This window comes from Myripristis murdjan, chromosome 23 (genome assembly GCF_902150065.1).
Source record: "Myripristis murdjan chromosome 23, fMyrMur1.1, whole genome shotgun sequence".
Lineage (NCBI taxonomy): Eukaryota > Metazoa > Chordata > Actinopteri > Holocentriformes > Holocentridae > Myripristis > Myripristis murdjan.
Window position 1 is genome coordinate 24,282,987 of NC_044002.1, and position 144,179 is coordinate 24,427,165.

Here is a 144,179-nt window from a genome sequence, read left to right on the forward strand (position 1 = left end):
ACAGTCTAACGTGTCTTCAGGCTCACGCAACAGTCACCTGACCTCTGACCTCTGACCTCTGGCCAATCCTCTCATCCCTTTGGCCAAACAAACACTTTGGCTAGAGTTCATGCAGGACAGAGGACAAAATGGCCGAGCAGCCTACAACTTCTGAGGGCTGGGGACGTTACTGAGAGTCTGTTGTGCTAAAGGAGGAGAAAGTGCCGGTAAAGTGCAGAAACAACATCAACATCATCATTGTGTTTTTACTTTAATAAAGAAATATCTTGTGGACGTCCTTCAGATGAGGACGGGGATTTGTTCTATTGTTAACTGGCAGTTACATGACAGTACAGCTCAGGTAATGTAGTGTGACATATTACTTAGTGAAACTGAGTAAAGTAATGCATTACTTTCTTAAAAAATAATGAGTGATGAGTAATACAGTACCTACTTTGAGTAAGGACCCCAGCTCTGGTGGTGATGCAGCTTTAAGGTCTGCACTAAGAGGAAAACATTAACAACCCGGATGGTACATATGACCATGTCAGCTTAAAAGGAAATACATTAAAGCAGTGGTTCTCAAACTTTTTTCAATAATTCACCCCGTTTGAAATATTTCTTCAGCCAAGTTCATCCTGACCGGTGCAAAAAAAAAAAAAAAAATGGTCAAAAAGAAATTCATCTAAAGAGTTCCAGTCGAGCTCCATCAGTGTGAACCAACAACCTGATACTGAGCAGATTCTCTTGTTTCTGTTTCTGCTTCTTCTTCTTCTTCTCTTCTTCCTCCTGGTTCTCAGCTGTTATCGCTGCTACGCTTCAACCACTGATCCACTTTCTGGATTTTTTTTTTTTTTTTTTTTTTTTTCTGGTCATAGTGAACAAACGTCCTCGCTCGCAGATTTAAACCACAAACACACATCTGACACCTTCAGGAAACCCGGAGGGAAAACTGAAGATAAGATGTGCTTTATCACACTGACATTTACAGTTTTTATTGAACTGGTTACAGCACAGGCTAACTATTTTACGAATTATGCATGACTGGTAGACTTTTTTTTTTTTTTTTTTTAATTAAGGTTTAAAAGCAAAAAAAAAAAAAAAAATCCTCATCTACCCCCTGCAGTACTCCAACACACCACTAGAGGTCCCACTGTAGTAGAGCATATAAGGGGTAAAAAAAAAAAAAAAAACAGAAAAACAAAGTAAAACAAAATAGAATATAAAGCATAGGCAATGGCAACAAAATAACATATGACAAGAGCTAAATCAGTGCATTATCCAAAATTCAGACTTGGAATGATAATAAGTAATATTATTAATATAAGTATAATATAATTAGTAATGAAATTATTTCAGAGATGGCAGCTCTTCAAGACTGGTGAGCAAATTAAGAATACAATTTATACAATTTATGAGCAATTGAATGGATAAATGTAACTTATGTTTTGTATTTTTCCACACAGGCGGATGATTGGCCCATATCTGATGTTTTCAATAATATTTTTAATAAAATGTCAGTATCGTCAAGCAGCGGCTGTGAGTTTGTATGATGGGAGACGGCACGGGGGGAAGGTGTGTGTGTGTGAGTACAGCTGTGGGATGTCAGCACACACACACACACACACACACACACACACACACTGGAAGGGAGGTGCTGCAGCCTCTCTGAAGGTCACAGGAGGTCGCTGACAGGATCACCTCCTCCCGGCTGAGCTCTGCTGAGGACCGACCTCTAACGGCAGAGGAAGAGGAGGGAAATCAAGCTGGAGGACTGATGATGTCACGCAGTCTCTTCTTCAGGGTTCAAATCTGTTTTTTTTTTCTACAAACCAGTTTAAAAATCCACCAGAGGGGTGAGATAATCCCACTTGTTTCCAGCGCTAATCGACTTGTTGCCAGGATTTTCTTGAGTCAAGCGCCATTTTCTTGATCCTGGTGGCTGATCTGCCTCATTCTGCAACGTTTCAACACATTTACACTTGTTCCCAGAAAACAAACAAACAAACAAACAAAAAAAACTCTCTAACTAGTGAAACTGCACTGGAAACAAGTGGGATTATCTCATCGTACTGGCAGATTTTTTTTTTTTTTTTTAACTTTGAAAAAAAAAAACTAGATTTGAACTTTGTGGATGAATCTGAATAATTTGTTGTTAATTAATTAATTGTTTTTTAAGATATTGTTTTATCTTATTACTTATTTATTTAGTTAGTCAGTTAGTTAGTTAGTTATTTTATTCATTTTATTTTATTTAAATTTATTTATTTATTCATTTGTTTGTTTGTTTGTGTGTTTGTTTGTTTTCAGCGCAGCATTCTGCTTAACTGTTCATGTTCATTGGCCTGAAAACACAAAATATCCCTGTCTTTTTATACGCAATGAAAATATATATATTTAAAAAATCTAAAAACAAGTTGGCTACTCTTTGTTTTTGGTTTGTTTCTTTGTTTGTTCGTTTGTTTTTAGCGAAAAAAATCCTGAAGCCAGTGAAACTTCACTGGAAGAGGGATTGTGGGAGTAGAGCTCTTTGCACCGCTGGTTTTTAATTTATTTTTAACTTCTATGTACATCACTTCTATGTTTTGTTTTATTTGTTTGTTTGTTTGTTTTACTTTAATTCATTTGATCTGAATTTATGTACTCTGTTTTTGCATCCACCTCATGTTGCTTTTAAATGCTTTTTGTGTGTGATTCTTGTGTTGTATCACTGATAATCTGAGCTGCTGGAAGACTAATTTCTCCTCTTGGGACAGAAAAAGTTCTACCTGACTGGACTTGACAGTTTGGTTGATGAAATAATTAACACTCCTGGTTCTAAAAACTTTTTAAGATCGTCTCTGGATGGATAAAGTCAAAGTGCCTGGTGGTCAAACCAAAACAAGATGGTTTTTCATTTTAGTTCCTGAAAGAGTTGACAAACGCTGACAGTGGGAATGTGCTCTGAACCAGGTTAAAGTTTGTTTCATGTGACGATTCAGAGACTAAATCCAGCATCCCAGTGGAACCAGTCGGCTCGCTGGACTGATTCCCTGCAGCAGCAGCGGCGAGCCTTGGTGTTTAAATGAAGACGAGCAGGAGGTTTTGGTGTTTTAGAAGAACATCCTGCTCCAAAACGTCTCCTCCCCTCTCCCTGAACAAACCCTCCACTGTGGCCCCGGAGGAGGAAACCAACACTGCCTCATTCATCTGAGCTGGGATTGACTTGCCACACACCGCCCCCTGCTGGCCACAGCTGTCAGTGTGACTCCAGCACTCAGCCGGTTTCCTGCACTGACACTTTCTGCATCTCAGAGGGAAATCTTCTGCTTTTTTTGTTTGTTTGTTTGTTTGTTTGTTTGTTCTCCTGCTCTGCATTCATCTGACAGCTGGGGTCACTAGTTACTGTGCAGAAGAAGCTTTTCCATGCGTGCAGCGTTAAAACACCTCTTACAGGTTCATGCATCAATAATTTATCTTTCTGAAACAACGACTGCTTTCACTGAAAACGCTGCTGCACTTTCACTGAGGAGCTTTTGCAGCGCAGGACTTTCCACCATGATCTGTTCTCCATCTGCAGCTAAAAGTCAGAGGCAGCATTTCAACAGGAGCAGGGAAACGAGAGCACGTTCCACCTGTCCCGGCTGATGTTAAAAATGTTCTCATCACCCTTAAAGCCCCGAGCGGTTTGGACCCCCGGCTGTGTTTATGACCCAATGTGTCGTCACGGCCTCGAGGTCCTGCTCTCCTGGTGGCTCCTAATCCCAGATTGAAGGACAAAAGGTGAAACTCTGAAACAGTCTGCCTGAAGAGATCAGGCTGGCTCAGGCTATGTCTTCTCATAACAGTGCTAAATAAATAAAGTTTATCATTATTATTATCATTAACATTAATATGATGTTTTTACACAAATCAGGGGCTCTCAAGACTTTGATGCCTGAGGGCCAATATGGGGCCCCAAAAAAATCCCATTTGTTGATCTGTAGATTTTATTTTTATTTTAATATTTATTTGACAGGGGCGATACATACATCATTGCCACAAATAAGGGAAAATGTGATGTATATAAGACGTCTAGCTTCAGCTAATTTGCAGTCTTTGTCCCTGGTCAGGCTTTTAGAATACAATGAGATATACTGAATACAGAAAAAATAAATAAATAAATAAATGATACAAATGATGTTTGAATGACAAAGGCGCATGTGTGCACTTTATGCTTTGGAAATGGTTTCATATAACATAAACACAATTTGTAGTTAATGAGGATTAAATATATTTGTGAAAACTGTCTGGCTCGTCGTATATTTCATGATTTGTGTCATGATAGTGTTTTATGTTAAACTCTCTCTCTCTCTCTCTCTCTGTGTGTGTGTGTGTGTGTGTGTGGTGCAGCCAAGTAAGCTGCTCCATTTCACCTGAAGCTCCCTTTCCTCCTCACTGACGTTTTTTTTTTTTTTTTTTTTTTTTTTTGCACAACGGCACCGGCTCCTCTGCCTCACTAACGTCTCTGCCTCTCGAGTCACTCACGGCCCGCGAGACGCCTTGTTGCCATGCAACCATTCCTAACTTGACAGCTTAGGAGATGCAGTTTTACCGTTCTTAAAAATAAAGTTCTGTGTGAGATGTAGCTTGCAAAAAACACAAAAAAATTAGAAAGAGGTGGACACGTCTGCAGAGAGGAGAGCCGTGGCTGCCCAGTGAACCCAGCAGCTGGCACCAGTGGGCTCCTGAGGTCCACTGGTTTCAGGTTAACTCAGCCGGGCCACCAGAAACACTTCTGAGGGCCACTGTTGGACCGCAGGCCACACTTTGAGAACGCCTGACATAGGTCGGGGATTTGAGAGCAGCTTCCATCACTCATAACCCAGACGGTGTAAAGTAGTGTGTGTGTGTACGTGTGTGTGTGTGTGTGTGTGTGTTTCTGCATGGAGCTCCGGTTTCCTCCCACCGGCCAAACACATGCAGGTCAGATGAACTGCACACTCTAACTAACTCACAGGTGTGACTGTGTGTGTGTGTGTTTGTGTGTGTGTGTGTGTGTGTGTGTGTCAGCGTGTGTGTGTCACAGTGTGTTAGCCCTGTAATGGATAATGGCTGGATTGTGCATTAATGTTTCAGTACATTCACATTCCCTTATAACACACTCAGCATTCAGTTACACTTAAAGGACAAGTTCACTGTTTTTGAACCTGCAGCTCATCGATATCAGGATCAATACTGAAGTGATCGGTGAAATGCTGCTGCTCTCCACGTCTGAGGACGGTGCCTACGTTCCAAAAATAGTGAACTGGTCCTTTAAATTCAACTGGGAATACTCAAATAAACTTCTATAGCTTAACATAAATGTATTTTCAATCTTTCACTGTTAGATTTTATATAAATGTATATAAAAAATTAATTGACACTGACAGGTATTTTAATCATACGTTAAACAAAAGCATGTTAAGCATATAAGTTTTCTTAAAATAGATCCATTTTAGTTCCATTTTACAGTTAAATTCAGGCAGGAAGAGAGAGCAGGAAGGCCTCACCTTCATACAAGATTATTTTTTTATTATTTTATTGAGAGTTTATCTTTCTCTTTTTTATCACTTGGTTTTAAAGCAACAGTGAGAAGAGCGGCGCATGTTCCAGATTGGATGGCGTCCCACACGGAGCTGCGCCTCCCGCGGTCGGGACGGCGCCCCCTGCCTGCCGGCCTCGGGACGAATCAGAGGCCGCTCACCTTCGTACCTGCAGCGATGGAAAAACATCAAATACCAATCACACCACGTGATTATAAGTCATTATAATTTCTGCTCCATACATCCATCTGCTGACCTGCTGACCCTGAGGGATAAACACGCTTCCTCCGTCTTATTTTTTAATATTTTAATATTTCATTTCTCCCAGTGTGATAAATAAACCCTAATTTAATTGTTTTCGGTGAATGGTTTTGTTTTGTGTGTGTGATGTGTGGGGCTTGAGAGATTGCTGGTTGAAGCTTGGAGACTCTTTGGCCTGGTGGTGGCGCTGTGCTGGGTCAAGCAGGTTTACATTCAAAATGCTGGACCCTGTGAGCAAAATCCATCAATTTTCCAACAGTTTTCATCGTAAACGGGACAACAGAGGCTCAGCGATCACATGATCACCTGCAGGACGAGAAATAATATCACATTTTTTTCAAAATAGGTGAACTATCCCTTTAACACATTCACAGTGAGAGCTGAATGGTGCAAACACAGCCACAGGTTCACTGCCTTGCTCAAGGGGAGCTTCAGCTGTAGTAAAGACTGAGCGGATTCAAACCGACAACCTTTGCCAGGCAGCAGCTGCTCTGACCTGCGACCCGCTTTCTCAGCTCAGCAGGAAACAAGCAGCTCGCCAGAAAAACCTGCACACCAACTCAAGTGCTGCCAAAAGAGGGAACAAAACATCACACACACACACACACACACACACACACGTCTCCTCCCCCTGTGTGTTACCTGAGGACACTCACACACTTCTCATGAAACACAAAAACCTTCAATATTCAAGTTACACAAAGAACCACAACACATTTTATTTTTGAAGTATTTTTTCATTTACTATTGACCACAACTAATTCAATCACCAATAATATAGTTAGTATTTTAATCCAAAACTTTTGTTAATAAAATAATACATTTCCCTTTGTAGTGCTGTTTCACCAGTGCTGCTAACTGCAATAATAATACAGTTTTTTTCGATTGCTTACACACTAAGAACATACACTTAAACCAATGTGACAAAACTTGAAGTCATTGTAACTAAACCTTAAACACAGCGTGGCCATACCTTAGACACAAGTGCTGCTTTAAACTGTGTTTGCAATTCTACAACACACTTCCTCCTTAAAACTAGACACTATTTCATACTAAAGACACCTCGCTCAAAAATGAAAGCATGTGGTTACAATTGGGAAAACACTTATGTTCAAAATACAAAACACATCGGGTAATTAGAAAACCCGAGACACACACATGAAAGCACTTACTTAGAAAACTGAACACCAATCAGTCAGGGCCTAAGCACTACAAACAGACCCCAGGTCAGCCATGTTGGGTACTTTGCGTGGAGGCGGTGAGAGAAAGAGGCACAGGAAGACATCGTATGTGATGTGGATGAGATTTTGTAGCTGTACGTAGTTTGATTTTGTTATATTGTTTTATTTTTGCTTTACATACTATGCATGTATGTTTATTTATGTTTGTCAAAAGGCTCTTACCATGACAAAACCTTTCAAACATGCAGCAAAAGCACATTTTGTCAGCGCCCAATGCAACTAATCCAGCCACTCACTCACTTCATACTCAACACCAGAATGCAACACAGCCTTTTCAGTCTGAGCAGGTTCAACCTTACTTTTTTCTTGTGTGTATGCAGTCATATTTTTTTGACAATTTGCATAGTTACATATTGTAAAGCAAGTAGCAAAAGCCAATATTTCCCTCAAACAACTCAACTTCTGCCCAAATGAGTAGATTCCTTCAGTCAGCTCTACTGCACAGCTGACAGCAGAAAACAAAATACAGCTATCAGTTTGAACAAGGTTCTCCTGTGAGCTACACATTCAAATGTGAATTTACAGTAAAGAACTGCATCCAAACTCAAAAAGACTTTGAAGTGAAATTTTTACTGTATTTATGGCAAAAACTGAAATACTGTAATTCACATACAGTATTACACAGAAAAACTCAAAGGAGTTGAAAAAAATACAGAATACAATTTATAGGCCCCTTTTTTTTAGGTGCATACTGACTGATTGGTGCTTTGTGGAAAGGGCAGTGATGCAGGTGCACTAGTGATTTCACAGTGATGCAGGTGCAAAAGAGTGTGAAAAATGTGTGAATCCAATGAAAAGGTATGAACACATTTGCAAAAGAAAACTTCTGCTGTGGTTTGGAGGTGAAGATGATGGCAAAGTGGATCCCAGTTTCATTATACTGGAAAAAGTGATTGAAAAAAACTGTACTGTAAAGTACAGTATACTCTATACTGTATTCAGTTTTGAATTTACACCTTTCTTATTTATTTTTATTTTTTGGTTATTTTGCAAACAGTTGTTACTGTGAAAAATGTGCTTAATTTCTATTTTGAGCTTTGCAGAATTATTTTTGAAGAAATAAATGAAAAGCAGTAAAAACTGCAGTGTTTTGTGTTAAGTATATTGTTGTGTTGCTTGCTGCTGTGAAAGTGTGTTCATATTATAGAAATGTGTATCCTTTTGTTATCAGAGTTGCATTTTGACAAAGGATTTTTAAGTTTTGATGACTGAGTTTCAGTTTGCCATAAATGTGTATGGTTTATTTCCAGGTGTTGTGTCTTATTTGCGTTGTGTTTAGAGTTTTGGCACAGTGAGCAAAGCATTTGTAAAATGAGTTCAAGCAATCAAAAAAAACTGTAATAAATAATAACCTTTATCTGTATGGCCCTTTTCAGTAAAGTTACAAAGAGCTTCACACAAAGAGAATAAAAGGAAGAGACAAGAAACAATAAAACTTCAGTAAAACTACAATAAAACCATAATAATAAAAAAAAAAAAAAAAAGAGAGAATACTAACTTGGTTGCTGTGACCTTTCAGAAATAAAACAATAAAGTGTTTATCAAACTGGGGCTCCTTTGTAAAAGAGATCTCACATTTGCTGGTAAAATAAATAAAATTTAATAAAATAATAATAATAATGTTAAAGGTGCACAGGACAGGCAAATTCAAATAATTACAATGATGAGTTTTACTTTGAAATGTGTTTTTACATGTCCAAACAAATCGGTGTGTTTAGAACAAAAAAAGCAGATTTTGGGTTCAGCTTGATGATGATGATGATGATGATGATGATGATGATGATGATGATGATGATGAAGATGCATTTCCGACATCATTCCCTGGAAGACGTCGTCTGGTCTCGTGGGCCCGTCCGCTCACCTCTGCTCCACTTCTGCCGAGCCGTGTGAAGAGGAGCTTTATTTCTCTTGGCCGGCAGCGAACGCCACACCTCTGCGAGCCGGCCGTGTTGTTGTTTGGATTCTGGGAGCGCCACGCTTCCATCGTCTGAATTCCCACGTTTTTGTTTTCGTCCGCGGCCCGAGAAGCTTATTGTTTCAGCTATAATTTCAAACCAGGGGGATCGTATGAATCCCTTTAAGCGACGGTGCGTATTGTTGTGGTGGTGGAAATGGGACAAAGGTGAGGCGGGGTGGGGTCGGGGGGGTTATGACACAACTCTGCTTGCATGCGTTTATTTCTGCAGGTAGAGAAAGTCCTCAAATCCTTTTCTAAGGTAAAAGTGTCATCATGGAAAAAGCCTCAGTTTAAAGTAAAAGTTTTGCCTCCTGAATAAAAGTAGAGCACACTGCAAAAACGCAAAATCTTACCAAGATTATTTGTCTTATTTCAATTCAAAATATCTCATTACACTTAAAATAAGACATGATCACCTCAGAAGTAAATTGTTTTTAGACAATTTTTAGACAAAATTTGCTTGTTTCATTGGCAAAATTTGCCAGTGGAAAAAGTGAAAATTCACTTGAAATAAGTGAAAATTAGCTAGAAACAAGAAACAAATTTTGCCAATGAAACAAGCAAATTTTCACTTGTTTCAAGCAAATTTTCACTTGAAACAAGAGACAATTGACTAAAAACAAGTTACTTCTGAGGTGATCATGTCTTATTTTAAGTGTAATGAGATATTTTGACTAGGAATAAGACAAATAATCTTGGAGAACAGCCGCGTTCAGGGTGTTATTGGTGCAACCGAGTGATTTGATTGGACGAGAGGTATTCCAGGAGTGCTGATATTCACTACAACAGCACTCTGATGTATAGTTATATTATATCCAACTTTGCTTTGAGACAGCACAATGACAGACGTGTCCAAAAACAGCATTGGAGTTAAGGTATGAATGAATGGTTGGAAGAGGAAGACCAGGGGGAGGAAAGAAGCCTGGATGCTGCCACTTCCTGTGTTTTTTGCCACAAAACGCCATAAGGCGGCGCTACCTCCCAGGCTTTGGCTGTGGTGAAAGGAATACTGCAACATTTTGGGGACAAAATCCCCTTTTACCAACGTCCCCAGACTGAGACCAGATGTTGGACACCATTTCCACCTCTGCAAGTCCAGCGGTTCAGTTCCTGTGGGTAGCATTTCCTGTTAGCTTAGCATAAAGACTTGAAGTCTATAGGAGTCGTTAGCCTGGCTTCGTCAAAGTGAAAAAATAAACCTTACAGCAATTAAACATCCTGGATCCTGTGAATTTGAAATGCACTTGTACACTTGGATTTGCTGGTCTGTGATGTTTTGACATTGTGAAGCACTTTGTTAGCCACATTATATTCATTAACATACACTACTCACAAAAAGTTAGGGATATTTGGCTTTTGGGTGAAATTTATGGAAAATATAAAAAGTTCACGCTACAGTGATATTATATCATGAAAGTAGGGCATTTAAGTAGAAGCATACACTGGTGATTTCCTCATCTCAAACAATTTCTTGAAACAAAAGCCAACAACAGTGGTGGATATACCACAACAAAAAATGTCAGTGTCAATAACTTATCATGTGCCCTTGAGCATCAATTACAGCTTGACAACGACGTCTCATGCTGTTCACAAGTCGACTTATTGTCTGCTGAGGCATGGCATCCCACTCTTCTTGAAGGGCGGCCCTCAGGTCATTGAGGTTCTGGGGTACAGAGCTCCGAGCCTCTACACGGCGACTCAGCTGATCCCATAGGTTTTCTATGGGATTCAGGTCTGAGAAAGTGCAGGCCACTCCATCTGAGGTACCCCAGTCTCCAGCAGCCGTTCCCTAATGATACGACCTCGATGAGCTGGAGCATCAAACACCTGATGGGAATTTTGCCGTTAAACTCCTTGTTAGAGAACAGCAACTTGTGCAAAAAGTACTGAAACATTGAACAGTTGGACATGTGCATTCAAAAGTTTACAGAAGGTCACATTAAGTTCACCTGTAAAGGTTAGAATGCATTTTAGGTTCATCCTGAAATTTCACCCGAAAGCCGAATATCCCTAATTTTTTGTGAGTAGTGTATTTAGGGTTAATTACATCATTCAACAGGATGCTCTGTGAGACTTTTTCCACGTGGCGTTAACATCCGTCCTGAGAAATCTGAAGCCAAGCTGACTCCTCTGAGTTCAGGTGTAAACAGCAGCAGTGCGTCCTCGATGCGTCCTGACTGATCGGATCTCAGGACGCATTCAGGAGTCTGTTCCACATCGCATTAGAGGTGTAAACAGACAGGTGTCCTGGGACGGTTTGAAGGAACGCCCACTCACCTGACTTTCTCTGTGTTGTCCCACAAAAACACCCTGACACCGGCCAGACCGCCACTTTACCAACAGAGGAAATATCTTCCCTTAATAAAACAGAAGACATGCAGGGTTTTTCTTCCATGTAAAATTCGGAGGTGGTGGCAGTTCCCAAATTTCTCTTAAATAAAACACACTCTTTCTAATCCCAGACGAGATAGAATTAGGCCTAGTACAGGAATACCATAGAAATATTATAGCGGCCATGCATATGTGTGCGTTGCAATCACTACAGGAAAACCACAAAAATATTACAGGTTGATTTATTCACCGGAGAACCCGACCCTCTCAGAGCCACAGGAATAATTCAATAATCTGAGCTGAAGGTGATCGGGTCGAGCTGTGACAGCTGTGAAATGCGTCCTCAGTGACTGACAGCTCATTAAACTGCGGCTGCAGTGAGCGAGGACGTCTCCTTTTGTTAAAGACCTGCTGCCTGTTAAACACCGCTTTATTTTTATTTTTTGCGTCGAAGGAGGACGAGCAAAGTGGGAATTTCATCTGTCTCTCTCTCTGAAATGACACGTTTATTTGCATATAGAGCGGGAAAGTGAGATCCAATCACAAGAGGGCAGGTGAGATGCAGGTGGACTGACAGCTGTCCACTTGTATTTCTCAGGCCGGTTGTTAACAGCAGGTGTGTCAGTTCCTCTCATTCAGTCAGACTGTGTTAAATGAGTTTGTTCTGCTGTAAACGTTAAGGTCAGTGAACTTCCCGTGTGTTAGATAACGAGTCGTAAACCTGAATCAAACTCCACCGAGGTCATCCTCCACCCCACACCCTGACTTTACAGGAGTACACCTAAATTTATTTAGACCTGAAAAACAGCTGATCCTTTCTTGTATTTTGCCAAACCCTGACTATTGTAACTCCTTGTCTGTCTGTCTGTCTGATGAGGTGGTCGGATCTATTTTTAGCCAATCAGGTTTCTTCACCGGTTGGAGCAAAAACCGTGATGGGACAATAACGTTACACTTAACAAGTTGCACCTTCCGTTCAACACTTTATGGGTTAGGGTTAACACTTTAAGGCAACGTTTCTCAAAATCTGCTGGGTGGATTGCATTGAACATTTAGAAAGCACGTTCATGCTACCCAGAGAATGAACCGTGTCAGTTCTGGTGACATCTCGACCCTTTTCTACCAAAGAGAACCTGGTGCTAGTTCAGTGCTGGTGCTAGAGCCGGTGCTTAACTGGTTCCAACAAAGAACTGGTTTGCTTTTCCACCGGCCAAGAGCCAAGCAAAGCCAAGTCAGAGCCACGTCATGACGTCAGCGGAAAACGTGATCACGTGGGTGTGTGAGACGCTCGCTCGGAATCACAATAACAAACATGGACGACAAATGGATGAGCCATTGTAGCGATGCAAATACTGCTAGTGTCTTTACAAGCCTACATTGCAGCCCAGAGGCATTCGTGGCCGGAACGAACGACGACTAGGTTTAACTTTACGTTTATAGCGTTTGCTGTTCCCGTTTGGGTCTGTAACCCCGCCCACCAATGACGTGGTGGGCCGCGTCATCAGTTCTTTCTCTGGCTCCTGTTTAGCTCCTGCTCCAAGTTGGTGCCTGGAACCAGTTTGGAACCAGTTTGGCCGGTGCTTGGGCGGTGGAAAAACAAAGAACTGGTGCTAAGTCAGGCACTGGCTCCAAACCAGCCCTGGAACCGCTTTGGTGGAAAAGGGGTAATCCTGACCCTTCCTGCAGCGCCACCCTCAGGCCAGACATTTGGCTTGTACACGGCGTGTCTCTAAATGTAACTGAGAATGAACCCTCTCAGTCTGTGAAAGCACTGATCCTGCTTCAGTTCAGCTGGGTCGTCCAGGTGAGAGCAACGTCACCTGGACCTGAGAATGTCTCAGTCCTCCAACAAGGGACCGCAACCACCTACAGGACACACAAGGCATTGTGGGTAAAAGTGTGGAAGTTCTACCATTGATTTTTTCTTTCCTTTTTGTGTATTGTCTAGTGTCCATTATTTCAGGTGGTAGAAATTCTGCTTTTCATCGTAAAAAAACACACGCTTTGTTAAAATAACAATTTCAGGGGATTAACGCATTTTAAGAAAGGCAGGGAAATGAAGCTAAAGGTGCATTCAGACCAAATGTGAGGTAAGTTTTTAACGCGACACAATTACAAAATCAATGCAAAGACGCAAGTAGATGCAAATTCACCGTGGGTGATGGGTTTGCATCATTCATGTCAGTTGAAATTTTTCAACTTCATAAAAAATTTTACGGCCACATTGGTGCACTTCTGTGATGTGAAAAGACACTTTGCGTTTGCTCTGAACTCTCCTGAACAGTCAGCATTTGTAGCATCCAGCCATTATCCAGCAACCAGTAACACTCGTCGGCTTTTCCACGGTCACACCAAACACGGCGTGCTCCTGCTGCCGAGGCCAACTGGGTTTCTACTGTCACTTCCAGTCTCTGATCGCGGCTCGGTGGGGCTGTCGGTCAGGGCTAACCGAGCTCTGAGGCGGAGCTAAGGCTCGTGGGCGGGGCTTACCTGGCTGTGGGCGGGGCGACGGTGCAGCTGATCAGTGCAGATGTCAGCGCAGCAGCTCGCTTTGTGGCAGGAAAATAACAGAGGAAAGAAAAATAGAGAACAAGTGGCAGTCCTGGTCAAATGAGGACATCAGGGCTCTGCTCGCTGTCTGGACAGAGGACAACGTCCAATGTCAAATCAGTGGTGTTCGATGAAATGAGGACGTTATGTGATATACAGTGACAGCTGGCGGCGGTGGGGAGCCAACGTACAGCAGGACAGGTCTGCCAAAAACTGAAAAACTGAAAAAACTGAGGTGTCAGTCCAAGGCAGGAGTTAGCTGGTGGCAGGTGTGCAGACTTTAACCACTCGCTGCCTACTTCCCTCTCGCATGAGAGACCACAGGGCTGTCGGCACGAGAGTGGAAAGACAAATGGTTTTTGTTCTCGTGGTTGGAGGTCGAGGCCCTCGCTCGCAGCGGCACGACAACGAGGAAGACAACAACACAACTGTCCTACATTCATTATTCAAAATGGGTGAAGTCTCCCTTTAACACATTCACAGTGGGAGCTGAACAGTGCAGTGACAGCCACAGGTTCACTGCCTTGCTCAAGGGAAACTTCAGCAGTAGTAAAGACTGAGGGGATTCAAACCGACAACCTGCAGGCAGCAGCTGCTCTGACCTGCGACCCGTTTTCTCAGCTCAGCAGGAAACAAGCAGCTCGCCAGAAAAACCTGCACACTCGGCTTTTTCAACTGCTGCCAGGACGTGGAACAAAACATCACACACACACACACACACACACACACACACACACGTCTCCTCCTCCAGTGTTACCTGAGGACACTCACACACTCAGAGACCTTCTCATAAAACACAAAAACTTTTAATATTCAAGTTACATGTGGAAATACATCAGTGCTGCAACACATTTTACATCCATTATTATTATTCATGAAATATTTCACTTCTGATTATAATCAACTCAACCACTGACAATACAGTTAGTATTTTATAATTTGTGTTTACATTTATTATTCCTGTGTTCAGAAATATTAAAATGCCATGCTCATTGTAAAAGTGCAGCACTAAAACCATAAAAATAAACAAAAATAAGACGTGTGAGACTGAATTTAAATCATAGACGAAGGAACTGGGGAAGAAATGATGTGCAAATCACTAGAAATGAATAACTTTGTTGCTGTTGATCAAGTCACTGCAAAGAGAAAGAAGAGAGCAGCAGAGAAGTGATGATGATGATGATGATGATGATGATGATGATGATGATGATGATGATGATGATGATGATGATGAGCAGGAACCTGAAAAGGCCACGACTCCTGTAAACAGGTCGGAGGGAATCAGGAGGTCATGAGATATATATACCTACATATTTTTTTTTCTCTTTTAATCTGCTTTTAAAAACTCATTTCTGGGGACTTTGGAGGGGAGGATTATGAGTTTAAACCACTAACTTGATTTAAAAAAATAAAATAAAATAAAATAAAATAAAATAAATAAATAAAATAAAACATAATCCAAGTGTTAAGAATGAGCAGCCCTGTCACGGGAAGCTGAAGATTTATTTTCAGTGTCAAATAAATTTTCATTAAATTTGTTCAAGCATCCATAAACATTACAACTACAACTATTTTTTGTAATGCACATTTAATCCTGTAGGCTCTCATAGTGTGTCAGTGTCTTTATCAGTCTCAGTATTATATATACGTATATGATTTCCTTTAATATGCCTATATTAGTATAATAAGTGACTCAGTAGTGAGATTAAAGGAGCTTTATCTGCTGTATTCCTGTAATAATCTTATGGAGACTTTGTGGTGTTTAGTGACATCACTGCACGCTGACGTTTATATTCCCTGTGGTATCTCTATAGTATTCCTATAATAATCCCATAAAGACTTGAATTATATCTCTGGTGCTCCATCAAAAGACAGCAGAGACTTTACTGGAGTCAGTAGAGACGTATAGCTTTCCTGTCATTTTCATCTTTTAATGGTTTTTCAAGCTAAATTCATAACACTTTATTATGGGGCTATATATCCTGAAGGGTAAATTAACACGTAAAGCCTGTTAACTCCCGTTCAGCTGTTGATTTATTGCTGACATTTATTCCTCAGGTCTGGCAGGTTACTGTCAGGCTCTAAGTGACGCCCTGCCCTGTAATCTGCTGGATTGAGCCCAGATGACCCGGTTTGGGCTCGTTGCTGCGGCAGATTTACGCAGGAGAGGCCCAGGGAGCGTTTGGTGGCCAAACATCTGACTCAACAGCTGGGAAGAAGTCCTGCAGTCGAAATAATTAGAGTAACTGGGGACTAACAGGCGTGTGTGTGTGTGTGTGTGTGTGTTTGAATCAGCAGCCTGGACGTGACACACGCCACCAGGAGTAATCACATGACTTCCCCCAGTCTCAAGCAGATAGGCCTACAGACATAATGTTGAGGTTAACACACGTGCGTGCTGTCAGGTTCTGAAGAGACCAAACACACACACACACACACACACACACACACACATACACACACACATACACAAAGGAGCTGTGTGGTTTCCTGACTCCTTCACAGAGGAAACCAGTGAACCTCTGTCAGTTTGGGGCACAACGGAGGGAAAAGAAATACTGCAGTAAGAAGGTAAATTAAATTAAATTAAATTAAATTAAATTAAATTAAGTTTTTACAGTTTTGAAATGTGTAACTAACATAAAATAAAGTACAAAAGTAAATATAATAACAATAACAGCAACAGTGCATTGTAATGATAATAATTAAATTTTAATAAGAACAATAGTAGTAATAATAATTATTATTAGTAGTATAATTGTAATTTGTTTTTCTTATTATATTTTTTATTTTTATTTTATATTATTCTATATTTTTATTATTTGTTTTATATTATTATTAGTGGCCTATTATTTACGTTTTATTATTGTTTTTATTCTATTAATATTCTATAAAAAGTATTCATATAAAATTTAATATTTTATTTTATTTTATTTTTGTGGCAATTTTATGGATTTTATTATTTATTTAATAATTTAATTTTTTTTTAATTTTTTGTTTATTTTATTTTTTAGTTTTTATTTTGAAACAAATCAAGTGAATTCACTCAGGTATCGAATAATAATAACAGTGACATAGAACTTTGTTATTTTTTGAACGGCAGGGAGAAACACAACAGTCAAACTGAACAGTAACGCCTCTGACACGAGTAACGAGTAACGGAGCTGACGGGACAGCGCCGCCCTCCGTCAGCAGCCAGGAAATTTAAATACACACACTCACTGTGTGTGTGAGTGAGTGAGTGAGAGAGAGAGAGAGAGAGAGAGAGAGAGAGAGAGAGAGAGAGAGAGAGAGAGAGAGAGAGAGAGGTAAAACGCATCTTCCTGCTACAAGGTCAGAGAGCCGGGCCGCCTGCAGGAGCCGCGCCGCCGCTTTATCCTCAGAAAAGGTAAATATTAACAATAATTATTTTAATGACACGAGCATTTCATGCAGCGTGTGTGTGTGTGTGTGTGTGTGTTTTGTGTCGCTGGGAGCGGGAGAAGCGCCGGGCAGGAGGCAGCGGGATTATCCGACAGGAAGCCTCCGTCGGCATTTTGTGCCCCGGACGCGTGTGAGCCGCAGCTCGGCGGGATCGTGTCAGCGGCTCCGGCCTGGAAATGCGCTGCTCTTAATGCGCTTCGTGCTGCGTTCAGGGGCGCTGCAGTAACCGGCGGTGTTCGGCGTGATGTCGCGGGCCGAGCTGTGCGGCCGAAACCCCGCAGGGAGACGAGTCGCCGCCGTGCCCGACATGAAATATTCATCATCTGTGACCCAGGCAGGTGCGAGACAGCCGGTGCCCGGGTTTGGTGCATGCAGGCCCGGGGCGCTGTGACCGGCTCCATCCGGTCCGCGTCCTTACATCAGCATCATCATCATCACACGATAAAGCTGCACTGCTGAGGAATCACGCTGCTGTTGCATCACTTTTTCTGCTCCAGCACCGGCAGCCTCCAGCCCGCCACATTTTTACCTTCTTTACTCTTTAAAATGATGCTGATTTATTTGCAGAATAAGAGGTTTAGGCGGCGCGGGGCTGCTCAGATCACACTCTATTATTATCCGAGGATTTGATCAGGAGTTTTTCCGTGAGCCGGGTTTTGGCACAAGCTGGGGATGTTTCTCTCCTCGGTCAGCTGGTGAGCTTTAAAAATAACTCTTTCTGCTGCTTTCCTCTGTGAACCAGCCGGGCTTTTCACGGCAGATGACACCCCGGGCACATTGTCTGGTTGAAGTGTTGAAATGTAAAAGGTGGCCGGCACCCAGGGCAGACCAGGCTGAGGATTCCCCCCCTCAATAAAGACAAAACCAGTCGGGCCAGGTGGAAGCACACACTTTGTTTGCCTCTCACCACAGACGTGTTTGCTGAGGATGTGTGAATACCTGGACTGACTCTCAGGGCTTAGTTTGGCATCAGGTGACTTTTATCCTCTGGTTCTCAGCACCAGAGTTCGTTTAAATCCCAAACGGGACAAAGAGTTTGGCATCAGAGGCGTCTGAGCGATGCAGGCCTCCGTCAGGCTCGATTAAGCCGAGGGAAGAACAAAATCAGCCACTTTGGGGGAGGCAGGTGGGTTTTTAGGAAAAGGCTACCTGAGGTGACTTCACTGAGGAAGATATTTAAAGGGGCAGTCCACCAAAGGAGTGAGAATTCAGTCACCATCTGCCCGCCGTGACCTTGTGTCAGTAGAAACTACACACTGCCAGAAAAACTTCACAATAAGAGTAAGTCCATGAAGGAAAAATATGTTTACTGACCAAGATAAAAAAGTGCTCAGTGGCTAAAATAAGGCCTACTACAAAGCCTGTGCAAATGCAAGCTCTTTGCTTACAGAGCACACACCTCGCCTCCCGCTGGTCCAGGCTGTGGTTAGATGTTTTGCTTCACTGTGATGCCGCAGAGGGGAATTTAAAAATGGCCGCCGTGCAGGAAGGTCACACGAGGCTTCATCACTACCAAGTTCAGTTTTGCAAGGCACATGATGCAAATCATTTCTGGCGTATTGCCCTCAAAAGCTGCCATCACAGCCTCTCGGTTGCACAGAAACGCCGGGTCTGTCTTGGTTTGTGACTCTTTACCAGCTGCTGTCACTTGGCAACCACATCTGAGATGTGTGACAATAGACGTTTGGGACACGTTGCAAAATTTCAGCTGCACATTTTTGCTGTGAAAGAACGTGAGGAAGAGCCGCTGCTTCACCCCCTTAGTGTTCCTCCTCTTGACTCTGGCCTTGTTCAGACTGCAAGGTCAGATCTGTTTTTTTTTTTTTTTTTGTCATATGCAGAGTTTATCCAGGTTGATTTTAGAAAGTCTGGACAGGAAAAAAAAAAAAAAAAAAAAAAACTTGAAATGTGATAGTTGCAAATCGAATCCAAACCACATTTGGGCCTTGTTCAGACTGCAGGTGAATCAGATTTGCTTCTCAGATCAGATCTTAGGCCTTGTTCAGACTGCCAGCCCAAATCCGTGTTTTGTCATATCCAGACTGCATCCTGATTGATTTTGGAATCAAATCAGATCCAAAGCACACCTGGAGCAGGTCTGAAATGTGATTCCAGTCAGATCTCTACAGGTATGTTTCAGTCCGGATGCTCTGGACGCTCAGACAGGATTTCAAAGTGTCTGTCACGTCACTCGCAACACGACACACGACGACGATGTCCGTTCAAAGTGACCGAAGTGCATGATAGCGGCTGCTGTTGCCATGGATACGTTGATTCATCTCAGCCTCCTCCGGCGCTGAATTTATCGAATGCGACGGAGACATTCTGCGACTTGACAGAGCGACTGTTTGGAGGGCGAGACGATGGAGCTCCATTTTCATGCCTCCATGTTGATAAACTGACACCTGCGTTGTTACCATAGCAACCTCCGCCGATAAACGGTGCGTTAAAGATCTGATTTGAGAAACAAATCCGACCCGCCTGCGGTCTGATCGAGGCCTTGAAGACGGGCCGTCCACGCTCTTCATGTGCAGGTGATCAGATCAGGTTTGTATGAGTTGCTATGGTAACGATGTAGGTGTCAGTAACTACGTGTGCTGGTGACGCGGCTCTCCGGCGTTGAATCTGATTTGCAAAAAACGCATTCCATGTTTTTTTTTTTTTTTGTCGTCCAGACTTTCTAAAATCCACCCGGATACAATCTGGATTTGGCAAAAAGCGGATTTGGCCCTGCGGTCTGAACGAGGCCTCGGAGGAGGTTTGAAATGCGATTCCGATCAGATTTCTACAGATGCGTCTCAGTTTGGACGCTCAAATTGGATTTTAAAGCGTCTTCTCCGTCACTCGTAACGCGACGCACAGCGGCAGCATCACATCCAGAGAGAGGCGCTGGCACTTTGAGGGGAGGCTTTGGACATTTCTCATGCTGCAGCAGCATACGTAGTTACCATAGCAACCCGTGCAGATAGATTGGTGATGTCTGGATGTGCAAATCCAGTCTGCTCACTTAATAACAGTGTGGACAGCCTGTCTTACAGACCTGGTTTGCCTGCAGTGTGAACGAGGCTGTGTAACAAACCTGACAGTGACTGGACGTGTTTTCAGGGTCAGGGTTCAGAGAGGAGGTGCACGCCTGGTGCTGCTGACACGCTGATCAGGTGCTCCTCTGCAGGCTGAGGAGGAACAATGTCCAGTTGAGTGAAAACCCAACATGTGGAAGCACAAAGTCCAGATCACGGCGTCAGTCGAGGGGCTTCTCCCTCTGAGGAGATTTCCCCCCAGCGGGCCGTAGAGCTCGGAGATGAAAACAGAAGCGAACGGATGAGTGAAGCTGCTCGGCTCGTCGCTCCTCCGCTGGCTCCGGGTGGCGGCCGCCGCAGCCCGAACGAGCCAATCACAGCTCCTGTTGTCTTGCGTCGCCTTAAGCAAAGTTACAGATTTTTTTAACACGTGGTCGTCAGTCTTCTCCAAACTAGTTAAGAGTTATGATGTCTGACTTGTTGCATCATCATCATCATCATCACCATCTCAGTGTGTTGTAGTGAAATGTTTGTGGCTCTAAAAGTCCCAGATTTACGTCGCTATCTTCTAGCTGTTGCACAGTACCTGCTGTCGCTGCGTCTCAGAACAACGTGATGCTGCAGAGCACATTTTGGACTTTAGTTCTTTTTATTTTTCATTTTTTTGCAGATATTTTATTTATTCATTTATTTAGTTAGTTAGTTATTAGTATTATTTAATGCATTTAGTTTTTAGTAATTTAGTTTTTTTTTAGTTTTTTTTTTTTTTAGCAATTTTTTGTAGTAATTTTACATTTAGAATCATGATAATTAAAATTTTGTTTTTTGCATTGTTTTTGATAACTGTCTTGTATTTTTATTTATTTATTTATTTATTTTTGACGGATTTAATAATAATTTTCTTGTAATTTTGTAGATTTGTAGATAAATTTGTAGATTTTTGAATATTTCTTTTGCTTATTTTATATTTGCCATCTTCTACATTTTTTTTTTTTTTTTTTTTTTTGCTATATTTTTTGGAGGGTCGTTTCTTGCTAATTTGCATCATGACCTTTTCCCAATACAATATTGTTCTTCCAAAAAACATATGAAAAAGGCGATGAGCAAATAATTACTGGAACAATGGTGAAAAATGTGACAAATAAATAAAAAGGCACGAAAATTAATATTCATAACTATTAACATGATACATTTAAAGGTCAGATCAGTGACGCTTGTTGAATATCAGATTTCTTGTGTTGAGATGCTTCTGTCTTTCACAAGCAAATGAGCTGTCCAGAGAAAAAAAAAAAAAAAAAAAAGAAAACATGCGTGTGATTGGCTGAGGAGGGCGGGGCTGGAGCTGCTCTGCCTGATTTGCATGGTGGGCCCGGCGGCTCCGTCTCTACTGACTTTCCTCCTCTGCCTGCCTCCAGGTCGAAGGTGTGTTGCTGCACGTAGTTTTGCTCTGTGGCTATTCTAAACATTGTTTGGTTGTCATTGTCCACACGCGGTGTTTCCTCCCTCCCGGCACATGTGGGCAGGAACACGAGCTCAGGGCTTCAAAGCCGCTGAAGGACGTTTGCGGCAGGATAAACCGGCGGCCCTGCCTCTGCTCCTGTAATCTCATGGCGGGCGGCGTCGACGCGCTTTGTCACCGAGCTGATAAAAGGTAAAGTTTATTGGTTCAGCTCAGGCTCGGGTTTACATCCAGCGCGGGCAGAGCGTGCACGGGAGGGGTGGGAGGGGGTGGGGGGCGTGGCCCTTGCTCGGCGTGCACCTCGTGGATTTGAATGCATTTCCATGGGCTTTCAGATTTGGATCAGGTTTCCTTTCCCTGTCGTCTGTTGTGGAGACAAACCCGTTCCATATAAACAAGGCAAAGCCAAACAATGCGGCACGACCCAAACCCTGTCAATACATTACACCGACACACACGCAGAGATCTGACAACTACAAAGGCACAGTTCACCCAAAACACACACACACACACACACACACACACACACACACACACACACACACACAAATAATCCCCCTTCCTCTTGGTGCAGTCCTTCCATCCAGATAGACTCTGTGTGATTTGGTGAGGTTTTCAATCTGCATTGGGGGGGATGCTTTTTTTTATGGAACGCAAACTGTCAGAAATATGGGAAAAAATGTGTTTAAAAAAAAAGTAAAAATCCAAAAGCAAAGACTGGGTTACCCAACATAATCCTCAGTTGGTGCAGAGTTTTGTCGGGGGTTGTTTCCAGCAGTAAATGGTATCTGTCCGCCCTCGAGGAGGTTGTAGAGACTCACAGGTATTCAGAGATGCGTGCAGACAGGTTCAGGTTTGCTCGAGATGTTCCTCTTCTTGGTTGGTTTGAGCTCAAAATCCCATCCAGCGGGAAAAAAAATCTTTGTTTTTTGGTTGAACTATCCCTTTAAAGACGTCAAAGTAACATCGCTGCCTTGGTGCACTGACAGGAAGTGATTTTTTTTCCCCAGAAACTCTGAAAGCTGAAGCTCCGTTTGCTCTGGAAGAACAGCGCCCTCTCCCTGTCTTGTGGCGTAAAGCAACACAAAGCAGATTTCCTGTCCGGTCCCACCTGCCGCCATGAAATTGCAGGGTAAACACAGGTGTAACTAATGACCTTAATCAGTTTCCCATTTAATTTCTATGGAGAAATCCTTTGCAGTGAGCCAGCCTGAACCTGCATTATTAATAACATTAGCCTGAAACATGATGGATTCTTATTTAATATTACTCGTGACACCTGTGTTTACCCTGCAATTTCACGTCAAAATGGCCGCTGTGGAAAAGTCCACTGATGCCATGAATGGGATTAGAGGCAGAAGTGCCATAGACTCCCATGTTAAAACTATAACGGTGTAAAAATAAGCTATAAAAATAAATAATCTCAGGAGCGGTATCGAACGAAACGACGTAAAGATCCTCATGAAAAGTCGTTTTCATGATGTAAAATGAAAGGAGGTGATTGGCTGCCCTGCTGATTGACTTTAATTCATTCTAAAGCGACAGCATAACATTAAGAAGCCATAATTAAGCCGCGGGAAATGTTTTATTGTCGCCGCTGAGATGATTTCCAGCGGCCACTGTGATGAACTCTTCTCTTGAAATAGTGTTTTTATCGCAGACGTTTAACACTGGAGTCTATGGCGCTTCCTCGTCCCATCCCAGAATGCACCGGAGAGGCTGATTGGCTGATCTGTGACGGGCTGCTTTGTTTAGCAATCACGCAAACATCTTGTAAAAACACATCGTTTATTATTTATTGATGGTCAGGTGACAGATGAAGCACCTGTGACGCCCTGTTTGGTTTGGTTTGGTTTAACCAGATCCGGGTTCCCCTCAGGAGCTGCTGAAGCTTCATCCTGCCTTGTTTTATCTCAGCTCAAACCGTAACAACACCTGTGACAGGAACGTAAACGCACCACACACTCCCATCACTTACACAAACACACACACACAGAAGAACACACTTTAAATTTACTGTGGTTTGAACTGGTCAGTGAACACAATCTAGATCTTCCCTTGATGCTCAGGCAAAATATACGATATTTCATACACTGAGCCATGATTTGCTGGCTGCTGGGTTCATGCTGCATTCGGGTGCTGTAGGAAAAACTGGAAGAGGTGGCTTTCATTGTCTTGTTTTATTAGTTTCACTTAAAGGAATACTCCAACCTAACCTCTCCTAACCCTTCCCAAGACTGAGACCAGATGCTGAACACCATTTCTACCCCCCATGGGTAGCATTTCGTGTTAGCTTAGCATAAAGACTTGAAGTCTATGGGTGTCGTTAGCCTGGCTCCGTCAAAGTGAAACAAACAAACCTCAGAATCCACATGATGCTCTGTGTAAATAAGACATCTTCAAAGTTGCTGTAAACTTTATTTTTTCACTTTGATGGAGCTGGGCTAACAACTCCCATAGACTTCAAGTCTTTATGCTAAGCTAACAGGAAATGCTACCCATAGGAACTGAACCACTGGACATACAGAGGAGAAAATGGTGTCCAACATCTTGTCTCAAGTCAGAAAAAGGATATTTTGCCCAAAATGCCGGAGTATTCCTTTAAAAGATGCCAAAATGTGAGAAAAGAACCATTTCTCTTTATGCACAGTGTTTAGCAGCGTGTCACTTTGGTTTACATGCTGTGTGAAAGCAACCAGACTAAATGAAAAAGTAATAATGGATCAAACGGCTGGTCAGTCCGGGCCATGTAACAGGATTACTGGGTTGGAAAGTGACTTTAAACACAGCAGACGTCTCAGATCAGATCAGCTGTTTCCCGGCAGACGCAGCCTCCTTGGTGACGGTCCGGTGCGTCATGTTTGCGTGACTTGGCGAGCGCCACAGTTTTCTGCCGTGCGTGTTCAAAGGTCGTGGCACATTTTTCTCTCCCCCTGTAAACTTCTCATGTTTCGGCAATCACCTGCAGATATTTGAAACATTCCCCTCAGTGTTGTTTTGCTGGGAATGCCAACAGTGATACCGGGAAGAGCCGGCCTTCGTTCTGCTGCCTGTCACGGTCAGACCGCAGCAGCATGTGGCGTTCACATCGTCTGCGTGTTCTTCGCTTCCTCACCCAGAATGAATTCATGTCATGAAAACTGAGCTGCAAAAAAGTTTTATGTGTGAAGAATATAGAGGGAATACAGGAAAATGTGCCGTTTATTGTGTTTCCATCGTCTTCATCACTGGAGATCACCTGTCAATCAAACAGAGTGGGCGGGGCTTGGGTTTTCCTGTTTATGCGGTTAAATCTTTTCATTCATTCATTCATTTTTCATTAAAGATGCATAAGAACAAAGTTAGATGTCATACAGCATTAAAACAGACGTGGCAGACTGAGAACGCTTATTGCTTATTTTGACTGCTACTAATTCACTGAATTTTATAATTAATCTCATAATTCTACTTGGTCAGTTTCATCAGAATCAGAAGCAGAAATACTTGACTGACCCCTGAGGGGAACCTGGGTCGGTTGCAGTTGCTCAAATTCTCAAGAAAAGAATGACATGATAAGAAATAGAAAGAAATAAGAAATATTAAAACATGTGCCTTGCAAATTAAAAAAAAAAAGTGCATTATGTCTCAATATGTGAGTTAATCCCACAAAATATGACAACAATAAATACAGAGGTAAGAAACTGTAAAATAAAAAAATAAAAAATACACCTATATACACCATATCTGCGCAGGGATATTTATATACACCTAAGCGTGCTCACCAGGGGAGGAAATTGATTTTCTCTCTCTCTCTCTTATAAAATATGTTTCCGGCGCTTCCTGGATCATTTCCAGGGCAAACATTGAGAAATTCCTTGAGTCTCGTGGCAGAGCGGTGGAGGATCAGCCGTGTTTTGGTTTCATTCGGATCTGATTCTCGTCTCGATGCAGATTCTTTACTTTAATTTGAAAAAACGTTGAAAAAAAAATAGTGATGGCTGATATATCATCCTGTGATAAATGAGAAAATTCGGTTATTGTTGTTGTTCTGATATTGGAATTTCAGGTGATAATTACCTCTAATAATGCAGAGGATTTTTCTTTCCTCACTGAATACACAGTGTTATTTTAAACAGGCAGTGTAGTCTGGCTGTTTTTCTGTGTCCTGCTGAATGTGACATGGTTTTTCCTTGAATTCACAGGCACGGCATCACTGCCTGTTTGCACTTTAAGAGCGAAAAAGAGAAATATTGCTCAGTAAAATGAGACTTTCCTTCCTGTGTTGACTGCAGTTTATTTACGGTGCTGACGATTGGAAAACGTAGCTGTTACTGTCCTTTTCACATTTTTGCAAATGAAAGAGCCATTTTTTTCACATCAGTATTGGACACAACAAACATAATTGCTGGATCTGATTATCAGCCCTAAAAGTCCATATTGGTGTATTTGCTATTTAAAAAGCCTTATGGTCACTTTGAAAGTCGTTTCACTTTGAAAATGCAGAGCAAAATCCAGAAATCCAAAATCAGAAAGTGACTGTTAATCAGATTTCCCAGCATCTCCCTCCACACAAACCTCGTGGTGCGTTTGAGGGCATCACGACATCTCTCCGGAAATTTAGCTTATTCTCTTCATCCTTCTTTCCACCAAAACGTGTCGGCCGGGTCGATCGTGGGATCAGCTGATCTGATTGTGGATCTTCACCACAATCAAGTCTGTGATTTCCAATGTCAGACTTTTGTGCTGCGTTTATGTGCTGGTGGGGAAAATCTGACATCCAGGACTTCCGAGTCAGGCTTTTAAATGTTGCGTTCACGTGCTGTTTAGTGGAAAAATCCAAGCTGAGATGACAAATAATAAACAAGTAAAGGATAAATAAACTGTTAGTGGGGCTGCAGGTTTGACCTCTTGACCTCTTGAGTTTTTTTTTTTTTTTTTAAATCAATCTGTCTGCAAAAATCTGATTTGACCAAACTTTGACGCTCTTGGCCTAATTTGATCTCGGTGCTGGGATTTCCATCATAACTCGATTTAGTTTTCCTTTGTGTTGTGTTTAAGTGCCAGTAGGAAAGCCCAACATCAGGGACCTCCAAGTTGAATGCTAAGCGGTGCTGCGTTCTCATGCTGTTTTGTTGGAAAATCAAACCCAGGTGACAAATGCTGAGGAAATAAATGATAAACTAACTGTTACTGAGGCTGCAGGTTTGCAAATTGGATATCTTCAGGTGTCGTTTGTTTTCATCCTGGTATTTTGACCGAGATTCATGTGACCTCTTGAGTTATTATTTCACATCTATCAGAAAAAAATATCAAAAAATGATTTAACTAAACCAGGATTTCCATGAAAACACGATTTAGTTTTCCCTTTGCCAGAAACCCTCGTGGTGTGTTTAAGTACCGGTGGGAAAGCCCGACTTCAGGGACTTCCAAACGGTGTTGCGTTCACTTGCTGCTTTAAACTGATGAATGAATCATCACAGAGGGTGCAGCTTTTCAATTTGCCTCAAATTTGTTTCGCCATGTTGACCCAGATTTATTTGACCTTGAGTTTTTTGTTTTTGGTTTAATTCTCTGCAGGGATTTGCCGCGGGACTTCAAAGCGTCGCGGCTGACAATCGAGTAGACGGCGTGTCAGGCCCGCCGTTTGTTTGGAGGGAAAGACCCCCGCCTGCTAACCTTTCATGAACAAAACGCGGCTTTCAAAGGGAAGCCATTGTTCCTCCTCGGCCTTTCTTCTGCTGAGACGCGGCGGTCGGTTTTGTTGGCTTGCGAGGCGAAGCGAGGGCGGCCGTGTTTACGGGGCCGCCGCTGTGGCCCGGAGATTAGCTCCCGCCCTGATAAAGCGAGCGGGGCGTGAGAGCGGACGCCGGCGAGCGGCTCGGTCAACACGAGCGCTCGCTGATCGAGTTAATGATGAACTATTTCTAAAGCAAAGTCACTAACATTAACATCACCAGCAGGTAATCTGCCGTTGACATAACCTGAAGTGTGTGTGTGTGTGTGTGTGTGTGTGTGTGTGTGTGTGTGTGTGTGTGTGTGTGTGTGCTGGTATGCTGGCTCTGGAGGTCATGTCTCAGCACCTGTGTTTCCTGAAGGACATTCAGCTTGCCTGCTTTAGGATCTACACTGCAAAAAGTCAAAATCTTACCAAGATTATTCGTCTTATTTCTAGTCAAAATATCTCATTACACTTAAAATAAGACATGATCAGCACAGAAATCACTTGTCTTTAGTGAAAATTGATTGATTGATTGATTTCTGTGCTGATCATGTCTTATTTTAAGTGTAATGAGATATTTTGACTAGAAATAAGACATTTTTACTTGAAATAAGACAAATAATCTTGGTAAGATTTTGACTTTTTGCAGTGTAAAATGTCCCGTCACCTTTAATTCATCCAAATCAAATGCAAAATCACAATTAGCACTAATTAAATGAGTGTTTGTATTAAATTTTCTCAGAATATTTAATGTTTATTATTTACTTCACACGTTGTTGTGCTCGATGTGTGATGACTGGTTGATGGACAGAAAATTAATTGACTGATTAACTGATGAATGGTTTTAGTCATTTGCTTTTCTCTGTTCATATCTTTATCAAATTAGTACTTTGAGTTTTTTGGCTGCTGATCAGACTGAAGAAGACAATTGAAGGCGTCATTTTGGACTCTGATCACTTCCCATCAGGCTTTGATTTTCACATTTTATACTTCAAATGATTAATCAGTTCATCCAAAAACGTAGATAGACATCAGTTCGCTTCAGTTTCTATTTGTAGCATTTCCTGTTAGCTTAGCATAAAGACTTGAAGCCTATGGGAGTCGTTAGCATGGCTCCGTCTGAGTGAAAAAATAAAGCCTCCAGCCGCTCTGAGGCTCGCAGTTCAAATCAGTTGAACATCAGAGCCACGGGTTAAAGTCTTCAGACACGTGTCGCACAGTTTTGATTGGACAGCAGACGTTCTGTTTCTTTAAAGAGGTATTCGATTGATTTAATTCTAACCTTGAGTGTCACACCTCAATTCTCACTACAGACTTTGACTGGCATTTTGGGAATATCCCAAGAAAATCCGGACTGACCTGCTCTGAGGTGGGGTTTAGTTAGCCCTGGGCAAAGAGACATTCTCATTTCCAGGTGATCAGGCGCCGCAGCTCGGTCACGCCCGTTCTACACCAGATAGCAGCGCCCGAGGCTCCTTTCAGCAGTGAACGCATCGGCTTTTCTCGCTTTTATCACATGTCAGTGTCACACAGTTCGTTTAGGCACCAAAAACAACTTGGTTAAGATTAGAGGTTAGGGTTTAGGCATGAAAAGCACTTGGTTAAGGTAAAGGAAAGGTTAGGCTAAGACAAAAAAAAAGCACTTGGTTAGGGTTAAGGTTTAGGTAACAAAACCACTTGGTTAAGGTTAAGGAAAGGTTAGATTTAGCAGGGAAAGGTTAGGGTTAGGGTTTAGGTAACAAAAACACTTGGTTAAGGTTAAGGAAAGGGTTAGGTTTAGGCATTATAAAAACACTTGGTTAAGGTTAGGGAAATGCCAGGCTTATCCATGAAGACTACTTGGTTAAGGAAAGGGTTAGAGTTAGGGTTAGGCTAAGACAAAAAAGCACTTGGTAAAGGTTAGGGTCAGGGTTTAGGCACCAAAACCACTTGGTTAAGGTTAAGGAAAGTTTAGATTAAGTAGGGAAAGGTTAGGTTTAGGGTTTAGGTAACAAAAACACTTGGTTAAGGTTAAGGAAAGGGTTAGGTTTTCGGGTTTAGAGACCAAAACCACTTGGTTCAGGTTAGGGCACGGTCTCGGTCACACTCGAAAGGCCTCGCCGGAAACAGGAGTTGATCTTGGGTCTCGTGCGTGAAGATCCTGTGATCTCCCCCCCCCCCAGTTTGTGAACTTCCTCGCTCTCGATACCACGTCACCATCCTCGGGCTTCTCATGGCCGCCTTTTGCATCGGCGTCCGACGTGGAAGGGGCGTGACCGAGCCCTGGTCCTGACCTGGTCCTGTGATTATTAGAGTGGGATATCTCACATTTCTGACATTTCTGAGTTGCAAGAGTGTGAAAGGCCCGACCCCGTGACCTCACCTGTTCATTCCCGAAGCCCCGCAGGTCAGCACAATCACCTGGATCAGTGGAATTCATGAGTGACCCGCTAGCATTTAGCAAACATGTATGTATGACACACACACACACACACACATTTACGGCCCTGCACTCGGTGGCCTCACCTGAAATCCAACCCTGGGCCTGGCTCCTGCCCGTGTCTGCACAAGCCACCAAGAATGCAGCTTTTTAGGCTTTCTGCCAAGCTAGTTTTCCACCGGTGACCTTTGAGGAATGACCCTCATACACACACACACACACTCACACACACACACACACACACACACACAGGGTTACTCATGCAGTCCAGGGCCGTGTAACTCGGTCTGATGAGCTGCGCCGGTTGGATGATTTCATTATAGAAGTACTATTTTGGTTCCTGGCCTCCCGCTCTGCTCTCGCTCCGAGCTCCTGTTGTTCCAGTCGACTCACCTCCAAGGAGGAAGCAGGACTGAAACACACGGCATGCCGGCTGCTGCAGCGTGTGTGAGTGTGTGTGGATGGTTTCATGCATTAACAGCATAACCTCGGCTATCCATGGCCCTCCTTTCCTTGTTTGTTTTCCCGCGGCCTCGTCTTGCCGGGTGTCTCTGTGCGGGCCGGTGTGACGGGACGAGGTGGAGAACGGGGTTCAGGTCAAGGGCCGACGCTTCGGTCGCACCTCGAGCTGAAAACAATGAGCCGGCTCACGGTGGCAGGAAGTGACTTTGTGATTTTGGGCAGTGGAGGCGAGTGTGTCGGGTTTCTGCTGTGTCAGTGACGGCTGGCAGGACTTCACCCTGCAGCCTTCAGGCTTGCTGCAATATGGAGCCTCTTTCACAATCAAATAACTACAAAACTATAAATTACTGTGTTATATTATACGTTATCAGTTCTTATACTTGAATCCCCTCCCATTTGCCTGAAGTTGGCTTTTCATTGATGTTGTGATGTTTTGGGGTGTAAATAAAAAACACATGACTACTACTACTACTACTACTACTACTACTACCAGTACTACTACTACTATGACTAATACTAATAATAATGCTAAAGTTTATTTATATAGCACTTATCAAAAACAGCATGACAGAGTGCTCTACACCCAGCACATAAAACAACAACAAAATACACACATAAAACAAGAAAAAAAAAAAAAAAAAAAAAAAAAAAACAGGAGGCCATAAGGAATATTCTTAAATTTTTTTTCTTGATTTAATTGAAAATCCTTCAGTTATTCAATTCGACACAACATGATGGCAACTTCAGACACATTATGGTTTTTAGAGTCCAAAGCAATGTATAAAGGAAAAAAAAAAAATAATAATAAAAAAAAAAAAATAAATATATATATATATATATATATATATATATATATATATATATATATATATATATTAGGCAAGGCAATTTTATTTAGAGCACAGCATTTCATACACAGCATTTAAAAATTAATAATAATAATAATAAAGTAAAAAGATAAAAATATTGCAATTAATTAAATTATTAAATTAATTAAATTATTTAAATTATTATTCTCTACTCTTGATTTTATGTAGTTCCTGTTGAAACAGGATGTTTATTTATTTGGTTAGTTTTTTTTATTATTATTTGTGAAGGTTTTATGGGTTGAAATTAGTTCACAGCCACGAGAGCAGGATGATGATGTCACTGTTTAAGATGCTCTGACAGGAAGTCGAGGTCACGTGAGGTCATTTCACAGGGACTTTAAATAAAAGCCTTTTGAAAACAAAGGGATTTTGAGTCTAAAGTTTCAAAAAATAAATAAGCAACAGCAAAAGGGTCCATGAGATTTGGAGTCAGAGGAGGGTAAAGCTGCAGAGAAACAACAACGAGGACCATTTAGACTGAGGCGGGGGGAAGAAACAAAGTGTAACGAGCAGTCAATAACAAAAGAGTCAGGCCGGCTGTGGGAGCCATGTTGGCTCAAAACGTTAATTTAGGGGCTTATACCACATATTAATCAGCTGAGTCTAATCAGTTCTCACTGAAATTGCACACTTTGCAGTTTCGGTCATGGCCGCTTTAAATGAGGTTACCTGGGGTCACGATATCGGAGCGTGTCAGTAAATTAGTTTTGTTTCCTTCTGCCTTCTACAACCAAATGTAATCTCAGCTTTAGCCTCAGGAGCGGTGACATCATCGGGATGACTGACAGGTGTGTGGGGGCGGGGACTTCACCAGCTGAGGAGGAGGAGGAGGAGGAGGCGAGGGTGGGGGCGGGGCTAAGAGGACACTTGTGCCTGAGGGGGAAAAGCTGCGTGACGGAGGGTTTTTGTAACCTGGTGAAGCAGCTGATGACTCGAAGGAAAATGTTGCAGAGCAGCCAGAGCACACACACACACACACACACACACACACACAGAGAGAGAGAGAGAGAGAGAAAGAGGAGAGTATGTGTGTGTGTGTGTGTCGCCCGGTCGTGTCGTCTGATTGGTGGAGAGGCGGACTCGGCCTCCCGGTCAGCTGCTTCCTTAATGTCAGATGAAGGACGAAACACCGAGAGGAAAACACATGACGAGTGTATCTGAGCCTCCAAATCAAGGAGAAACCACCGTGTGTGGGTGTGTGTGTGTGTGATGTGTGTGTGAGTGTGTGATGTGTGTGCGTGTTATTGTAGTAGCTGAACACTGACTGAGCTTTAAATACACACTCCATTTTTTTTAATTCTTTCTTCTCCCCTCAGCTGCACTTTTCTGGTGAGCCTCGTCAAAGCTAAGCTGCTTATGACTTTCTGAGGCTCGTGTGTGTCTGTGTGTGTGTGTGTGTGTGTGTGTGTGTGTGTGTGTGTGTGTGTGTGTGTGTGTGTGCACATGTGTGTGTGTGTATTGTCGTCACGTTCAATCAATCAAAACCAATATCTACCCCGGGCTCGGCTGCTCTGGACAGCCGCTAATCTGATTAGCGTGGATTAGATCCACCGTATGTATCCCCCCCGCAAAAAAAAAAAAAAAAAAAAAAAAAAAAAAAAAAAAAAAAATAGGCGTAATCTCTAAGTTTGATTAAAGGGGCCATACACAGAATATGCACAGGGGATTATATTTTCATACGCTGGCCCGATTTCAGTCCGGACAAACGCCTGACAAGAGAGGGACTGTAAATTATTCAGCAGAAATCTGCCAAGTAGGAAACTTTTGTTAACGGAGTGTTTTGGCTGTCGGACAAGCTGGGGGGAAGTTACATAGAGTTATATACAGTATAAATTAAATTCAAAAAGAAATACATAAATTCAATACTAAAGAAAAGTAAATATGGCTCTACTTTGTATGTAACAGCAATGGGTTAAATAAAGAAGAAAATAGAGGCCAAATGTAACAGCACAACAGAAATATGTAAATAAAAAGCAGACAAAACAGGAAGCAAATTTAAGAAGAGCATAAAATAAAAGTATGCAAATATTAAAAGTGAATAAAAAATATCCAAACAAGCAAATGAATAAAAGTAGTAGTAAAAATCCAATTTGTCTGTACTCGAGTATAAAAAAGCATCAAAGAGCTAACGGCTAACAGTTAGCTGGTTAGCTAGCAGCAGGGCGGTGTGACGGCGTGTTTCCGGTTGTTTGTCGCCTCAGACTTTAATTTTCATTTCGTTTTGACTTTTTGTTTTCATTTCCAGTTTAGTTTGAATGAGTTTTTTTTTTTTTTTTATCATTCTTGCCCCTTTTTAGACCCGTTTTAGAGAGGGGACCAGGGGTTTTCAGGTGGAGGTCAAAGGTCAACAGTAGAAGTCAAGTAGAAGTGATAAACATGGTCTGAAAGCTGGGAACCTGAAGATTAAATTGAGATGCAGATCAGCTCTGTGTGTCGACTTTTTATAGACATAAATCTGGAATAAACACTGTGCTTTGGTCAGGCACCTGTTTATTTTTTGATTTATTTAGAGTGTCTAAGGGTTAGATCATTATGATGGGTGCCATTCACATGTTCAATTATGTCTCATAAGTTGTTGCATCAGTTTTTATGTTGATACCATTTGTTACACAGATTTGGTGCAAAATTGAACCATTTTTGGCCGCTGGAGAATGAATAAAAATGGTCAAATGCCACATGAGGACACCAAGACCTTGAGGAGCCCTAAAATAATCCAGGCTTTGATTTGATGTCAAAAAGACATTTGGAGATTTTCTGTAAGAACTGAATTTTTCAGTGATTGGATACTGTTTCAGTCAGAAATATGACACCATACAGGAGCTGGATACTGCAGAAACCAATAGCCGTTTCATCTGGATTAAAGAAAAAATAATAGTTTAGTTTACCATCGCTTTAATATCTGAGAAGGTGCATGAATTAGCAGCTTATAGGTGAGATCAGCTGAGAAACAGTAATGATTTCGTAAAAACAGGCACTTTCTGCACTTTATGTCCTCAACCTTCAACCTGCAGAGAGAGAAAAGAAAAACAATGTGTCTGTTTTCTATTCTAATCTGGAAAAACAAAACAAAACAAAACAAAACAAGGTATAAATACGTGTATTTATGTGCTCCTGGCTGAGCGGCGGCTTGTTTTGTTCAGGGCTTCCTGTCGACAGTCACATCAGGACTGAATATGGATGAGCCTCAACATGGCAACCCGAGCCGGAGAGCAGCGACGGAGCGGCATCATTTATTGATGTGACGGGGCGTTCACTGACACTCCGGAGATTAAAGCGTCTGTTTTTCCCCCCGCGGCGCTCTCATGTTGCTCAGTTTAAGTCGCTGCTGTGAAACGAGCGCCGCCGTTTTCAGCATCACCAAAGAGACTAAAACATTCGAGCGACCGCCGACGCCCTGATAGTTTACCAACGAAGAAGAAGAAGTACTGTTCTTCTGTGACTGCAGTAGAAGTAGAAGTAGTGCAGTAAAAATGTCCTGCAGTAAAAGTCCAAAGTGTCTCATGTCAAATGTCCTGGCAGTAAAAGTGACTGAGCTCCTTTTTCCAAACAGTAACTGTGTTCGCTGGGATCTTTTCCCTGCAGTTAGAAAAGGAGGAGAGAACACGCTGCACACTACATGCTTTTAAAGGGACATTACACTCAAACTGAAGCGAGGATCCTGTAGACTTGAGTCTAAACGGTCCTCACTGCAGTTTTTCACGGTGCAGCTTTTATTGTGAAATTTGGAAAATGACTCATAGTCGAAGCAACAAAGTAGAAGCAGGTTCCTCTTCTCATCTTTGCTGACTGAGCTTTTATTGTGAAAGGCTCCACAGTCTGTCATTGATCATCTGTTCTCTGTAATGGATCTGAGTTAAAATGTAGTGAAGGTAGATAGATAGATAGATAGATAGATAGATAGGTGTACTTTATTGATCTTTATTGATCCCAGACTGGGAAATTCACAAAGTAGTACTCAACTCAAGCAAAAAATGGACTGAATGATCCAATGAGATGGACTCTTACTTTCTTCTTTCAAATGTTGAAACAGGAAGTTTGTTTGATTACTGACTTTACTTTTCTCTGACCGAAGTTTTAATTTACGCCGACTAGTGCACGATGAGGGATGACGTCGCTGTTAAAGACCCTCTGTGTTACAGGTGGTAGAGGTCACGTGAGGTCATTTCATGGGAACAGAGTAAGACCTCATGAAAAGGACTCTTACTTTGGAGATTTGATGAGTGCAAACCAACAGGATCTCAGCTTGGGAGGGGAAGCACACTCTTATTTTGAAGGGATGAGGCGGTTGAGAGGGTGTTGTACAGATGTGTGAAGGTCTGATGGGTTGAAATTTGAATTTCACGGCCGCTGGTGCAGGATGATGTCGCCGTTCAAGACGCTCGGTTTGACAGGAAGTCGAGGTCATGCGAGGTCACTTCATGGAGACTTTAAAAAAAAAGAAAAAAAAAAACACCCTGAAAAGCCACTCACAGCAGCAGCAGCACTGATCGCTGCACCGATGTGATGCTGATCCTGTTTTCCTCTCGCTGTTAAGCTGGAAAACTGCTGGCGGTCGGACTTCATAACAAATTATTTCGCTCTCGTCGTAATAATCCGCAGACGGGCTTTGCTGCGTGGAGCTCGGCCGGGCTAATCGCTCACTTGTGACGCCGCGACGCCGTGGATTCGGTTCCTCCGCGAGGTTGTTTGTTTATGCCCCCGAGATGCCGCCTGAGCCCCTCGGTGTTGTTCTGGCATCAGGCGCCAGGATATGAACCGAACCCTAAGCTCATTAAAGGGCTGATTTAGGATTTTGGGGATTTTGGAAAAGGTGAAAATAATGAGATTAGGCCCGGCTGGAATACAGCGACCGCCCTTTGGCTCTCGCACCTGTGTTTGCCTGCGCGTGTGTGTGTTTGCGTGTGCGTGTGTAAGCCCGTCAAGAGGCAATAGAGCAAAGTGTGTCCGCCAAAAAATTGCCGCTCTCACTTTTCACACACAGTCAGGGTGTGTTTGCTTTGTCAACAGCAACGCCTGATTTAAACTGCCACTATGAGTCCGCTCCACCCAGTTTCCATTACTTTACTGCCTGAGGGGAAGTGTGTGTGTGTGTGTGTGTGTGTGTGTGTGTGTGTGTGAAGGTGAAAGATGGGCGGGGCCTCTCAGGTGAGTGTGTGTCCTCTAACAGGGATAATTAACTCTGGGGGTGTGTGTGTGTATGCTCTGCTGGTTTGTCCTATATTTCCTCTGCTGTCACCTGACTGTCACAGTGTGTGTGTGTGTGTGTGTGTTTGAATGTAAATGACGGTCAGGTGTTGTAGTGTCCACACAGTCGACTGTATACTGTCAATATGAGTCACAGCTGATGATTTTGTGTTTTTTTTTTCCCTCTCCTCAGTCTCCTCATGACAGATTATAGCTTTAATTTACAGATAATCCACTATTTTCCTATAAATATGTCGATATGGACTAATTCCATTCGCTGTTTTAATCACTCGGCATCTGGCAGGAAGTGATGTAAGCTTTGTCTTTCTGGTTTGTTAGAAGAGCCTAATACACTTGATTTTTTTTTTTCAAAGACATGGGAAAACATGTGATGAGTATATTAGCATGAGAGGACCTGAAAATGAGCAAGAATTGAGTAAAAAAAAAAAAAAAAAAAAGTTGCAAAAATATCTGGAAATTTGCAAAAAAAAAAAAAAAACTTATCAGAAAAAAATTATCAGAAATAAATTTTAAAACCAGGAAAATTACCTAAAAATTAGATTAAATCAGTTTAAAATCCTAGTGCAAACAACACCAGAAAACCATTAATCTATCAATTAGCCACAATGTAAAAAAAAAAAAAAAAAAAAAAAAAAAAAAAAAAGATACATATAATGCCATAATTTTCACTTAAGTCAAATATAAGAGCATGAGAAAACCACGGGGCAAACAGATCCTTCAAACTCCGGAGTGTCAGTAAATGTCTCGTTACATCAATGAATGAATAAAATAATAAGAAATAAACTGGAAAAAATCTGGAAACTGGAAAAAAGCAAGAAAAATCTAAATACTGTCAAATGGTTTGTGGAGCGCTTTAGGTGAAATGATATGTCCTATTTGTTGGATTTTTTTCTCCATATTGTGTATTTTCCTGTTTATTTACTTGTTTATTTTTATTTGTTATGTTTATTCATTATCTAAATAAGTTGTGTTATTTTTCTAAAATTAAACATTTATTGAGGTCGGGGTTGGAAATTAAAAGCGACAAAACGCCCCAGTAGAGCTCGGACCGTCACCAAGGTTACACCTGGAGGTTATGATCCTGTTTGTGTGAAGCCACGCCCCTTTTTGGCACTGCTGTTGTCACAGGCCACGCCCCCCTCACAGCCAATCAGGGTTGACAGTCGGTCACGGACGCCTTGGCTCATGACTGAGCTTCCCGCCAGGCTTCACAATGTTACCTGGATTTGCTTGCAAAAAAAAAAAGGCTTGTTTGTGCTAAGCCCCGCCCACTGCCACACCTCCAAGCCCCGCCCACATGGTTTGATTGACAATTGATCTCGCAGATTACCACTTTAACTTGTGTACTCCCTCATTATATGTTTCCATTCATACTAACGTCTTCTCCTCTTCCTTGTTTGTTTGTTTGTTTGCTTGTTTTTGGTTGTCATAGTGACCAGTGAGCGTTGAACCCGGCCCGTGATGCCGCCGCCAGCCGCAGGTCCGCCCGCCGTGCCGCCCCCAGATGGCGGCTGGGGCTGGGCCGTGGTGTTTGGGTCCTTCATCTCCATCGGCTTCTCGTACGCGTTCCCCAAGGCCATCACCGTCTTCTTCAAGGACATCCAGAAGATCTTCGGCGCCTCCTACAGCCAGATCGCCTGGATCTCCTCCATCATGCTCGCCGTCATGTACGCCGGCGGTGAGCCACCTTTCCGTTTCTAACTCCTAACTCTGTGTCTGCTAAATCCACAGCTGCACTGTAGGACTTTAATTATATTATTATATTACTTTATATTATATTTAATTATATTATAAGAGTCGTTAATTTTAGCTTTTAATTTAAGTATTTTTTTATTTAAGTTTTATTTTTAATTTAATTCATTTTAAAATTTAATTTAATTTTTAATTTAATTTATTTTTAAATGTAATTTAATTTAATGTTATTTTATTTTGAATTTCCTGGCAGTTTGACCTCCCTGAGACAAAAATACAAACTTTTTAGCCCATTATTGTTGACCAGCAGCCAAAATAAATAAATGAATAAATAAATATATATGTATGTATATATATATACACACACACACACACACACACACATATATATATATATATATATGTATATATATATATATATATAAAGTATTAATTTTAAGAAGTCATGAAAGGTGAAAAGGAAGACAGTGGGATCGTCTTGGTGAAGCTGGAATCAGAAAATGTCTGGTGTTTCATTTCTGGATAAATGACTAAAACAGAGGAGGAAAGTAAGAGAGTAGAAATACTTTGTTTCTGCCCCTCAGTGGAGTTTTTTTTCTCACAGATCGCTTTACTGACATCAGCACACAGGAATTCTGGGTAATGAAGTCCAAATGGTAGCATGTCACTGCTCCTCAGAGCTGCTGGCTTCAACAACAACAACAACAATAATAATAATAATAATAACGATAACTGGTTTTAGTTTGTGGCCGTTCAGACGGCCTCCTCAGGGTTTGGGGTGTTGAAGGAGCTCCTCAGGTTGTGTGTCGTGTCTTTAAAACACACACAGTCAGATAGGAAACAGTGAGCGGCGGAGGTTTATTTTGAAAGAGCTGGTGTTAGTGAGTCAGCCTCTTTGCAGAAGTTGCTGAGTCAGCGTCAGCTCGCTCCTCTTCCTCCTGTTTGGGGTTTCTGCGGCGCTGGAGAGGAAGCAGGAAGTAGAGGGGACGGGGTCACGTGACGCAGGTCATGACCCGGGTTTGAAACCCCGATCACAGCTCAAACTGCTGAGCCTCCAGGAAGCCAGCAGGAGCCCTCAAATAACCCCTCAAACTCTGACTTCCCCTCAAATCTCCCCTTAAGCAGCTACAGATGAAGTTTTTAACCATTTTATGTCACATCCCGGGTCATATTGTACAGCCACTCCTCATCAGATGCTACTTTGCTGTGGGATTTTGCAACATCTGGATGTTAACAGGCCTCATGTCAGCTGAAAGGGTTTTTTTTTTTGTTTTTTTTTTGTTGGCTCATTTTAACTTTTTCAACAATAAAAATATACATATTACATGAGGCACAGGCCAGTCACAAAGCTTTTTGCTCACAAAAAAGAAAAAAGAAAAAACATAAAAACATAAGCAGAAAATAAGACTGGCCAGCAAAATTGACTCATGTTATTTTATTTTTAATTTGATTTAATTTAATTTAATTTTTTGTTTTAATTTTATTTTAAATTCAATTTTTAAATTTTTTAAAAATTTATTTTATTTTATTTTGTAATTTATGTTTTATATTCAATTTAATTTAATTAAATGTAATTATTTAATTTAATATATTTTTAAATTCAATTCAATTTACGGCTCTTCTTCCCGTGGGTTTGTTGGTCTCGGTGATGTGTGTGTGTCTGCTGTCATCACAGCCTCTCAGCTCACATTTTGGCATTTTAACAGATCAGTGCCGTGTTACTGATGGGACAGTCCCTCCTCCTCCTCCTCCTCCTCCTCCTCTGATCTGCGCCTCATCAGTGATTCATTAAGCAGCTGCTCTGCCGGCCGGAGTGTGCGTGCGTGTGTGTGTGTGTGTGTGTGTGTGTGTGTGTGTATGTGTGTGTGCAGCTGATGAGGCGATTGCTGTTTGAATGTTTAACTCGTGTCTCGTCCCGCCAGCTGCTGTCACTCGGCGTCACACCGCAACCAGATTCACCCAAATGAGCCGCAGAGAGGCAGCTCCAGCCTGAACACCACAGCACCGAGCACCGCGTGTCTTTAGACTTCACACCGTCACCGCTTCAGCTTTGGTGAAATAACACTAATATTAGTAACAGTGACAACAGAAATAGCAGCTCTAGGTTTAGTTTATTTGCATTAATAACCACCAGTGCTTCGTATTTATTCATCCCTGCAGCCCAGAGGTGGAACTGAGCCAAATCTTTACCTCAGTCTCAGTTTTAAATGTGAATTTTGGCTGGAAAATGTCCATCATGCACCAGTAGAGTCTTAATTCCGTTATATCTGTGTTTATATAACTTTTGATGAAAACATTGCGCCTCAAATTGTCAGTTGAAAACCAGCTTCCTGTTCATCTCGACCATTTTGACCAAAAAAAAAAAAAAAAAAAATTGGATGTACAAGGTTTTCATGTGACATCAGTTGATGTTGTGTGTGTGAAGGTTTTGATCCCTCTGCTGGCGGCTCAGAAACATAGCACACACACACACACACACACACACACACACACACACACACACACGCTTGATACACATTTACACTCTTGATTCAAGTTCTGTTGAATCAGAACAACATTAATCAGCCTTTGTGTGTGTGTTGAAGCCTCTGCTGCAGAAATATAGTTATATCATGCAATATAAATCATGACAGAAGCCTGGAAAGCCTTTAGAGGGGGGCTGCTCCTGATCAGTGCACTTAATAAGACAATTAAAGACATACAAATAACCAAATGAATATGAAACTAAAAAAGAATGATAAAAATGTTGTATAATGCATTTTTTATACATTATTTGGCGCTGTTAAATGAAGGAAAGGCCATTCTCACTTCATTTTCTCTTTAAAAAATAACTTGCACACAGGGTCTTTTCTTATTTTTCATCATTTTTCATCGTTTTTCATCTTTTTCTTATTTTTGAAAGCCTCAAACGGTGATCAGGATTCTCTGAAATGTCCATGAAGCGGATGAATGGTGTGTGTGTGTGTGTGTGTGTGTGTGTGTGTGTGTGTGTGTGTGTGTGTGTGTGTGGGTGGGTGTGGGTGGGTGTGTGGGTGTGTGGGTGTGTGTGTGGGGGGTTTACTTCAGCTGATGAAAAAGCGTCCGGGTGGGTTTCAGCCGCCGTGTCGTGACATCAGCCGGCGTCGCTCTGCAGTGACGTGTTGAGCTGCAGGCTGTGTGTCAGAGGCGGATCAATGACGCTAATCCAGTGAGTGGTGGTGTGTGTGTGTGTGTGTGTGTGTGTGTGTGTGTGCGTGCGTGCGCGGTGGCGGCGGGGGGTCGCGTGTGACCTTGAGCGAGGAGGGAATGGAGACCCTGCAGATGCACACGGCCGTGGTGCGTTCACTGCCGGTCCGTCCAGAGCAGAGGACTGATGTGCTGGGGGATTTAAAAAAAACGGAGCCAGCGGAACCAAATTAACAGAAATTGACAGACAAATTAAATTAACAGAAAATTAAAATTATCAGAAGAAGAAGAACTGGGTGGTTAACAGCTGAGATGCACCTGAACCCAAATATTCAGCAAGTAACGAATCAGAGCGTTCTGATTAATAAATTACCCTTCTGAACGTTCGACTTTATGTAATATTAATATTACATATATATATATTTTTTTTAACCCGACTAAAAGGGAAACAGCTCCTGCAGGTGATTGGCTCTGAGGTTCTCTAACTCGCACTACATTGGCTGCCAGAGCTGTCAGTCATCCTCTACTGGGAGTCGAACTGATGATGACTACGGCTACTGTACGATTTTCAGGACTTTAAGTCATTTCATTTTTCTTTGAAGTTAAAATCCAACCATTTGTCCTGAATCCAAATCCTAATTTTTGCCCCAGAATAAATACAAATACATGAAAACCAGTTTTTTAATATATAACCAAAAACATGACAAAACATGTTCTAACGTTTCTTCTGTCAAGCTACAAAATGCACAAGAGTCCAATCAAACTTGACCTTTTTTTTTTGTTTTGTTTTTTTAAGGAATTCTGCGCCCAGGTAAATCTTATGTATTATTTTGAAATGAGTTTCTTTAACCTTTTTGAGATAATAGGCCATTTTATAAATTTAGAATGTGCTTTATCTATAACTGAAGTTTGACAGTTTGAGCTGTCAGCGCCCTCTAGTGGTCAGAAATCACTTACTGCAGCTTTGTCGAATCTGACATAGTGCACCAGTAAAGAACTATCTTCATTTTTTTTCCTCTTAAAAGACGCTTAACTGACCAGACTTTGATACCACTGACATTTACATGAACTGTGAATTTACCTCAGAGATTCACGTTAAACTAAAAAAAAAATAAATAAAGTGGATAAACTGTAAAAAGTAAAGCGGGTTCAGGTGGGGTCCGGCCTCCCTGCATAAACTGTATCCTCATGTAACCCGACAGCCTTTAAAAAGTTGTGCGCCTCCATTTCCATCAGCCTTATCCTGTTTGCAGTGTGATGGCTCGCCGGCACGCCACATAATCGGCAGCGGTTTTACCAAACCCCCTCACAGCAGCACACCACCCAAAAAAAAAAAAAAAAAAAAAAAAAAAAAAGCATTAGGCATATTTCTATACGTGTCGCTCCCTTTTGGAATCTAGGTGGTTATATTTAGTTTGGGGTTTTGTCCACTGGGTAATGAAGTCCGCGCTGCGTCTGGCCGGCAGATGATAAGCCCTTTTCCAGGCGCGGGCTTCCTCATCTCGGGCCGATCCGGGCGCCGCCGAGCCCCGGAGAATACTGATCACTGCTGCGGATGCAAATGAGGGGGGGAACTTTTCCTCAAGGTCGAAAAAAGATTCATGCAGAGCAAATTAAGTCGGACGACTCCTCGCCCGTTGTGCCTTTTAAATTGCACTGGGGCCGGCAGAAATATGATACATCTTCTGCTTGGTAATGAGAGCATTATTTCAAAAAAAGTACATCTTTCATTACTCCTCTTTCTCTTTTTCAATTTGCACCTCCTATAGTTAAAATTCAGCGAAAGGAAAGGAGACGGTGTCACTTGTGAGATACTGAGATGGTTTCCCAGCGAGTGATTTAAGCGCTGCATTAATCACAGGGGCCTTTTTTTCCCCTTTGCTAAGATTTTTTTTTCCACCTAAAATGCTGTATATACATTTTGCAAGAGTTTTGCCTCGTGAATTTACCTTTCTGCATTTCAAAATAAGAGTCTAAACCGTAAGTAAAAGTCTTGAGATCACTGCCAACTTAATATAATCTGTACAGTCCAACACTTCAGTTCATCACATAAGGCAGCGAGCCAAGCCTGGTTCAAAATATTACACTTATACACACTCATTGTCCACTTTATCAACTCCACCTGCACAATCTAATCTAATCCAATCCAGCTGTTGTGCCATAAAGTTTCCTCTCCTGCTGCCTATAATGCTCAGGTTTTCTTGTTGTCACAGTAACAGAGGTGTTCATTCACTTCTATGTTTGGCATTGAGCTCATAGTTAGTGCTGCTGTTGGACTGGACTGCATTTCACTGGGAGGTGTTTCCACTATTCTGTCCCGCCTCATTGTATATAAATAGGGAGGTCAAAAAATCGGAAACACCTCTCAGTATAATGTAATCCAGTACAAGACCTCTGCAAACTACAACCTCAGTAATAAACACAGAATAAAATCTATTAAACTCTACATGTGGTTTCATCACTGCAGCCCATTTATATTGACAGAGGATGTGATTTTTGAGATCCAATCATAAAGATCTGGACCAGAACATGTCCACCATACGTCACCGGTGGCTGCATGCACTCCACTGTGGCTGAGACAGAAAGGAAATTTACTGCCACTGAGCCCAAAATTGTGCAAGACTAATGCGTCTTCACTCGCTATAACTGATTAATACTTCACTGTCTGCTCTAAAAATAGGCTGTTCAAGGGGCTCTTGATGATTTGTGATTTTTATCGCCTTCCATCTTTAACAGAAGAGGAATCGCGACATCATCATCATCGGGTGTCTCACGCAGCTTACCTGGACAGTTTTAAATGTCAGTTTTAAGTGTGAAAGTGGCTCGTGGAAGGAGTGAAGTTTGGAGTTTTTGCTTCACACCAGATCCCAGGCTGGAGAGTGGAAAGTTTTGAGCGATTGCTTGGTCTCTGGTGTTCATCGAAAACCATACCAACCTCTTTCTCTTGATATATGACGGTCATTTTATCTTTATGGGGCCAGTAAAACTGTGACTTGCACCTTTAAGGAGCTGACATGCAGGCACATGCTGGTTGTTTGCCGTTCCTTTTCCAATTTGCACGTAGAATTCCTGCATTTTTAATGTGTTCTCGTCTCTGTGGACGGCAGCATCAGATCACCTCCTGAAACAGTTTGACACAAACAACAAGATGGAGGTGTCGTGCTTCAAACAGGGTATTATTAGAGGCTTTTGTGCAGCGCTAACCAGATTAAATCATTAAGTCGCCCGTGGTGCTGCTGACCACCGTAAAGATGCCGCACGCTTGCTCTGACTGTCTGTGGCTGTGTTTTGTTGGTGTCCAGGTCCCATCAGCAGCATCCTGGTCAACACGTACGGCTGCAGGCCCATCATGATGATGGGCGGCATCTTGTGCTGCATCGGCATGGTCTCAGCCTCCTTCTGCAACGACGTGCTGCAGCTCTACATCTGCATCGGAGTTGTCGGCGGTAAGTGGATCCACTTAAGCCCATTTAGAGTTAATTTGATTAGCTTCCACCTCCATGTAACAGGTTAAAAATAAAACTGTTTCAGAATGGAGAGTGTAAACCTTTCCTGTTTTGCTCAAGTGTATTTTTGGCCTTGAATTTAGCTTTAGCCTTGACTTCATCACGTTATTAATCAAATATTTATTTTGCATGCTGCAGTTATAAAAGTAATGAGTTCTCATTAATGTAGTGAATCAACACACAAATAATTTGCAAGTCATTATGTAACAATCCTGTTAATCAATTTCCCATTAACGTAATAAGTTACTGATATAACATTTTCTCTGATTACATAATTCTGATTTAATCAGAATTATTATTACACTACAACACAGACATTTGTTCAGATATATTCTGTTTAATACAAACAACAATAACAAACATTTGAAACAGGAAGTTTGGGCAGGACACGGTGCAGGGAAGGATCATTCACAAGTGCAAACCAACAGGATCTCAGCTTGGGAGAGAAACATAATTTTATTTTGAAGGGATGAGGTGGATGAGAGAGGATTTTTAAAGACTGTGAACGTTTCACTGGTTGAAATTTAGATTTTCAGCCACTAGTGCAGGATGATGTCACTGTTTAAGCTGCTCTGTTTGACAGGAAGTGGAGGTCACGTAAGGTCATTTCATGGGGACTTTAAAACACTGTTGATAACACACATGGTAACTAATTACTTTCTGTTGCTTCCCTGGCGAATGTATTATATTAACTGTTGTAACATGCACATGTCGAACTGTCCTCTTCACAGGACTGGGTTTAGCCTTCAACCTCCAGCCGGCGCTCACAATGATTGGCAAATATTTCTACAAGAAACGTCCCATCGCTAACGGTCTGGCGATGGCGGGCAGCCCGGTCTTCCTCAGCACACTGGCTCCTCTCAACCAGTATCTCTTCAATACCTTCGGCTGGAGAGGCAGCTTCCTCATCCTGGGCGGCCTGCTGCTGAACTGCTGCGTGGCCGGATCCCTCATGAGGCCTCTGGGGCCGCCGCCCGGCAAGGTCAAGAAGGACGAAGAGTTATCCGCCGTCAGTACCACGAAGAAGGAGAAGGCCACTGCCTGGGAAACGATCAACAAGTACCTGGACCTGTCGCTCTTCAAGCACCGCGGCTTCCTCATCTACCTGTCAGGCAACGTCATCATGTTCCTGGGCTTCTTCGCTCCCATCGTCTTCCTGGCAGCCTACGCCAAGGACATGGGCGTGGACGAGTACTCGGCCGCCTTCCTGCTCTCCATCCTGGCTTTCATCGACATGTTCGCCCGGCCCTCCATGGGGCTGCTGGCTAACTCGCGCTGGGTCCGGCCCAGGATCCAGTACTTCTTCAGCTTCGCGGTGCTCTACAACGGCGTGTGCCACATCCTCTGCCCGCTGGTGGAGAGCTACAGCGGCCTGGTGGTGTACGCCGTCTTCTTCGGCTTCGCCTTCGGCATGGTCAGCTCGGTGCTGTTCGAGACGCTGATGGATCTGGTCGGGGCGCAGAGGTTCTCCAGCGCTGTGGGACTCACCACCATCGTGGAGTGCTGCCCAGTGCTCTTCGGTCCACCACTAGCAGGTACTGTCCACCACAAAGGACATGTTCGTCACTCGTTCTCTCAATCCATTTCTATTTTTATGATGTGATTCTGGGCATTAGGAGGGAAACCCAGGTCTGTCTGTTCTTTACTCTCAGTGGTGGCAGTTGCACTGTCAAACTTCAGTGCAGTTTACAGTACTTTAGAAATCAACTTCTATTTTTCACTGAGCAGCATTCTCAGAATAAAGGAAGTTCAAATTTTACAGGGGCAATAAGCGTCTATGACCTTTATTGACTTCTGTTGGAGGCTATCATTTAGTATCAAAACCAGAAAGAATCAAACAAACAAAGTCACATCTTCCCAATTTGGAAATATGCTGGCTAATTAGAGCAGGGATTGAGAGAGTCTTGAAACTCAAGTGGATGGAGAGTTTTTGAATGAAAACAACGAGTTGATAGTGTTGTTGGTGATGCTGAGATAAATACTAAATCACACGTGGGAACAGAAAAAAAAGAGATAACAGACAACATAAAGCAATGCATAGAATTCAACAGTCCATCATATTAAAGGTACCCAATGTAGTTTGTTACGACTAGTGGCGCAGTAGCTTGGGATTTTCACAAATATCCCATATCCTCTGTGTGTTATGAAAGTGAGCTATCGCCACAAATCCACCCTGAAACTGTACCGAGTCTCTACTTGTTTACTGCCTCCGCTTAAAATTCAATTCAAGCACCTTCGGCGCTGCTGCCAATTGGATCAAGTGAATGAAATTCACGCATTATTAAACAAGTGGAATTAAAACTTGGCCGGCCTTAGCTAATTATTGTTGACAGATGATGCACAGAGTAATAAGCAATTTGATTCTGGCCTTGTGACGGTTTTGCATTATATAATAACAGGATGATTTACTCTGTAATCATTAATTTATGATGAAGAGCTTGTTTGCTCAGTAAATGTCATTAAAAGTAGACAGTGGACACTAAGACTTGCTTTCTCGAGCGTCCCTGTAGCTCACTTGGTGAAGTGTGCACCACATATCAGAGATGTCTCCTAACTGGGTTCAGATCTGGCCTGGGCCCATCGCTGCATGTCATCCCCTACTGTCACTACTGTCAAAAAGCAGAAATACCCAGAAAAAAATGTTTTAAAAAAGACATGCTTCCTCCAAAAATCCATTCTGCTGAGCAAGAATTTAACCATACAATGAAGTTAACATTTGAACCTTTTCTTCTTTTGCAGGGAAACTAGTTGATGTCACTAAAAGCTACAAAAGCATGTATTTTTGCTGTGGAGCCGTAGTGATATTTGCCAGTATTTGGCTCTTCATTGGAAACTTCATCAACTACAGACTCTTGGACCGTGAGCGTAAGCGCGCAGAGCTGTACAAGCGGACTGAGACAGAAGATCCTGACCATGTGCAGGACCAGAAGGAGGCTGGCGGGGACGCCCAGGCCCCGGTGGAGCTTGTCGACAAAAGTCCGAAAAGCGAGGAGCCCATGCAGCGGGAGACAAACATCTAGAGCCTTCCGTCCTGCCAACAGCCCACCGTCACAGCACCACAACCCCCAACGCCCTCGTCTATGATCAAACTGAGCTCCAAGCCAAGAGGTGCCTCTCGGTGTGCCACCAGGCTCTATCTGGGGTCCTCTGCACTTCTCTAACACTAACTGCCAAAGTAAAAACTGTGTTGTAGGATGCTGTGTGGCGCATCTGTCTTTGAAGTAGCAACAACTATGACTGACACGGAAATATCAGCCAGGGAGAGAAATGTGTAAGATATGCATGTTTGGAGGACAAAGGAATGAGTAAACGTCTTTGGAGAAAGAGTAGTACTACCTGTATTTTCTCTCACATTCATGCCACGTTCACGTCATATCGTATTTACTGCAAATACCCGCTGGCAACTAGGGAAAGAACATTGAAATCCTCATGGTAATTACATGTAGGACAAGAGCGGGACAAATTCCAAAGTAACTTGTTAAAAAGACGACTGACCTTGCAGTTGCCATCTCAGATATGGGCGTTCAAGTGTTAAACATGTCAGCGCTTCCCAGTCGTAGCAACATGACGAACGCCCAATCCTCGTGTCCGCCTTTTCCGACATGACGTGAACGCAGCATCGGCTTGTGCCACTTTTCCTACCGCACCAGCAGCCTGAACTCACCTGTTCTCAACGAGGCCTGTGCATCCACAGATCTTGAACTCGCTGAGACACACTCAAGTCTGAATGCAGTAGCTGCGTTCACCAGCAGGACGGCCTGGTGGTTAGAGATCACTCTGGAACTTGGAGGCCACGGGTTTGATGGTCACAGCAGCCGGAGTTTGAGGTGTTGTGTGACACGCTCTACCCTAACAACACGTTCACACTGCAAACAACTCGGTCCATGTGTCATAATATTCTGCCCAATTAAGGCCTGAGGCTCTTTTTGGCACCTGTATATTGATCTGCAGCTACAAAGCCACAAACAGGCAAATTATGTGATTTTTGCTGCTTTGGGATTAACATTTTGATGAGTTAACTTAACAAACAAATGGTAATCAGTTAGCATGAATCAAAAAATAAAGAGGGAAAAGCTGAATAAAATGAGCTAACCATTGATCCCAGCAATGGATACCAACTGCTCACGAGATGCTTTGCTTTTGAGACAATCTTTACCGTCAGAAATTGTAGAGAGCTGGGAAGCTTTAAAAGGCTGGAATCTACTTCTCATTTATTTTGATTCTTCTCATGAGACTAAATGGGTAAGAAGCACTGAAATCTGACAGCCGGTGACCATGCAGATAGTATCTCGGCCTCCAGGCTTGATTAAGGTGCACACATCGGCCAGATTTCCGCGCTCGATCAGCTTTGTGACAAACGAATAGATTTCCTGCGACTTGATCGTGTTGTTTGCAGTGTGAACGTAGCGCTGGCTCTCTCAGTGGGTCGTGAGTGCCGGATCCATCTGGTGATATGCATACGTACGCACGTGTGTCTCAAGGTGATGTATGAAGAGAAGCAAATTTGTAATTGTGTTGTGTTTAATGTGGCGATTGGGCACCCTAAAATTCCAACTTCCATAAAACAAAAAGAAAGAACAGATGTGTTCACAGCTGGTGGCTTTGGTGCTCGTGTTTCATGCTGCCCGTCTGAGCACTGTAAATGTTGTGTGGTAAAACCTGCACAAATGTCCCACTTTAGTACTTTAGATCAAGTTATAAAATACTTCCTGTAGTTTATCTACATGCATATGCATATTGCACATGGAATTCATGTATGCTGCACTTGAAAAGAAAAGGCCATACTTCACCCCGAACATCTTTATAAAACCGATGCAATTCAATGAATTTAATTATGGTTGAATGTAAATTTTTTTTCTTCTGTGGGCCTTAATAAGGTATTAATGACCAAAAACCATCTGCAAACGTGCATAATAGTGGTTTTTACTAAACATAGAGCCCATGAGCAATATATTCTATCTCTCATTTTAATGCAAGTATACAGGGAATATATTTCTAAGAAAAGCTGTGTGATGCATTGCCTTAAATGTAATGAATGCAGGGGAGTTGTGCAGGTGAATACTTGTTAGTATTACATGAAGCTGATGAGCCTTTGTGTAAAAGGTGACCTGCTTTCCACGTGATGTTTCTTTCATTTTCACCACAGTATTTACCTTTTAAAACCCAAACTCACAAGACGTCTTTGTAAACTGCATTTTGTGCTGCCGTCTGTTTATATAGAAATGTTAATCGTACTAATAATAAGTCATCTGTGTTCTGTACGGTGTCTCCACCAACTAATTCATTAACACACAACTTCCATGTCAGTGCATTTAACCATTTAGAAGAATACTACTGCATATTGAAGCTACTAACTAAGCAATGTTGAGTAATACTATTTTCAACCATATTTTGTACACTCAAGTAGCACTTAACATTTTTTAACAATTTAACAAATTTCAATTTGATTTTGTCATGCACTAACCTATCCATTCCACGTGTTCATTTTTCAAAAGTGATCTTCTGTGTTGTAGATCTCAAAAACAGACTGACAAACACCCCGACCCATCCTGCGTTAGTTTCAGACCAAACGGGATCGGATGTTGGACTCAAACCTCCACCCAGATCCCAAGTTAAATTTAGCTGTTCAAAGCAATCGCGAACAAGAAGCAATATTATTGTATCACTGCTGCTTAGGGCAAACACAGACTCTGACTGCACTCAGAACCGGGAAACAAACGGACGTGCGCCGCCGGGGCCGCAGGTCTCGACCATCGTGACTGAACGTCTCTGCTCAGCGTGAGGAACCAGCTGCTGGACCACAGCCTGCAGACTCTTGGCTGAGCATCGCTGCTGTTTACTGTGTTTCTGCTAAATAAGGATCTTCTGAAGTATTTGTGACACGGTTATTTTCCTAGCGTGTGAACGCACTTGCTCTGATCTTGAATTTGGACCGGGACTCGATGTGAGTTCGGACTCAAACTGGACTCATTGTTCAGTGTTCGCGACGAGCCTGCGATGTGTGAATAACCAGAATTTGTCGTTTAAATCCCCTCGTGTGTCGAGGTTAACGCTCTAAAAGCACTTAGTTCACTTGTTAGATACTTTCCTATCCAATACTTTGTTGCCATAAAAAAATATATAAATTAAATAAATGCATGGAGTGTGCTGCTCAAGCTCAGACTCCCACGATGCACTCAGCCCACCAGCATTTCATGCAGATAGTAGATAGTATTTTTATAGTTTGGAGCTCCTTGTAGTTTGGGTTTAATTCTCTGAGGCTTTGACTGGCGACTTGTTAATTTGTGGAAACAGGGACCACTTCCAGTCACCGAGGCCACGGCTCGACGTGCTCGCCGACTGTACGTGGTGATTCTCCAAGAGGGAACGCAGCAGTCTGTACAATCACCTCCTACCAAATGACACTGCCCCCTGCTGGTTTCCAAACACCCAGACCAAAATGTAAAAGCCAAGCCCCACCACCCCCACACACACACACTTTCACAGGGAGCGGACACCGATCCTCTTTTGTAAAATCTAATGTTTCTCTCCATCAATCGGAGGAAATTTAGTTTCTTTGCTGTTTTGTATGAAGGTCGTCAAAGTCTGTAAATGTGACTGAAGTGACTTGATGCTGCTTGGATGGAAAATGAATTCATGCTTTTTTGGGGGGGTTTTATCATTTCACTTTAGTTCCTCTATATTCTGTTTGAGTATATAAATATATGATGATTTCCACAACACTGTAATGCTGTGATGCTGAAGGGAATACCATTGAATTTCAGTGTTCAGATGTGGGTTTTTTTTGTTGTTTTTTTTGTACAATCCCACTTTAATATGAATCTATGAGCGCTATTTTCCCCTACAGCCGCAAACTATAGATGAGTTTCTGGCTTTTATTCCTTGAAACTTTTTTTTCCCCAGGAATGCAAATACCTGAAATTGAGCAGAGAGAGAGAGGAATAATTCCTCTTGAGGACGGAGCAGAAGCGCAGCAGCGGTTCAAATTAAATTTTTGAAATCAAGACGTAATCCCTTTTGAATGTCCTGTGTTGAAAATTTACTAAAACATCTTTTCTTTGTTTTTTTCTTCTCAATGTGTTTCAAATCACCTGTATCACTTGTTGAAACTGTACTGCACATGCGTTGTATTGTAACACCAACTTTGAGATGACATTTCAGTTTATCTTGGCTCAAAAATCAGCCGTGTTTTATCTAACGACCAAAAAAAGAAATGATTATTGTTTTTCCACGGTGATGATTGTAATTATTATGATAACCGTTTATTTCAAATCCAGATAAATGAGGGTTGATTTGACATGTGTACACCGTTAGCCTTATCAGTTATATTAGCACCTCACTTGTATTTTGTTTCTTTTTCGTTTCTTTCTCTGTGTGTACATGTAGAGACAGTTTATCAGTAGATATTATTTTTTAGTTTGCTTTTATTATTATTATTATTTTTTGACCAAATATACCACAGAGGTCAAATTTCAATGAGGATGAAATGCTGTACTTCTTTTCTCTCGTATTATCTCTGTAAACGCACATCACTTTTGTCGCTCGAAATAAGGAAATATTCAAGTGTTCACTTTGGGGGAAAGATGTGGCTGAAAATTATGTTGTCAATTACTGTATGGCTTGATGATTATTTTTTTTTTTTTTCCAGATGTATTGAACTGATGAACATGAGGGGTTTAAATGTTGTTAAGGGCCCAGCAGAAACCGTAACCGTCGGCTAATTTAATTTTAGATTACACTGTCGAGTAGCTGATTACACGCGGACTTTTAGTACTTGAATTGTCCAGTGAGGAACGTGGGAATCAAGTCGACAATTCTGGGTAGAAACTAGCAGCTGGTTAGCAGAAGTGACAGCAGATCGCACTTTGAGTTGTACGAACTTTTCCCAGAGGCGGAAATAATCTCGTCAGTTGAGTTAAATCTCGGTGCTCGGAGCCGAAGAACCAAAGCATTTCTGGCAAAGTAACATTAGACTGAAAAAGGTCATAAGTAACAGGACAAAGGCAATATTCATATATATCAATACAACTTGAAAATGTTGACTCTAAGTGGAAACTAAAGTAGGCTAACATTGTGTTTCTTCAAGCCTGTATCAAAATGCTAAATTGTTAATTTAGCAAAACAATGTTAGTTAGTTTTTGGTTAAAAGTATCAATCATTCATTTATTTATGTTACAGTCGTCATTTTCCAGTTAGTTCAATGTTTTTTACCTCCTAGTCCAATAATAAATCAGATATTGACGTGAATATTAGCCTACTTGTAGCATTTGACATAAAGGGGCATTTCTTTGTCAAACTAGCCATGATACTAGCCTCTAGCTAGCTAGTCAAACTAGTTAGCAAACCTGCTGATCTTCAGACATCACAAACGAATAACAAATTGCCATTTATTTGTTTTTACTCAAATTTGACTTGAGCTCCTTGCCATTTAAGTTAGCCAAATGCGCCAAAAAAAAAAGCGACTCTTTGGCTCCGCTCACCGACCCTAAACTCAACCGAGGAGATTATTTCCGCTTCCGAGAAACGTCTGTTCACCTAAAATGCGAATCTGTGAAATGTCAGTAGACTCTGTGGCAGAATATTCACCAGATGTCCCCTTTCTGAACGTTGAAAAAGATTAGCGTGGTTTGCTGCTGGGAGGCTAAAGCTAACCTCATCAGATTATTATTATTATCACTTGATGGTCGGTTGTTAAGCTACTGTGCCTTATCGTGCTGTACCGGACATGTAGAGAAGCTTTTGACTGTCGTGTCGATGGCGTCGCGTTTGTTCACAAATCTAAATTTAACAGCAATATTTCAGTGACGTTTCCGTGTCGACTCCTGCCGCCTGTCTGTTTACAAATCTCCTTTTTTCGCCAGTGTTTCGTCTCGTAAAAAATAATCACATAAGGCAAATTAATGTGAAATCCATACCTGTCTGCTGTCGCTAACACATCGAGCTCCCGTGGTCGTGTAAAAAGTAAAGCTAACAGAAACGCGCTCCGACGTATTTTTGTGCTAAATATCTTGTGGTGCAACATTTAGTCAGGGAAGCAAACGTCCCCACTGCGTTTCGGGGACTGTCTCGTCTCGTAATTCGGACCCCGGGGTCCCGTCCCGTCCCATCTCGTTGGCGTCCCGTCTCGTCTCGCTCGTCGTCGTCCCGTTAGCCCTCCCAGTAGCAGCCTCGCCGTAAAAACTCGCTCGCCAGCGGAGCTTAAACGGCGTCAAATCAACTCTTCAGATTGTGTCAGATGTTCCATGCACTACCTCTGCAGCCGTCATGTCAGAGTGAGGAAGCACCACACGGGTATAGAAAACTGATTATTACGTTTTGTTTTGTTTTTGTTTTTTTGTTTTTTTTTTGTAATTCTAATATAAATGATATCACAATAGCTCAATAAAGTATATATCCAAACACAGCCGTGCTGCCCGACTCTGCTGTCCGTTATTAGAGTTGGACCTGTGTGACTTTCTCACGACCAACACGGATCACGTCAGATTAAAGTCCAGGATGTCTGATGTTTCCTGCTGATTAAATATTAAATATCAATAAATGTGACTAAATATTCTTGTCATCCTTTTCAGCCTCTGGCACAAAACTCGCCACTGATTGAATGATAAATTAATAAAACAGAAAAAGACAATAATTAAGCGTATTTTTTTCAGTTTTGATCAGTCAATCAGCAATTCCTAATCAGTATTTTCTGCCATGTTTTCAGTATGTTATGATCTGCACTTTATTTCTTATATCAGCTATTTGACAATTCACCATGAAACAGAAAATCAGTGACCTTGCAGTTCTCAACAGTGTTTTTTTCAAAATAAAAGACACTTGATTCTTGAGTTCAGGACTTCCAGGGGATTTGGAGTCGAGTGTTTGTACGTTTCATATTTATCGTTAAAAAATGATTATCATGCAACGGAGGAGATTCCAGATCCAGATCACCACCAACAACTGACAAACTGGCCACTGACCAAGATTTTGAGGAACTTCATCTGGAATTTTTAGAGGCAGAGGTAAAAATTCACTATGCCGCAAAATAAATACACAAATAAATAGATGTTTAAATTAATCTCTGTTTTAAGAAGCCACTTGGTTTCCTGTAGAGCTAGTTTCTCTTCAAACAAGGTAAAAAATAAAAGTGGGATTTTCAGGAATATTTGTTGAAACAAGGCAAAATAGGGCAGATCAGCTCACTGGAGTGAATAAAAATGACACTTGATTCAAGAAAATTCTGGAAACAAGTGGGATTATCTCATCCCACTGGCAGGGTTTATACCTCATTTGAAGAAAAACAAGATATTAGGATGAGACTTGGTAACATGGAGATATTTTTGCAGTGTCTAGCAGCTCTTAGTAATAATAATAATAATGATAATAATAATAATAATTATAATAATAATGATTATACACAAGATCAGCCTGGAAATTCATACAGAAACAGTAAAGCAGTTTTATTTATTCAACATGAGGTACCTCAGACCTCCAAATTAATCTCAAGCTCGAGCTCACCTTGTTATTATTTTCATTACATCATCACCCTTGGCTCTGCCCTGGCGACCAATCAGCCGCCTCAGCCAGCAGATTTTAGGATGCAAACCGGCACCTCGCACAAAACGCCCGCTGCGCCGCCTCGTTAGTATGCGAGGCTTTGGGGCGAGGCGCGCGTGCCGGCGACGGCTGCAGGCCCTCAGGCAGGGTTCGGGGCGAGATTTTAATGGGGCGTTCAGGGTCAACAGGAGAGCGGAGAACAATAAGCCTCTCTCGTTTCCTGTGATAGGCGGTTTAGCGGCAACCGGCGGCCCCCGGGGGCCCCAGAGGCGACCTGACGGGCCTGAATGCAGAAGGAGTTGACCTTCAAAACAGTGTCAAACTCTGCTCCCTCTGTTCCCCGGCAAGCTGTGGAGTTTGGGCTCGACACGCTTCCCCGCGGCTGCTTTTACTCCTCACGGCTGCCAATTAAGCGTGGCATTGTGCTGCAGCGTGTGGGCCAGCCGCGCCACGCCAACAGCGCCGCGATGATGGCTTAAATACTGCAGGGACGCAGCGGCCCGACGGAGGGGGAACACACTCCTTTGATGTGGCATTGAGCCAGTAATTACATTACATCTCTGTGCCGGCACCGTAAAGGAAAACCCCCTCTAACTCTCTGTTTCTGGTCCCGGCTCGTCGCAGGGCTGCAGAAACACTCGCAGGTCGAGGAGCTTCTCTGTGTTTCTGCTTCAGGTAGACGCTCGTCTGAAATTACAACGTGGCTTTACCCCTCGCCGTGCTCGCCTGTTCTGCGACACAGTTTAGTGAAGGGACACGGGAGCTTCACGGGGAGGTCAAAGGTCAACTGTAGAAGCCAAGTAGAAGTGGTGAGCATCATCTGAACGCTGGGAACCTGAAGATCAATTTGAGATGCAGCTCAGCTCTGTGCGTCAAATTATTCTGGTCATCAATCTGTAATAAACACTGTGCTTTGGTTAGAGGCCTATTTATTTACTTTATTTAGGTTTAGACCAGTATGATGGAAGGATATGTTCAGTTGTGTCTCATGACTTGTTGGAGCAGTTTTTGGCTTGATCCCATTTGTTACACAGATTTGGTGCAAAATTTAACCACTTTGACCACTGGAACATTAATAAAAATGGTTGAAAATCCCCCCCAAAATACCACATTAGGACACCAAGACCTTTAGGAACGCCATCGAAAAATCCATGCTTTGATTTGGCGTCAAAAACTGCAATTGCAATTTTCACCGTATGAATGGTGAGGCTTCAGTTCTGGACACAAAGACACACAGAGAAACACAAAGAAACAGCCTGGAATCGTCCAGGGGTTGTGACGGTGTTGGATTTGAGGATGTGTTGGTGATAATTTCATGTGTTTGGTGATAAAAAAAAAATAATAAAAAAAATAAAAACTACAGTCAGATTTTCCAAGTTCTGCACTATAAGAACTACAAGTCCAGCACTGATGTGATGTCAGCTGCTGAATGTCCAATAAGGGATTTATGGATGAAAACATCCCAGTGATGATCAGGCCAACAGGAAATATCACAGCATTACAGTTAATGCATTTGTTTTTTGTGTGTTTCAGTGTTGTTTGCTCCCTATTCTGAGCATAAACAGGTGGTACAGAGTTTACAGATTGCAGATTAGAAATAATCAATGTTATGAAACTGCTATTTTTTATATGCTACTAAAAAATAACAATATAAATATTAATTAATCTATTTTCACCTTTAAATGCCATCCAAGACATGTGGCCTTTAAGTACAGCACCCATCACACCATCTGATGTGTCATACTTAAATTATTTATTCATTTATTGTTTGTTTGTTTGTTTGTTTGTTTAGCTCAGACAGTGTCAGTGCCATCATAAGCAGAGGTTAGATTTGCAAAAAAAAAAAAAAAAAAAAAAAAAGGGCAATAATTGTATTGTACAGACATGCTCCCTAACTTCTACTTTTTAAATACTATATAATAATACAAAATAAGGAAAAATAAAACATAATACAAAATAACAAATATTTTAAATACTCACTCAATACATGAATATAAAAAAGTATAATTTTGAGGTGTTTTTATGGTTGATGTGACCAACGACCAAAGTGATTCACCTTTTGTTTCTCAGGTTTGACCGATGGGAGTTTTTGAGGCCACACAGTCGTATCGATGCTTTAAAGGTGCAGTCAGCAATTCTGATATTGTTTGCTGATATTCAGAATTTTTGAAAATTTGTCCAAAAACAATGCATGTTCAGTGTTTGCACCAGATTTTTCCTCTCATCAGGCTGGAAACTCCTCTGAAGCAGTGAATTAGGTGATTACAGGACACTGTTAGCAGAGCTTTAAGTCCAAAAAGTCAAAATATCGGCCCCATATATCTGTTTAACCCGAGCTCCGTGTGTATCTATGTATATACAGAGGAAAGTCTGACCTGGATTTCTAAGAGAAACGCTCTCCGAGCTTCTCTTCAGACCCTTTTAGTGGACCTGACATCGTTACCGTGCGAACAAAACCAATAAGCGCCAGAGCCCGAGGCGTCCTGACCCGAGCCGGACCTCGAACGCGTCATGCCCAAAAGCTACAAGCTGCTCGGCTGTCTCAACAAGACACGCATTAACCTTTTCTCCCGTTATTTTTCTGCAGAGATCTCCCACTTTGAAGCGCTTCCATTTAACCTTCATTTAACTTTTGTGTGGTGCGCTCCCAGGCGCCCCGCTTTGACAGCGCGAGCCTTTAGAAGTCAGAGAAAGGCCCGCGGCGATGGATGGCACATCAGCACATCCGGCTGCTCCGTCGCCAGGTTTGCCGCTCGCTGCTCTGACTGGATCCACTGCAGCTCAGAGGCAGGAGGCCGGCTCAAACACACACACACACACACACACACACACACACACACACACACACCGAAACCACAATCCACCTGCTGAGGGGCCACCGAGCCAGGATCTAACCTGGGCAGGGTTCACACCGCTGCTCATCGACCCCAAAAACTCCTGGATTTCTGAATTTCAAAACTCATTTTCAGAGGTGAAATCTTTTTTTGTTTGTTTTGTTTTGTACTGAAGAACCACAGAACCACACAGTTCCACATCTTATTTACTCAGTTTTCCCATCAAAGCAGGATCATTTTATTTGTCTTTCCAAGATCTTGAGCTATTCGACCTTGATTGACCTTGAGGATCTCTACAAAATGACAGTTTATGTGAGATAACGACAATAAAGATAGATAGATAGATAGATAGATAGATAGATGGATAGAGTTACTTTATTGATCACAAACTGGGAAATTCTTATGTTACAGCAGCATCAATAGAAACATAAAATAAAATTAAATAGAATAAAATATTGCAGAAATAAAATAAATAAACATAAAATTAAATTAAATAGAATCAAATATTGCAGAAATATATACAATAAAGACTATATACAGTAAGAAAATATAAACATCTAACAATATGAGATATGAAATATACAGATGGTATTTGAGATATCGCAAAATCCAATTCTTTTTTTGAAGTGATAAAATGTGTAGGATAAATAAACCGTTTATACATGAATCACAAATTCATCACGTTTGTATTTTACACAGAATTATGTTCCTGACAGTGATTTAATGTTGGCTGAGCTACTGTAAGATCTCGTTATCTCGTCATCACATTCATCATGTCGTTATCTCAGGAAAACATCAGTGTCCTCATCTCAAACTCTGGAAGTACCTCTCCTGTTAACCTCTGTTATCTTTGTGAAAATGACACGAGTAACTCAAGATCTTGAAAAACAAACGAAATGTAAAGAAGCTCCTGTGAAACTTCACTGAGGAAGAATTTCTGGTCACACTTTCTGTTCATTTAACTGTTCTCGATCTCACTTCTGCTTTTTCTTGCTCATTTTTCTCGACAATCATTTCCCATTTTCACACTGTCAAACCACAGCCTCTCTCATAAATGATCCAATCAGCATCCTGCCTCAAAATATATTAATAAATGAATAAAAATGTGAGTCCATGTCCTTTTAGGGCTTCCGTAGTTTTAGATCAAAAGACTATTGGAGTTTTAAGACGCTCCAGCGTGTTAAAAAGCTTTAAAAATCCTTATTTCAAGCCAAATGATGACACATTTTTGTGATTCTGTAGTGTTTTATGTTTCTGTTGGCCAGCTTCATTGTCTTTCTTTAACTCTGATGTTTTTTTTTTTTTTTTTTTAAATTTACGTCAGTTACCAGCTGCTTGATGTTGTTGTTCCTGTCACCAGCAGGAGTCAGTAAACGTAACAGGCTACTTAGTGCAGCTTTAATTTATCCATAACATGTCAGCCCAGTCACAAGGAAAAACATAGTGACATTTCACATTTCTGGATTCATTCAAATGTCGTTTTCAAGTTCTGTGGCAAATGAAGAGCGAGAGAATGGCCTGTTAGGTGGCAGACGGTGAAAATCAACAGGCTAACCTTAACCCTAACCCTTCCAAGCTTAACCACGACCCTTTTCTGTCCTTAACCAAGCAGTTCGGGTGGCTAACAAAGCTAACGGAGCAAATGAAAGTGGTTAAAGTAGCTAACAAGCGAACATTAGCTAGTGTTTATGTTTACAGTCATATGATGTTGATGCAGGTTACTTGTGATTGTTAGCTAGCGAACAATTACTCCCTATTAGCAAACATTAGCTAATGTTTTAAAATTGTAATGTTAACCATGACCTTTTCCTAACCTTAACCAAGTCGTTTTGGTGGCTAACAGGGTATCCGCGGGGTCTTGAAAAGTATTAAAAGGTGATAAATCAATTTGGGGAAAATTAAGACCCTTAAAAAGTATTAAAAAGTCTTATCACAACTTTATAAAGTCTTAAATTTTGAAAGTATTTTTTCTGAATTAGCTGTCCAAGAGTTTGAGTCCCAAAAACATCGTAAAAGTGTGTGAATTTATTCATTTTTATTAAAAAACAAAGATGAACAGGTACATAAAAAACTAGGCTATTGTGGGTGTGTTCGTAAATTGTCGCGGGTGGAAATTAGGAGCACAAATGACGCTCTGTTGTATCATAGTGGTCTATAGTCTGTATCACAAACTAAAACGGTTAAGTTAAAAATATCACTGATGTAAATGGTTACAGCTTGAAGTGGCGGTGAGGTATAAAAAATATTGAGAAGGTCTTGAAAACGTCTTAAAAAAGTATTAAAATTAACATTAAGATTCCTGCATATACCCTGGCTAATGAGGCTAACAGAGCAAATGAAAGTGGTTAAAGTAGCTAACAAACTGACATTAGCTAGAGTTAGCGTTAGTGTTAACGGTCACATGACATTGATGCAGCTGGTGACCGATTACTACCTTTTAGCAAACATTAGCTAATGTTTTAAACATTTGTAATGGTAACCATGACTTTTTTCCTAACCTTAACCAAGGAGTTTTGCTGGCTAAGGAAGCATGAAAATAGCTAAAGTAGCTAACAAGCTGAGGCTAACGATGTTAAAAGTCACATGACGTCGACGCAGACTCCACCACATCGGCTGTAAGCGTAAATGTTGATATGCAACGTTTATTTGGTACAGAAATGTCGATATTAAACTTTTTTTTTTTTTTGGCTCATCAAAACACACCACCATGTCTTCCTTTCCTATATTTTCACATTTAGACGCATAGACATAAAATACAAAACACAAAGTAGACATAAAAAGGAAAATAAGATAAAAAATAAAAAAGTAAAATAAAAAAAAAAAAAAAGTAAAGGGAAAGGAGTTTACAGAAACATGAGACTCTTTATTTGCTCTTTTCACATGCCTGTAATGTGAAAACGTGTGCACATGTGCAGCTGTGTGTTTGTGTAAATATCCATGCATCTGCATCTTTGCAAATGATAAAACCCATCACTATAATGTGCAAAGACGATTGGTTGGGATTTTGCTTAAAATATGACACACATCTGCCGTCATTTTGTCAACACAAAACAACAACAGCGTTATTGTTCCTGAGAGCTCTGCGGTCTGAGTCTGAGAACGTGGACTGTTCTGGGAATAAGGGGAAGCCGTCTCCGAGGTTGAGGCAGGGTTTCTCCGGGTTTTAGCCGAGATCAAGTCAGACAGTGAAGATCAGCCTGATGCCTTTGATCCGGCCCGCCTCGCCACTTAACTCCACATGACACTGCTGTTAGCGCGGGCACCGACAATGTGAAGATTTTCCTCTGTTTTTTTTTTTTTTTTCACACCTCAGATGCTCCCGAAGCTGAACCCGACGCACTTGATCCCTCGCATGCAGCGTTGACAAAAAAAAAAAAAAAAAAAAAAAAAAAAACACCGAATGTGCAAAATATTTGGGGCGCATCCTGCTCTCCTTGAAGCCGACTGATGAGGTGAAGCCAGGTAAAACGCTCCAGAAAAAGCCTCTAGTGTTCAAATCTTGTTTTGTTTTTTTTTGTTTTTTCAAATAAGGTCAAAAATCTGCCAGTGGGATGAGATAATCTCACTCGTTTCCAGAAAATTTCTTGATTCGCATGTCATTTTCTTGATCCTAATGAGCTGATCTGCCTCATTCGGCCTTATTTTAACACTCGTTCCCATGCAGGAAAAATTCCTCAAACAAGTGAAACTGCATCGGGAACAAGCTGGATTATCTCATCCCACTGGCAGATTTTCGAAAAATAAAAAAGTGACTGTATGACTTGATAAGATGGAGAGTTTTTTCCTCTATTGATTTTAAATCTGCACCAATCATACTGGAGATGCAGATGCAGAAAAGCAGGATTTTTGAGATTTTACATGCCTGAAATGTGGATTTTGTGCAAAAAGGAAAGCCTCCCTGCTATTTTGTGGATGTTTGAGTGTTTCTGCTGTGAGCCCAGGGCCACATTTGCAGCCACAGAGCCGCTCTCTGCACATAGGGGGCACTGTTGGCCTGGTTTTGTGTGCAGTCCCACCATGTAATACCATGGGAGGTTATTTATAGTGGCAGAGTCTGGCTTCAAAGGAGGAGAGAGCAAGTTTTATTGAGGTGATTTTGCTTTGTGCGGGAAAAAAAAAGAGAGAGGAAGGATGGCTTGATGTCTCTTTGTCCTCAACTTTAGGGGGCTATTGTCACGTTTTATAATCTCCATCATTTGGGATTAGAAAATTATAAATAGCACAAAACGAGACACTTAGCGGTGCTGGGTTTGATCTCATGCCAAATAAGGTATGAAATGTCTCGGCTGTGCAGGAAGCAGCGGCGGCTGTCAAAGCACCAAAAAAAAAAAAAAAAAAAGAAAAGAAAAAGAAAAAGAAAGAAAGAAAAATCCAGCCTGCAGGAGGATTCACATTTGATTTTGGACAGTTGGGTCTACACGAACGTCTCCGCAGCCCAGAACTCTAAAATGTGTGTTGTCATCAAAGACAGACTCTCTCCGGGTTTATTGACAGTGAGTGGGAGAGCAAATTTGTGGACGCTGCGTCGACAGCGCTCAGGGTGAGTTTCCTGGCGTGTGCGGGCACATTTCCTCGCTTCAGAGCTGTCAGCCCTCTGAGTATGAAATAAGCCTTGGGTGTAAAAGCTTCAAAACAAGAGGAGAGAGAAGGGAAAAAAAAACACAATGTGTGAGTCAGTCAAAGTCAGTCTGCGAGTCACTGTCAGCGCCGCGGCTCTGCTGAGATGTCTCGTTACGCCGCGGCAGAGTCCCGCCGTGGTCGTGTGAGGCGCTCCGTGCAGCCGGGAGGAGCTTGTCCACGCGGTCAGCTGCATCGTTTTGACATTAATAAATCATTACCTCATTGATTTGGAGACAAACCGAGAGCATCTGTGCCAGGCTGCACCGGTGCTGCACCCAACCCCCTCCACAAAACGGGCTTCCCTGGCTCCTGTGTGTGTGTGTGTGTGTGTGTGTGTGTGTGTGTGTGTCCTCGTTTTGTCCTCAGTGTGTTCTGTTGTTTTGCACAGAGACGTAAAGGTGGAGGAAACACGATAAATGAAAAGTAGATATGAATGTGGGGCTCGGTGTTTGAGATAATAACACCACAGCTGGCCGGCATCTGCGACTCCTCGCCAACCCGCCGCACAAACTGTGAAATGCCTTTAAAGGTGCAGTACGCCAAATTGCACAGGGTGGACTGAGGTGAAAACGTGAGGGCTGTTTGGGGGCGGCATGACATTGGATGGTTGAGTCTTCGCCGATGAATTCGCGTTTAAACGTCGAGTCCAAACTGTCTTCGCCGCGGTCGATCTGCGGTAGTTTTGCAGATTGCACCTTTAACCCGCGGACACCTGAGCGAATTCACTTGATTTCCTTCAAAAACGTTAATTCCAAGAAATTCTGCATCAAATTAGCACAAAATTACACACAAATTTGACAGAAAAACTGATATTGCCACAAAGATGACAAGAAGAAAAGAAAATTACTGGTAAACTATTTATAATGATCATAATTATATATATTTAATTAAATTTGGTTTAATTCTGTGTTAAAAAACATTAAAATATTGTTTGAAAAGCCAGCAACAGAAAAACAGTTTATAAAAAATTAAACAACTTTGTCTTTTTGCTCCCTGGGCTGAAGCTGAAATATATTAAGGGATTATAATATTAGGGGAAAAGTTTCACCTTCACATTAGTTTATCTGCTCTGATTGCATGTTAGCTGTTATCGCAAATATTATTATTCAAAGTCAAAGGCAATGGAGAGACACCAGGGACGGAGGGGCAGTTTGACTTTTTGACTTGTGGGGGCAACATGGAGGGAGGGGCTGTGAGCTTAGAGATTTTTTTCAGCTGTGTAGTGAAATGGTGCAATCTGGTGCAACGTGGGGGTGACAGACCATGTAACAACTGACACACGTTTATCCTGCTGACACAGCAGGTTCACCACATATCAGGATATTTTCCTCGGAAATCTATAAAAGATACGTTCGCTCGCCACCAGTCCCACGAGCAGCCCAGCACAATGAGCACAGTCAGCAGCAACAACCAAATACATTCATATCAAAGGCCATCTGACCTTGATTTCAACACCAAAGTCCATCAACGTTGGTGTAGCCATAATCCATAACAGCCGAAACATAGTAACGTTAGCCTAACCCGAGTTTACAACGTACGTCTTTTATTGTCTTGTTGTCTTTTATTGTCTTATTTGCATCTTTTGTTTTATTTCAAATTTTATTTCAATTTTTAGCCTTTTCTTTTTAATTCCACCCTGTGCTGTGTTTTATTCTTTTTAATGTTTTATTTAATGCTTTTCATTGTGAAGCACTTTGAGCTGCAATTCTTGTATGAAAGGTGCGATACAAATAAAGTTTTATCATTATTATTATTATATTTTTATTATAGTGCCCTGAACCTATGCGAGACAGAAGTAGCTAGACTAGCTAACGTTAGCTAAGTTAGTGCTAACGTTAGCAAAAGAAGCGATTGCTCTCTGTAGGGACTTTGCCTCTCCAGCTTTGTGCGTGGAAGTCCATCCAGATCGTCGAGCGATGGCGGCCCGCCCTAGCTAATGATTCAGTTTCCAGTCCAAATCAGTTTTAAAAACCACTGCCAACATCCATCAGCTGACGAGACGGTCGCTTCCACCCTGACAGATGCAATTTGAAGCCAAACTGCGTGCATGCGGAGGGGACGTAGTGATGTTATGAATCCCATTGGAGTTCTGGGCAAGATTTGACTCCACTTGGCTTCTGATCCACAACACTGGATTTAAATCTCTCCATTCGCCTCTGTAGCAAAACAGCTCCCAAAATAAAACAACACTTTCAGCACAGAAACCAACATCATCAATGAGGATTATGACAATATAAACAACAACAAGACCCGGTTCCCATTTTTTGAGGAAATGAATCGGCTATTTCCTAATTATTTTCCTATTTGAATTAGAAAGTAGATCCGGCAGTTGGCGTCTGCAGGAAACCTCCACATAGCACTTTCACAAATGATTGTAATCACATAAAAAATGGGTACTGGGTCTTGTTATTTTCTATATTGTCAGTAGCAACATCCTGTTTGAGAAGGGAAACAATGGGGCTCATGGGAAGTGTGCGTTTTATTTGAGGAAAATATAATACCAATGTGTGGGTTTGACCTTTAATTTAGGACTACACTAATACACTAAAGTACTAATACTCACTGTCAGATCATGGTTTTCTTATCTCTCTGATTGCAGAAGCAGTTTGGCTGTATTTAAAAGTCCTCAGCATTTTTGTTTTTTATTAATTATTTATTCAATCAGACGAGTCTGTCGAGGCTGGCAAGAGGCTGAGAGCTCCTCGATGAGGATTTGGGGAAACGGGATAAAAATAAACTTAAAAAAAAAAAAAAAAAAAAAAAGAGGAAGGCAGGCGAGACAAGATGAAGAAGAAGAAGGGGAAGGAGAGTCGCAGGAAACAATAACAGAGAGACGACAAAGTGGGACGGACAAGCGGCAAACAGCTCAGCAGACAATGAGGCCGCCGCCGCCGCCACGAGCACGCGGCCGACACCCGAACACCAAGAAACACAACAAATAATCCCTCAGTTTGACCAAATTTAATGATCAGACAGTTCCGAGTGTCATTTTTATTTAACCGCACGATTATTTAAGTCAATTAAGACGAAACGACGGGAGAGAGGAACGCCGATGTGCAGCGCTGGCTCTCTCTGGAGCAGCTGGCGGAAAGAGGAAGAGGAAAAGCTAATAAAATAATAATAATAGATCCCAGCATGAGAACATATATTTTTAGGATCAGTGTTACTCCACTATTTCACCATCTGAGCTGCAGGACCACAGAGGTTGTTGCCTCGACCGAGTCGCTGCAGCGATACTGATATCCTCTCTCTCTTTTTTTTTTTTGCTATATTCCATCTCCATCCCTGAAATTAATTTTACTCCATCGTGCAAGGGAGACACACACACACACACACACACACACACACACACACACACACACACAGACAGAACTGGGAGATAAATCACAGCTTAGACAAAGGATGCACACATAAAAATAAAAACAGACACAGTACACACACACACACACACACACACACACAAAATATCAACAAAAAAAACAATAGATGACACAGACTTTTGTCTCCGTTTCACACTCTCACACGTCATTAATCATGTCCTTCAGCTCGGCGGCGCACAGATTATTTGCTCGGCTGCCAAACTTGGGTAAAAGTAGGACGCCAGTTTTGGTATTTAATTACAATCAAACTGCTGACGTCCAAACTAATAAGCTGCGAGTCCCAGCAGTTTCTCTGACACTCCTCAGGCTCGTCTCTCTCTCTCTCTCTCTCTCTGAAACACACCTCGCCTGCTGCTGCTGCCGCCGCCACCCTCATTTATTACTCGGCTCTGTTTACCCACAATGCTCCCTGCTTCATGCGAGATGTGCCGCACGCAGACATCACACGGCGCGCCGAAGATCCAGCAGGTAACCTTGACTCCAAAAGCGTCCGCTGCATATCAATCAACAGCGGCGATGCCAAAGCGCGTTGAGGTTTGTTAACTGGGAGTGGACTTATGGCAATGTTACACACACACACACACACACACACACACACACACACACACACACACACCGCCTGGGCCTTCTTGGATCCTGATCCGGCCGCCCTGCAGGAAGCGCCGCGTGCAGGAAGTCCGACTCGGCGGGAAGAGGTCACTTCGGCCGCGGGTGTCGCCGGCGAGCGTCCGGTCTGTTTTTTTTTTTTTTTTTTTTTTGACGCTTCACCTCCAGCTCTCAGCTTGACAGAGACTCGTGTCACTCCGCTGAAAGTAGACCCGGCTCGGCCCCCCGCCGCCGCGTGGCGATGACTCACCGCCGGGCTCCACCAGCTCGCCGCACGAAGGTGGAAATGAACGTGAAAAATCCCAGCAGCCACCGACCGCAGGTGTGAGCGCGCAGATTTTAAAAACAGACTGGTCATCCTCAGCTCTTCTGTTTGGACTCCTGCTGTAGAAGTTGAATCGGGTAGAATGGGCATCGTACAGGCGCTGCACGAGGCGTTGTCACGGAGCTGCTGGCAGCCATGTTTGAGCCGCCAGAGTTAACACACATAGAGCTGGAGATACATAGATCTACAGTAACACACTCTATAAACATAGATCTACAGTAACACACTGTATAAACATAGATCTACAGTAACAGACTCTATAAACATAGATCTAGAGGAACAGACTCTATAGAACATGATAATATAGATCTAGATAAACACTGACATAGATCTAGAGAAACAGGTCTATAGAACACAATAACATAGATCTAGAGGAATAGACTCTATAGAACATGATAATGTAGATCTACAGTAACAGACTCTATAAACGTAGATCTACAGAAGCAGACTATAAAACACTATAATGGAGATCTAGAGGAATAGACTCTATGGAGAAACGGACTATAGAACACAGTAACATAGATAGGGAAACAGACTATAGAGAAACAAACAATAGAACATAGATAGGGAAACAGATTATAGAACACAGTAACATAGATAGGGAAACAGATTATAGAACACAGTAGCATAGATAAGGAAACAGATTATAGAACACAGTAACATAGATAGGGAAACAGATTATAGAACACAGTAGCATAGATAAGGAAACAGATTATAGAACACAGTAACATAGATAGGGCAACAGACTATAGAACTCAGTAACATAGATAGGGAAACAGATTATAGAACACAGTAGCATAGATAGGGAAACAGACTATAGAGAAACAGACTATAGAACACAGTAACATAGATAGGGAAACAGACTATAGAGAAACAGACTATAGAACACAGTAACATAGATAGGGAAACAGACTATAGAACACAGTAGCATAGATAGGGAAACAGACTATAGAACACAGTAGCATAGATAGGGAAACAGACTATAGAACACAGTAGCATAGATAGGGAAACAGACTCAGTAGACTCTGCATTAAAAGGCCTGGCAGTGACTTTGGCAGCAGGTCATAATGTTGGTTTCATTTTGAGCAAAGCACAGACTTCAGCCACAGTCTGTGTGTGACTGCCGTCGAGCCTCAGGCCTCGTGGCTGAACCTTCCTCACCGTAGCACCAGATCAAACAGATCAAACAGCGTGCGCTCCAGCTCCGTTTTCATTTGTCTTTCCTTCATTTGGATGAATAGACCGAGTTTTTTACACAAAACCATTTTGGCAGGTGGAATTTCTGGATGATTAGCAACTTTACTCCCCAGCCGCCGCCTCGGCTGATGATGCAAATGGTTAATGTGGAGCCGGTCGGCAGCCCCACGCCGCGCCGCAGCCCCACGCCGCGCCGCAGCCCCACGCCGCGCCGGAGCCTGGCATTAATTCAACAGGCGGCTGATTCACCGGCGTTTCCTCTTGAAATGCAAACGGCGCTGGGTCTTAGGGAGGAGGGAGGAAGCCCGAATCAAAGAGCCGGCGGCGAGACGAGCAGCCGCCCCCCTGACCCGTCACACCGCAGGCGGCTATACTTAGGCTCGTCCTTTCCACGGGGCAAGGTTACCCAGAATTCATAGAGCAGCAGGTTGCATCTTTCATGGCGTGACGTGAGGTAGAAAGGTCAGGCCGGCTGTCTGGCCGGAGAGCAGAGACTCTCCTCTCTCTCCCTCTCTCCCTCTCTCTCCCTCTCTCTCTCTCTCTCTCCCTCTCTCCCTCTCTCTCCCTCTCTCTCTCTCTCTCTCTCTCTCTCTCTCTCTCCCTCTCTCTCTGAGCAGGAAAACAAACCGAGCTGCGAGCCGTTCATTTTCTAGAAAGCTGTGATCTTTTATAAATCCGTGGTTGCAGGCCTGTGTTGTGAAACTCAATCCACATCCAGACAAACCTAAAACTCTCACTCTGACTTCACCGCCCGCCACGTGAAGTGTAACTAGACTTCATGGCTGCTGGAGGTCGTTCATTTAAAGATGCAGTTTGAAACTCATTTTTTCATATTAAAGGAGAATTTTTAAAACTGTAAGAGGAAAAAAATATAGATGTAAAAGAGGAAAAGATCACATAAAATGTTATTTATTTAAAAAGTAGCACTGAAGTTTTTCATCTACATTAAAAAAAAGAGTAATTCAAATCTCTTTTTAGCAGCTGCCAGTGGCAAAGTTTGTGCCATTTTTTGTTATTTTCAGGTTTTTTTTCAAATCAGCATTTTCCTTTAATGTGAAAAAAACATTGTAGTGCGGCTTTACATTAAACTGAATTCAATCAAATCAACCAAACGGGAATAAAAGGATGGATGGCAAGTTTCCAGATCCTTCCTTCCTGTTTTTTTTCTTCCAGTTCACCTTCTGCTAATCCCATGCAGTTTGGGCCCCAAAGCCTGCAGTCCACATGTGTTCTTGTGGCCTGTTGTAAAATGGTGTGTGTGTGCAGACTGGGGCCTAAACAGTCTTGGAGCTGCATCAGTTGGCTTTGACTGGAAAGCTGAGACTCTTGTGGATTCAATGAGCCACATTTGATTCCTGTGTGATGATATCGTGACCTCTAGGAGAATCACAGCCTCGTCAGACTTTACAGACGCAAACTGGAGAGCGAGGCCGTTCAGAGGAGCTCTGCTTCTCCAGCTGGACTGACAGGAAGGGCCAGTTTCTGACACGTTTCCACAACACAACGCTCCACATCCAATCACTGAAAAAAATGCAACTCTTACAGAAAATCTCCAAATGTCAACAGTTTTTGACACCAAATCACAGCCTGGATTTTTCCTCAAGGTCTTGGTGTCCTCATGTGGTGTTTTGGAGGGACTTTAAAGCATTTTTATTCATTTTCAAGCGGTCAAAATGGTTACATTTTGCACCAAATCTGTGTAACAAATGGAATCAACTGAAGAATGGAATCAACAACTTACAAGACATAATTGGTAACACTGTACAATAAGAGTACAACAATTAATGTTAGTTAACATTAGTTAATGCCGTAAGGGTTAATTAAGATAGATAGATAGATAGATAGATAGATAGATAGGTATACTTTATTGATCCCAAACTGGGAAATTCACACATTACGGCAGCATCATCAATTAAAAAAAACATAAAATAAAATTAAAAGTATATACAATAACTGTTAGTTAATGATTATTATGGCATTTACTAATGTTAATAATATCTACAATAACCCTTAAATAACATATAAATTTATACCTTAGCATGAACAGCATTAGTACATGATTCTTAGACACATTAGTTAACGGTTAGTTAACTGTTACTTCATGTTTATTACCTGTTACTTAATGTTTATTACGGCATTAACTAACATTAATTGTTGTCCTCTTATTGTGAAGTGTTACCACATAATTAGTTGTGGGAGCGGCTTCATACGCTCAGATCTCAGATCATAACGCTGTGACTCGCAGAGGAAGAGGTCAAAGCTGATCGAGTGAGGACGTTTAGACCCGACAGAAAACATGAAACAAGCTCTTATTTTGGCGTCTGATGGTTCTCATCGCTGGTCTGACGAACTCATGAATTACCTGCTTATTCCATGTTCTCTGTCAAGTGAGAGTAAAGGCTCCTCACTTAAATCGAGCCTCGAGTTTCTCTTGTTTTACTTTCTCTCCTCTGTCCTCAACGAGAGAGTAGGTCCCCAAAGCAAAAAGAAATGAGGAGCGCTTGGCGTTGTGGCGGCGTGGCGGCGTGGCTCCTGGTGGCCCAGAGCTGTTTGTCCCGGGTGTTGTGAGGTCAGGCAGCATCGACGCCGCCGCCGCCGCTCCGTCTCTTATAGATCCGATGTGCCGCCGCCTCCCTGCAGACCTCAGCGCACCGACCGAGCGCTCAGAGCAACTTCACACTGTGGAGGTGCGTTCGATTTTAAGTTAAGAGTGTAGAGGCGATGCTAAACTCCACGCTGCAGCCTCGCCTCTGCTGGAGACTTAAAGGGCAGCTCCGCTCAAATTCAACTTGGGGCTCATTTTCCCTCCACTTCCTTCCAGAGTGCCGACAACATGCGTCCATGTCAACATCATCGCGTAAATCATCCATTAAATCAAATTAAATTAAATTAAATCATTAATTAGAGTTTCCCAGTTGCAGCAAAATGCCAGCTGCAGATTTAGGAAAGCCTTTGGACTTTAACCTGTGACTTAAAGGTGCAATGCGTAGTTTCGAGAGATATATTTCAAACTCAGAGAAGGAAAAAAATAAAGTCATGTTGTTTATAAAAAAATATATTACATTGCTTAAAGAGAAAAAAAACAAACTATCCTTTAGGGGAAAATGGGTTTCCAAGATGCTGGGAGGTTACCCACAGTTTTGTTTACATACGTATTTATTATTCAAAAAGCATTTGATACACTTCTGTTTGATTTAGAGTGCTAAGAAATGATTTTCTTCTTTTGATTTGTTCAATTAATTTAAAAAATGCATGTATAGTAGCAGACTCTGCCAGTGTGAATACATATTTGTCAGCTATACGCTGCAGCTTTTAGGATCTTTAAGCGGTGGATTTGTCTTTATGGAAGCTTTATTTTAAGTTTCAGGTGGAGAGCCTCAGGTGTCCAAACCTGAGCTGCAGGATCACAGGGGAATGTGAATAAAATGAAGCACAAAACACGTAGATATTTTCTGTCTGAGGTGAAGCTGCAGCCGTAAAACACTGAGCATCGGCCTGCCAGCAGCATGAGATAATCCCACTTGTTTCAGGATTTTTTTTTTTTTTTTTTTTTGTTGTTTTCTTCTGGGAACAAGAATAAATCTGTTGAAACGAGGCAGATCAGCCACGAGGATCAAGAAAATGACGCTTGATTTAAGAAATATCTGGAAACAAGTGGATTAGTATTGGAAACAAGTGGGATTATCTCATCCCATCCCATTTTTTTACTTGATGAAATTGGGCTGAACTTTTTTGCTGTGATTTTGTGTGTGTGAGTGTGTGAGTGTGCAGTATTCCCTTTGAGATGGCATGTTATGAAGGAAACAGCAGGAGAAAAATGTGATATTCTCCTTTTTCTACCATTTTTTCAACCTTTTTGCCATTTTTTGGGATGAGATAATCCCACCTATTTCCAATGCATTCTCACTTGTTAGAGGAATTTTCTCTAGGAACAAGAACAAATGTGCTGAAACGAGGCAGATCAGCCACTAGGATCAAGAAAAATGACGCTTGATTCAAGAAAATCCTGGAAACAAGTGGGATTATCTCATCCCACTGGTGGATTCTCTTTTTTTTTTCGCTTTGAAGATTTGATGAAATTGGGATGAAGGTGTTTGCTGTGATTTTGTGTGTGTGAGTGTGTGAGTGTGCAGTATTCCCTTTGACATGACATGTTATGAAGGAAACAGCAGGAGAAAATTGTGATATTTTCCTTTTTTTCTCCCATTTTTCTCCCTTTTTCCACCTTTTTGCCATTTTTGGGATGAGATAATCCCACCTATTTTCAATGCAATTTCACTTTTTACAGGAATTTTCTCGAGGAACAAGTGTAAATGTGTTGAATCGAGGCAAATCAGCCACTAGGATCAAGAAAATGGCACTTGATTCAAGAAAATCCTGGAAATAAATTGATCAGCACCGGAAACAAGTGGGATTATCTCATCCCACTGGTGGATTTTCTCACTTTTTTCGATTTAAAGATTTGATGAAATTGGGATGAAGGTGTTTGCTGTGATTTTGTATGTGTGTGTGTGTGTGTGTGTGTGTGTGTGAGTGTGCAGTATTCCCTTTGACATGGCATGTTATGAAGGAAACAGCAGGAGAAAAGTGTGATATTTTCCTTTTTTTTTTTTCCTTTTTTCCACCTTTTTGCCATTTTTGAGATGAGATAATCCCACCTATTTTCAATGCAACTTCACTTGTTACAGGAATTTTCTCGAGGAACAAGAATAAATGTGCTGAAACAAGACAGATCAGCCACTAGGATCAAGAAAATGAAGCTTGATTCAAGAAAGTTCTGGAAACAAGTGGGATTATCTCATCCCACTGGTGGATTCTCTTTTTTTTTTTTTGCTTTGAAGATTTGATGAAATTGGGATGAAGGTGTTTGCTGTGATTTTGTGTGTGTGAGTGTGTGAGTGTGCAGTATTCCCTTTGACAGGACATTTTACGAAGGAAACAGCAGGAGAAAATTATGATATTCTCCTTTTTTCTACCATTTTTTTTTTGCCCTTTTCCACCTTTTTGCCATTTTTTGGATGAGATAATCCCACCTATTTTCAATGCAATCTCACTTGTTAGAGGAATTTTCTCTAGGAACAAGAATAAATGTGCTGAAACGAGGCAGATCAGCCACTAGGATCAAGAAAATGAAGCTTGATTCAAGAAAATCCTGGAAACAAGTCGGAAAACAAGTGGGATTTTTTTTGTTGTTGTTGTTGTTGCTGGAAGAAAAACAAGACTTGAGCTGTGAAGAGGAGACCGGACGCCTCGTTAAGATGGAGATTTCTGTGTGCAGTGTGTGACTGCAGGATCAAAGTTCCCCGTGTGTGTGTGTGTGTGTGTGTGTGTGTGTGTGTTTGCATTGTGCTGACAGTGAGGTAAACACGGTGTGACCAGAGTGCGTGGCGGGGAGCCTTGTTAGCGCCGTAGCCCGCGGACACGAGAGCGACTCAGAGGACGGGCCGGCCGAGGAGGTGAAGGCGGCCGCGGAAAAAGAAAAAGAAGAACAAGAAGAAGAAGAAGATGTTTTTTTTTTTTTTAACGCACGCTGTTTGAACGCCTCGCTCTCCTCTGACTCTGCGGGCCTCGGCAACAACAGCAACTTGGAAATCCACTTTCCTCTCGCTCTCGCCGCCGCTTCCCATCAGACTGGAAGGTTCCACTTCGTGCCGTTTTCGTGCCGTATCTCCTCTATCAGCTTATTATATCTCATGAATAATTTAGAGGCGACTTGCTTTGTTTCCAACACACAGCTGTGCAATAAATCATCCCTCAGCGCTGACTCACGCCGCCGCCGCCGCCGCCGCCGCGCCTCACGTCAGCCTCGTGTCTGCTCACACGCCTCCCCACATCTGATGCCCGGATTACCTTCGGCCCACAAACAAACGCCGGGGTTTATTCCTTTAATGTCTCCCAACGCGTGTGTGTGTGTGTGTGTTTGTTGCATGTCGAGTGTTTATCATAATGAATGCCTCTCCGAGCGTCTGAAGGCTAATCTGCGGCGGGATTACGTGATCGCTATTCATTACGGGAAGTTCAAGGCGAATCCGTGTCCGCATCTCCTTTTGCGCGCGCAAAAAAAAAAAAAAAAAAAAAAAAATCCCCAAGATATTTCATTTCTGTGCTCAACTTTGAAGCTGCACGAGGCAGATTTTTATGTAAAAACACACATTATCAGCCTGAATCCCAACGTGAGACAGCAATACACAAGAGTGCTCTCTCTCTCCCTCTCTCTCTCTGTGTGTGTGTGTGTGTGTGAGAGAGAGAGAGAGAGAGAAGTAATTTAGAGGCGAGTGTGTGTGTGTTTCTCATTTCACGAGTCTGGCAGAGCGGCAAATTACGTCCATATTAGACTTTATTGTATCGCTCTTAATTCTGTATGTTCGCTCTCCGGTCCCAGAGAATGAAGTTTCAAAATGAAAGGCCAAAAAAAAAAAAAAAATGTGCAAAAAAAAAATTTCCTTGTGGATTTTATATCAAAATCACTTCTAATATTTCCTTGACAACAGTGAGGACTGCAAAAACTCCCCATCCTCACAAGCCTTGCAGGGCTCAAATCCTGTTTTTTCTTCTAACAAGGTTAAAAAATCTGCCTGTGGGATGAGATAATCCCACGGGTTTCCAGTGCAGTTTCACTTGTTTGTGGATTTTTTGTTGCATTAATGTGTTGAAACAAGGCAGAACGAGGCCGATCAGCCCTTCAGATCAAGACAATGACACTTGATTCAAGAAAATTCAGGAAACATGTGGGATTATCTCGTCCCACTGGTGGATTTTTGACTTTGTTGGAAGAAAAAAAAATAAGATTTTAATAGAGAAAATGAGGCTGAATGATTTGTTTACAAGGATTTTTTTTTTTTTTTACAGTGGATCTTTGATAGTGACATCATCATGTACCAGTGGGTGTAAATGCAAAACTCCAACCAAGAAAACACCATTTTTTTTTAAACAGTAAATCCGCCCTTTCCTCCCATTGCCTGACACTTTTGATTGATCTGTCCCTGCATCGTGCCCCGCCCCTTCCTGTGTGTAAATAGGAAGTGGATCACATTCAGGAAGCAAGAAGCCCCCAAAATGCTGAGCTCTATTTTATCACAGAAACATCCCAGAAAACCACAAAGCAGATAGCCGGCAGCAACAAGGCGTGAGGACTTTTATTTTGAAAAGTAACGCCTGAAATGCATGTATTTAAGTCTGGAAGGTTTAGTCGATAAAATATAGATTTATTTAGAATGTGGTGGCTTACAGTGTTCTTTATGATTTCTTAACTGGGTGGCAGCTTATCCTCGATTTCTGTGGCTTTAAAGGTGCTATACAAATAATAAATTTCATTAAGTTATTACACTCAGTGTCACTTTGTTAGACCTGCCTGTCCAGTCTAATGCAGTTCAGAATGTGTCACTTTAATTCTGTGTTTATTACTGAGGTTGTAGTTTGCAGAGATCTTGTACTGGAGCGCATTAAACTGAGAGGGGTTTCTGATTTTTTGTCCTCCCTTGTTTATATACATAAGGAGGGACAGAATATTGGAAACAGCTGTCAGTAAAGTGCAGTCCAGTCCAACAGCAGCACTAACTATGAGCTCAATGCCAAACACAGACGTGAATGAACACCTCTGTTACCGTGACAACAAGACAAGCTGAGCATTATATAACCGCTGGATTGGATCGGATTAGATTAGATTATACAGGTGGAGCTGAGGAAGTGGAAACCGAGTGTGTTTTAATTGAGTGAACGATCAAGCTTGAACATCATCTGCAGCAAAGGTCATGTTAAGGTCACCGTGCAAAGACTGAACACGGGACGGAGGGGTGAGGCGCTCACACACACACACACACACACACACACACACACACACACACACACACATGCATCCCTCACCGACATTTCCTGTGCTGTGGCTTCATTTGGTGTGTGTGTGCGTGTGTGTGTGTGTTTGCTCACATGCTCCACACAGCACTCGCTAAACTCGGCATCAATCAATGCAAAGCGAGGGGAGCCGCTCCGTGCACAGATCCGCTCCTGCAGTGATTAATTAAGGGGACGCAAGTGAAACCGTTCACATCGATTTATCGGACGCGGCGACACGGCGAGCCGATGAACAAGGTGACTCCTCCGTGGAGCCGCTCTAATTGGTTTGGTCCACCACCTTTGCGGCGAGCGGCATCATCCCGACTGTTTCCCGGCTCGTTCTGGCCGTCGTAGATTAGCTGCTTTGTGTTTCTCGAGTGGCAGATGATGAGGTCTGGTCGCTCGGTGAAGCGGAGCGCGGCCTCGTGTTGTCGGTGATGCCGGTGTTTGTGAGGTTTGCGAGGTTTTCGAGGCGCGCCGGGTTGCACGAATGCCCTTGACGAGCTCCAGGCGACAGATTTCCTCACAACTGGAGCGGGGCACCGGGGCCGCCGCTGTCAGGAGGCGGCTGGCGTAAGGGACAGCTGGCAGTAACACGGGAACTGCAAATATCATCATCCGAGTGGGTCCTGTCAACCGAGAGGCGACAAATATGATGAATCCTGCTTTCATTTCTCTGCTGAGGGTTTCTGCTGAGCTGCAGCCCGCGCGGAAAAACCCCAAACTGTCACCCGAAATCCGCCGTCGCTCACTTTTAATCTGCGGCTGCAATTAGTGTCCATCAGCAGAGTGTCTGTGGCGTCTTGTTTTGTTTTGCTGTCGGCCTCGTTTCCTCATCCTGTCCTGGAGTTTTCCCGTCTGCTCCTGCACTAACTGCTGCAGATCAGCGATAAAAAAAAAGAAACAGTCTCTGTCAGTCAGTGATCAAACTGGTCAGATCCCAGTCAGACTGGTTCGTTAACTGGTTTGTTAACTGGTTTGTTAACTGGTTTGTTAACTGGTTTGTTCACTGGTGAGAGCTCAGCAGGAACGCTGCACGGCTCTGAGCTGCTCTCCTCCGGCCTGGTTTTGTTTTATAACAGACAAAACCAAGTGTGTTTTCTACAGCCTTTACAGCAGGTTACTGTATTTGTACATGTGCTTTAAAATGTATTGATGACATTCATTTAACTCTTTGAAATCTGAAATTCCCTTTATATCTTGTCAAAAAATATCTACATCTGTCTATATCTATATATCTATGTGTGTATATGTCTATATCTCTCTCTCATATCTATAAATATATCTATCTATCTGTGTATATTTATCTCTATCTCTCTATATAGAGATAGAGAGTTCCCTATGAATGAATATTTAATATGTATATTTAATAACTTTTTTAGAATTTAAATTGTTTTCCTAGGTATTTAATATTGACTTTTTAATTATTTTTAACTATTAATTTTTTTTTTTTTTACTATTTTCATATGTATTTAATCTGTATTTTCTTTTTTCTTTTTTTCATTTTAATCCTTTTTTTTCTTTTTTTTATCTTTTTGTCTTGTGAAAGAATTTTCTTATTTTCTTGTTTTTTTTTATTTTTTTATTTTTTATTTTGTTCATTTATTTTTGACTAGACTCTTGAAAATGGCCTTGTCTTGGATTGCTCCTGCAGGCTGCACGGCCCCACGCAGGGCCGTGTGTGTGTGTGTGTGTGTGTGTGTGTGTGTGTGGTACTCCCTTTGACATGACATGTTATGAAGGAAATAGCAGGAGAAAATTGTGATATTTTCCTTTTTTTTCTCCCATTTTTCTCCCTTTTTCCACCTTTTTGCCATTTTTTGGGATGAGATAATCCCACCTATTTTCAGTGCAACTTCACTTGTTACAGGAATTTTCTCTAGGAACAAGAATAAATGTGCTGAAACGAGGCAGATCAGCCACTAGGATCAAGAAAATGACGGGGGGGGGCAGCATTTTGGGGAATTATGGGTAAAGAGCCACTTTAGGATCGGCGAGGTGCAGAGGTGAGCCGACACCGAGAGAAAACCTGGAGACACAGAGGAGAAGATCAAATCAAAACCGTGCACATGACGGCGATGTGCGCCGAACACGCCGCCCAGAGATCAATACGCAGGTCGGCCGACACGTGACTCGTCGGCGTGGACGCCGTCGTCAAGGTCGGCGGCTCCTGAGTGCCGGTAACCGGATCCGGAGAGAGGCCCCTCGGCGCTCAGCCTGTCCATTAACGGCCGCGGCGCCCCGTAACCTGATAGAGTCCCAACTTTAACGTGTCAAGACGGATTGACGCGGCGCTCGTTCCCGGGCTGACGTGCGCCGGCGCTCCGGTCCGGGACGCCAAAGAGAAGAAACAAGCGCCGCTTTGATTTTTTTTCCTGTGCTCTTCATCGACGGTTTGTAGCTTATTTAGTTCATTTAACCTCACTGCCTCGTTTCCTTTCCGCTCTCTCGTGTGTGAAACGCTGCGATGAGCGGATTCAGTCGCCGGGATTCAGAAGCAGCCCGAGTCGACCGACCTGCACCGATCACCAAAACAGCGAAACGTGGCGGCGAGAGGCGGAGGACGCCGGGCAGACGTGCAGCGTTCGCTCGCTCAGTTGAGGGGGGAGAACGAGGCGATACTCGGGAGCTCGCATGTGAGAGAGCCTTTATGTGTTAAAAATACATCGGTGTCACTTTGTGCCTCGTTCACAAAGTGTAATCAAAAGCTTTTTTTTTTTTTTTTATGACCCTGTGGGTGGTGGGTAATTGTAGCCACGCTGTGATTTCATGCTTTCACCGCCTTGTCTTTAAACTCCTGACGAAGCAGCAGCTGATCCAGACGTGAAGCAGCAGGATGCAGGTCAGGACTCACCATCCCGGCCTCTAGGACCCATTTTAGAACGGGGGCGGGGGGAGCTTCACGGAGAGGTCAAAGGTCAACAGTAGAAGTCATGTCAAAGTGGTGAACATCATGAAAGCCGGGAACCTGAGGATTAATTTGAGATGTTATTGTAGTCATAAATCTGTCATAAACATTGTCTTTTAGTTAGGTTCCTATTTATTTTTTGATTTATTCAGAGTGTTTAAGGGGTTGAACATTATGATTCGAGCACATGACGGTTATTTTCACAGTTAAATTATGTGTCATATGTTGTTGCAGCAGTTGTTGGGTTGACACTATTTGCTGCACATATTTGGTGCAAAATTTAACCATTTTTGAATCATTTGAAGATGAATAAAAATGGTCAAAAGTCCCTCCAAAACACCACATGAGGACACCAAGACCTTGAGGAAGACCGCAGAGAAATTCACGCTTTGATTTGGAGATTTTCTGTGAGAAGTGCGTTTTTCGCCGATTGGATGTTGAGTGTTGTGCTGTGGAAACTGGAAAACCACACGTCCTCTGAACGGCCTCGCTCTCTAGTTTGTGTTCAGTCATTTTATGAAAAAACCTCGGACAAATTGCAAGAGAAGCAAACTCAACTGGTTTTGTATCCTCAGTTTGTCCTGAGTGAGGGGAAAAAAGTCCCAAGAAATCCCATTGGTGGAAAGTTTTGAAAATCACCTATTTATGACCACATATTACCAAAAAACACTGTTTTTAACTCACAGGGGTAAGGGATCAAAATTTTACTTTCAGATATCACTATAAAAATTCACAAGTTGATTACACACACAAAGACAAGAAAAAAAGTCAAAGTAAAGTAGTAAAGGTTACTATATATATAGTAACCTTTTAATTCACTGTTATATAGTAACCTTTTAATTCAAGGTTACTATATATATAATAACCTTTTAATTCAAGGTTACTATATATATAGTAACCTTTTAATTCACTGTTTAAATGTCTCTTCTGGCATTTATTCCTTATATTCCTTATTAGCGCATATCAAATCAGATAATGTGTGATATGCATGTGTAAACAGAATAATTCAAAGAACTTGTAATTGACTTTTTTTCTTGTATATATTTTGGGATGATTGCATTGCTTTTCTGTTGTGTGATTTGTCTGTCTTGATGTCTGTGATTCTGTATTGGGACAACAAATTTACCTTCTGGTACTAATAAAGAAACCTTGAACCTGAAGTTTGATGAGGCTGTGATTCTCCTAGAGGTCACGAGAGGTCATTTTATGCAGCGACGTCCGGTTTGACAAAATGGAAGAGAGACGTGAAGTTTATACATTTTGTAGATATTAAAGTAAACATGCAGAATCAGGGCGATGGTGCTTGAAGACTCAGCTGAGAAAAATGTGGATAAGCAGGTAGTTTATCAATGAGTTATTCCGATGATGAGATCCATGTCGACTCCACTATCAAATCCAGCGCTTATTCTGCTTTTTTTTTTTTCTTTGCGTATTTGCAGCTTTTCATATCGTTTATCCTAACAGTTTCTGCATCCTGTTAGGAGTCACGGTTTATTTAGATGGACCAAAACTCCTCAAGTTTTATTTGTGCTATCATTTCCTTTGATTTCCTTTTTCCTTTTTTTTTTTTTTTGGATTAATATATGTATACTGTGTATATTGTGTGTATGTGTACTTACATATCCCAACATAACCACACCACATATGCATATTAATGCTTATTAATTTGCACTGCCTACTCACACTGCCTTTTTTTTTGTTTGTTTGTTAATATGTATACTTGGATATTGTACATATGTATCCTTACATATCCTCTTTTTATATTTTTTATTTTTTTTATTTTTATTTTTATACAGTCCACTTATGTGCACTGTGTGTGTGTGTGTGTGTGTGTATGCGTGTACTGCTGCTGTCAACACACTGAATTTCCCCACTGTGGGAAAAAATAAAGGCTTATCTTGTTTTGTCTTATCTTACCTTACCTTATCTTACCTTATCTGATCTTACCTTATCTTACCTTACCTTATCTTATCTTACCATATCTTACCTTATCTGATCTTACCTTATCTTAACTTACCTTATCTTATCTTACCTTACCTTATCTTATCTTACCTTATCTTAACTTACCTTATCTTATCTTATCTTACCTTATCTGATCTTACCATATCTTACCTTATCTGATCTTACCTTATCTTAACTTACCTTATCTTATCTTACCTTATCTTATCTTATCTTAACTTACCTTATCTTATCTTATCTTACCTTACCTTATCTTACCATATCTTACCTTATCTGATCTTACCTTATCTTAACTTACCTTATCTTATCTTACCTTACCTTATCTTACCTTATCTTATCTTGTCTTACCTTATCTTGTCTTATCTTCTTCTTATCTTAAAACTACATGAGGTTTATTTGTTCGATCAACATGTGAGGTGATATCTCATGTCAGTGATGTTGTGATGTTTAACTGAATCTGTCTTCTGTAGCTCGTCTTCCTAAAAAAAAAAGGGTTTTATTGAATTTCTGTGAAGTCTCATCCCGCAGCGTGAGCCTCCGCTTCCTCTCAGTCTGTGTCCTTTTCGGTTTGAGTTCCTCTTCTCCGTGGGTTCAGCCGGCAAACGCACAGGAACGTAATCTGGCTGTAATCTGGGCTGCGACACCGGAGCAAAGTGACGGTTTAGTGGATTATCGGGTTAAAATCCCGACGAGGCGCCGTGATGTCAGGGGGGACGCCGGCGTTTTGTTGTTGGCGGTGTGTTGGCGGTGTGTGTCGGCGGTGTGTGTCGGCGGCGGCGCCAGGTGCTCCGCCGGCTGCTGTCCACTTCAGAGGACGCCCTTTAACCTCCCTCGCTCTCTCTCTCTCTCCCCCTCGCTCGCCCTTCCCTCATTATCTCAGCCTCACATTAAAGCTCCGAGCCCGTCGAAGCCCCGAGGTGACGAGGGCCACGCCGTTTCATCTGGCAGCCCACACACACACACACACACACACACACACACATACACACACAGGCTCACACACACACATTTACACTGAAGTGGAGACGCACTAAAGCACACACACACACACACACACACACACACATACACACACACACACATTTACACTGAAGTGGAGACGCACTAAAGCACACACACACACACACACACACACACATACACACAGGCTCACACACACACACACACACACATACACACAGGCTCACACACACACACACATAGGCTCACACACACACACACACACACACACACACACACACACACACATACACACAGGCTCACACACACACACACACACACACACACATATTGACACTGAAGTGGAGACGCACTAAAGCACACACACACACACACACACACACAAAGTGACAAACACACTTGTACATAAGCGCACACATGCACACACACACACACACACACACACACACACTGACACTCATATAGAGACAAACTAGTTCATACATGTACATGCAAACAGAAGCTACAGTATATAGACACATAGAAACATACACACACACACACACACACTGACACTTGTATAGAGACACACTAAAGCACACAAACACACACATACATCCACAAATGCAGGTCCGTAATGTGTGTACATAAATGCACGCACACACACACACACACACACACACACACACACACACAAAGACATATGCAAGTCCATTCACGTACATTAGCTACAGCATATGTAGACTCTCTCTCACTCACACACACACACACACACACACACACACACACTGAGAGTGACAGACACTCATGCACACACACACACACACACACACACACACTGAGAGTGACAGACACTCATGCACATACACACACACGCACACACACAGACACACACACACACACACACACACACACAAATGCAAGTCCATACATGCACATGCAAAATAAGCTACAGTACATAAAGACACTCTCTCTCTCTCTCTCTCTCTCTCTCTCTCTCTCTCTCTCTCTCTCACACACACACACACACACATACACACATGGTAACAGACACACACACACACACACACACTGACATAAGCAAGTCCACACATGTTCAACTTATTACCCGTCCTGTTTGTCCTTTCCCACTCTCCCTTTCACACACACCCTTTCTCCCTCTCTCTCTCTCACACACACACACACACACACACACAGACACACACACACACACACACACTCGCTGGCGCCGCTCCCCTCACTCGCCAGCCCCTGACAAGATACATGATGAACGCATCCACAGTGATTTATAATAACTCACTCCGGAGCGACGCCACTGCAGAGGAGGAAATTGAACAAACAGGCCGTGTTATCTGTCACCAGACGAGCCGCCTCAAGTTCAAGAAGCTGCCTGTCAAGTACAATTGACTGCACCGCTGATATATTAGACCTTAATGGCAGCAGAAAAAAAGAGGCTCTTAACGATTGCCTTTGCTGGGCATGTGAAGGTCCCACACAGGGCCGGGTTGCAAAAAGGAAACAAATGATTTCCTGAAGCAGCATCTTCCTTCCAAAAATCCATCTGATACAGCCGAGGCCGGCCGGCGTCCTGGGAACCGCTCGGCCGTAAGTTAGCCCGGGTTTTTATTTATTTATTTATTTATTTATTTATTTACTGGAGAGGTGAGGGATTAAAGGACGCCGCTTGATGAAAGGGAAGGGATGGGGCAGCAGATTAAAGGCCCATTCATGCTCGACGTTAAATCCGGATCCGGATCCGGACGCAGCCCTCCTGTCAGTCCGCGCGCCGCGTTCGTTTTGTCCGATTTCCGCACGTGTCCATGAAGCTTACGGATGCGGGCCAAACGGAGCGGTACCGCCGGAAACCACCGTGGGGGCGGTGTTGCTGTCACGACCCGATTCGTCGCTCCTAGCGGGACACGAAGAAGAAATAAGACTGGCGGATGTCTGTGGATATTCTCATTTATCCAGGTCATCGTTGGCAAATTGAATCGTCGGTCTGTCTAGTCAGGTCAGACGAGTGCGGACTAGATAGAGCGATGCGCATGAACTGATGAAGCCCCTTAGTCCAGTCATTTTATGAAAAAACCTAGGACAAATTGCAAGAGAAGCAAACACAACTGATTTTGTATCCTCAGTTTGTCCTGAGTGAGGGGAAAAAAAGTCCCAAGGAATCCCATTGGTGGAAAGTTTTGAAAATCACCTATTTATGACCACAAATTACCAAAAAACACTGTTTTTAACACACAGGGGAAAGGGGTTCAACATTTGACTTTCAGATATCACTATAAAAATTCACAAGTTGATTACACACACAAAGACAAGAAAAAAAGCCAATTACAAGTTCTTTGAATTATTCTGTTTACACATGCATATCACACATTATCTGATTTGACATGCGCTAATAAGGAATATAAGGAATAAATGCCAGAAGAGACATTTTAACAGTGAATTAAAAGGTTACTATATATATAGGTAACTATATGTAAGAGTTATTTTACGTATTTGCTGATCTGTACATTTGGCTTGTTTCGGTGCAGTGCTGATTTGAATTATTACTTGTTTTTGTTGTTGCTGTTTTTGCGTGGAACCTCAAGAACAATCAGCTAACGCTTGGTGGAAGCTAATGGGGATTATCATTAATCATTAATTTATCACTTTATCATAGAAAAACACGTATTTTGCTTATTACACTGAGATGGTAACAATTGGATACAAATGTTTAATTTTAAAAGAAAAAAGAAATGATTTAACAATATATTTTTTTTCCCCTTTTCATTGCAAAACGTCTTGGGGGCCGGATGAGGGCCGGGTTTGGGCCCCCGGGCCGTATGTCTGACATCCCTGCTGTCACACATCAGCCGAGGGGAAATTAGGGAATATTAAATGTTAAGCCGCTATGCATCTTTTTTTTTTTTTTTTTTTTTTTTTTTTTTTTTTGCGGTTCCTCCAAAGGGGGTCATGTGGGGGGTCATCTGACTCGGCACATGGCTGCCGACAAGTTGGTCGACACGTGGCCACACCCACTTCCTCTCAGGCCACGCCCACTTCAGTTTTGTTTTTTTTAAATTTTATTTTATTTTCTCCAAGGCGGGTCATGTAGGTTTCGGTTAGTTCATTTAAAATTTTGTAAAAAATTCTGTCATTTATTGTTAAAATGTTGAATATATGTAAGTAAGAAGCTGAGAGAGTAATTTTTTTCATTTCCTGGCGAGGTCCAGAGTGTGTTGACGGTTAATAATCAGGGCTATTAAAAGTACTGATGTGTGGATTATGTGCCACCCTGTTGATGTGTGACCTTTAGAGCTGGAGTGAAGAGATCTGAATCGACTTTCCTAATTGGAAAGCCGACTCGGAGCGCCCGCCGTGCTGCATTTTAATTAGCGGGAAGTTTTCCAACTTTCCGATGTGTCTTGAACGCAGCGTGACACCCGGAACATTTGAGATGTTTCTAAAGAAATCCCGTCCGACCACGAGCCGCGTGGAGCTTCAGACTGCAGACTCAGCCTCTCACTGCTGCTTTAAGTTCAGAGCAAATCAGGTTTCTATACTGCTGCTGTACTTTAACACCTTAAAATGTTATGAAATGGACCCATTAAAAAAAATAGATAAGGGGTTTTGCATGGAAATATGGACCTAATACTAAAAAGCACCTAAAAAAAAAAAAAAAATCAATGTTACAGTATGTGATTTTAATGAGTCCCTGACTTAAGTCCTGGAACAGTCAATTAAAAGTTCTAACATCCTTCTTGGTATTTTACCTTTTAATTGAACACAATGTTATATCATTATTCCTGAATTATCCCTGAAAATCCTAAAATCCCTAAAAATTATTAAAGTTGTGAATTGGACCCGGTGAGCAAAATAATAAAATAAAATAAGCGCTTTTGCATGGAGATGTTGAACTGATACAAGAGTGCTATTTAAAAAAAAAAAAAAAAAAAAAAGTGCTGTTATGTCATTTTAAGTCCTTTACTTAAACAGTAATCCGAAAGTTGTTATGTTTCCTTTGGTTTTACCTCAATTTGATACATTTTTTATATCATTTTCCCTGAATTATCCCTAAAATGATACTTAAAACCTGCATCTTTAATGGAAGATAATATTTTCAGTGCGCTACATTTGATCTGATCGCTATTTTAAAGGGCATCCGAGTCGTTTGTCTTTGATTACATGAGACTGAGGTGTTCACTCTTCACATGTAGGACGTTTTCAGGAGTGTGGTTTGTTTTCAGGTAGAAACTGAGGACATGACTCACTGCTGAATCAAAGTTTAAAGCGAATCAAATGTTCCCACAGTTTTTTTTGTGTTTGTGTGTGTGTGTGTGTGTGTGTGTTGGGTGGTAGGAGGGGACTACCTGACAGGATGACAGCAGCAAAACAAAACACACCGCAACGCGTCCGGGTTATTAAAAAGCACACGGAGCATATGCTGCGACATATGCCGCCGCGTCCAGAGAGCCGAGCGCGACTCGCCGTCAGACTGCTTAACTCACTTTCCTGAGAGAAAAATAAATAAATAAATAAATAAATAGTTGAGTAAAAAAAAAAAAAAAAAAAAGCAGGCACATGGCGGCTGGTGGAAAACACATTAACCTTTTCTCAGAGTGAGGAGGAAGTGAAGGCACAGATGTGAGGGCGGCGGTGCATTCAGATGCTCAGAGCCGCAGCCTCTCCTGAGGTGCAACTCAAACAGGTTTTGTGCTTTTTTTTTTTTTTCCCCACAAACGCCCTTTCATCACTCTGAGCCTAATCATATCCCTGCATATCCACATAGGGGGCAATCCAGCCGACAATTGCAGGGAATGTAAAATTGCAATCAATAGGCGCAGCGGGCGATCCCCGGGGTCAGTTTACCGTTTCATTGGAGGAGCAGAGAGGCCTCCCAGCGAGCCGGCGCACTGAGGATCTCACACGCCGCCAAACGATCTGCCTCTTTTGGTAGACAAAGTGCCGTTTGGCCTCTCACTTTAGGGTCATATTTCAAATGTAAATTCGGCGTTGGGTGTCGGTGCGGCCGAGAAATGCCACAGCCCCGCCGTCTGCATTATTCAGGTGGGCCGGCAGACGCGAGCACAGTGGAGGATAAACCCACCTCAAGCCTCATATTTTTATTTGTAAAAAAGAGTCAACTGCTTTCTCTAGGCCTGTAAACCGTCACCGCATTAATTCATAGTACACATGATGGTTAATAGTGCCAGAATGATCAGAGTTACATGGTAATAAGGTCATAATGGTAATAATAACATGGGTTTGTCATTACACTTGCATGCGGTGTGAGTGTGCGCTGTGATTGGCCGGGTCTCTGCAGACACACACCAACACACACCTCCAGCTCAGAGGTGATGATGATTGTATGTTTTTTTTAAATGTGACTCCTTGTGAATGTACCTGCTGCTGTACTGCTGGAGGCTGAAGGAACGAAAACGGCTCAAATGCCGTCCAGCAGACACACAGGAGGTTGATTAGGAATTATTTGTGATAAGCAGGGCCGCCCCGCCCAACGTGCAGGGCACATGCTGTGTGGGGGGCCTCATGTTTTGTGCTGGGGGCCTCATGTTTTGTGTTGGGGGCCTCATGTGCTGGGGGCCTCATGTTTTGTGTTGGGGGCCTCATGTGCTGGGGGCCTCGTGTTTTGTGCTGCGTTGTGCTGGGGGCCTCATGTTGTGCCGGGGGCCTCGTGTTGTGCCAGGGGCCTCATGTTGCACCAGGGGTCTTGTGTTGCACCATGTTGTGTTGGGGGCCTCATCTGGTGCCGGGGGCCTCATGTTGCGCCAGGGGCCTCATGTTGCGCCAGGGGCCTCATGTTGTGCCGGGGGCCTCATGTTCCACCAGAGGCCTTATGTTGTGCCATGTTGTGTTGGGGGCCTCATGTTTTGTGCTGGGGGCCTCATGTGGTGCCGGGGGCCCCATGTTGCGCCGGGGGCCTCATGTTGCGCCAGGGGCCTCATGTTGCACCAGGGGCCTTGTGTTGCACCATCTTGTGTTGGGGGCCTCATAGGGGCCTCGTGTCGTTGTGCTGGGGGCCTCATGTCGTTGTGCTGGGGGCCTCATGTCATTGTGCCGGGGGCCTCGTGTTGTGCCGGGGGCCTCATGTCGTTGTGTTGGGGGCCTCATGCCATTGTGCCGGGGGCCTCGTGTTGTGCCGGGGGCCTCATGTCGTTGTGCCGGGGGCCTCATGTCGTTGTGTTGGGGGCCTCATGCCATTGTGCCGGGGGCCTCATGTTGTGCCGGGGGCCTCATGTCGTTGTGCCGGGGGCCTCATGTCGTTGTGTTGGGGGCCTCATAGGGGCCTCGTGTTGTGCCGGGGGCCTCATGTCGTTGTGCCGGGGGCCTCATGTTGTTGTGTTGGGGGCCTCATAGGGGCCTCGTGTTGTGCCGGGGGCCTCGTGTTGTGCCGGGGGCCTCATGTCGTTGTGCCGGGGGCCTCATGTTGTTGTGCTGGGGGCCTCATGTCGTTGTGCTGGGGGCCTCATGTCATTGTGCTAGGGGCCTCATGTTGCACCAGGGGCCTTGTGTTGCACCATCTTGTGTTGGGGGCCTCATAGGGGCCTCATGTCGTTGTGCTGGGGGCCTCGTGTTGTGTGGGGGGCCTCAATGCCACTAAAACACTTGGTTAAGGTGGGTTAGAGTTAGGGTTAGGGAACATGTCGGGGTTAAGAAAAAAAAATGATATCAGCAGATTAACGGTTAAGATTAATATCAGCTGACTAACCTCAGCGACCGACAAACCAACAACACCAAGCCTGGGGGGGTCGCCGGCTCAGGACATCCCGTTAGCTGACCCTCTCAGCCTCCGGCCTGCTTCCTCATGAAGAGTCCCTCAGGTAACGCAACACCACAGTGCTGTTCCTGACATGACCACTAGAGGGTGCTTTATCTTTAAACCTGACTACAGCCTGTAATGACCTCTGCTGCTGAAAGACTATCTTACTGTTACTAACTGACAGAGATGGGATCAAGTCACCCATGTGCATGTCTCAAGTAAGTCTCAAGTCTTAACCTTCAAGTCTCAAGTAAGTCCCAAGTAATTTTTTCTTGGGCAAGTCAAGTCAAGTCAAGTCACAGGTTATATCAAGTCAAGTCAAGTCACAGGTTATATCAAGTCAAGTCAAGTCAAGTCTTGTATAATAGATCAAGTGAAGTCCAAGTCAAGTCACATTATTACAATCTTACCTGCAGAATCCAGTCTTAATAAAGGGAAAATATAAGATATTAGTAACTATCAAATAATATTAGCGGCCAATTTAGTTAACCTGTTTAAAAAATATGACTTTTTGCTATATTGCTCTGTTTTATTGATCTGCTTTCCTAGTGTCAATCAGGCCCTACATGTCATGCACTAACTCACCAATAGTCAGTAAGAGACTATAAATCACACACAAACCATCTCGTACCCATGCTTGTATCAAGCTAACGCTAGCTAAGCTAACTATCGACTAACAGGATAATAGGCTATTAGCTCATTTACAAGCTCTTACTCGGCAGAATGACGGATCGCTGACATGATGATGACCGTCTGATATGAGGGGCGTGTCTCTCCAAAACGTAAGGTAGGTAGTGGAGAGGGCATGACTGATTGACAAAGTCGTTATCCAATCATTACAACACCATTCTTAACGTGCGCTCGTATACCGGGTAATATTACAGGCTAGAGATATTTATTTTATATTTTATATTCAAACTGAAAACATGAACAATCAAGTCATTCAAGTCATCGTGTCTCAAGTCGAGTCAAGTCCCAAGTCTTAAACTTCCAAGTCCAAGTCAAGTCTCAAGTTTTTTATTTTTTGTCAAGTCAAGTCACAAGTCATTAAAACAGCGACTTGAGTCGACTCAAGTCCAAGTCGCAATGACTCAAGTCCCCATCTCTGCTAACTGATGACCTCATTTAGTTTTTTATGCCAGATGTTTCGTGCTCTTATTAAAAATGATTATGTTAGGTGTCGTTTTGTTCTGCGCTGATTTTGTACAAGCTGTTGTCAGAAACAAACGTAATGTGCAGTAAAATATGTTTATGTCACCTTTAACGTAAGTAAGAACGCAGTTTAGCTGCATGGGGTCGCCATTTTTAGGAGACAACCCTGAGTTCATTTCTTATTTTGGTATCGATCTCTGCAAAAACTCCTGCTGGTTTGCTGCCATGTGTGTTTTTTTTTTGTTTTTTGTTTTTTTTTTGTCGGCTTATTAAGAAAAACTAAATAAAAAACACTCATATTAGCCCAGCAGTAACGAGGAGAAGCTGTGACTTAATTTTTTTTTAATTTTTAATTTTTAATTTTTTTGGATGTGAGAGCAGCGAGACAGGTCTGAGACAGGTCTGTATCTGCAGTCGTTGACAAGATAAAAATAAATCTTTTTTTTTTTTTTTTAAGAGGCATGAAGTCTTTTTTTTTTTTTCTCAGGTAAAGCGTGCTAAAGTGGGATCAATAAGGCGTTCCCGAGCGCGGCGAGGTGCTGTGTGCCGTCAGCTCTGCTCCGTCTGTCACACACAGACACACAAACCTGAGGCCCGACGGCGGCCGGCACGCGGGCGTTTTGCAAACGGCGCTCCAGTATCATTAACTTTACAGTAACGCTGCCATTATTGCAGCCATTAGTCTAAATTATTGACTCATAAAGCACGATTTCTGTCCACCCAGCGCCGGGTTTAATTTATATGTAAATGCGTTTGTTTCCTGTATATTATTTGTCAGCAGATCATCTTTTGGAATGAGACGTTTGGGAGATTTGGTTTGCGGGGATGTTGATTACAACGAGGAGAGCCAAGCAGCCTATTCTTATTTTCTTATTTTATTTTTTCATTTTTTGTCTCCAGCCTCCAGCTCAAACAGGAAGTCTTTTTTTTATACAGCTTTGACTGTTTTGATGGCCTGAAAATATCTTAAAACTCCCCCGACACGCCACCCTGCGTGATCGATTATTGATTGATAGAGTGTTCATGTTGCTGCTGCTCTTCATTTAAAGTGGTAATCTGCCAGGTACTTTTATTTTGGTGACAAGCGGTCACTATGCGCTTGTTGTTTTTTTTCCCCAGGGATCATTTTTTGATCGTTTCATCTGCCAAAAATCTGCTTCACCTGAGAGACATTTCTGCTTTCTGCCATCATCTCACTTAACAACATTTTGTGGATCGTTTGCCTATTTTTAATGATTTTTTTAAAAATAATTTTCAACATGAAAGCGTGACAAAAATGAAGTGAGATCACGCTCATTTGTGAATTTATTTCCTCAAAGGGAATTAGAGGTTTGTTCGTTGTCTGCTTGTAACGTGTCAATCACATTTCCTGCACGAATAAATCAAATTAAAAAAAAACAACAAAAAAAAGGCAACAAAGTCAAATCAAGGACGTGCATCACTTCCTGTGCAGCAGATGATTTTTTTTTTTATGTAAAAGCTGTAAATGTAAGAGTCTCCCTTCACTGTGTAACAAGGTTGAACTGCAGTCAAGCAACAGAAGGTGGCAAAACATGTTAATTAATGTAAAAGCGAAAATAAAAAAGGACTGTTACTCTGAAATGCTTTATCTACTGCAAGTTCGGCTTCTGCCTCCAGCTGTGAAAGTCGAAAAAAAATCCAAAAATTAATTCTCTTTTCAACTCGATATGGATTCCTGGTTTATTCAGTGATATATTTAATGAAGTCACTTGGTATTTGACAGTATTTCTGTGTTGCCGTGATCACATTCAGATGATCAGGAGCGGCGTGATGCAACATAAATAGTGACAGTCGTCTGAGCCGCCAGCGATTAAGGGTTTTTGAGAGGAAGTCGTCGTGCGTTTCATCTCAAAGCCGCTAAAAACAAAGTTGTCAGGCTTTGTGTTGCGGCGGCCTGACACAGACAAACAGGCGAGCGTGGCGCTTCTGTTTGAGCGGCGCCGACCTTTATTCTGCAGGAGGACTTTCTGCGGTTATTAATTTCACACAGACGCTCACAAACGACGCCAGAAGTAATCTCTCTCTCTGAAAGTGTGAGACCGTCTCTGATTTGATTCAGGTACACCGTGTGATCTTGGGATTACAAAGATATATCTGACTCTTTTCCCCCCTTTGCAGTGGTGTTATCCTCGTATTTGTGATCTTTTAAAGTTTCTTCTTGCTTGGTTTATTTTGGTGTAAACTCATGATGGAGCTGAACTGTACGGTGCGTTCTGAATATCAGATTCTGCTCCTGGAAGGACTTGTACATTTTATAAATTCACCCTGAAACACTATGAGATGTCAAGTTTGAGTTTACTTAAAGCCCCAAATCATTCTTTTAAGAGCCACAAGTCAGAAGGACACCCCGACTTAATCCACATTGTGAGCAGGAAAAAAAATCCCCCAAAAACCCAAAATGAAATGACAGAAAAGGGGAAGAAATCATGAGAAGGACCCAGCCCAGTCACCAGGGCTGGGTCCTTCCAAACTGAAGCTGAAATGTCCTGTTTTTAACTTTCGTGACGTACGTTGAAGTGGACACATGGCTCAGTCAGCAGGACCAAACGTCAGCTAGCTTTCATGTTTCCTAACAGTAACCAGGACCCTGTCCCAGCCTTAACCAAGCTCGTCCTGCTGTTGTTTGTCCCATCGTCCTGTTGTTGTTGGTCCTGTCCCGCTGTTGTTTGTCCTGTCCTGTTGTTGTTTGTCTTGTTGTCCTGTTGTTGTTTGTCTTGTCCTGCTTTGTTTGTCTTGTCCTGTTTTTGTTTGTTGTCCTGCTGTTGTTTGTCCTGTCCTACTGTTGTTTTTCCTGTCCCGCTGTTGTTTGTCCTGTCCTGCTGTTGTTTGTCCTGTCCTGTTGTTGTTTGTCCTGTCCTGTTGTTGTTTGTCTTGACGTCCTTCTGTTGTTTGTCCTGTCCCACTGTTGTTTGTCTTGTCGTCCTTCTGTTGTTTGTCCTGTCCTGTTGTTGTTTGTCCTGTCCTGCTGTTGTTTGTCTTGACGTCCTTCTGTTGTTTGTCCTGTCCTGTTGTTGTTTGTCTTGACGTCCTTCTGTTGTTTGTCCTGTCCTGTTGTTGTTTGTCCTGTCCTGCTGTTGTTTGTCCTGTCCTGCTGTTGTTTGTCCTGTCGTCCTTCTGTTGTTTGTCCTGTCCTGCTGTTGTTTGTCCTGTCCTGCTGTTGTTTGTCTTGTCGTCCTTCTGTTGTTTGTCCTGTCGTCCTGCTGTTGTTTGTCCTGTCCTGTTGTTGTTTGTCTTGACGTCCTTCTGTTGTTTGTCCTGTCCTGCTGTTGTTTGTCCTGTCCTGCTGTTGTTTGTCTTGTCGTCCTTCTGTTGTTTGTCCTGTCGTCCTGCTGTTGTTTGTCCTGTCCTGTTGTTGTTTGTCTTGACGTCCTTCTGTTGTTTGTCCTGTCCTGCTGTTGTTTGTCCTGTCCTGCTGTTGTTTGTCTTGTCGTCCTTCTGTTGTTTGTCCTGTCGTCCTGCTGTTGTTTGTCCTGTCCTGTTGTTGTTTGTCTTGACGTCCTTCTGTTGTTTGTCCTGTCCTGCTGTTGTTTGTCCTGTCGTCCTTCTGTTGTTTGTCTTGTCGTCCTTCTGTTGTTTGTCCTGTCCTGCTGTTGTTTGTCCTGTCGTCCTTCTGTTGTTTGTCCTGTCGTCCTTCTGTTGTTTGTCCTGTCCTGCTGTTGTTTGTCCTGTCCTGTTGTTGTTTGTCTTGACGTCCTTCTGTTGTTTGTCCTGTCCTGCTGTTGTTTGTCCTGTCCTGCTGTTGTTTGTCTTGTCGTCCTTCTGTTGTTTGTCCTGTCCTGCTGTTGTTTGTCTTGTCGTCCTGCTGTTGTTTGTCCTGTCGTCCTTCTGTTGTTTGTCCTGTCCTGCTGTTGTTTGTCCTGTCCTGTTGTTGTTTGTCTTGACGTCCTTCTGTTGTTTGTCCTGTCCTGCTGTTGTTTGTCCTGTCCTGCTGTTGTTTGTCCTGTCGTCCTGCTGTTGTTTGTCCTGTCCTGTTGTTGTTTGTCCTGTCGTCCTGCTGTTGTTTGTCCTGTCCTGTTGTTGTTTGTCCTGTCGTCCTTCTGTTGTTTGTCCTGTCCTGCTGTTGTTTGTCCTGTCCTGCTGTTGTTTGTCCTGTCGTCCTTCTGTTGTTTGTCCTGTCCTGCTGTTGTTTGTCCTGTCCTGTCCTGCTGTTGTTTGTCCTGTCCTGTTGTTGTTTGTCCTGTCGTCCTTCTGTTGTTTGTCCTGTCCTGCTGTTGTTTGTCCTGTCCTGCTGTTGTTTGTCCTGTCCTGCTGTTGTTTGTCCTGTCCTGTTGTTGTTTGTCTTGACGTCCTTCTGTTGTTTGTCCTGTCCTGCTGTTGTTTGTCTTGTCGTCCTTCTGTTGTTTGTCCTGTCGTCCTGCTGTTGTTTGTCCTGTCCTGTTGTTGTTTGTCTTGACGTCCTTCTGTTGTTTGTCCTGTCCTGCTGTTGTTTGTCCTGTCGTCCTTCTGTTGTTTGTCCTGTCGTCCTGCTGTTGTTTGTCCTGTCGTCCTTCTGTTGTTTGTCCTGTCGTCCTGCTGTTGTTTGTCCCGTCCTGTTGTTGTTTGTCTTGACGTCCTTCTGTTGTTTGTCCTGTCGTCCTTCTGTTGTTTGTCCTGTCGTCCTGCTGTTGTTTGTCCTGTCGTCCTTCTGTTGTTTGTCCTGTCCTACTGTTGTTTGTCCTGTCCTGTTGTTGTTTGTCTTGACGTCCTTCTGTTGTTTGTCCTGTCCTGCTGTTGTTTGTCTTGACGTCCTTCTGTTGTTTGTCCTGTCCTGCTGTTGTTTGTCTTGTCGTCCTTCTGTTGTTTGTCCTGTCGTCCTTCTGTTGTTTGTCCTGTCCTGTTGTTGTTTGTCTTGACGTCCTTCTGTTGTTTGTCCTGTCCTGCTGTTGTTTGTCTTGTCGTCCTTCTGTTGTTTGTCCTGTCGTCCTGCTGTTGTTTGTCCTGTCGTCCTTCTGTTGTTTGTCCTGTCCTGTTGTTGTTTGTCTTGACGTCCTTCTGTTGTTTGTCCTGTCCTGCTGTTGTTTGTCCTGTCCTGCTGTTGTTTGTCTTGTCGTCCTTCTGTTGTTTGTCCTGTCCTGCTGTTGTTTGTCCTGTCCTGCTGTTGTTTGTCTTGACGTCCTTCTGTTGTTTGTCCTGTCCTGCTGTTGTTTGTCCTGTCCTGCTGTTGTTTGTCTTGTCGTCCTTCTGTTGTTTGTCCTGTCCTGCTGTTGTTTGTCTTGTCGTCCTTCTGTTGTTTGTCCTGTCCTGCTGTTGTTTGTCTTGTCGTCCTTCTGTTGTTTGTCCTGTCCTGTTGTTGTTTGTCTTGACGTCCTTCTGTTGTTTGTCCTGTCCTGCTGTTGTTTGTCTTGTCGTCCTTCTGTTGTTTGTCCTGTCGTCCTGCTGTTGTTTGTCCTGTCGTCCTTCTGTTGTTTGTCCTGTCCTGTTGTTGTTTGTCTTGACGTCCTTCTGTTGTTTGTCCTGTCCTGCTGTTGTTTGTCCTGTCCTGCTGTTGTTTGTCTTGTCGTCCTTCTGTTGTTTGTCCTGTCCTGCTGTTGTTTGTCTTGTCGTCCTTCTGTTGTTTGTCCTGTCCTGCTGTTGTTTGTCCTGTCCTGCTGTTGTTTGTCTTGTCGTCCTTCTGTTGTTTGTCCTGTCCTGCTGTTGTTTGTCCTGTCCTGTTGTTGTTTGTCTTGACGTCCTTCTGTTGTTTGTCCTGTCCTGCTGTTGTTTGTCTTGTCGTCCTTCTGTTGTTTGTCCTGTCATCCTGCTGTTGTTTGTCCTGTCGTCCTTCTGTTGTTTGTCCTGTCCTGCTGTTGTTTGTCCTGTCCTGCTGTTGTTTGTCTTGTCCTGTTGTTGTTTGTCTTGTTGTCCTGCTTTGTTTGTCCTGTCCTGTTGTTGTTTGTTGTTCTGCTTTGTTTATCCTGTCCTGTCGTTGTTTGGCCTGTCCTGCTGTTGTTTGTCTTGTCCTGTTGTTGTTTGTCTTGTCGTCCTGCTTTATTTGTTCTGTCGTCCTGCTTTATTTGTCCTGTCGTCCTGCTTTGTTTGTCGTGTCCCGCTGTTGTTTGTCTTGTCCTGTTGTTGTTTGTCTTGACGTCCTTCTGTTGTTTGTCCTGTCCTGCTGTTGTTTGTCTTGTCGTCCTTCTGTTGTTTGTCTTGTCGTCCTTCTGTTGTTTGTCCTGTCCTGCTGTTGTTTGTCCTGTCGTCCTGTTGTTGTTTGTCTTGTCCTGCTGTTGTTTGTCTTGTCCTGTTGTTGTTTGTCTTGTTGTCCTGCTTTGTTTGTCCTGTCCTGTTGTTGTTTGTTGTTCTGCTTTGTTTATCCTGTCCTGTCGTTGTTTGGCCTGTCCTGCTGTTGTTTGTCTTGTCCTGTTGTTGTTTGTCTTGTCGTCCTGATTTATTTGTTCTGTCGTCCTGCTTTATTTGTCCTGTCGTCCTGCTTTGTTTGTCGTGTCCCGCTGTTGTTTGTCTTGTCCTGTTGTTGTTTGTCCTGTCGTCCCGCTGTAGTTTGTCCTGTTGCCCTGCTGTAGTTTGTTGTAAACTTGGCCTGCAAAGCCCTTTGGAGCCTGTAATCAGGGATTTTGGCCTTTAGAAAAACTTGAATTTGGACTTTGAGAGGCAGATCTTTAACTAAAGTGCACAATGCTCACCTTTTCTGATTGGATGAGGATGGAGATTTCTTCTCACAAAGAAGAAATCTCACGTTATCCAGTTGTTTGAGAGGAATTTTGGGGAATTCTGGAAACAGAGGAAGTGGACGAGGCGGGTTCAGTAAAAGAGCGTTAAACTCGACCCCCGAACTCCTGCGAGTCACCAACCGTCATACATCGACATCTGACACTGGAAGAGCACCTGCGGTCGGATTCTCCCTTTTATATCCAGAAATGGCTGTTTTCTTTTCACTCTCTCACTGCACGGAAGTTTCCCAGAGATCTAATGGGCCCCATTATTGACGTGGACGGTGATTTACCAAAAGGAAAAGCACTCTAACAGCAGCTCAAAGTAGATAGATAGATAGATAGATAGATAGATAGATAGATACTTTATTCATCCCAAAGGAAATTCACAAGTCACAATTCACAAGTAGCTGCCAACCAAACTGTGTTCTGCACCGCCGAGTAGTTAAGTTTTATTCTGCTCACAACCATAACTGAGGAGATTTTTTCCCCTTGCTCCTCCATGTGCGAAACTACTGCACACACAGGGGTTGGCTCCATCTAGTGGCACAAACCAATACTGCAGGACCTTTCTAATGCTGCAAAGGTTATTTAAATCATTGGTATTGACAAAATATGCGCCATAAGAGAATGCTCATTTTTGCAAAGGAATCTTGAGACAAATTAACCATTCAAGCAGGGGCGGCTGGCCCATAGTGGGTGATAGTGCCCAGTATATGTTAAATAATAATTTAACATATTGTAAAATTATTATCAATTTCTGATAAATCAAAAATCTGTGTGGATCGTTTGTGTAGGACAGTCTGAAGATGCTCTGTAGCAAGTTTGGTGACATTTGAGCAAAAATTGTGGGAGGAGATAGGTTTAAGAAGTTTTACAGTTTAAAAAAAAAAAACAGAATGATGGATTTCATAATTTTTAATAGGTTTAAATGTACAAAGGTTTCTTCAGTATTGGGGCTACATTTTGGTGAAAGTTGCAAAGCTGTAGCACATATGGTTGATTTGTTATGAATTTTCAAAGTTTTGAAATTTAGAGGCTTGCTGTAGCGCCACCATCAGGACTATTGGCTTGAGTTTGCAGCTGAGGTAATCTGGCATGGGAAGTAGGACTTCTTCTTCAGAAGAAGAAGAAGAAGAATGAAGAAGAAGAAGCAGAGAAACACACGAGGGGAAGGGCAAGTGACCTGAAATGAGAGAAGAGTTAAATTTCAAAATAAAACAGGAAGTCATGAGACAACACAAAACAAAACACGACATAACACCACACACCTTATTCCACATAAAACATAGCAGCAAACTATAAAATATGAATCTGTTATCGCATTAAAAAGTCTGGAAAAATAACTGTGATTGTCAAAACCAAATTCATGTGTTTTTTCTTTGTGTGTGTGTGTGTGTGTGTGTGTGTGTGTGTGTGTGTGTGTTATATGTTTCATAGACACATGGAATACCACAAAAAATCATTTTCTAAACATATGTCAGAAATAGCAGCATCACCTTGTGTTCATCCTTCAGTATATCAACATCTCTCTGATGATCTAACGATATCTTTGATATTTCTATTTGGATTCAAACTCTAAAGAACCAAATCAAACACAAGTTCACGAGTTCAGAAGCAGCAACGTGGAACGAGGCTTTGCTCTGATCTGTTGCAGTAAAGGCCCATTCATACCCTTTTTTCGTCCGTCTGTCCGTCCTCTACGTGTATACACTTCATACCTCCGTACGTCTTTTGTGTTGGCGTGCGCGTTAGCACAACACTTCCTCTAGATGGCAGTGCCGAGCGCCAATAAAACGGCATTTATAAAACACGGCGACTGTGGAAGAAGTTCTTTTATTGTATTTGCTCCGCAAACGTAAAAAAAAAAAAAAAAAAAAAAAAAAACACATATCGGTGGAACGTGAGGCCACTAAAACCTCAGCTGCCCCTTCAATGGGGAGTTTTGGTGTTTGGTGCTGCCAATGCGGGAAATGGATGATGAGCGGCATTTCCAGTATTTCAGGATGTCTGCCCCAACTTTCGACAAGTTAAAAAAAACAAAACAAACAAACAAACAAAAAAAAAACTTTTGACAAGTTGCAACACCACGCTCCATTTTTAAATGCCTTTGCAGATCTTCTTCGTGACTCTGGTGATTTGATGACAATGTGAACTATAAACTCAATACTGCCCCCACGTTGGTATTGCTCCGTTTCGTCCGTAATCGTAAGCCCCCCCGCTTCGTGCAAAATGACGGACGAAATGATCAGACAGGACGGATGAAATGCTCCGTCCATCTCCGTTTCCGTCTTTTACGTAGGGTATGAATGGGCCTTAAATGGACGAGATACGGCTCAGGCTGACCCAGCAGGGAGAGATCAGACACTGTGGCGTTCTCATCCTAACAGAGAGTGGCTCCATGAAAACATACCAGATGAGGCTTTAACACTGGACGGGCGGAGCCTGTTCCGGGCCGACAGAACACAAGTCTCTGGTAAGACGAGAGGGGGCGGGCTCTGTGTATACATCAATGATGCTTGGTGCTCAGGTGCAGTCAGAGTGGATGGAAAATGTTCACCTGATATTGAGTTTTTACTGCTCAGATGTCGGCCATATTACCTGCCAAGAGAATTCACCAGTGTGTTTGTTGCTGCTGTTTACATTCCACCGGATGCAAATTCAAAAAATGCACTCCAGGAATTATATGATGTCATCAGCAGCCAGATGGCAAAACAGCCAGATGCTGTTATTATTGTTTCTGGGGATTTTAATCAAACAGACCTCAGAACTGTTCTGCCAAGATTCCACCAGCACGTCCACATCCCCACCAGAGGAAACAACACACTGGACCACGTCTACACCAATGTTCCTGGCAGCTACAGAGCCCTCTCTTGTCCTCATTTTGGCCAGTCATACCACATCTCCCTGCTTCTCCTGCCTACCTACATCCAGCTGACAAAAAGGGTCAAACCAACTGTAAAAACAGTTAAAGTGTGGACAGATGAAGCTGCAGCGGCTCTACAGGACTGTTTTGAATGCACGGACTGGCAGATGTTCAGGGATGCTGCTACCCAGGAGAACCATATTGACCTTGAAGAATACGCATCATCAGTGACATCATACATCAGCAAATGTGCTGATGATGTGTTTAAAAACAAGGACAGTTAAATCATTCCCTAATGAGAAAGCCTGGATGAATGGAGAAGTGAGAGCTCTATGTAGAGCATAAAAAGCTGCCTTCAAGTCAGGTGACAAAGAAGCCTACAACACTGCCAGAGCAAAACTGAAAGCTGGCATCAAGGAGGCAAAGCGAAGGCATCAGCAGAGACTGGAGAGAGACCTCAACACCAACAACAGCAAAGACTTGTGGCAGGCGGTCAAAAATGTGACAGGCTACAAAAGCAGGAGCGCTCCCATCATGTGTGAGGCCACGTTACCAGACGAGCTAAACACATTTTATGCTCGCTTTGACCTCCTCAACAGAGAGTCAGCTGTAAAGTCTACTCCGCCTCCAGAGGACCGGCCACTGTCAGTATCCACAGTGGATGTGAGGAAAGTCCTGCTGAAAGTGAATATGAGTAAAGCTGCTGGGCCTGACAACATCCCTGGCCGTTTACTAAAAACATGTGCCAACCAGCTAGTAGATGTCATTACCGACATTTTCAACATATCACTGTCACAGGAGAGTGTTCCCACCTGCTTCAAGACAGCCACCATCATGCCTGTGCCTAAAAAGTCCGCAGTGTCTAATCTAAATGACTACCGCCCTGTGGCACTCACCCCCATCCTGATGAAGTGCTTTGAGAAACTGGTTCTCCAGCACATAAAGAACAACATCCCTGCCAGTCTGGACCCTCAGCAGTTTGCATTCAGAACCAACAGATCCACAGAGGATGCCATCTCCACTGCTCTCCACTCAGTCTTCACTCACCTGAAGAAAAGCAACACCTACACCAGAATGCTGTTTGTTGATTTCAGCTCAGCTTTCAACACAATCTCCCCCATGAAGCTGATTGGAAAACTGAACACTCTGGGCATCAGTACCACTCTCTGCAACTGGATACTGGACTTCCTCACAAACAGACCCCAGTCAGTTCGGATTGGCAGTCTCTCCTCCTCCACTCTAGTGCTCAACACCGGAGCGCCCCAGGGCTGTGTGCTCAGCCCCCTCCTGTTCACGCTGTACACCCACGACTGCAACCCCCGACATGGAGAGAACTCTATTGTGAAGTTCGCGGATGACACCACCATCATCGGCCGGATTTCCAACAATGATGAGTTTTCATATCGGGAGGAAATCAACCATCTTGCAAAATGGTGCACAGACAACAACCTTCTGCTCAACATCAGCAAAACCAAAGAGCTGATAGTTGATTTTCGAAAAAAAGAGGCAAAGACACACAACCCTGTCTACATCAATGGAGCTGAGGTGGAGCAAGTGAGCAGTTTTAAGTTCCTGGGAATCAACATAACAGAGAACCTAACATGGACTTCACATATCTCTGCCCTGGTTAAAAAAGCCCAGAAACGGCTGTATTTCTTAAGGAAACTTAAGAAAGCAAAATTCCCACGCCAAGTTCTTGTCAGCTTCTACAAAGGAGCGATTGAAAGCATCCTGACTGGAAACATCACAAACTGGCATGGGATGTGCACGGCCCAGGACAAGAAGACTCTGCAACGAGTGATAAAAACTGCCCAAAACATCATTGGTACCCATCTACCAAGCATCAGTGATATCGGGGAGGTGAGGTGCCTGCGCAGAGCCAAAAAGATCCTAAAAGACAACACCCACCCCAGCCACAGCCTGTTCACCCTGCTGCCATCAGGCAAAAGATACAGAAGTATCCGCTGCCGTACCACCAGACTACAGAGCAGCTTCTTCCCTCAGGCTGTGAGACTACTAAATGCACCATCTGCACTCCTCCATGTTTAATAATTTTATTTTCTATACAATCAATTAATCAGTCAAGAGGGAACCACACTTTAATTTCATTATACAACCTGTTGTATAATGACAAATAAACTTCCTTGTATCCTTGTATCCTTGTAAACTGCTGACATGAGCTCCGCCCCTCACCTGACTCACCTGAGACAAACCAGGAAACAGGCTGTCATTCTTCCACTGCTCAGTGACAAGACACACACACACACACACACACACACACACACACACACACACGGAGATGGACGATAAGATTCATTTTGGACTTAACCCACGACTTCCACTGAGGGAGGAACTACAGGAGGAATACTGGGAACACTGGGAATACTGGACCTCCAACCTGCTGCTGACTCCTCACTGAATCAAAGTTTTAGAAAAGCCACGACTCAAAGTGACTCTAAAGTGAAAGGAACTTCCAGGGAACTTTCCAGAGCGGGGAGTGTTACCACGAATGACTGACTGGCATCCAGTGTGACCGGTCTGCCTGGTGAGTTTTTGTTCGGACTTTTCAAATTTAACCCTTCAAATGGGCAGTCAGGCAGCACACAAAGGCTATAACTCTGCTTCTTTTTGTTGTTTATTTATCAACAAAACACACAGGTTATAAACCTAGAAAAATAAGGGAAAAAGCAATCACAATACTTTCTTTTCAGTGACCAAACATTATATTATATTACTAATAAACTAATAAACGAATGCAATGTACTATTTGAAAGTATTGAAAATATTATTATTGTTATTATTATTATTATTATTATTGTCATGATAAAGGAGCAAGTTATATGCTGAGTAACAATGATAACTCAATCCACAACAACAATAACAATAAGAATTCAACAAGCCTGCACTGGTTCAGCAGCAGGTTAAAAAAAAACTACATTACCCATAATCATTAGCGCTCACAGAGCATGCACACACGGTCCTATAGAGACACCGCGGCAAAATCAAACACCGTTTGTCATGAATGAATCAAGTGTGAATAAACAAATGCCGACACAGCGCGGTAACGCTCACAATCACAAACATGTCCTAAGGCCAAACAAAAAAAAACTTTGGGTTCCGGTTCCTTGTCATTTAAGGGCATGCATAGGTCAGGAACTTATTTTATTTTATTTTTTATTTTATTTAGCATTATAGGGACGGGTAGTGGGGGATTTATTTTATTTCATTTATTCATGGGAAGGATGGGTAGGTAGGGATTTTATTTTAGTTTATTCTTTTTTTTATTTTAGGAGGCAATGCTTGGGTTGCATTTTAAATATAATTATTTCAATATTTGCATAAATTACCACCTTTTTAACGGACGGAGCAGCGTTATTACTAGCAGAGTAGGGTTAGGGTTAGGGTTAGGGTTAGGGTTTGATTCCGATTCACAAGATTCAGAATCAGTTATCACGATTTCATCTGATTCAATTCGATCCAATATTGATTTGGTTAGTTTTATTAAAAAGCACTTTGAGCTGTTACTGAATTACATGCCTGTCTAGTTATGCAACACATTAATACTTGTATTATATTGTGTCATTTGACAACAAATTAATATAGGTATTGATAATTAAAATGGCTGTAAGACTGGCAAAAATGGCTAGGACCACCTTTTGTTGCCCACAGGAGACATGATGCTCAAACACTTGGTATGTTGTGTTAGTGTGTGTTTATGAGTTGTAGAACATAATAAATTATCTTGCAGGAGTAGATGTTTACCAGTAAGCTTGACTCCAATAATTTAACAATATGTTTAATTATTATTTGTTTTAAAAATGTAAATTACTTATCAAACAGACCTAACTATTCAACTACCAATGACTGAGCAGTAGTATGCATGTGATAACATAGATAAGTAAAAAAAAAAAATAATAATAATAAGCCAAAGTGATACCTCTTCTCTGAATAGACAAGCTAAGCCAGTGTGCTGCTGTTAGTCAGTGAAAATAGAGCAGAGTGGAAACTCTTCGCTTTGTTACACAATCTTTGTCAGTGCGCTGCTGTAGCTGGAAAGTTTCTCTGCCTTTTGGACTCATACGGTGCAGGTGCCGGTGCAGGTGTTGTAATGTTTTTCTTGGTGGTGCAGGTGCAGGTGTTGTAATGTTTTTCTTGGTGGTGCAGGTGCAGGTGTTGTAATGTTTTTCTTGGTGGTGCAGGTGCAGGTGAAACGACTGGAGGGGTTGTGCCTCCCAGATTTGCTTCCCTCCATGTAATTTTCCCCAGACATACGTTCATATTCCACACAAATGGGAATTTAAATGAGATCGATTCAAAATCGGAGGATCGGTCTTTTCAACACAGGTCTAACCTGAAGTCAAATACACCCATCACACCCACCGCCATAGAGCCAGGCTCCTCTGTGGGGGCAGCAGGCAAACATGACGGATCCCCCGTCATGTTTGCCTGCTGCCCTTTTAAATCTCCAATGGCACTGTTTCACCTCTTTCACTACATCTGCAAAGGTTTTCTCTTGTAGTCGGATTATTTTCGCTGGTGGTTTGTGAGGACAAATCACACACACACACACACACACACACCGTGTGGAAGTCCATTCTTTCCAGTGCTGTCGGTGGCGCGTGATTCCATGAAGTTATTTTCCGAAGTTACGCGAGAACATCACAAATAAGGAGAGTGCAACATACATCAAAATAAAAGCCCTGCTTAACTTTTGACCAATGCCAACAAGGTCACACTCGGTCACATAGTGCATTTATTTTATTTTTTCTTTTATTTTTACACAGAGGCCAATAAAATAACCTGACTCGGGGGTTAAATGGGACACTCGGTTGGGAACCGGAACCCAGAGTTTTTTATTGTCTGGCCTGAGTCTAAAAATAAACTGTGAGAGCAGTCGGCAGCTATCGGGATGAGAGTTTAGTGAGTTTACATTCCGACGGTGATGTGCGCTCCTGATGAAGGCTGGTTTGTGTATGAATGAAAAGCATGACTACACACCATTTTTAAAGCCGACCATGTGCCAACTGAGCATGCTCACAAACACGCCATGGTAACAGGAAGAGTAGAAGTGAAGGAAATGAAATGCAACTTAAAAAATCTAATGAGTAGCATTCATTTCCCTATTAAATGAAATTATTTTAACTCATGAAACCAAAGTCTTAACAGTTTTTCTCTTCACTCAGAGACAAAATGGCTTCCACATCAGAGGAGGATCTCTGCTGTCCTGTCTGCCATGACGTCTTTAAAGATCCTGTGGTCCTGTCATGTAGCCACAGCTTCTGTAAAGCCTGTCTGCAGAGATGGTGGACAGAGAAACCAACAAGAGACTGTCCAGTTTGTAAGAGAAGATCTTCTAGGAGTGATCCACCTGTTAGCTTGGTGCTGAAGAACCTGTGTGAGGCCTTCTTACTGCAGAGAGACCAGAGAGCTTCAGCAGGGTCGGAGCTCCTCTGCAGTCTGCACTCTGAGAAACTCAGGCTCTTCTGTCTGGACCATCAGCAGCCGGTGTGTCTCGTCTGTCTGCATTCAGAAAAACACACCGACCACAAGTTCAGACCCATCGACGAAGCTGCAAAAACTCACAAGGAGGAACTTCAGGAATCACTGAAGCCCTTACAGGAGAAACTGGAGCTCTTTAATGAAGTCAAAGGAAAGTGTAATCAAACAGCAGAGCACATTAAGGTCCAGGCCCGACGCACAGAGAGGCAGATTAAGGAGCAGTTTAAGAAGCTTCGCCAGTTTCTCCAAGAGGAAGAGGAGGCCAGGATCGCCGCTCTGAGGGAGGAAGAGGAGCAGAAGAGTCGGACGATGAAGGAGAAGACGGAGGCTCTGAGCAGAGAGATAGCAGCCCTTTCAGACACAATCAGAGCCACAGAGAAGGACCTGAGAGCTGAAGACGTCTCATTCCTGCTCAACTACAAGGCTACAGTGGAGAGAGTCCAGCGCCCCCTGCTGGAGGATCCACAGCTGCTCTCAGGAGCTCTGATAGACGAGGCCAAACACCTGGGCAACCTGAGCTTCACCGTCTGGGACAAGATGAAGGAGGTGGTCTCCTACACTCCTGTGGTTCTGGACCCCAACACTGCACATCCAAGACTCTTCCTGTCTAAAGATCTGACCAGTGTGAGAGGAGGACAGAGACAGAAACTTCCTGACAATCCAGAGAGAATTACATACTGCGCTGTTCTGGGACCTGAGGGCTTCAACTCAGGGACTCACAGCTGGGATGTTGAGGTTGGAGACAATACATTCTGGTACCTGGGTGTGATAGAAGAGTCTGTCCAGAGGAAGGGAGACATACAATCTGGATTATGGAGAATATGGTTCTATGGAGGTAAATACAAAGCACGCTCCCCATCAGGTCCAGTCACTGATCTCCCAGTTCAGAAGAAGCTCCAGAGGGTCAGAGTTCATCTGGACTGGAACAGAGGACAGCTGACATTCTCTGATCCTGATACTAACACACACATACACACCTTCACACACACTTTCACTGACAGGCTGTTTCCAATCATTAACACCTCAGGCACACTGAAGATTTTACCAGTGAAGGTCTCTGTGACAGTGGAACAGCACCGATAGAAATAGATGACATCAATAACAACAACAAAATTATAACATCAAAAAATGTAGAAAGAAAGAAAGAAAGAAAGAAAGAAAGAACGAAAGAAAAATAAATGTCAAAGCAGTAAAAATGAGATTATAGGCAGAAACACATCAGAAAGGCGAACAAATCACAGCCCAAAGTGGTGAAATGCATCAATATTAATTCATACTAACAACATTCAAATGAATAAAATAATTTTGCTTTCGCTCAAAACTTTTTTTGTACATTTTTAAAAATTTTTAACAGAAAAATATGAGGTTGATTCATTGTCACCAATCTGATGTTTAAATTGTGTGGGAAGAGACAACAACATGGGATTTTGCTCCCATCAAAAAGGGGGGGGGGGACATGTTTAGCCATGTTGGTCATACCAATCGATTGACAATCCTTACAACTTATTTCTCATTGAAAAGGGGACTAATCAGGCTTTACAACGGTATAAAAGACAACACCAATCAGTTTTGTTAAATGGGAGAAATGATCAACTGAAAAAATGTTTCAGGGGATTTTCTCCAAAAAAAAATTGGTCGCTTCACACACAATTACCGGTGTCACTCATTCCAGAAATGCAGGATCCTTACAAGTTATATCTCACTGGAAAGAGGACGAATCAGGCTTTACAACGGTATAAGATACAACACTATTGGGTATAAATAAAGGGGAGAAATTATAGACTGAAAAAGCAGTGCAGAACTTTTTTTGCCTCGTTTATATCGTCTTAATTACGAGAAATACAGTTTTCCCCCTGATTCTTTACTCAAGTTTAACTTTTGCTATATTTTTCCCAGCAGTTTAATTTGATTTTCTTATGATAAATAGTGGAAAATTGATTTTTTTCTTTAATGACAGAAAAGCTGTATTTATAATGACAGAAGTTCTATATTTAAAAGGTCAGATCACTGATGCTGGATCAGATTTCTTGTGTAGAAATGCTTCACTGCGACTCCTCATTTTGCTGCAACATGCACACCATCCTGGACTTCAGTGATCTGTTGTCCATTAAAAAAAGGACCATCATTTTAATGTGCTGTCAATCATTTTCTCAGGTTGGGTGTCATTTAATTCAAAAGGTGGACACATCAGTTGGTTTCAAATTGTGTGTAATGTTGCTGATTTAGGCTTTGAAGCTTTCTTTACTGTTGCTCTCATTGTTTTGTGGCTTTGTGATAGATCATCTGTTAAATTCTGAAAATCAAACTGATTCTGTATGTTAGCACTGTCACGTTTGACCTGATTTTGTCTGTTTTCAGTCACTTTTTTGGTAACTTTGCATGTAAAATCAATAAAGAATGAAGCTCAGAGGGAAATGTCTCTGCCGCCGACTCCCGTCCACGTTGATCTCCAACAGCACCGAATGCAAAAGTCGTGGATCTGCCGTGTGTGTGTGTGTGTGTGTGTGTGTGTGTGTGTGTGTGATAGGGGTGTGAGGTCCGTTTTTGAAGGCCATAATGCTTTCAGATATTTTTAGAAAGCCATGGGCTGCAGTTGTTGTCTTGTGGCAGTGTTCTGTATTTCTGAATCTGACCATTTTCATGCCTTAAAATCCAACTTTTCTGTGTTTTAAACAGGATTTAATTCTCGTCGAGGTCCCTGAAACAGAGTTTAGTCCATCGTGGGAGGCTAAAACGCTCCACTGAAACCAGGCTGATGAAATTATTTCAGGGTGATGAGCTCTCAAATGGTCTCGGAGCCTCTGCACTTGTTCAGTGGAAGAGAAACAAAAGTCCTTTGAGAGGACAGTTACTGAGAAATGAAAGGACACAACATTTAGACACGATTAATGTCATTTTGAAACATGACTGTTCATATGATAGGCTGACAAATAAAAAAAAGCCAATATTAGCTCAAAACGTCAGTCGAAGCCCAGCTCATGTCTGCATTTGCCTTTTATCATCGGTGTAACTCCATTTACTCACGTACTGTAACTGAGGAGCTTCTTTGTGGACTTTCTACTTTAGAGGATTTTAGCTTTTGTTGTGTTTTTGCTGCAGATTTGTTCTTCAGTTTCCACGTGAAAGTCCGTCCACTTATTTCCAGAGAACAGATTTGGCCTCAGAAAGTGACAAAGTGTGTTTTGGTCGGTCGGCAGAGAAGAGGAGAGGAATCTGCCGTCGCTGTTTGTCACCTTTATTTTGTCATCACTGAAGCAGATTTTTACATTAAGATTTTCACTTTTACCTGAGAAAACAAATCTGCACTACAACAATTACATTAACCCTCTGAAACCTGAGCAAATGATTTGATTGTTTGCTTCCAAAATATTACATAAAAAAAACTAAATTACAAGAAAATTGACAAAAAAAAAAAAAAATCACAACCCAAATCAAATAAAAAAAAAATGATGAAATTGCCACAAAATTTCTTTAAAAAAAGTTTTAAAAAAAAGAGAAAAAATCAAAATTGCCAGTAAATTAGCAAAAAATAGCAACAATTGCCACATAATTAGCATTAAACTACTGCAACATTACCGTATAATTTGAAAAAGCAAGAAAATTATCAGGAAATTGCCACAATGTTACTAAGAAATCTAAAAATAGAAGACACAAAAATTAGTTAAAAAAAAAAAAATCCAGAAAACGAACATTAAATTAGCACAAAACTTGAAAAAAGAAAATGACCTTAAAATTGCCACAAAATTACCAAAAGAAAAAAAAAATAAAATTGAAAAATACAAGCAAACTACCACAAAATGTATGTCAAAAAAAAAAAACAGAATACTATATTATAATTATCACAATTACATATTGAAAATTAATTTCCAATAAAACTACAATGAAGGAATTGCAAGAAAATCACAAAAAAAAAATCCTCCAAACTGTTGAAAATAAAAAATAAAATGACTTCTGTTCAAAGGGTGGAATAAAATCCTTCAAAATAAAAGCCCTACCCCCTCCTCAAGGCCTGTGGGTTCAAGAGTTTAAAGGTGTGACTTTCTCACGCAGGAGCTCGCCGGCCTCCTTCCTTCTTCCCTCCCTCTTCCCTCCTCCCTCCTCCTCCCGTCTGTCATCGAGGTTTTTCTCTGCGTTTGAGCGTCGAGGATCAGCCTCTGAGCCGTCGATAAACGTTGACGGCGTCACGGTCGGACGAGGACGGCGGGGGGAAGGACGGCGGTTGACCTGCGCTCGCCTCAGCAGTTTTGCGTCCTCGTGATGTGTCAGCGTTCAGACAAACAGCTGCTGATGCGACGCTTTATGGGCCGCCGCTCGGCGCACCGCACCCCCGTAAAACCAGCCGCCGACCCCATAAAACAGCCCGTACCGCCGGCGGCATCAAAGCAGCCCCGCGGGACTTCGACAATCAATCCTTTATTGTCTCTTCCCCCTGATGTGAAATCCATGTGTGGCCCGCCATGACGGCCACGCCGCCGTGATGTCAGGACGCTCGATTATCGCCTGATATGTGACGGACCTTTTCCAAATAAAAATAGACATAGAAAGCCTTTACTGTCATTCTACAACTAAATTAGGAACACTGCTCCTGATCAGTGCAATTAATAAGATAAATACAAACATTCAGTACATTTGACACTGGAATAAATACCATAAGAAGAATGGATATTGCACTAAGGAACATTAATTGCAGTTAAAAATGTTGTATTGTGCATTTAAATGTTGGGAATTAAAAGTTAAGCAGGCTGAGGTGTGTTTTTCTGGTTCGGCGTGTTCCTGTCAGTCTCTCTGAACTTTTATTTTAGCTCAGGGCGTCAAATTCAGTCCCTAAAGGGGCCGTATTATAAAAATCACAACCAGTTTGAGGGCCAAACAGGGCTGATACTGGCTCAAGTGTCTTAAAACAAAACACAAACTGGTTTGAGTGGTGAACGCCGTAGCGGGTCCACCGTGTCGTTCCTTGTTTCTGCCGTAACGAGCCTGAATCCTTTCAAACGACAAATGAATTTATCACATGGAATCAAAAATAATAATAGATATTTTTCGAAAGAGAAATCTGCAGTCACGCATGTTTTTACTTGTACAAGCAGCATCACCGGCACACACGTCCAACATGAAATAAAACTGATATTTTTCATGTTAAACCGCCAATCGGTCAAAAATAGTGTTTCAAGAGTCAAACATCAGAATAAAAGCAGGCTGACTTGAAAAAAAAAAAAAAAAAATCTGTTTTCCACTTTTCATGTTGACTTTGCCTTTAGCGGGCGTGCTAACGAGCCAGTTCGCTAATGACTGTCCTGATGACCGAAAACAGAAAAAATAAAAATGTACCATTTATCTGGAGGGTCAAAGTCACTCAAAAGGATCCTACATTTTTTCTGGTTATTGGTTTTTAAGCCAACTTGACCTTTAACATGGTGTGTGTGTGTGTGTGTGTGTGTGTGTGTGTGTGTGTGTGTGTGTGTTGTCTTGTCTAGTCTCGGCTGGTTCTTCGTGGCGTAAGGTTACCATGCAGAGGTATCCTGCAGGCTCTACTTTCCGACTCAAATAGCAAAATACCAAAGAAAAGAGACGTTTAACTTCCTCGAAAAAGGTAAAAGTGTCTCAGTGTGACCTTCATGTGCTGTTAAATAACTCAAATAATTAAAACCTCAAACCCTGTTAGCTTGGTGAGTGTGTGAGTGTGTGTGTGTACCTGGTATTGCTAATGTTGTGGGGACATAAATCTGTTTACACAGTCATGTTGTGGGGACTCGCCTCCCTTATGGGGACAAAAAGCAAGTCCCCATAAGTGAAAATCATTAATTTTAGGGTGAAGACTTGATTTAAAGCTAAGATAACTTTAGGGTTAGGTTAGGGTTAGGGTTAGGGTTCCTGTTCTTTTCTCTTAAGCAAACAAAGACGTGCACCAAACTCGAATCCTAAAATCTCTGCAGCAGCAAACCGGGCTCCTTGCCGGCGTCTCAGTGAGCGAGGCTTCTCTTCCTGCTAAAGCTGACGGGGCGTCGCAGGCCGCGGCGTGTCCCGGCCGGCGTGCTGCTGTCACGTCTCTCCTCCTGGCTGCACAAATGGAGTTTGACTCGGGCTGCTGCTGCCCTGAATCCTCCGGGGATCGCATGAAAAAGGCATCGCGGCGATGTTGACAGGAATACATTTATCGGGATGGTGTCTCCTTTCAGGGGCGGCAGCGCTGGCTGCCCCGCTCGCCCCGGCTCGCCATCCGATCCCCGGCTCACCTGCGGCGGGACGAGCTGCTCCGCCCCTCCCCTCCGCGCAGGGATCAACCGATCATCGAGAGATGAACGACACCGATAACCAATAATCAGAGCTGAGATTCATTCGCTGTGAACTTGAAAACTGCAGTGTCAACATGTAGATTTAGAAACACCAAACACACGTCAACAAATATTAAACCAAACATGTTCTGTAAAGAAAGGGAAGAAAAAAACTACCTGAGAATCTGACAACCCTCCAAAAAATATAGAGATATATATATAGATATATTTAATTGTCTAATTACTCTCAGCTTAAATGGACTTAATCGATTAATTGTGTTTATTTTATATTTGACAAAAGAGCAAACTCCCAAAAAAAATTTAGAAAAAGCGCTCTTCCACAGTGCAGCATGTGGAGATGAATATCACGTTTTGAAATATTGTGTGAATCAGACGCTTCAGAGCTGCTGTCAGGTTCATTCTCTCACTTTGACGGATCCAGGCTAACGACTCCCATAGACTTCAAGTCTTGATGCTAAGCTAACAGGAAATGCTACCCATAGGAGCTGAACCGCTGGACGTCCAGAGGTGGAGATGGTGTCCAAAATCTGGTCTCAGTCTGGGGAAGACGGGGAAAGGCCCAAAATGTTGGAATATTCCTTTAAAGGTAAATAAATCCAAATGAAATGCCACTTTGCTCTTGTTCAGCCCAGTTATGAAGACATGAAGACAGCAGAATATGAGCGTCAGCCCGCTTTTCATGTGGGCTCCTTCTACCCAGAATGCCTTGTGTTTTGGGCTGGTTTGTCTTGCTGAGGCGTTTTGAAGTTCAGGTATGGTTCTCACCTGGAGATGATGAGACCCTCCTCAAACCAGGTGACTTCTCGTTGAATCTGGCTGTCAGTGGCGTTCACGGCTCTTATTGGGCTTCTGTCAGCGGCGTCTCACCTGCGAGCGAGAGAAATTTATCTGCTGACGAGCCGATCAAAGCCGAGCGGCGATGGCATGATGTCGTCGAGGAGGCTTCTGGTCAGGATGATTCAGGAGGTATTTTTTTATTATTATTGTGTTTCATTTAGGAGGAAGCTGCTGAATTCAAGGTGATGATGAACGTCAGATGTTTCTTCCTCTTTTCCTCTCTTGGTTTGTTCAGAAGAAAGAAGCAGAACACACCGTCAAACATTTTAGTTCCCTCATATGTTTTTTTACAACTGACACTGATTCTGATACCGTATTGATCTGAATATAAGACGATATTTTTTCCATTGAAAATGCCCTGAAAAAACGCCCTCGTCTTATATTGGGGGTCTAAGCAAATACACATGTATTGTACTTGCATATGTTCCGTGCTTGAATACAGCACACTTCCCCCGCTCTGGCACGGTTGGAAAGGGTGTGCTCCAGCACGGTACGGGCGTTCATGCACGAGCACATGCACGGTCACGCACGCAGCGGGCGAACGTGGATACAACGTAAATCATGCAACTTTCCTCCTGCCTCCGCAAAATCGATTAATGCGCAGCGCGATTACCGGCGAATGGCTGCGTCGCGCAATCAGTAATAAACCATGTTGTCTGTGTCGCTGTCCATTGTGCTGCTGCAACTGCGTATGAACAAAAGTTGATTTATAATGAAAGGTATATATGGCAGTCTGTGTGCGCCGCACACCTGTCAGATCTGGCAGACCTGACCGGGTGGGCGTGGTGCTGACCGAGGCACCGGGCGGCATCAGGTGGGCCGGCCGCTGTGCGCCGCCACCCGGTTGAATGTGGCAGCCAGCTGACATGCCGCTCCGGCTGTCAGTTGGACGCTTTCTGAAGTTACCTCCGAAACTGTCAAGGTAAATAAACATCCCTTAACTCCTTAACCCTGGCCATGAGTGCAATGTGAGACGGTGGCGGTCTCAGAAAGAAGAGCTAAAAAAAAAAATGCCCACAGCCAGAGAGGGACTTTTCGTGGTCCAAAAACTGGTCGATTCAACGTGACTGACAGGAGGCTGTGCGATTTTGTGAATGAGAAACGTAGTGAAGGACTGCCCGTTACGAGGGCTGTGATGCAGCAGAAAGCACTTGAAGCTGCCACAGAGCTCAACATACCCCACACTGAGTTCAAAGCTAGCATGGGCTGGTGTTGCAGAATGCAGTGGCGGATTTAAGAAATTTGGGGCCCAAGGCAAAGGCAGGCATGGGGCCCTCTGAGATGAGAGGACAACACACAAAACAGGGACACTGAGACACACATAATACGATAAGCATTCTGCTGACATTTTAGCAAAAGTATTTTAATCAAAAACATAATTAATGCGTGCAAATAAGTAATAACTGTATTAACCATAATTGTATGAGGAGTTTTATGGGGCCCTCAGGAACTTGGGGCCCTCGGCCACTGCCTAATTTTGCCTAATGGTAAGTCCGCTCCTGGCAGAATGTCCATATACACACACACACACACTGCTGAGATATTGTGCCGATATTCAATATCATCTGATTTGATAATAGCCAGGAAAACAATTCCTGGAGTACATCTCTTTTTTTAAATTTTAAATTAAGTTGTTGAATGCATAAAAATGAACAAACAAAATACTGCAAATGCAAAATAAATAAGATGAGAGATACGGCAGTGTATTAGTGCCACTGTTGGGAGAAAAAAAATACAGCACAGAGAAAAAACCCTCATAATGTTCCAGATTAAAGTGGCACATGTATGAAAAAAACAAACAAATACATTTATGTGAAAAAAACACAAACACGACAAGCATCAGCACAGTGTAGACATGTGGCTCCTTTACCAAAAAGATATGATGAGAAAAACTATTTTTCCAAGCTTTTTTTCTTGTAAATTTGTGACTTTATCATCTCAGAATTGAATTGTTTCCTCATAAATTTGAGTTCTTTTCTTGTAAATTTACAAGAGAGATACTTATAAACATTAATGAAAACACTGAAAACCTGGAGAATAAGCTCTCTCATGTCGCAGAGGGAGGACATGGACGAGGCTTTTGTGTCAGGAAGCCGATAAGCTGGTCTCACATTTCTCTGCGGGGGGAATTTAAATCATTTCAGCGACAAAAGTAAAAGTTTTCAGCCGAATATAGAAACAGAAGAACAGGAGAAAATGCAGCTGTGGCGACGAGTCAAACACCAGAAACATGAGGAAAGACGGTCGACGTGTTCGTGTAAAGTTATAAATGATGCTCAGTCATGGCCGCTCTGTTAGATTTGCTGGAAACATGCGCTGCGTATGAATATAATAATGTGGAAAAGGAGCCGTGGCAGAACGCGGTGAGCGTGGAGACTCAGGCAGACAGATGTGAAAACACACGGAGACGCAGATGCACATGAACGTTTCAGCAGCGCAGATCAATAGGAAACATAAATAATGGATCGGCTGCTCGACAGACGATCAGCCACTCGCTGTTTGACTCGAGAACGCTCGGAGAACGCTGTGTGGCTCCACGAAGAACCACACACTGCTGCAAAAAATAAATAAATAAATACTGCATATAAGACTGCATATAATAAATAAATAAATAAATCAATCAAACAAACGCTGTTTAGTGGATGATTAGTCATTTGGATAAAAAAGGGGTCTGAAATGTTCCAATAAGAACTATTTTGAAAAATAATTATTGTTTAATAATAACAACAATAACAACTACAGCAATAATAATAATAGTAATAATAATATAATTATAAATAATAAATAAATAATATTATAATAACAAATAAATAATAATGCATAATCATCATCATCATCCCAGAATTTTTTTTTTTTTTTTTTTTTTTTACATTTTTCTCTATTTCCGTATTTAATTTTTATTGTTATTTTTTGAGAGTTGGGAAGATCCCATCTCTGGTTTCTCAAAGACTTTTTTTTTGAAGCACCTTTGGATATTAACTGGAAACTGATTCACATAAACGGTTCTCAGCAGAACCCTGGTCTGTGGGATCAGAGGAGGTTCGGCTGTGAAGAGACACTTTGTTTGAATGTTCTCTCTGTGACTGAAGCCCTTTGGGACGTTTGTCTGTGAGCAGCGCTCCGCAAATCAATTTTACTTTCTTAAGGTTGTGCTTTATTTTTACCTCAAGAAATCAAAATGAATCAAAATGAAACTGCCACTTCCATCCTCTTCTCTGTTCTCTGAGGAACCGCCGCTGGGGTTCATGTTGAACTTGAACTTTTAACACGAACAAATAAATAAACAGAGAACAAAATAAAGACATGAACAAAAAGTAGACAGAAAAAGGAAGCGTCAACCAAAGAGCCAAATCAATTTGTCATTTGCATGTTCAAAAGGGACAAATGGTTCTTATGGTTCTTTGAGGCACTGAACCATTTAAAGAACGGGTTCCTTAAAGAACCTCGGTTTGAAAGGTTTTCCTACGGCGTCGGTCTGATTTCTGGTTTATTTGCAAGAGTTTTTGTGCCTCTCTCTGTTGAAGGTCATCAGAAAGTCGGTGGGCAGCAGGATTCGCTCCTGTTCAGGAGAGAGAATCAGCGAGGAGCTGCAAGGGCGTCTTTCAAGAAGAAATCCTCCTGAAGAACCGAGGAGACACATCTTCGTCTTCAGGCGCGTCCAGAAAACAAAAACTTCACACACGCCTTAAGCAGCATGTTGGCAATTATTAAAAAGCCTTTATTTTATAGCTCTTGAGCAGGAGGCGCGTCTTATTTTTCATAAAAATAAGAACAATGTGCCTGGAAATTCAATGAAAAAACAAGTTTTAATGTCCGAGACCCTGGTTTGAACTTTTTGAGCGCTGTGTTCTCCCCCTGGAATAAAAAAAAATTTGGATAATTTTCTAACTTTTACTCGGAGTACATTTTAAATTAGCTGCTTTTTACTTTTACTCAAATTTATTTCCACCTCGGTGATTTTTCCTCCTCTGGTCAGGTGGAAGTGCAGAGGAGTCAGAGCCAAAGTAAATGTTTTACGAGGATTTTTTTTGCACGTTTTTGTTTGTTTGTTTTTTTTCCCACCTCTGGCTGCCACGGCGACCGGCACCTGAAACCCGAAGCCGGAGCCGAAACATCTGCTGCAACAAACGAGTCGCCGTTTGATGCCTGTGACTCTTCTTCTGAAATCAATAGGCAGCAGAGGACGCTCAGCCTGCATCCCAATCAATATTACATCCTCGTTAGCGAGACAAATTATCCCCGGCCTCGCCTCGCCTCGCCTCGCCCCGTGTCCCGCCGCCGCCGCCTGCTGCTGCAGCGCCGCCGCAGGTCCAGCTCACTTCTAATTACACCTAAAGCAGGCGTCTGGAGGGAGATTAATTGCATCCCCTGAAACCAAAGCCACCGCCGCCCCCCTTCTTCTTCCTCCTCCTCCTCCTCCTCCTCCCCCCGCCCCCTTCGCCTGGCCGGGGCCCCCGCCACCCATCCGGGCCCCTGGGGGTATCAGCTTCACCCCGGCGAAACAGCGAGCCGGGTATCAGGGAGGAAGAGGGCAGAACAAACAGGAGGGGGTGAAACGGTGACACGGGATGGGAGCTGTGGTGATGGATTTTGGGAATATGAGTGAATATGTGTGTGTGTGTCAGAGAGAGAGAAAGTGTGTGTGTGTGTGTGTGTGTGTGTGTCGCTCCCCTCCCCCCGCCGGTTCATAACGCCACGCCTGAGCGGCTGCCGGATCTGACAGCCCCGGCTTCCCAGAATTCCCTCGCGGCGGGCCTCGGGAGGACGGAGGGGGTCCTGTTGCCATGGTGACCCACCGACGGCGAGGCGTGCCACCGAAAAAGGCCGCTTCCCGTCTCCTCCCGCCGGAGCCTGGCAGCCGTCGCACCTGCACCTCGTCCCGCAGAGCGCCGCTTCACTTTGTTGAGTTTCTCTGTAGTTTTTTGTTTTTTTTATTTATTTTTTGGTTGTTTTTTCGGGGTTGTTTGCGGCTCGACGGCGATCAGACAACACACACTCACAACGAGCCTGTGAACCACATCTGGACAGGGATGCTCGCTGCTTTAAATGAAAGGGATTCCCTTATTTTTCTGTCGTGTTTCAATGCCAACATTTTTCTTTAGAGAACTAGCTAGAGAGAAAGAGAGAGAGAGCAGCGGTGGTCGAGTGAGCTAGAGAATGAATGAAGAGACGAAGCAGCGGCGGTAGTGAGAAGAAAGCAGCGAATCGGAGAAATAAAACTTTATTTTCTGGGGATTTTTTTTCCCCAGCGGTTACGTTCTAGAGCAAAAAAAATAAAAAACTTGTCCAGATTCAATGTGAAGGCAGCCTAAAGTAGATTTAGTTTGTTTTCTGAACCTCGAGTTTTATTTTCCTCGAAGAGTGACCAGACTTTTTTTTTTTATTATTGACTTCTGTCATTCTCTGCAGCCTTAAAGTTCGCTGTAATCAACTAACACTTCACTCTATCACCTTCACCAATAAGCCAAAAATAATTACACAAAAAGTAAAAAAAATTCCATCGCTCACCAAGGGAAAAGAAGTTTAGCCCCTCGGCAGGCTTACAGAAATTAGCCAATCAGAAGAAAGCTGGCTTTTAGGGAGGGGAGGGCCTTAAAGAGACAGAGACAGACAGGCTGCAAAATAAAAGAAGATTATTATTATTATTTTCTTTTTTTTTAAACTGCAGAGCTACTGTTGCGGAGTCCCAGAATAAAAATATAGAGCTGGAAATTCGCATATTAGCTCCACTTTAAATGTTTGAAATGGAAATTGAATTCTGTCATTTGTATTTGGCCTGAGTTTAAAAGCCAACGGACTTCATATCAGTGAAATCTTTGATGTGAGCCGCCACCATCGATGTAAAGCCTCAAGAGGGTTTCGGCCTTCCTCCGGGGAATCCTCCTCTCCCCTTCCATCGGCATCACCGTCCACAGGAGCCTCCTCGTGTCAATAAAAGCTTCATTTTTATTCAGGAAAGCCAACCGAGCGCCGCACCACGTTCTCCTTTAAACCCAAAGAACACAAGTAACTGATTACTAAAAGACTAAATTAAAAAGAACAACAACAACAACAACAACAAATGGGGTAAGTTACTAGTTTCTGATTCCTTTACCTGTACTTTGTAACTCACAGTGGTGGAAAGAAGTAGAAGTACTGTTCCTCTGCTGGTATGTGACTGCAGTAGAAGTAGAAGTACTGTTCCTCTGCTGGTATGTGACTGCAGTAGAAGTAGAAGTACTGTTCCTCTGCTGGTATGTGACTGCAGTAGAAGTAGAAGTACTGTTCCTCTGCTGGTATGTGACTGCAGTAGAAGTAGAAGTACTGTTCCTCTGCTGGTATGTGACTGCAGTAAAAGTAGAAGTAGTGCAGTAAAAATGTCCTGCACACTGCATGCTTTTAAAGGGGCATTACACTCAACTGAAGTGAGGACCCTGCAGACTTGAGTCTAAACGGTCCTTGCTGCACATTTTATTGTGAAATTTGGAATTTGACAAAAAAGTAGAAGTAGGTTCCTCTTCTCATCTTTGCTGACTGAGCTTTTATTGTGAAAGGCTCCACTGTTTGTCATTGATCACCTGTTCTCCGTAATGGATCTGATTTAAAATGTAGTGAAGAACAAAACTCAAGCAAAAAATGGACTTAAGTAAAAATAAATTCACTGACTTTAAAAGATACTCTTAAAAAAAAAAAAAAAAAAAAAAAAAAGTACAAATACGCTCAATCAATCAGTCAATTAATGTGTAATTGTAATTAGTCACTTCCCCCTGTGGTGCGTCGACCAGCAGGCTGTTATTTGGGCCGTCACCTCACCTGGACACTCCAGCCAGACTGAGGCAGCAGCAGAGCTCAGGTGAACTGATAAAAACACGCCGGCTGTGAAGGCATCGATTCATTTTCCCTCAGGAATGCAGCAGGAAACTAATATGAGATACATCGACTCGTCTCGTGTGTGTGTGTGTGTGTGTGTGTGTGTGTGTGTGTGAGTTCCTCATCCCGGTCCACCTCACCTCTGACCAGCGTAATCTTTTAATATCAGAAGAAAAGGTGTTTTTTGGTAACATCAGGTTTTATATCTGTGGAGTCAGAGGTGAGTCCCACCGAGGCTGCGGCGGGACACGAGCCGTCTTCATCATCATCATCATCATCATCATCATCATCATCTTCCTCATCCTCATCTTCCTCATCCTCATCCTCATGTCACCCCTGGAAAAAGAAACCAGTGCCCAAATGGAGAGCACAGCGCACACGAGCCGGCTTTTCTTTAGTTGGATTTCAAAGCGTAAAGTGACGCGACGTCTGCCCCTCTCTCACTGGCACATTTTCTTTTTATTATTATTTCATTTTAATTGGATTAATTGGACACAAATCAGATTATTTTTGTTGTTTTTTTTTATCTACTTGTGTCAGATCTGATCTTTATGATGGCGTATTGGAGCCACCGTAGGGAGAAAAGAAAATGACAGAGCCAGGTGGGTGGGTGGGGGGTGAATTTAAAAAAATCTGTGATATTCTTCTTCTTATTAAAGTTGTAATTTCATGAGAGAAAAATCTAATCATGAGAAGAAAAAAAAAACTCGAAAATTTGGACATTATAAAGCCACAAATTTGCAAGAAAAAAACTGAGATTAAAGTTGTAAATCATGAGAAAAAAAAGACACAAATTTATGAGAAAAAAATCGAAAATTCTGAGATTGTAAAGTCACAAATTTACAAGAAAAAAAAATCTGAAAAATAGTTTTTCTTCTACTCTGGGATTTAGTAAGAAGAATATCCTGGTGATTTGAGGCCAGAATTGTTGCTGTTAGTGATGCTGATGCTGCAGTTTCTCCAGGGAGGCTGCAGGTGACTGAAATTAAAATTCATAAAAATTAGACTTTAGTTATTAAACTGTCTGAACTTTGAATTCATGAGCTCCTCAGTCCATTAAACATCTGACATGATTTATCCATCTGTGTATTCTTGTCAAAATGAGACAAGTTCAACATCACCGCTGTTCATTTTTTAGATTAAATTCATAAATTTATGAGAATAAAACAGTGACAACTAGTTTGTCCTCCTCCTGTGGGATCCAGTCAGAAGGAAATCCTGCTGGTCTGAGTCCAGAACCCCAATCTCCTCCTCAGCATTTGGACTCTGAAGAGACGTCGCTGTGACTTGGGCCGATTCAGAGGAAAACAATCTGCTGATTCTGGGCTCAGATCAGCAGGATCTCCTTGTTCCTGAATCCCATGTCAGAGTAGAATCTGCTGAGGAGATCAGCGGCAGGCCTGAGACACGGGGAGCGAAAGAACAACTTTTTTTCTTGTAAATTGGTGACTTAATAATCTCAGAAATTTTGAGTTTTTTCTTGGAATATTACCCCTCTCCGCCAGCTCCATAGTTTTTTTTCCCTACATTGGTCCTGATTCGCCGTCACAGCTCTTTGCAGGGCGGTGTAAAAAGCAAAAACCGGGATCTCAGTTCTCTAAATGTAAATAATCAAACATGAGTGACTCCAGTTCGCGGTGCTCGAGCTCCGACCTGCTGCCACGACGGGGCCAAAGTGGCGTCCTGCAGGTCCTGAGGGGTTTCGACCTCGGTGCCAGCTCTCATTTTTTTTCTTCTCTTCTTTCATCTCCAAGCTGAAGCTGAAGTCTGAGACGCCAGGTGGCTTTTACTGAGGTGGAAATCTGTTCAGGACGAGCGCGGCGGCGATTTGTTATTTCGACCGCCGCGCTCGCACCTCTGGGATCTGAGCCTCCATCATCACAGGCCGGACGGTGGGCTTTTAGATTGAAAACTCTCTCTCTCTCTCTCTCTCTCTCTCTCTCTCCCGCATCAGCAAAAAAACAGGTTTTATCAGTCGCAGGGTCCTGCCAGGAAATCATTCACCTCTATAATTACGAATCGACAAAAGGCAATTTGTACAGTATCTGACTGCAGGTGAAAGACGCCCGGCGATCAATATCATATATCTGTCGTTTCTTGTGGAATTAAGTTCTTAGGAGGTATTTCTTCTGCTCACACGACCGTGGAGCTGCTGCTGTCTCTTCACTCATCACTCGCTCTTACTTCTGGTTGCTGTTTGTTGTTGTTGTTTTTTTTTTTTATTATTTTGCATTTTTTCCCCTCTGTATTTGGTTTCTCCCTATTTCAATTTATTCTGCTTGTTCATCCAGTTCTAATTCTGTCCCAACTCAACATTTCATTCCCCATTTTCCTTCCCTCTGTCTCTCTCTCTCTCTCTCAGCCCCCCCCACCTGACACCAACATATGAAAATGCAGTTATTTTCTATCTGCTGCAGTGCATTAATGTCTTTGTTCTCCTCTGATTGTGGACATACTGAGGTGAATTTGTGCTGAAGCAAGACGCAGATTGCAGTTTTAGCTTTAGAAATATGTATCAGAGGGCGGGCAGGGGTAGAAATAATATCATTGGCTGATTTAAACTTCATTGGGGCGGAGCCAAAGATATACTTGTTTTTTGTTGTTGTTGTTGTTGGGTTTTTTTTGGTGTTAACTGGCAAACATGAATGCAACAGTCAAATATGACGGTTGTTTTTATTTTATGACAATATTTGTATCTAGAAATCATAAACTAAAACCTTTATAATCTCAGTTTTTTTTCCCCATGAATTTATGGCTTTAATGTCAGAGAATATTCAAATTTTTTTCTGATAAAGTTACAATATTATCCCCTTTACTCCCTCCAGCTCCATATTTTTATTTTATTTGTCCCTTCAATGGCCCTAATACTCTGTTGTACACAAGATTTGTGAAATTAGTTTAACAAATAAAAAATAAAAAGTCAAGTTGTCTGTAGTCAAAAAGAGTTAGGCTAAAGAAGCTTATTTCTATTTTAATTAATTTTTTAAAATTTTTTGTCTTTATTTCAATCGACGCTGGGTTTTTCCAGATTTATTTCAAGTTCTAAAAAGTACATTCCTGTACAATAAACATGGCAGGCATTCTTCATTGAGTTTAGGAGGAAGCATATTTTGTTGCGTTGGTTTCTGGCATATCACTAATAAATTTGTAATCAATGTATTTTGTTCCCAAACAACTAAATTTAATAATTCTTTGTCATTTTATGATCCCTCACAGCCTCTTAGCTCTTCTGCTGCTGCTGTTTTTTGTTTTTTTTTTAAATACTAACTCTCACATAAATAAGAGAATCATCAGCAAAGCACCCAAACGGTGGAGTTCCCTCCCTGAAGCTGTAAGAGCTGCAATGAGCTCTGTTAATGTTTTTAAACCACAACTGAAAACTTATTTATTCAACACTGCTTTTAAGTAACCGTCACGCTTCCTCTGTTTTACTTTTTTATTATCCAACAGTGGATTAACATTATATAAACAACAACAAGACCTGGTTCCCATTTTTTGTGTAATTACAGTGGTGTATTAAAGTACTGCCATATTGTTTTTCCTAGTGTAAGGTTACTATGCAGAAATTTCCTGCAGGCGCTACCTACCAGATCTACTTTCCACTTCAAATATGAAAATAACAAGAAAATAGATGTTTAATTTCCTCAAAAAGTGGGAACCAGGATTTGTTGTTGTTTATATTGTCATAATCTTCTTTGTTGGTGTTGGTTCCTGGTCTAAAAGTGTGATTTTATTTTGGGAGCTGTTCTGCTGTGGAAGTGAATGGAGAGACACAAATCCAGTGTTGTGGATTAGCAGCTAATCAGCAGATTTCTCTTCCATGTGGACTCACATCACAACCAGGAGACCAGATAACACACACACTACTTATAATCCAACATAAAGGTGTCAAAGCTATCTTGGAATTAGCTGCTGTTGCTGCTAACAAAGCCTCAAAACATAACATTTGACATAACATAAAAATGCACAGTGTTTTTAAGGATGCTTTCAATCTCTTTCCATCTTTTTTCCACATCTTCAGCTGATTGATAGGACACACAGTGAATAGGAACATTTAATTTTGATGATAAACAGTTTTCTTCTCGTTTTCTGCCCTTATCTCGTCGTGTGGAAGTTGTTTCTCACAGAAGAAGAGGTAAAGTCCGCAAATCGTTTCTTATGAAGGAGAAAAACACATGGAGGAACTGACCTGTTGATACAAACTGAACAAAAAAACAAAAACAAAAACAAAAAAAAAAAAACACAAGTATCCTCCTTGTAAAGACTCCTCTGGTCTGACGGGATTTGCTTTATGTACCAAATCTGATCCCATAATCCAGGGATTGCAGTCAAGTGTCCCGACCAAACACTGTGGAGTTTATCTTGAATACAAAAGCTTTAAAGAGCACAAAGCGTGTTGCTCAGGCCTCAGCGCTCGGCGGCGTGCACGCTCGCTCCTGCAGCTTCAATCACGTAAAAGTTGTCGTTTGTCTGGTTTGAAAGAGGAAAAAGGACGGAGCAGCAAAGAGCATGAAATCTGTTTTTTTATTTTTCAGTCTTTCAGTCTTAAGGTCGTTTTGATTTGCTGATTAAACAGTAATTTTGTTTATCTCACCACACTTCATTTTCTTACAGGAATCTAAAACATCTTAATGGAAAAAAAAATCCCTCCCTCTCTGAAAAAAAAAATAGTTTACATGTCCCTGTTTTTTCCTCTCTAATAGCAAACACTTCATCTTCTCTCTGCTGCGGGCTTGAAGGCTGAACTCACCGCCCCGAAACGTCTGACCTTGTCGAAATCTTCATTTCGGAAAAATACATCTGTTTCAGCTCGTCGCTCAATATCTCCATCAAGAAGTAACGCTGCCTGTTTTTTAAAAATTTTTTATCAGTGAATATTTTCCAAGAGTAAAGCTGTCATGTTTCTGAATGAGTCAACTTGGAAGAAACTTCTCCCTTTCAACTTAAGCGAGGTCATTAAACGCATCGCCTTCATTTTTTACATAATGACATCTATGTTTTCTCTTATTTTTTGGTATCTTCAAAGCAGTACAAAATAGAAAATAATCAAATTAAAGACAAACCATTGAACTTTTGACTGGTTATTTTATATAAAGCCAAACTTTTAGGGAAAAACATTTGGAAGGGTAATTTATTAATCAGAATGCCATAATTCGTTATTTGTATAATTCAAACATGGCTACATCTCTGGTCTGAAATACAGCCCAGAGCACGTTGTCCTGCTAGCTAGCTAGTGAACATAAGCCTGGCTAGTTAGTATGCTAACTAGCGAGCTACAGCCACTAAAACGACTTGGTTATGGTCAGTAAGAGGTTAACGTGAAGTTTAGGGGAAGGTTTGTCAGGGTGGTTAAGGTTTGGCAAAGGTCACGGTTAAGGTCACGAAACATTAGCTAACGTTAGTGAATGTTCGCTAATATCAGCGAGCTAACGTTAGCTATGTAAAACAAACACGGCTTCAGCTTGAATTTGGTGTTAATTTACCCCACGACCAACCTCCTAACACATTCATTTTTTTGGTTTTTCACTCCCTTAATACTATATACCACACTATGAGGTCAGCTAAATGTCATAATAAGCTGCTGAAGGTTTTTTTTTTTTTTTTTTTTTTTGCAGGAGGCCAGTCTCACAGAAACACCACACAACAACCAGAAACTTGAATTTGATAGATTTTATTTAAACGGTGCGGTGCAGATAAGAGCTAAAGAAAATCAAAACAGTAACCAGGGGAGCTTCATGAGTTAAACTGATTTATTTAATACATTCAGAGCACTGTCACTTTTACAGACAGAAAATAGAAAAAGTCCAGAGAGGAATGGGGACTTTATTGTGTTTATTGTGGCTCAGATGGATGAAAAAAGAAAAAATAAACATCATCAGGACTCTTATTTAGAAATGTGCCACTTCTTGCACTCGTGCATCATAATCCTCTGCACACACACAGCTATTACTGATATTTTGCTGCCGTGTTGGGTAATGGGATTTGTTTCGGGCGTGTGTGTGTGTGTGTGTGTGTGTGTCTGTCCTGAGCGTGCTGACACAAATTCCCATGCAGCGTCGACGCTTAATATGGAAATAAACTGTTCAATCTCGAGCCGGAGCTCCTCGTTTTCAATATTCGGCTCACATTTCGTGTCATTATGCAAAATCCAGAGAGCCACGGCGGAAATCAAACGCTCTAAGTGATGCTCTCTGGGGTCAAATACACATTACTTCATTTTTAGTATTTTCATTATCATGAATATTTTGGTTTCCCGCATCAAATCAGCGCCGAAGCCTCCTCCTTCCTTCCTGCTGGTCGCTTTCTCATCCCTGCTGCACGGCGAGGGCGTCGCCTGCACGTGTGCAACCCGACGCCGTCCGCCCGCCATCGATATGCAAAATAAAAGGCCGAGTTTCGCCCTGACCGGCGCGGCGGGGTCCTGCAGGCAGCATCCAGTTTACCGGCTAACAGCTCGTCTGTGCGCCTGTGTGCTGCGTGATAAGGGCTGCAGCCGGGGCGGCCCGCTGTCAGCCGCCGGGACGATACGACGAAGGTGACTGAGGATGACAGGCACACGAATGTGCTTCTTTTTTCCTCCTCCTCTTCTTCTTCCTCTTCTTTTCTCTTTTTTTTTTTTTTTTTAACCTGCAGCTGATTGCTGAAACGCCCCGGTTTAGACAAACGTGAGCGGCGCGGCGGCAGATTGCGGCCGACCTTCAGCCGATGGAGCTGTCAGGCGCTTCGTGGCTTCGACCCCGTTCACTTTTTTTTTTTTTTTTTTTTTTTCCAGTTTACACCTGAAGACGGAAGCAGAGGCACAGATTCGGCTGGAGGCAGAGTTTTTTTTTCCCTCCTCCTCCTGTGGGACAGACAGGAAGCTGCTTTATGAGCCTCTTTGCCTGATGATTTTTCAATTGTGTTCATCCATTATGGAGAGAGCGGCTCCTCGTCGCTGAGACTCCTCCTGAGGAGAAAATTCTCACAGACAGACAAGGGAAAATGCAGCTAATAAATTCTGCATGTAATGATTAAATTTAAATACAGAGGTCAAAAGCCCTCATTATTTGCACTAAAATATTAAAATACTGTTAATATTTTATGTGCCCAAATATGCAGCTCTGAATTAATTTCAAAAGAAAAATGTTTGCGTCGAGCAAAGCGCCTTCGGGCCGCACGTGCGAATCAGAAACTTTCCTCCTCGGAGCCGAGGCTTTAATTTTCCACGCAGAGCCGCGGTGCTTCCCAGGTTTTTCCAGCACGCCGCAGACACCGTCAGCGCGCCTCGAGGAATCATGGGTAAAAAAAAAACACTGCAAAGTAAATCCTCCACACGCTGCATGATCGTCTGCTCTCCTCTCTGCCTGCTGGTCGTCCAAACTGCAGCTCGTCGAGTTTCTCCCTTCGCTTTTCTAAACCCTCGTCCTCGACGGTAACCCCGAGCGCTCCCACGAGTCGCCGCCATCTTTAACGACGGCGTCCCGTCACCCGGGAAACAAGAAGTGAGGGCGAGTCGCTGATCAGCCGCTTGACTTTCCCTTGAAACTGAGGAAATTAACCCTCAGAGCAAATTCCAAAACATGGACCTAAAGGAGCCGAGCAAATTAACAGTAAATGACCTGAAAACTAGAAAAAAAAAAAATGTAAAAAAAAAAAATAATAATAATAAAAAATACAGGAAAATTAACTGAAAATTGGTGAAGAGAAAAAAATAGTAATTGAAAAAAAATTATTAGAAATTTTGGGATAAAGAAGCTGAGCGAAGTAACAATAAATGAAATGAAAATGAATGAAAATTTTCCCCCAAAAAAATTTTAAAAGATTTACGAGATAATGAACAGACGAGTAATAAATAAATAAATAAATAAATAATATAAAATTTTAAAAAACTGAAAGAAAATTATAACAAAATTTTCCAAAAATGTATCTAATACCTAAAATTTTATTTACACATTTAAAATTAAATACAAGAAAAATACTACAAAACTACCATGAAAATTGACTACAAGATAATTCATCACACACACACACACACACACACCCCAAAAAGTTAAAAGATTAAAAAGAAATTAACTGTTCAGAGGTTTCAATCATAAAACAATAATGTATCTGCTTGTTAAAATGGGCTGTGTGACAAATACGATTTTTTTAAATATCCTGTTATTATTATGAAATTATTATAAAAACCTGTTTTTCCTCGCACAGGAAGTGATGTGTCACCAGCAGGAACACATGCGGTTTGATTGACAGGTGGTCTGCAGGTGAGTGCTTGTGGCCGAGCGACTTTCCCTCACACTGTCTCATCTGTTTCCGCTTTAGTTACTGATGGACTACATTTCCCAGAATGCCAGGATGACTTTAATACGCTGTGACTCCAAGTTACATCACCGTTATTAACAATATTTACACAGATCAGGCAGGTAAACGGTGATTTTGGAAAACGGTGGATGCTCATTATTGCCGGGTAAAAGATGGAAAAGCTGCACAAAATACGTAAACTTCCATCCTGCAAAGTGACTGGTTGATGTTTTCGTTGCCATGACGGCGTCGAATCCAGTCACATGTCAAGGTGATGTCGCCAGGTTATGGCCCTCCTCACTCAAAGCATTGCATTCTGGTCTATATGCTCTGGCTTCCTCTGCAGTGACGTCTCAGGCTTTTCACAAGTCTGTCCAGCAGCACTGATCACAGGTTTAAATATGCCATTTTAACAATTTTAAATACTGATTTCTCATCAATTTAAATTTTTTTTGCCAATTTTCCGGTAATTTTTTTGCTAACTTTCTAATCTAATCGCCTTTTTTTCTCATGTTTCTTGAAGGAAAGTTCAGGTTTCAGAGGGTTAAACAGCCGGTTTTAGGCTCTGTAATCAGAATCAGAAATATTGTATTGATCTCTGAGGGGGGATCGGGTCAAAAATACATAGAAGCATGAGTGCAATTACAAGGAACAGAGAAAATATGTGCAGTAGAAGTTTGTGTAAAAAAAAAAAAAAAAATGCATTAATCCCAATTTGAAAAAAATTCGGTGCATGCTGTGTGTAATTCCTGTGAGTTAGAGGTTTTATTTTCAGCAGTGCCGTGTGTTTTCAGTGTGACTCTGCCGCTGCGGCTCCACAGACGACAGCAACATTTCAATGTCACCTCAAACCAAACACAGAACCCCTCCTGACGGCACAGCGAGCCGCGGTGAAAATCCACGCTAAATCAGCTTTGGGAAGTTTTCCTCCTGTGATTGGGTGAAACTTTGGGACGTGGACCGGCTCTCGGCGGGTCTCCACCGCGCCGGCGCTCCGTCCCGTCAGCCCGCGTTCCGCTGATCCTGTTTGAAATTCAGAGCACGCTCAGCTCCCGAGTGTGACCGTTTCATTGAGAGAGAAAAAAAAAAATAAATAAATAAATAAAATAAAAAATAAAAATAATAAGTGTAACGCACATTCATTCTCTCAAGATTAAATGTCAGCTCGCACCTTTCTTATGAGTGACAGCGCGCTGCCGGAGACAAATGAGACGCAGAAAGTGCTGCAGGGCGCCGTGATTATGGATGTGCGCTGTAATCACTGTTTACTCCACCTTGCAACACCTAATTCCTCACGGAAACCTGAGCCGTGTTTCGTCTGTGTGTGTGTGTGTGTGTGCGTGTGTGTTTTCTCTTTCTGGTGTTGCATTACTTTGCCCTTCCCTTCTTATTCTGCTTTACACTCCCGTCTCCCGGCTCTAAACGCTTTGGTCGCTTGTCGGGACGAATTTAGACGATGTTCCCCTTGCAAAATTCATTTCTCTCTAATCGTCTTTCTGCACCTGTCCTCGTATTACCTGTCCTCCCTTCCTCGTCCTCCCCCCTCTCTCTCTCTCTCTCTCTCGGCTGAGTGACTCGTTGAGACGGACGTAATGAGACAGTCCATGCAGGGAGGGAGATGAGATGGAGGCGGCGCGGCCGTAAACATGGTGAAAAACAATCAGGTGCCGGTGGACTGCGGCTCTCCGAGGGCCGCTGCAGCTGCACCGCCGCGCCGCAGCTCCTCGCCGTTCTCCCCCGAAATGACTTTCCCGGCTCCAGTCGGCTCTCGTTAGGCGCCTGCGCAGCTCTGCCCGCTTTTATTTGTTTGTACTTGATTTAGCGGTGGCTCGCCTCGTTACCCGCTCGCTCTCGGACGATTTGATTATTCCTATAAATCATCTCGCGGTCTCTTAACCTTTGCGAGTACAGGTGTAAATTTGTGGTTTAACATTTCGGGGGTGGTGATGTGTTCTTTTCAAACGGGGTTTTTCTTGACTTTGTGTGGCACCGGGAGGAAAAAAATAAATAAATAAGTGAAAGTATTGCTTTGGTGTTTCAAAAAGCTTGGCCTCCATTCACCTCTCTGTAGTCTGAGACGAATGAAATGACAATCAAATCAAATTTTAGCAGATTTGCAAACACCTCAGGGTCGTGAGAGAGAAACAAGATACTTGACATGTTGAAGAGACACAAAGATACAACAAGCAATGTTTAAAAGTGGTAAAAAAATGTATTTACCTACATGTATAGCATCAGGAGTCACTTCAAATGTTTTTCTTGACCTCATTAATATGCAAATATATTCAGCTCCAACAGCAACTTGTCGGCAGCTACACGCCGAGTCAGAGGACACCCCACATGACCCCCTTTGGAAAAACCACACACACAAAAAAAAAAAAAAAAAACAGAAGTGGGCGTGGCCTGTGAGGAAGTGGGTGCGTTTTGGGGGGTGAAGTGGGTGTGACCAAACCAGTGTGCGAAGTTAATCTGTTAATCCGTAGCAAGGACAAACCTTGCATCAAAATTTTGTGGTGTTACGTTAATCTGTTGGGAAGGTCTGGAACTTTTTGTGACAGGCCACGCCCACTGCCACGCCCACTTTTTTGACTGAATGGCCTGAAAACTTGGCCCGGATTCTCTGGGGCCCAGGACAGACCTGCTCAGAGTTTTGTGATGACGTTTGAATCCGTCCAGAAGTTATGAGCCTTTTTTGTGATATGCCACACCTATTGCCACGCCCACTTTGGCCAAAGGGCGTGGCTACATCTCCTCTGACCAACCTTGCCACCAAATTTGAACTCTAAGCATCCGATTTTCAATTTAAAAAAAATGCAGCAGTGTGATTTTTTTTCACTTTGTTTAGACCAAAGACAAACTGTCGATAGGACTGTAGCTTCTGAAAACAAACGACTCATTAACTCTTTGGAAACAGGAAGTCGCTGTTCGCCACTTCCTCCTCCGCCGCCTCGCTCTCCTCACCGTGACAGACGACCTGCGCCTGCGCCGGCTGCCGGAGGTAATTAAAAGCCGACAGCAGGCAGCCTTTTAACTGGTTAACCCTCAGAAACGTGAAGACTTCAAAAAACGTCTCCCGGAGGCGCCGTTAGCTCCCACCGCCGCCACCGCCGCCGCCGCCACCACCCGGCAGAGTGTGTGTGATCATGCGGAGGCTGGGAGCTCTGCTGCGGCTGTCAAGGAAGCCGGAGGATTCCTCTGAAGAGACGCTTTTTTCCCTCTTTTGGAGTTTATCTTCCCAGTTTATCTTCAAAACATTCAGGCGTTTCTGTCGCTTTGCTTCATTCATATTCATGTCATTGTATGTTTTATTCAAACGGGCCTATCAGCGACCAGCGCCGATATCTGCTCGCCCCAAAACACCCAGGACATTAATGCAGATCTGATGAGCATTAAAATCTCCTGAAAGACTCCACTGATAAAACATTTGGCTCCTAAAATCGTTTTTTTCTTTGGGCTCCAGATGAATAATTCAGCGAAGAAAAACGCCACCAAATTACACAAGACTTCCAAAATCATACAGATTCACCATAACGCTTCTTTTTTTTTTTTCCACTTTTACGTTGCTTTTTACATTTATGTGCACAAATCAACACATTTATAAAGGAAGGTGGTGGTGAGAGTGAGAGGAGTTCACAAGGAGCCTAGAGCTCAAAACCTGAGCTTTTAAACAAGAACAAGAAATATGAAACGAAAAATGAAATATGATCCAGCATCACTGATCTGATCATTAAATATGTAATTTTAATAATTTGCAATGTAGTTTGTTTAAAAAAAAATCTTGTAAAAAAAGGAAACTCAATTCATAATTATTATTATTAGCATTATTTTTTTTTTTATTATTTTCATTTTTAATTTTATGTTATTTATTTTTTGCTACTTCTGGTAAGTTTTTAATATATTGTATAGTTTTTACAAATATTACGATAATTTTTTTGCAAATTTCCTAGTCACTGTGTCCTCATGTTTTTTGGAAGAAATCAAGTGAATTTGCTCAGGTTTTTACCAGGTAAAAAAAAAAAAAAGTATAGATAGATTTTAAAAAAATGAATACACAAGATCAAAATGGAAAAAATAAACAGTAATATCTAATGCAATTCTTACTTTTTTTTCTAGAAATCTGTTTGATCTAATGAAACTGGTACAGGGACATGAGAGAGACAGAAACATAAAATTTAACAAATCACATCTAACTAATTAAAAAAAAAAATTGAAGACCGCAAAGTTTGTCTGTTGCTGAAGAAATTATTAGAATCAGAATTAAAAAAAAAAGAAAAAAGATGCTTTTCGGCCTGGTCAGTTCTCAGATAGTTGAGTTTATTAAATTTAGTTTGGGTTAATTTTCAGCTGTAGATGAAACATTAGAAAAAAAAAGTGAAGTATCATATACGCAGTAAAGTGGAGGTACAACCCGCTGCATTAAACAGGCTCACATTAATTAAAACAGCAAAAAGTAATTAAAAACTGCACATAAGAAGAAAATTAAAGAAATAGATCTTTATGGAAGAGGCATGGAAACCAAAGTATGTGATCAGAAGTAATGTTTAAGAAACTGATTAAAAAAGTTTACTAATTTGAAAAAGTAAGAGTGATGGAGGATATTTAATCTGGAAAAAGACCTTGATTTAATGTGTGTGTGTGTGTGTGTGTGTGTGTGTGTGTGTGTGTTGACAGGTGACAGAGGAACAGGGAGCGAGGGAGTTAGGGGGAAAAAATAGGCACATACAAACAACATGATGACGTGTGTGTGTGTGTGTGTGTGTGTGTGTGTGTGTAACAGGCCGCCGCCGCTCTTCAGACTTATCCATAGCGGTCCCATGATGCTTTGCAGGCTCTCCTGTTCCTCACATCACTTCCACTTCCTGCCGCCGCCGCGATCGCGTGTGTGTGTAATCTGCCAGGTGACGACTCGCACCGCAAACTGTTTTTGTACCTTGAACTCGTTTAATCCACCGAGTGTGTGAGTGTGTGTGTGAGTGTGTGTGTGAGTGTGTGTGTGAGAGTGTGTGTGAAGCGGCAGCCGAGCTCTGCGGGATCCCACGTCAACCTGCCGAGCAGCAGCTGGAGCGCCGCGCTGCCTCCTCACTTTTATTCACCTTCATCCAACTGCACTCAACTTTTATCTTCAACATGAATTAGCAACACACACACACACACACACACACACGCACACACACACACACACAGCAGCGGTGCTCAGCTGGGTTTTAATCTGTGCTTGTTTTGGTTGAAGCAGCCGCCTCATAATGTTCTGCTTCTGCGGAGAAAAAAGTCCTCAACACTCAGAAACCACACAGCTGATAATTGGCTGTGGAAAGCAAAACGTTTCCCTGGGGACTATTTTCCCCGGCGGAGGAGGAGGAGGAGGAGGATGAGGGAGCGTTTTAATTTGAAAAAGTCCTGAAAAGCCAACAGTGCTGCTGCTTTTAGGAAAACTCATGTGGAGGACTTTATCCCGCTGATGGAAAACTGGAGTGAAGAAAGTGTGAAGGCTCTGAAAGTTCATGTTCATATCGTAGTGGAATGAATGGAAACCAGCGGCTGGAGGAAAAAGAGGAGAAATGATGTGGCAGCTCTGAAACCCCACTGCTCGCTCTGGGAGGAGATCAGCAGGAGCGTGAAGTTTATGTATTTTGTAGATATTAAACTAAACCTGCAGAATAAGTGGAGCGGCCCTTTAAAGTCCCCATGAAACGACCTCACATGACCTCGACTTCCTGTCAAACAGTGACATCATCATCCTGCTCCAGCGGCTGCAAAATTAAACTTTCAGCCAAGAAAACCTTCACAAACCTGGAAACATCCTCTCATCTGCCTCATCCTTTCAAAATAAAGGCGTGTTTCCCTCCCAGACTGTGAGATCCTGTTGGTTTGCTCTTGTGAACGGCACCGTGTCCCGCCCCAAACTTCCTGTTTCAACAGGAAATACATCAAATCGAGAAAATAAGAGTCCATTTCATGGATTGTTTAAGGACTCTTTAGTCTAAAAATAAAATTAATGGCAAATTATTGACAAAAAAGTTGTAATTAACAGTGAATTCAAATCATTTCATGTGGAAGGACGAGAGATTCACTCGGTTTCTTTAAGGAGATTGATGAAATTGAATCAGCAGAATTTTAATCGATTAATCATCTGGGAACTGAGAGGTCACAGGTTCGATTCCGTGCATCCACTGATTCAGTTTCCAAAAATCCCTGGCCTTTTTCAGCTCGACCAAAATTTCTTGATTTGATTTGAGGATTTTGGTGTCGGGCACGGTTGGGTTTACCCCGGATTTGGCAATAACTAAAAGCTAGAAATGGTTAGTACACATATTATATCAAAGCAAACATACACACATCATACACCAAAACGTTCAGCGTCTTCTTCTGAATCTAGCCAAACCAAGTGTGACATAAAGTGACGCCTCCTTTGGACATTAGTGCCGGTGACGCCGCGTTCACAGGTTTTGCCAGCAGCTGTTTCATTTTGCTCTACAAGTTCTTTATGTTTGTGGGGTTTTTTGCACATTTTTGAACAAACACACACAGGATGTGCGTCTGCTTTTTCAATGTCTTCTGCTGAATCTGGTGACGCCAGAGTCGAAGCAGCTGCTCTTTTACTTTTATCATGAAAAGCTTCGTAACGGCGGCTGCTCCGTGTCAGAATCAGGCTTTTAGAGCAGAAAAACACTTTAAACAGCTGAATTTCTGTGTTTGTGTTCACATTTGTGAAGATATATAGACTGTATGTTCTATTCTAAAGTGTTCAGTGTTTTCTGCTGAATTGAATGATAGCAGGATCAAAGAAATGTGACTTTTATTTTTGACGATGTGACCCTCGGAAATCATCAAAATCATTCTGCCAGTAGCTTTTCCCACAGCTTCACCAAACTTTATTTCTTTCAAACAAACATCCACACATCATACATGTACTTTTTCAGCATCTTCTTCTGAATCTAACAGTGCCAGGGTTGAATTCATTGCACCTTTACTTTTATCATGACAGTCTTCATAACGGCAGCTGCTTCGTGTCAGAATCAGGTTTTTCTAGCAGAAACTGGCTTTAAACGGCTCTTTGTTTCTGTTTGCACCCACATTTGTACACAAGATAGACATTTTCTACATCAAAATTGATCACCAGTCTGTGCTGGATTGAATGATAGCAGGGTCAAAGCGATCTGACTTCTACTTTTGACAATGTGACCCTCAGAAATCATCAACATCATGTTCAAGGTTTAGCGAGCAGCTTTGCCCGCACCACAGCTGACTTCCCAAAACTTTATTCTCAGTTCGTCCCCACACTTTCACACAAACATACAAGTGTCATACATGTAACTTTTCAGCATCTTCTTCTGAATCAAACTGAACCAGTGCTGACCCTTACGGAAAGAAAATACATTTTCCAATATATTAAATGAAATATATAGTAGCATTTTAGAATATATTACATTTAATATATGGAATTACAATATACTGAAATATATTTTATATTTGAAAATGTCTTAGCAATACATGGAATATATATTGGTGAAACATATATTATGCTATACATTTATATATTGCATCAATATATTGTTATGTATTTCAATATATGGAATAATACATAAGTAATTGTGCATTTCAGATATTGCAATATATTGCATATGAATATATATATGTGTGTTTAAATCCTGTGATTTATATGTGATGAATACTGGGTACATATATTTAAATATACATGATCTATGACTTTACAATTATATGGAACATGTATTGGAAATATATGTACAGATATATGCCATGCATGGTCCATTACATACTGGATAATATAGACTAGTTCCCATATGTGGAAATGTATTATCCAACAGATCACATGATATTTTCCAATATACTGCAATATATTTTTGTTTTGTATGGGGAAGTAACTGCACCTTTACTTTTATTATGACAGGCTTCATAAAGAGCGGTGCTGCCAGGTTTGAAACTGTGCATCAGAAGCTCCAAGACAAACTGAACAAAGAGGGAAAATGAGGTGATTATATTTTGTAGATGATATGCTAAACATGTGAAAATCACGGGTATAGGCTCTTTAATATCATGATGTGTAAACAGACGGAGCGAGCAGGACTCTCTCACATCGCTCCGGCTTGTTTTCTTGGTTCCAGTGCAGCTGAAATTCCTCCAGGATGTTTTTATTAACGGCAGCGAAGCCGAGCCGAGCCGCTGTCAGCTGCCTGCTGCTTTGAGTTTGGGGCTTGAAACATCTCTGCTTTCACACACACACACACACAGACACACCGAACCAACTCTCTGTGCAAATGTTGATGGAAGTTTAAAATCGTCTGAAGAAAATAACACACTCATAATCACATTTATTCCCTTAAAACTGACGTCTGGGATCCTCAAAATCCACCAGCGTCTCCGGCTTCACCTCCGTAAGCTTTGTCTTCAGGTTTGTGTGTCGTAAAGATGAAAATAAGACAAAATACACTCACGACAGCCACGCCAGAGCCTGAATCTCCACTGGAGTTTTCTTGCGTTCCAGATTAACCTCTAATTTAACCTCAATCCAGGGATATGTGTCCGAGATGATGCACGAGACATGGAGATCTTCTCTGTTTTGAATGTTTCCCTCAGTATCAGTGTGATGGAGACACAACATGGAGGAGACTCTGTGTCATTATATTGGAATAATAAATGTTACTTAAGGGGGAAATTAAGGGAAAATCAGAGTTCAAGGGCTTTATTTAGTAGGTAGGTGGGTCACGCTGCCTTAAAAAGCTGCTAAAACTAAAATAATTTCTCAAGTGGGGAGTTTTTATGTCCCTTGATGATCTAAATGCTGCTTTCAGACTTTCCCCTTATGGAAAGAAAATATATTTACCAATAAAATTAAATATATGATAATACATAAAAATATTTAACATTTAATATATGGAATTAAAATATATTGAAATATATTTTATATTTGAAGATGTCTTAGCAATACATGGAATAATATATTGGTGAGACATATTATACAATATATTTATATATTGCATCAATAATTGTAATGTATTTCAATATATGGAATAATACATAGGTAATTGCGCATTTCAGATATTGCAATATATTGCATATGAATACATATGTTTTTATATCCCGTAATATATGTCATTTTATATTTACAGATATCCTCCAAAATGTATTTAGATTTTATGTGATGAATACTGGGTACATATAATTAAACATACATGACCTATGACTTTCCAATTATATGGGAACATGTATTATAAATATATGTACAGATATATGCCATGCATGGTCCACGCATATGTCATGGTTTTTTATTGGAAAATATGCAATGTTAAAAAAACATCCCAATATATTTTTATATATGTTGTGATATATATACATAGATGGTATATGCATATATTGCAGTATATTTGAACATATAAAGACAAACTATTACATGTAAAAAAAAAAATAGTGCCGTTTTTGGTCTTGATTGCAATATATTTTTTTATATGTATCAGTATATAGACATGTATGGTCTATGCATATATTTCAATATATTGGAAAATATAAAGACTAGTTCCCATATATGGAAATGTATTATCTAATAGATCACATGATATTTCCCAATATAGTGCAATATATTTTTGTTTCGTAAGGGTCTGACCCTGACAAAAATCAAATATTCAAATATCCAAGCACAAAAATCTCTATCTGTCTTTCAAAAAGCCACGTTGGGTTTTTAGAAAGATGTCCATATGTTTTCTGTGTATTTCCCTCAGTGTCGGTGTGACGGAGCTGCAGATGAGGCTGCAGCCACCAGAGACACAACATGGATGTGACTCTGTGATTAAAGGGAAATAAAAGATTTTAAAGCCACTTCAAAATTAAGGTAAAATTAAGGGGAAATCAAGAGGTCAAACAGCCATAAAGACCTGAGAGCGGACAGGGTCACTCGTGCTAAAAATGTCTAAGACATTTTGGATAAAAGCGTCCAGCTGACAGTAAATATCAATCGGTAAGTCTTAAAGGATTGATCTCAGATACTTTCAGAGTATATATATATATTTTTTTTATTTTTCTTTTGCATTTTGTTGCATAATCTGCTGTGGTGTAAGATGTACAGTAAGAGTACAGTCTCACTTTCCTTCCTGGAAGAGGAAACTGAGCACCGAGGCTGCTTTGATCCATACCATGCTGTTAAACACACACACACACACACACACACACACACACTCTCTCCGGCGTGTTCAGCCAAGGTACGACCGGCCGGCCAATCACGGCGCTCGCTCCGTCCCGCCGCTGTTTCCCCGACCGGTGCTATAATCAAGGCTGCGGCGGGCCGATCGATGTGGTCATCCTGCTCTGCTGTAAAACCATTTATTAAAACATCAAACCCTCGGCGGCGGTGGACGGGTGCCCAGTGATTACCTTAGCAAATCAATTAAGCCACCGAGTAATTGATTGGAAACAAGTCGGCGCTTCCAACACCCTGAGTTTTTCTTGTTGTTTTTTTTCCCTTTTCCTTTATTTATTTATTTGTTTGTTTTAAGGCGAGTGAAGGTCGAGGTGCTTGTGCTGCACCTTCCCTCAGGACCCACACAGAGCACGGTGAACAGAAAGACACTGATCAATAGAGACTATAGAGACTAGTTTGGGTTTGGGTTTTGAACGGACTCCCTGTGATGCTGCATCTTAACAGGAAATTAAAACTTTTTTTTTTTTTTTTTTTTTTTAATTCTCCTCTGCACAGTGCCTTTAATAAGAGCTCGCCCACAGTAAACCATAAATATCCTGCTGGAAAATATCACTCAGTGCCAAAGTGAAATATTAAACAAATGAAATAAATCTCTCGGCAACAACATGTGCCGATGCAGTCTAATGTTTTTCTGCTCGAGGAAATAACTCACGGGGATTGTAATGCGTTTAAAGTGTAAAATGGGCCTTTTCCTTTGTTCATTTATTTATTTATTTATTTATTAGGAGCGTCATTTTTCCATTTAGAGGCTTTTATCTCGCCGACGCCGAGGACAAATTAGCGTCGACGGTCAGCGAACCTCCCTCTTCCTCCACTGTTTGATCTGGAAAATTAAACCTCCTAACCAGCCGCCACAAAGCCGGGACGACCCGCTTTACCGCACCTGATCCCGCGGCGGCATGAAGATGTGAAGCGCAATTAGAGCCGGTTTCGTCCCCGCCGGTTTTCGCCCTCGCCGTGCGTTTCATCAAGGCGGGCGGCGGGCGCTGAGTCGGTGAACTCCACGTCCTCCGAGGTCCTTTTCGCCGCTCTACAAGAGGAGAGGCAGCTTTTTCTTTCCAAGAAAGCAATTATTCATTAAAACGAGTGTGGAAACGCCGCCGCGCTGCTTGTGTACTGATGAATTGCAGCGGCCCGTAATTTGCACGGTAATTAAAGATTTGAGGCCCTCGCCGCGCCGCGAGCATAAATCACATTTGCAAAAGATGTCGGGCGGAATCTGTGAGGCGCTCCGGCCCCGGCTTTAACACCGCCGCCTCGACATGAACTACTGCTGCTAGAGGACTTTTTTATACGGCGAAACGATGCTTTCGGACGTTAATTTGAAGCAATCCTCGAGTTTGGAAAAAGTGCTGCCGCAGTGCCGCATGGAAACTCTGCATAAAGGCAAAGATGACACAAAAATACAGAGTGATGATGCTGCAGCAGGGGGAGCAGATTTTGGTCTTTTTCAGCTCCTTTTTTGATCATTTTATTGAATTTCCTTTTATATAAGCAACTAAACACCCAGCTCAGGGAAGGGGGGCAGAACTAGAACAGCATAGAGCGGTCACTCCTCTGTTTTCTGCGGTCATCTGGCCTGTAAAGATAATAAAAAAGCGATTGTAGACAGCAGGGTTGTGCCGACTGGAAGCAGAAATGAACTAAAAGAAGAACATTTGACTCTGTTTTTCTGACATGAGCTCTTAGTTACATCAGCCACGAGGTCAGCTGGTCATTCATTATCGTTAAAAACAACAATATCAAAGTCCGTGCTTCTCCTTAATGACTGATCCGGTTGACACCGTCAGCAAACTGCAGCCGGTAAACATGATCAAACATGAAACGTGTTGGAGGAAGACTCAGCAGATGAACTCTCTCTGGTGTTTTTCAGAGGTCATTTTTCAGTCATTTTAACAAGTTTCCTTTTCATATGAGCGAATAAACCCCCGGCTTGTCAGCTGTGAGGTTTTGTCACAGAACCTGAAGAGTGTAGATCAGTCATCGCTCGCTTTGCTGGGGTCCTTTTGCTCAGGTAAAGATGATAAAATGGCAATTGTTTGATCCTCGAGGGGAATTTGGCTCAGCTGCAGTTTCTCAAATCCATGCATAAGTGAAACTATACAAAATACAAAAAAAAAAAAAATTACAAATAGCAAAATAAGTGCATTAGAAATTAGTAAAACTAAAAATTATGTGCGTTTGAGTCTGTGTTTCTGACAGGAGAGCTCAGGAAACAGTCGAACATGAGCGACGAGGTTAGCCGAACATTCATAATCTGTAAAACAACAACAACAACAAACAAACAAACATCATCTTCCTAAATGACTCGTCCAGTCAGCCCCAGCAAGGCCTTTCTTTCACTGGAACTCCTGTAAGCCGAACTACTTGTCATAAATACTGCTTTAGGTATTTCCTGATATTGTTCTTCCATGTAAAAGACACAGACACTCGATGATAAAAACTGATCTCAGACGGCTCCTCGTCATGTTTTTGCGGTTGCAGCCTGACAGGATCCGTTTCTCTGCTTTTCTTTTTCTGTTTCTCCTCTTTCTCTTTTCCCCGTTGCCGCCGTGGTTTGTGTTGGCTGGCGTCTCCTGGCGCTGCCGGCTGTGTGGTGTCAACACTGTGTGCCGCTCGGGGCGGCGCGCTCGCTTGTTTTTGGATTAAAATTCACTCCATCTCTGTCGCCCAGGCTGCCCTGCAAAGAATCTGCTGGTTGCAGACTTCCTCGAATCACCTACGGTGGCCTGCGGGGGACAGTAGTCCCACTGACACATGATGAGGGAAATGCAAACGCCGCCGCTCCTGAATATCGAGGGCAGCTTTGCCCCCTCGTTTTTAATTTCACGGGTTTTATTCGATTTTCAAGAACCTTCAAGAGTATTTCTGCCGCGAGCTTCATTCATTTCTCAACCTGTTGCAACCGACGACGACGACAACAACAACAACAACAACAACAACAACAACAACAACAACAACAACAACAACAACAACAAAATCTGCAGCTGCTCAGACACTTCCTGCTCAGGAGTGACGAGGCAGAGCAGCGCTGAACTGATGGACGCTGAGAAAAACACTGGTTCTTTAATGGTTCCTCAAAACCCTCTGTGGTTCTACAGAGAACCATCAGCAGCTGGAGAACCTCTTTATTTAGGGGCTGGTTCTCCACACACTCTCTGTGGTTCTTTAAAGTGCTAAAGGTTCTATGTTTATTGAAGTTATTTGGTGGCGGCAGCAGCTAACAATTCTTTTCCTTGTGGATTAATGTGCAGATTATTTCCTCAGTGAATGGATTAATGTGCAGATTATTTCCTCAGTGAATGGATTAATGTCTCGCTCTATAAACCATCAGAAAACATTTTTAATAGCTCGTCTGGAACCCAGTGAAGGAACAAGGAACGTGGAGAACCGGCCAACAACACGTTCATGTTGGTTTTCAACCTGCACACAGTCATCTGATTTAAAACAGTCAGAGAGGCTTTTATTCTGAAAAATTACTAAAGAACCATTGAAAAAAAAAAAAAAAAAAGGTTCCAGGTGATGATGGTTCTTTGAGACACCTTTCCTTTTTTAATTCCACCTGTGCTGTTTTATTCTTTTTAATGTTTTATATACTGTTGCTGCTGGAACACCAGAATTTCCCTGGTTGGGATCAATAAAGTATATCTATCTATCTATCTATCTATTTAATGTGTTTTCAAATGTTCTTTTTTTTATTACTGTGAAGCACTATGAGCTGCAATTCTTGTATGAAAGGTGCTAAACAAATAAAGTTTTATTATTATTATTATTATTATTACCTTTGGGGGTTCCTTCAAGAACCATCTGCAGAAATGGTTCTTCAGCCTCTGGTTCTTTTTATTTTCCTGAGTGAAGCTGTAGATAATCTTCACTTTGCTAATAAAGATTAACAGCATTCAAAATGACATAATTACATAAATTACAGCAACTTCATCAATTAACAGAACACACACATGTTTAATTTAGTTTTATTGGCTTGTATGTCTCTGTTGTTTTTTTTTTTTTTTACCTCTGAAGGCCGGGGCGAGGAGGCCGGCTCCTGAACCTTCCACAGATTCAAAATGTCCTTCACCTTTTTCGTTCACCTTGTTTTGGTGCTGAGCCTGAGCGCAGGGGGTCGGGGTCAGAGTTCACGCTTTCATCTGCCACCGATGGATCCGTTTCAGCTGTTTGGTGCGTTACTGTCTGATTTGTCAAATGTCTTCACTGAAAATACAACAGAGCACCAGAAAAGGCACTGTACGCTGCATTTCATCAACAGAGGAGCTCGTGTTGCCGTTAAATAAAGTTTATCCTGCTGAACTGGAGACTTAACTCTCATGTCCGGACCTGGAATCAGTCAGAGGGAAGAGGAAAGGAGCCAGAACTGGTTTGAGACACGAGGGGCTGCAGGAGGATAAGATAAATAATGTTTTTCTTTTTCTTTTTCTTTTTTTTTTTTTAAACTGTGAATCATGCAAATTTGCTCCAGTGGAGTCCCAGAATAAAAATAAAAATGCAGAGCTGGAAGTGCCCGTGTGTTTCTGGCTTTACAAAAGGTCACATTCGTTGAGTCTTACTCTTTGTTTTCTGTTTTTTTTGGTTTTTTTCCCCTCATTTTTGCAGCACAGAGCGTTTTGTGCTCCACAGCCTCGACCCGACTGAAGCCACCGCATTTAACTCCTGATGAATATTCACATCAAATATAAAATGAGTTTCCAAGATGAAATCAGTCAAATTACAGTAAATTTCTGCACCACAAAATGTAAAAATACAGAGCCAACCTTACAGTAAAAATCCATTAAATTACAGTACATTCATGTTGATAAATGTTCATTCAGTGTTTTTACTTTTCCTTCAGCCCATTTTTCTGCTTGAGTTTTGTTCTTCACTTCATTTTAAATCAGATCCATTACAGAGGACAGGTGATCAATGACAGACTGTGGAGCCTTTCACAATAAAAGCTCAGTCAGCAAAGACGAGAAGAGGAACCTGCTTCGACTTTTTGTCATTTTCCAAATTTCACAATAAAAGCTGCACCGTGAAAAACTGCAAAATGTGGATTAACTGTGAAAGGAACCAGGACATTTGACATGAGACACTTTTTATTTTTTACTGCAGGAGATTTTTACTGCACTACTTCTACTTCTACTGCAGTCACATACCAGCAGAGGAACAGTACTTCTACTTCTACTGCAGTACAACACCAGCAGAGTATTAGTACTTGTACTGGAGCAGCAGTGTGTCGTACTCCTCCGGTGCTGCTTGAACTAAAATGAGGCGATGCGTAAAAACATAAAGAGGACGACATCCTGAGACGCTTCTTCCCCGGCCGGCGCTCCCCGCTAATGAACCTGCATCCTGTGAGATTAGCGTCGACTCACACACACACACACACACACACACACACACACACACCTGACAGACAAAGTTAATTTCCAACAGTCCCTGTCAAACGCACGCAGCTCCTGCCGTTGTTTAATTAAGAGGAGGTGTGCCACACACACACACAAAAAAAAAAAAAAACAAGCGGAAGAAGAGCTGGCGTTCTCGGGTGAGATGAAGGAACTCCTCCTCCGCCGGGACGTCGCTGGGCGTGAGAGACGAGTGTGTGGGCGGAGGAGCTGTGACACACACACACACACACACACACACACACACACACACAGCTCTCCTCCGACACACACCGAGCGCCCCGGGGGAGTCACGGCAAACAAGTCCTGCTGGATTTTCTCCCTCAGCCCCTCTCTCTCTCTCTCTCTCTCTCTCTCTCTCTCATTTGGTCGTGGTAATTCATCATGGAATATCACAGCCACTCAACCGGGCCTCGCCTCGGAGAGCGAAGGCGGCGGAGTCGGTGTGTAATTGGTTTCCGTGACGCGCCACCGTCCCCATTGAACCCTCTTGACCCCCGAGCCCGGCAGCGCCGCTACTTATGAAAATGAGACAGGAGAAAGAAAAAAGAAAAAAAAAAAAAAAAAAAAAGTACCTCCCGCCCCCCAGAGACGTCGTGAAGATCTCGATGGCCGAGAGCGAGAGAGGAGCGGAGGAGCCGCTGCGTTTTTGTGACGTCAGCGCCTCGGAGGGTTAGCTCTGAGGAAATGAGGCGTCCTTCTCATATAAACGTCCTCTGAGGTCACAGCCGCGGCTCGCAGGGCCGGCCCGGGTGTCTGGACCGACTCCGCTTCACGCCTCGGCTTACGCTGCTAACACGAGCCTCTCCTGCCCTGAAACCGAATCTCCCTGTCACCATGAATAAACCAGTTAAGAGAATATTTCCCTGCTGCCTTCGACTGAGAAATGTAGGTTAGTGCAAAAGCAGGGGGAGGAAAAACCAGCGTCCCGGCAGGAATAGTGAGTTTGGCAAAAACCAGAAGGGAGGAAATTCCCACGAGTTTCATCCTGAGCGGGTTTCTGCACTGCAAAAAGTCAAAATCTTACCAAGATTATTTGTCTTATTTCAAGTCAAAAATGTCTTATTCCTAGTCAAAATATCTCATTACACTTAAAATAAGACATGATCACCTCAGAAGTAACTTGTTTTTAGACAATTGTCTCTTGTTTCAAGTGAAAATTTGCTTGTTTCATTGGCAAAATTTGTTTCTTGTTTCTAGCTAATTTTCACTTATTTCAAATGAATTTTCACTTTTTCCACTGGCAAATTTTGCCAATGAAACAAGCAAATTTTCACTTGAAACAAGAGACAGTTGTCTAAAAACAATTTACTTCTGAGGTGATCATGTCTTATTTTAAGTGTAATGAGATATTTTGACTAGAAATAAGACATTTTTGACTTGAAATAAGACAAATAATCTTGGTAAGACTTTGCGTTTTTGCAGTGTGGTCATCAGAGCGTGTTCATCCTGCGTCAGGACGTCCTCACGTGT

At 42.3% G+C, this 144,179-nt stretch overlaps 2 protein-coding genes across 2 annotated transcripts; both read left to right on the plus strand.

Annotated features, from left to right (window-relative positions):
* The first annotated feature begins 17,155 nt into the window (after window positions 1–17,155).
* On the plus strand, window positions 17,156–54,183 carry LOC115355373 (monocarboxylate transporter 2). The gene is made up of 5 exons (XM_030046146.1): window positions 17,156–17,250; window positions 37,850–38,095; window positions 44,577–44,720; window positions 45,512–46,315; window positions 47,520–54,183. Exons 2-5 carry the CDS (start codon window positions 37,879–37,881, stop codon window positions 47,798–47,800), a joined length of 1,446 nt encoding a protein of 481 aa, XP_029902006.1. The 5' UTR covers window positions 17,156–17,250; window positions 37,850–37,878; the 3' UTR covers window positions 47,801–54,183.
* Window positions 54,184–104,535: 50,352 nt separating this feature from the next.
* LOC115355375 (nuclear factor 7, ovary-like) lies at window positions 104,536–106,172 on the plus strand. The gene has a single exon (XM_030046149.1). It carries the CDS (start codon window positions 104,536–104,538, stop codon window positions 105,925–105,927), a length of 1,392 nt encoding a protein of 463 aa, XP_029902009.1. The 3' UTR covers window positions 105,928–106,172.
* Window positions 106,173–144,179: the final 38,007 nt, after the last annotated feature.

Excerpts from the sequence above, each read along its gene's own strand:
- LOC115355373 (XM_030046146.1), top strand. The coding sequence starts at position 37,879 with ATGCCGCCGCCAGCCGCAGGTCCGCCCGCCGTGCCGCCCCCAGATGGC. Across the intron at positions 38,096-44,576 it reads CGCCGTCATGTACGCCGGCG|GTCCCATCAGCAGCATCCTG; the intron begins GTGAGCCACCTT and ends GTTGGTGTCCAG. Across the intron at positions 44,721-45,511 it reads CTGCATCGGAGTTGTCGGCG|GACTGGGTTTAGCCTTCAAC; the intron begins GTAAGTGGATCC and ends TCCTCTTCACAG.
- LOC115355375 (XM_030046149.1), top strand. The coding sequence starts at position 104,536 with ATGGCTTCCACATCAGAGGAGGATCTCTGCTGTCCTGTCTGCCATGAC.